Source organism: Lytechinus pictus, chromosome 3, assembly GCF_037042905.1.
Source record: "Lytechinus pictus isolate F3 Inbred chromosome 3, Lp3.0, whole genome shotgun sequence".
NCBI lineage: Eukaryota > Metazoa > Echinodermata > Echinoidea > Temnopleuroida > Toxopneustidae > Lytechinus > Lytechinus pictus.
In genome coordinates, this window is record NC_087247.1 from 27,195,012 (window position 1) to 27,339,190 (window position 144,179).

Genomic DNA, 144,179 nt, shown 5'->3' on the forward strand with positions numbered 1-144,179 from the left:
TCTTTATTTTCAATCCTCGGCAGCCCGGGTGTGTTTTTTTTTCTTGTCCCTTTTCTTTGTTTTCTAATTTAGCTTTTGACTACTTCCATTCTACCTTCGTTTCCCGCTATTGCCATTTTGTCATATTTTAATTCATTTCACATCATGCTATTGCATTACATAAGCCTATTTCGGAATGATTTGTTCTTTATCAAATGTTCTTCTTTCGTACCTTTTCCCGCTTTTTTTCCTTTTCCATTAAAAAAAAATTGCGTTTTCTTTTCACTTTTCCCTTTCCTTTTCCTCCTTTCCTTTTCCCATTTCCTCCCCCTTTCCCTTTCTTTCTTTCTTTCTCCCTCCTTTTTTTTTCTTTTTCCCGTTTTGTATTTTATTTTCCCGGTGAAATCCGCCAGGGGGGCAACTTGCCCCACCTGCCCCCCCCCCCTGCCCCCCGCCTGTTACGCCACTGAAGGAAAGACATACAGGAAGGAAGAAAGAAAGAAATAGTAGAAGGGGGATACAGAGAGAGAGAAAAGTCGTTTGGGTGCGTGTGTAATTGTGTGTGTTAGATAAAGAATGTGGGTGTACAGTGTGTGTGAAAGAGATATGGCTATTTGGATGGGTGCAAGTGTTTGTCTGTGTGTGTGCTGTATAGATACAGAGTGTGGGTGTGAGTGTGGAATATATATCTGGTAGAGGGGTAGAGATACATTTGGAAAATGTACATGTGTGTGTGTGTGTGTGTGTAAAGGCAGAGTGGAGAGAGAGGTGTGTGGTTGTGCGTCGTGTGCTTGACACAGACGTAGTTTGGTACGTGTGTGCATGGTTGTGTGTGGGTGGGTGCGTGCCGGCGTGCACATACGCGCATGTGTGTTTTCAAAGCGGAAATAATTTGTGTTTAATGAGATACTAATGCACTATTTTAGAAAATGACAAAGATATGGGTGTCAGTGTAAATTTAAGTGGGTCTGTGTGGTTGTGGGCCGTATCTTCGTGTTTTAAAGTTTTGTTTAATAATATAAATATTTATAATGTTTTTTTTCAAGTATGGTTATGAAAAGTATTCAAAGAAATATAGAAGTGACTTAACATGTACACTTTGTTCTCATACATTCTAGTTGCCACTACGTGTGTCTACGACCCACCCAAATGCAACCCGTCAATCGCTATCGAATTGGATGACGGAATGTCGGTCCTATTGGTCCAGAAGTGGGTCCAGGCCCCGAAAACCAATGCCTTCTGCGATAGTTCCACACAAAGTGGTTACTATATCTGTAGGCGACCTGGTGAGTACCTGTTGTCGTCTCAGGATTGTCGTCATGGTAACTTTTGTAGTTTTGCGATTACAAATATATTTTGACTCTGCCTTCTGATAGTCCTACCCTGAAGAAAATCGTGTTTACCCATTAATTTTCACAAAAAAATAATAAAGAATGATTACATAGGATTATATCCAATAGCATTGCTGAGACTTATATAAGACAACAAAATATAAATGATTTTTTTTTCGACATTGAACATTTGTTAAGCACACAATAATAGATAAATGAAGATGCCTGTGGAAAGAGGGGGATCTAATGAAAAGCAGAGCTTTTATAATGTGACCCCCCTCCCTCTGAAAAAAAAAACCCAAATAAACAAATCAATAAATGCATTCTAACATTGTACGTCAATTGTATGATTACAATTACAGTCATTTCATATTAACTTTAGTGTGTGTTTTTAACCAACAATATGTCATCCTATCAACTACAGTATCGGCCGCACAGAAACGCTGTTAGCGTAACATTTCACTTACACTGCGCTAACAAAGGGCCCTGTTACAACTGGTAATCTCGCCGCGATGGCTATAATGCATTATTAGCGCGTTTTCGCCCAGCGTCGTACGACGTAGAACGTAAGGGTCGTGTGCAAAAATCGCCAACTTCCATGGAAACAGAGGCCCGAGCGTTCTTGAGCTCAAATCACGGACGGTTCTTCCGCAAATTAGCGGGCGTCCGCATTAGAACGTAGGATTTGTCAACAGCCGTCAACAGCCAATCAGATCGCTTGTAGAGCGAGCAAGCTGAGCCGATGTAAACACATTCGCCCATCGCGTGCATGCACATGTTGTACTCTACTCTGACTACACTGATAGCTGAAAGCTTCAAAACATGGACTCGAATGCGAGTTTTTCGGTGAGTACCATTTCAATTATACTAAAATCAAGCTAAGTATAATTTCAAAATGTTACAGTAGAAGTTTAAACGAGTATGATTATTGAAATATGATTGAAAAGCCGTTGCATGGCTCGGTCGACGACGCGACTGCAAGACACATGGCACTGCCAGTTGTGTGCACATAGTAGGAACATATACAGTCGATCCGGCCGCGTTCAGCGATTTGCGAAACTGCTTACAAGCGAGAGTTGAGCGCGACGGACGCACGAACCAAGAGATCGTTCTACGTCGTAGATAGCGTCGTACGACGCTGGGCGAAAACGCGCTATTTACATCTGGGATCAACGCTTGACATCACAATCTGTATAGTATTATCCATTAACAAATCAGCTCCTATAACAACATGGGTAGAATTACCGCACAGAAGGCACAGAAAGCTGTTGTTAGGGGATTAGAGTTAGACAAAATCTATAATTTGTGCGTAGTGATCTAGATTTAACTTAGATTTAGTTATGATTATTTGCACATCCTACAAGTTTAAAATCTTGTCTAGGAAAGGGTAAAGGAATGTAATTCATTATCATATATATAGGCCTACAAAATTGAATTATTATTACATTTTAAACATGAAATGGCAGCAGGTAGTAAATATATATTTACTAATTTAATTTTTAAAATATCGAATAAGCTTCAAAAAGATTTTAAAAAATTAGCCTATCATGATATTACGATAGAGATTCTGCACAAAAAAAAATGCAATCCCACTTTTCATCAGTTTCTTTGTTTGAAAGTGATCTTCACAGACTTCACTCATCATGCTCATGATAGAGTATTTGCCAATGATGGTTATCATGCGATAAATTTCATCAGCTATTGTTCTTCTTTCTAATGTAGGGTCTATTCATAAAAATGTCTTCAAACACCTAAATAAATGATATATCTTGCAAAAAAAAATCTTTGAAAAGGATCATATATCTTGGCACTAATCAACATCCCCCGCTATATACCTATTCCTAAAGGGGTACTCCAGGCTGAAGAAAATAATACGGTTTGAACAGTAAAGTGAGACAAACAAAACACTGACAAATTGATAAAAATTGGAAATTAATACAAAAATTATGGTATCTTAAAATTTTGCATTAGGCCCTATTTCGGTGAAATTTATATTCAGGTCTTCAGGAATATGCAATGAGGGTCTGTTGTATCATACAAAATTAGGTTTATTTAAATTTTGTCCACACATAATATTGCTTCAAAGATCATCATTTTGTTACTCGGGCAACATACACACATTTGAGACAATTACGAGTTCATTTCAATAAATCAGAAAAAGGGGAAAGAGCTAGAGGATATGGCATTATCGTTCCATTTATTGCATATTCATGGACACATGCTGCTTAGTAATATCAGTTGCAAAATACAGTGTTTAATTTTTAATATTCAAGAATTTTGTTATTTTTTATCAGATTTTGATGCAATTTTCAGCAATTTGCTCATCTAATTTTACTAAATTTATTCATATATTGTTGGGCACAGAATACCCCTTTAATTCGGTCGAGGTATATTTTAAATTACTTGGTATAAGCTAGGGAGACAAGTTTTAAAGAGATAAATTTTCACTAACATCGTCACTATTGGTGCCCTTGGCACTGTTAGTGATTTGTATTAACATTAGCGGGCATTAGCGCCACTGTTAGCTTCTGCTAAGCCTTTTATTGTTAGATTATTAGGAATTCGGCTAAGCTTCTGTGAGTTTATCGATACCGGTAGGCCTACTTTTAGTGCTCTGTTAGTGAAAACAATGCGTCAAGGCGGTGGTCACCCGTGAAAGGTGTGACTGGCCCTAACGTTAACATTCTGTTACGCTAACAACGCTTCTGTGCGGTCTCCACTGTTTGTTATTTCTTTTTATACAATATCACTTTGTATATCTCTGATGTAGGTATACGTCATTACATGGTATTTTAATTACGTTCGTAAAACCTGAATAGGCTTTTCTTTCATATATTTTTTTTCTTCGGGCATGACGTTAGTATGTATTTTCTAATTAATTTGATGAATGGAGAGCAATAACATTAACCGCTTAAGATCGGAAATGTTGTGTGAGCGGGGGTACTGTTTGTGTGTGTCAGTGAGCAAGCGACTGAGCATACATCGTTCCTGTTGTACAGATGGAGAAAACATAACACAAACAAAGAGAAAATAGTGAAGGAAGGAGTTGGGATGACAATATAGTAAGTGGAAGATCAAAATAAGGGGAAAGAGAGAGGGAGAGACAAACACTGACATACACACCCACACACACACCCACACATCTAAAGAGGATGACCAACAGAGGACATTTTTCGAAGAGATTCAAGAATGGGGCTACATCAAATTTTCTAAGTTATAGACAATAATTATTAGCGAGAGAGTGAAGCAACCGTACTGATTGCGAGCGCGTTTCGTATCGATTTAAGTGAAATTTAATGATCTCATTCATACCAGGGGTAGAATTTTACGAAAATTTGGTAGTAGGCTTATAATTAGGTTACACAGGGACAGTAGAAAGTGAGAGAGACCAAATGAGGGAGAGTGAAGGTGAATTGTTAGAGACAAACTTGTCGACTGTTAACGACATATGCTGTCGGAAGATTTCATTGAAAGAAAAAAATATCATAATCGTGAAATTTAAAGTATAGATCTTTCGTTATAGTGATGCATCGATTACTGTTCCCCTCACTAAAAAAGGAACCATCGACTGAAAAGTGGATAAATTTGTCCGTTAATCGTGATTTATTAGGTATAGATTATGGTTAGTATAATACAGATGACTTACGAACGTTGAAAAAGAAAATGTTAAAAAGAAAATCAATATTACTGTGATGTGATTCCCTACTCTCCACAGCAGCATTCTCAAATATTTAGCTAACGTGTATAAATTTGTACCTCATAATAATTATGAATAATTATGATAATAGGTGTTATTATATCTCGTGCTAGAGAGGAAGTTTGACCCAACGTAAGGTTTAAATCCCTGATTCTCGTAATATCAAGGATTTTTATCTGCTTACCCCTCTTCTCTCTGAAAGTCGGGAAGATAATAAAATACGTGATGAGAAAATTTTTTCATATGATTTGTTTTTCCCATGAAGGTCATATAATGAAATGTGCATTGTTTGTAGTGTTTTTGCGCAATTATTGGCTGTCAGATACCTCACGACTGTCACTGATGATTGAAATTATGTATAGCAAAGTCAACACGCGTCAATCAAAATTCAAGTTCAATGTGAATGGTGCCGAAGGTTACGTAGCATGTGAAACACAGGAAGAATAACCCCTTTAAAACCTTTAATTCAGGTTATTGCTCGTAAGGGATGATGAGTTTTAATTCATTAAATGAGCGAAAAGATGATCATTATCATGATTATTAATTACTTCAGACATGGAACAAATTCGACCTCGGGTGTCACTCTGCTCTTCCTCCCCCCCCCCCTCTCTCTCTATTTCTCTTTCTCCACTCTCCACTTCCTCTCCCCTTCTCTCTTTCCCTCTCCTACCCCTTTTACTTCCCTATGTCCCTATATATTCCCTTCCCATTTGACATCCATACTTCTCTTATCTACACCTATTTTCTATTTTACATTTTATTGCTATTCTTTTCCACTCGATTCGATATTTCATTCCATTTGATTTGATTTAATTTATTCCAGTTAAATTTCAATATTCCATTGCTATTCATTTCATTCTATTCTATTTCTTTCCACATGGTTCAATTCCATTCGACCCTTATCACTCCATATACAATTATGTTTATTTCTATTTGATTTAAATTCAATCAACCCAATTTGCATTCCATTTTATCATATTCAATCCACCTCTATTCAAACCATACAATCCCAATCCTCTTTGAATCCACTCTGTTTCCTTTTTCTCCAATCCATCCCATTCAAATTACTCCTCATCATATTCTACCCCATTATATTCTATTCTGTTCAATTCTGTTCAGTGCCGTTAATTTCAAAACCATTCCATTTATTTGATTGAATTTCATTTCACTCCACCCCATTCATTCTATTCCATTCCATTCCACTTGTGGTGTAGATTGCACATCTTCACCCTGTCTTCATGGAGGAACTTGTATGGAGACAAGATCGAGTTACAGATGTCAATGCATGCACGGAACTAATGGGTCCAACTGCCAACACGGTATGTTATATCTGTTAGGCCATGATGTTCGCATTGACGATGTTTTTTATTTACTGTATTTATGTATGTATGTATGTATGTATGTATGTATGTATGTATGTATGTATGTATGTATGTATTTATTTATTCATTTATTTATTTATTTATGTATTTATTCATTTCTTGAATGATTTGTTACATCTATTTGTTATTATTGTTTTGTGTTTAATCCCATGAGAACTCTACTCATCAAATAGGGTAGATCCAGCATGACAGGGCAGATCCATCCTGAGAGCAAGGGGGGGGGGTAATGCGCTCACTACCTTTATCACATCAAAGGGGAGGCAATTCTTCTAAAAGGGCAGGTATACCGTTGGTTTGGGGCAAAAGAGGGACATGTGCCTCTGAGGCCTCCTTGATCATTTTGCTTAAGACATTGGAATCCATCATAAAACACATCCCAGAAACTGAAAACTAACTCTGTCCGCCCCAATTCGCTGAAAACACTCATCCGGTTTTGTCACAGCGATAGTGATGACAGCGTTGGAGAAAGAGAGAAGAAGTGGAGAGTGGGGGTAGTGACGGAGCATTGATGAGGATTAATTTGAGACTCGGACGCGGGCTTTTACTATGAATACTAACAAGGCAGATGTTCCCTAAAATTTAATACATTAATGTTAATGTATATCTCCTTTCTTTTAATCCTGCATCATCTGTTTCAGTTACAACGCAGACATCTCCCTCCGTTACCACCACCACTCCATCGGCGGAGCTTTCGGCATCTACACATTTGATGACAACCTCGCCTCCTGACGTCCCAACTGGTATCAACACTGCCGACATGTCAACTTGTAGTCCTACTGATTCAACTTGCAATCCTACAGATTCATCAACCGGTTCTCCTACCGATCCGTCAACCGGTTCTCCTACCGAACCGTCAACCGGCTCTCCTACCGACCCGTCAACCGGTTCTCCTACCGACCCATCAACCGGACCTCCTACCGACCCGTCAACCGGTCCTCCTACCGACCCGTCAACCGGTTCTCCTACCGACCCGTCAACCAGTAAGTATTCCTTTTCCAGATCCTGGAGGAGTGTTTCATCACTGGCAATTCAAAATCTGATTTTGTTACGAAAATAATGTCTTTATTCAACACCAATGCCATATTAAAGAGATTTTCTGATTAATTACATATTGAGAGTTCGCTATATCACTTGTAGACCGAGAAGTGACAGAAAATGGGGTTGAATTCTAAAGAAGCTAAAAATTCTTCATCCTTACATTATTTTCATAACGTTGCATTTCTTTTACAACATTCAGCACCGCCAAGCTACCAAGGTAAAGAGTACGGCTTGTCTTCTAGCGCGTTCACCCCGATGGCATTCGAAGATGCCCGAGATGCCTGTACGGGACCGTTCGGCCAGCCATCGGGATACGATCCTGGGCTTATCGAACTGACCGACGACGTGGAGAAAAAATTCATCATCGATTTCATTTCGGAGACGGCAATTCCTTCCGGGTCATCGCTCTGGATCGGTTGTCCTAAGTATCTGTCCGGTGACCCTGAACATGGGTTTTACTGCTATAACAGTAATTACCGATACTCAAGCAACAACAATATTGATATCGGCTACTGGGGTAAGGCACATTCAGCTCTCTGTAGCTCTATATACGTGATCAATAATATATTATTTTATTATCATTGTTATTACTATCATTAGTATTATTATTACCATAATGATAATTATGATTATTATTATTATTATTGTCAGCGGCATTGGGGGGCACCAGCAAAATTTTTGAGTCACTCGGTGAGCGCGCTTTGCGCGCTCAATTGCCAGGTATAGGCCTATTGACCTTATAGAGACATTTTAAGGACTGCCATTAGACGGATATGTAATGTATCTCACTTATCAAATGATGCGAGCTGAACATTTTTTTATATTCAGACCTAAAAAGGGACATAATAAGCAATTTTCAAAAACTAAAAATACGTATCTGTCTCGCTAAAGAAACAATGCGAGAGCGAAGCGCGAGCTGAAATTTTTGCATTTATTGCCCCCAAACAGAGACAGTTGAAGGACTATTTTTAGGAATCAAATAAGAGAATACATATCTCACCATACTCATCTAATTTGAGTGCCAAGCGCTTGCTGATTTTGTTAGAAAACATGAAACACTTTTTGTAGTCATTGTAATCATGATTAACATACGCATCTCACTAATCATATATTGCGAGCGCGAAGCGCGAGCTGAAAATTTAGGAAATTCAGACCTGAAGAGAAGCATTTTAAGGCCTGTTTGTAAGAATTTACGAAGACCATACGTATTTCACTAACAAAATCATGCGAGCGCGAAGCGCGAGCTGAAAATTTTGTATATATTGACCCCAAACAGGGACATTTTAAGGACTATTTCTTTTTTTGGAATCCATTAAGAGTATACATATCTCACCATAGTCATCAAATGGGAGTGCCAAGCGATTGCTGATTTTGTTAGAATCACATTCAAACACATGAAGGGTTTTTTGAAGTCATAGTAATCATGATTATCATACGCATCTCACTGGCGCAAAGTGCGAGCTGAAAATATAGGAAATTCAGATCTGAAGAGGGGCATTCTAAGGCTTGTTTGTAGGAATCTACTAAGACCATACGTATTTCACTAACCAAACGATGCGAGCGCGAAGCGCGAGCTGAAATTTTTTATATTTACATTAGAAAAAGAGACATTTTAAGGACTGATTTTAGGACTTCATGAAGAGCAGACATTATCTCATCAATCCACTAATTCGAACGTAAGCACGGACAGGAAATTTGTTATATGCAGACCTTAAAATGGGGCAATCACTTTAAGTAGTCATGAAAAAGAAGCATAATAATAACTCGAAGTGCGATGAAATCTATTTGGTGCATATTGACTTGAAAACAGGACGTTTTAGTACAACATGATTATATATCTCGTTAAACAGACAATGCGAGTACCAGGAATAATGAACAAATAGGCCCTGAGCAAATAGTGTTGCATATAGTTATGAAAAAAAATATTTCTTATGTAATATAATATAACATATATAATATAACATTATAATGTAAAATAATTTCTTCTTTCCCACTACGTTTCTTTCCTCTCCTTCTTTTTCTCCCGTTTTTTGTTTTTGGCCGGCCGATTGGGGGGGGGGGGGGGGAACGTGCCCCCCATGCCCCCCGTAGTTACGCCACTGATTATTGTTATTGTTGTTGGTGTTGTTTTTATTATTAGTATTTGTATCATTGTTGTCAATATAGACGGGGTAGTCGAGGCTGGCAATAATAACATCCAAATAAAGAATTCAATTCAACGAGCAAAACGCTGTAATTCTATCAAATTCTAATAAAAACTAAAGAAGTTACTGAGTTTTAAATTTCTGCAATATTTTTTTTTGTGTGAAAACAGTTATATCATGAATATGTAATTGGTTGGTTGATAATGACATCTCCCCCTCTTGTCATGCTTCTTTTTTCTGATTTTATTATATCTTCATACTTAATTGGCTATATATAATTACATGAGTCGATAATGTAAATATGCTGACCTTTTCCTTTTTATTTGATTGTGGAAATTAAAATAACGTCTTTCTGCATGTTCAAAATAGCCCTATATACTTTCAGAAATGACCATCCTTCCACAAATAAGTTCCGGCAAGGATTATCTAAGCGAAATCATATTCCAAGGGAATCAAACCATATGATTCTTATTTCTTGAATGTAAATAGTATGTTCGTATTCTGGAGTCTGGAAAATAATAATAATAATAATAATGATGATAATAATGATAATGATAGCCAGTTTTTATATCGCGCTTTTCCCCCAGAACGGCTAATAGAGCTTTACAGCATATTATAATAAATAAAAAAAACCGTAAGCCCCGGTCTAAGTTTGTACTAATATTATGAGCATCTGATAATGTTTACCAATCGTTCAAATTTGTATATTTCTTTTAATTATAATCTTATAAATTCGTGGGGATAGATATTCGGAGGTCGAGGGACGACGAGTCCCATATACCCAGCCTCCCCCACCTTATTGTGTGAGTTTTCGAAAGTGCTCGACGATGCCACAACCGATAACTTATGGCCGTTATATAAATATTTTTTTATTTCCCACCCAAATATTTATTTTATTTCATTCAGATTGGGACACCGATGAACCTAAGAAAAGTGGTCGTCGGTGCATGGTCCTCAACCTCACCACACAGAAGTACAGGGCCGAGTATTGTGACTCAGCAGCAGCTATAGCACTTTGCGAATGGACACCGCAAGCAAATTAATTTCATTAATCAATATATTTATCTGGCCGTTATGAGGGATACATTATATGAACCTGCAGTTTAATGCATATAGAACGGTATATCAATGACGACAAAAGCAATTTTAATTTCGATTATATACATGTACATGGAGGCGTGTACAGTTACATTATTTCAATACCACTCAGAAACATCTACTTACATGTAGGTGAGAAAGTCATAAAAAATAGATTCAGATGTTTCAGCTGAAATATTGAGGCGACTCGAACTTTTAGTAAGAATGAGTCAATAGAATATATCTCAATCGCAGCACAGGTGTTGACAAAAAATGAGGAACGCCATCCAGACTTCGTCAACGATGATGATGATGATGATGTTGATGATGATGTTGATGATGGTGATGATGATGATGTTGATGATGATGATGATGTTGATGATGATGTTGATGGTGATGTTGATGATGATGATGATGATGTTGATGATGGTGATGATGGTGATGATGATGGTGATGATGGTGATGATGATCGTGATGATGATGGTGATGATGATGATGATGAGACAGTGGTGAAACTCTAACCAGATTTTTTTTGTCAACCGCGGTGATGAGAATGGCAACGCTATAAGAATAATGACGCCTAACAGATTTTCCTACCGTTGCAGGGGAAATATAGTTTTACGTCATCCATTTCTATCACAAAGAGTGACAACACTGTTAGGGGATTAGGTCCCATGGAAATATTACATTACATTAATATACATCTCTGGCAGGCACAATCGATTGTAGTAACAAAAATACTTTAAAACATATCCTCATCAAATGTGGCGATGAGAGGAATATTAAGCATCATCCGGACTCGCCAATCTTCATAAAGCATATTAAGACACAACCCAGACTGATTATGCTTTATGTAGACTCGTCATCTATGATGCCGAGATGATATAAGAAGCCACCCATACTCGTTAAGCGTGATGGCGAATAAATGAAAGACGCCGCCAAGACTGAATAAACCATCTTGAGAAATGTTAAGACACCCCCATTCTCGAAGAAAACATCTTGTCACATGTGATGGCGAGAGGATACAAGACACCACACCGTTGAGATTGCCTCAACAATCGAAATGAGACATAACCATACTCGTCACCTGCATGAGACAGTGAGAGGACACGTTGTCCGAACTCTATACGCACTCTTTCATAAATTGAAATAGGCCCGGTTTTAGTAACTTGTGAAGACCCACCCTATTTGTTGATAAATTATGGCAAAAAATAAATGAATAAAAGAAACCACAAGGACTAGTCAGATGGGGTGACGAGAAGATTATTAAACCTTTAACGGCTTACTGCAAACTTTGGAGATCTGGTAATTGCGCAAACTGACTTTCGTAAAAACTTCAAACGGTTAGATCCTTCGTTAGAGAAACATCTATAATAGCCCACGAATTGTCGTGAATGATGCAATAATTTGCCCAATGATATTTTAGAAAAGTCCTAATCGAAGATAATCGATGCTAATCGACCCAGTCATTTTTAGATTTACAAGCTTCTGTTTCTGTTGAGGTAACTCGCGTAGAACTCGGCAAGTCAACCTTCCGCCGCATCAACGCCAAGCTAGCATGAAATCAACATATAAAACATTAACGTGGACGTTAATCAGTCATAGTGGCTGACAGGTATGGACGACAGAAATTACTCTCGGGCATTTTTTTTTGTGTGTTAAAGAGGAGTTAATGGCAGAGCTGGGATTTGAATTCACAACATGAGTCCAAGGGTCTAACCACTAGACCACACGGCCCCCAGGTATATTTCTAAAATGAAAGCCTGATTTTTTGCAAATGATTTATATTCAAGTATGATTCAATTGTTCTCTGTGGTTTTTCCAAAACGCCATTGGGCCTTCCTCCTTTTTTCCCCAAACTTAAGATACAGCGTCACATACTTATTGCACGTGTTTACGAAAGTCAGGTTACGCAATCATTCAACAGATGATTATTTTAAGATAAGTCGTTCCTTAGGAAGTACCTTTACGTATATTGTATGATAGAACATAATAATTATGATAATAAAAAGATACTAATGATATTAATATGTGACATTGTATATAATATATATATATATATATATATATGTGTGTGAAGTTATACATGTACTACAGCTTTGGCAACTCTTTTATATTTAAATATTGTGTGAAAGAAATGGAAAGAAATATATATATATATATATATATATATATATATATACTGTATGTAAATATTCTTCAAGAGTTTTGTGTCCAAACTTTCGTAGTGTTTTTACATACATATATTTTCCTATTATATGCTTTCATAATTATGTTCATGATGATAAAATAGGGATCATTAAACATTTGTGGTTTCGGTTAAACTATTTCGGAAACGAATATTCATTGCACTGTGTTTATACATAACTAAATCGAAAGCTAAAGAAAATAACACATTTAGAAAGTTCGAATGTAAGTCATTTTCCAAGATCTTATAGAAAAATGCGCTAATAAAGAGAAAATTGCGATTACTCATATTATTAACCCTTTTAAAATATAGGAAATATTCTCGCTATTTCCATCTTCATAGATTCAGAACTTGCCCAATGAATAAAAACAAATTGGAAATATAAACAAGGGGATTACAAATGAGCGGAGTTACAAAAGTTAAAACGGTTTTATTATACCCAAATAGATCTACATTCAATTGACCCAATTGACTTAGAGGAGGGGGGGGGGGGTTGTGATGTATTGAGCTGAAATTTCAAAAAATAGGGGACCCTTTGAATAAATTTTGGAGCTGATGCAAACCTTGAAATTTCTTAACCCAAATTCATATTAGTTTTGTCCGATAAAGAACATGTGGGGGTAAACATTTAACTATTCAGATGAAAATTCGATCTGTCGTATATGCCAAAATGTAGTTTGAGAAGAATAGTTTCATACAAAAAATGTAGGGTACTCTTTAATACACCGTTTTACCTTTATGCAAACCATAGTTCCATGAACAGAATAGTATATGTATATTCTAGAATGAATACAAATATGTGAAAAGGATAGCTAATTTTGTTTTGTAGTAATCTTTATTATTCATTTAAATAATGAAAAATTACAACCTGTTATCGATCATATCGACAGAGCTAAGTTTGTTATTGGGAAAATACAGATTTTGTGGTATTTAGAGAAAGTGGGTCGAATTGAAAATAGAATCAATATCGAGCTGGATGAAGTATTTTGTATTATCTGAATGACAACAACAACAACAGGAAGTGTCCATTAGTGCAATTATGCCATCAATGAAGAATAACTCGCATAATTATGATGAGAATCTGTAATGATTATAAACACAGCATTTATTATCTATGTAGTAAACTTTTCTGAGTGGCAGTCCATTAGGTAGGTTGTTTAAATCATTGAATTGGAAACGGTTGATCGGATGTGAAAACACGGCCTGAAATTTGAATAAAAAGTCACACAAAGTCAGGGGCAGATGTGGGCTTCATGAACATAAAGTGAGGGGGCAAAAAGAGTAGGTCAAACATTTTGATTATAATTTGTTGGTTAAATTAAGGATATAAAAGGAAATAAAAGAATGCTAAATACTTCGGCACCCCAAAGAGGAATGTCTACTGATAGAATATTCAACTCAATCTACATGTTTTTCGTTTTAAAACATTCATTTACTTTAATTTTCAAAACCAAATTATCTTAAAGGAATGGTCCAGGCTGGAAATATTTATATCTCAATAAATAGAGTAAAATTCACAAAGCAAATGGCTGAAAATTTGATCAAAATCGGATAACAAATAACAAAGTTATTGAATTTTAAAGATTTGCATTATTCCGGACAAACAGTTCTAGGCATGCCTTTATGAATATTCATTAGGTGGGCTGATGATGCCATATCCGCACTTCTTTTTTTGCATTTTATTATATGAAATTTTAGGTTTATTCAACATTTTTCTGTCAAGAACTAAAACAATTGGATTGACAACTGATTAAATGCATTATTTATTGCCGCAACTTATTTCATCATAATGGAGACACGCCATTTATACATTTATGAAAAAAATAGAACATTTATGAATTCATAATAAAAAAGGAGAGAGGGGATGCGACATCACCAACTCACCTTATGAATATTCATGACGATGTGCATATAACTGTTTTAACAAAATATTGATAAACTTTAAAATTCGATAATTTTGCTATTTGTTATCCGATTTTGATGAAATGTTTAGCATGTTGCTCTGTGAATTTTACTCTATTTATTTAGAAATCAATATTTTGAGTCCGGACCATCCCATAATAAGCAAGTTAAAACAAGGAGATAATCAATCCCTCACTTCTCCAAAACTACCGCTACCACTTTCCCTTTCAGCAACACAAAAAACACCCCACACTCAAAACAAATAAGCACCCACACAAAACTCAAACAAGTAAACATCCATACAATACACCCCACAAATAAGAAATAAACACACAAACAAATTCCAGTCAGCACCCTTCATATTTTTCTCACCCTTGCCCTACACATATACACAGTTCCCCACCAACACCCAAACACCTGCAAAGAAAGGGGAAAATGCAGATTTTCAGTTACATAATATATTTGCCATTTATTCATTTGGAATGAAACATCGTCAACTACAACTGGAAGCAAAAGAATCAGTGATTACAAAAATTATTTGCCAATTTGCTAATTGGTTTATTACAGATTATGACAATTCAATAAACAAAATTTAAAATTATTTATTAGTAATCTATACATCTTATTCGAGCACATGATTTATATGTATATATACAGTAAAGTCATAAAATTGTTTCTCGTACAAGATGATGTATAAAATTAATAATACATTTTATTAGGCAAAAATATATAATCACTGTATTGTTTTGAAAGATCAATTAAATGATTTCAATGCAGCACATTGTGTTAAGTATACTTTCTACAAAAAAGGAATAATATTTTCATCACATTTACCAATACAAAAAAGGCACATTAGCTGAAATTTTCTTGAGAAATCAGGAAAATTAAAATAGAAACTTGTTTTCAGCATATTTACCATCAATCATTGATACGCACTACTCGAGCAGAGGAGTTTGATCTTTATTACTTTTTTTCAGGATGCATTAACTGCCTTGAATTGGTGGCATCATCTTTCATTTTTAATAATCAATTGATTAATTAATCAATCAATGACTTTGCATTATTATGTCTTCATTAGTCTTTGTCCTTTTATTTCTTGTCTAAACACAAATGTACAGATAATTTAGCAAAATATTATTTGACAAGAAAGTTTCTAAACAGGTCCTATTGTTAGAAAAATTACAGAACAAAGTACAAAAGTAACATTTCATAAACAATATTTAATAGAATGATACAGTAACACAATTGTTATACATGTAAAGCCCCTGTTGTAGAAAGCATTTCTCAGACACACCTAAGTACACTTAAAATGCATAGTGATAAATAATGATTTCCTTCAATACTATCAAAGTGATAACACTGCCTGAAGGCACTATAACAGAAAGATCTCATCATCTCACCTTATCTATGTTTCACTAAGAATCAGGGATTACCGAGACCCCAGTTACAGCCAATCTTTCATAATCCGTTTGACCCCCCCAAGAGTGAAGTGTCCCGAGTGAGAGGTTTTGCTGTTTACATCTAGGTAATATCTATTATGCACTTAATAAATCAATCTTTATAATTATTATTATTATTACAGTCAACCAATAAAGCCAACTCAAAACCGACCACTGATAGGTCATTGATAATGACACAATAGTTTTGTCCGTCTCTAGTCGGTTTTGTGACACTGTTGCATTAGGTCAGCCTGGGGTGGTTTGCATTTACATCCATTCGCAGTCTCAAGCCAGCCTTCTCTAATCTACCCAATCCTTCTCAAGCCTCTCACCCTTGCTACTACTCAGCTTTCCACTCCTGGTTTACACTACGCTCATTCTGAAAAGAATACTTTACTTCCCCACCTCCACTCTCTTGCCTTTTCATTTCACTTCTATTTCTATCCACTTCTATCTTGGTCCTACCATGATTTTAAACATTTATATCATTTGCAAATAACAATTTTGTGCATTTTTTAGATCCCATTTAACCATTAAAAAATGAAAGATGAATATCACAGGAATGATGAATAGAAGATTTTCAGAAGAACACTTTTTATATTTTTTGTTGTTGTAATTCTAGTCATTCAATAAAAGAGAGTCAAAAAATCTATGTAAGTCAAAGCTCTTTCAATCTGACTGAGGTACAGGGTCTATGACAGAATTTCATATCAAATAGTATGATTATCTATGTCATATCCTTGCCCTGGCAGGGAGGAAGATAAGTAAACACAAATTTTAATCACAAACTTACCATTTTAAAATTTTCAAATTAACTTTTTTTATAGCTTGTGGACACCTACCCTTCACCACTTCTCTGCAACTTTATTGCTGTATTTGTTTCTCATGCAAAAAAAAATGATCATAAAAAACAAAATATAGAAAGGTTTGAGATGTTCCCAACAAAATTTCAAGAGATAAAAAGCACCATATTCATTTTTTTTAAAGAAAATAAATGTCTGCGCATTGTTACTCTTATATTTATACAAGAATCACAATAAAGCAAAATATTAGATATTTAAAATAGAATTTGATCATTGCATTTAAATGAAAATTTGCTTTTTGGTTGCAAATGTATTTGGTATATAAAGTTTTTAAATTACAAGAAATTGTAAAGCAAAACCTTTGTGAATGATATAATGGAAGACAAAGGAATGGTTTATATTTCAATAAATGCAAAGTTACTATGTTTCATAACCACAAATATACAAAATAATTTGATATTCAGTATGAACCAAATATGTACAAATATGTCAATCATGACACCTATTCCACACGGTATCAGAAAAAATAAAAAGTTGCAAAATAATTCTGAGTAATGGCAAACAAAAACAAAAACATATTTGATTTGTTGTAATCAAATATTACTACACATGTGATATACACATAATCCTGTGTATATCTACAGGAATTATATTGAAATATGTGTTCTTGATTACATTTGGACGAAATGTATTGTGAAAGAGAATTATTGACAAAATTCAAACATGATATTGATAAATTTTCCTAAAATATTACATCCAAATTTGACAAAATGGCGTTTCTGTGTTACTATGGTCACCTATACTGAATGGGCAAATGTTGGGACCATGATGGCGTTAATATTTCAAAAAAAAAAGGGAAGATTTTTTTTTTTAAATTCTTCCTTCCAATCTCTATCTTTCTCTCACTTAAGTTATTTTTGTTACAGCCTCCAAACTTCTATGTTATTCCTCACAATACCTTTGTGCTATCCCCGGAGGGGGGGGGGGCACTCAGTATATAATGCATAGTGGGTATGTGCCGCGGAGGGGACTCCCATTTTTACACTCAAATTTTCGTTCCAAGGCATAGCATTTTTGTCTTATTGAAAAAAAACAAAGAAAGCTGCTCCAAAGCATAGCATTTTCTTCTTATGGAGAAAAAATTAACTACAATGAGCCGCAATTTTGGTGAAAAGCGGCCGCAGAGCGCTGTCCGACCATCGCCTCTGCGCTAGCACACCCGGCGCCCGTGCCGCCGGGCTAGCTGCATGCACGTTCCATAGGGATGCATACGCACTCACACGCAGGCGACCCGTTCCAAGGACCCCCGTTTTCACAAACATTTGTAGTTCCGAGGACCCTCCTTTTTACAATAAGCCCACTCCATGGCCCCCGTTTTTTGTCTTACCCGCGGCACATACCTACTACTTTTTTGGTCGAGTACCCCCCCGGGGTGCTTTCATTGGACTTTGATCATTTTATGCTAGAAACATTTATTAAGCGCTATATAAATCTGCATATATATTTTATGTATCTTTTCTTATCACATGTGTAGACATTATGCAATGTTGAGAAGGAAAATAAATCAAGGAAAAGGGCTGATCTAAAAGAGAAGACAATGCTACTAACTTTTAGAAAAACAAATCTTTACAGGCTCTATATGTCTTATATACAGCTGAAAATATATAAATTTCTACATTCCAATACATACATTAAAGTTTATGACATGTACACGATACACAGCCAAAATGTACAAACTTATGTCTACCGACCATTAAAAAAATGGTAAGAAATGGTAGGAATCGTTATAAATAGCAAATTTAGTACATACATACAATTTTCTGTATTTTCAAAATTATATACAATGATAATGACGCTATCATAATCATACACATTCACAACCCATGGTGTGAGTGAAAGGCATGATTGTAACCACAAATTGTTTCTAGAAAAGGTTAATACAAAAAAAAAAAAGGCATATATTTTAAATGAGTTGAAAATATAAGTACGTGGAAAGACAATATCTAATGCACTGTTGAAATGATATACAACACAAATATCTATTCTACAATGTTAACACAAAGGCACTTCAGATGTTTGAACAGAAACCTAACCAAAATGCCAAGGATATAGCTTGTCATAAACCCCTATTGCTAACTTAATACTTGATATCATAGGATGTTTAAAAATTATTTTACTATCATACTAGAATGTTTAACATATAGCTTGTCATAAATCCACATTGTGAAATGATATTATATCACTTACTATTAGATATCATTTGGATATCAGTTGGATTATCATACATTGAAAGACTTTCTCAGGGAGATAAGAAAAGGGTTCTATATGGCTAGGTTTCTCTAATACATATGTCTATTTTGATATTTGTTCAAGGGAAATTATATATCATCACTTAACATCTGATATTATACGAGGATGTTTAAAATAATTATTTTATTATACTAGAATGTTTAAAAGAATATAGGCTGTCATAAATCCACATTGTGAAATGATATTATATCACCTACCATTAGATATCATACTAGAATGTATCACGTCATAAGCCATAATGTTCTTAAGTTTACAATCTGTCCAAATTAGTGTCATGGATACAGGTGCTGTATAAGCTGGATTATTATACAGTGAAAGACTTTCTCAGGGAGATAAGGGTTCTATATGGCTAGGTTTCTCTAATACATATTTCCCTGGATAATTTATTCAAAGGAAACCATATTAAAGGTTTTTAGGTAGGTCCATCAGGTAAAAAAAAAACAACCAAGATATCTATGTAATGTAGGTATCAATTATTCTATTTCATTATGAAGATCAATTCAGCTGTGGCTCAGATTTGATGTGTCAATGTGAGGAAGGTCTCCTACCATTTTAATTCATGTTGATAGTTTAATCTTTTCTGGGCTTGCTGTAGTTCAAATCAACTGTTTAAACCAATGTTGCATGGACATCACATTCATACATCATGATTGGCAATAGATTGACAGGTCTGACGTTGCATCATATCATGATGTATAACAGGGTTCCCACAGAAATTTGAAAACAGAATTCCATGACTAAATTGCTGCTTTCCATGACTTCCCGTGACGTCCCGGGAGTTATGTAGAATTTGGGATGTCACAAAACTGGGAAAATGGAAATCATGAACACCAAGTATAATAGCAGAGTATGAAAGTTGCGAAACATGACAAACTGAAAAGCTGATATAGCAATTCCATGACTTTTCACAAATTTTCCAATTCCCTAACTTTTCCCTGACTTTCCATGACCACAATTTTTTCCAGGATTTACCATGACTGTGGGAACCCTGTTTAATTAGTGAACATTTGTAGGGCACAATTTTTTGCTGAAGGAATCATTTGGAGATATACAGCTAGTTCAAATGAGACACCTTTTTTTTTTAGTTCTGGTATGTCACAAAAATCGACCCAACCCGATGGACTTCCCCTTTCATAAAACGGCCGCCCTTCTATACAGGTGGGTGCTATCAGTTTAGACTGTAATATAGTTTAAATTTTTTCTTCTACATTTATCGTCAGTTCCTTAGCCCCCATTTCAGGGTTTTGTGAGGAGATGAAATAAACGTAAAGGAATTCATCTAGTCTAATAAGCCGATAGATCAGTCATAAATGTAAAATAAGAAGGAGGATTAGAATGTCTGAATGTCAGATTCTTCTAGCATTTCAGCTCATCAGGAATACACAGGAAATAAATTTTCATGAGTTGAATTTTTTTTTCAGATCTCATTGCTCCCAATATTAAACTTGAAATAACATCAATTCTAATTACACAGTACTAAAAACATATGTATATAATGTATATCACTGTAATATACATCATTCATCTTCTTAATAGCAACATGGATGATACTTCTACTGGATATTTTCAAACAAAGAGTTATCGTTTTGTCTTCAGGTGAGCTGTACATTGTGATTCATTTACAGTTGTCAACAATAAAGTATTTATTCACATAAAAATTTACAGATTAATATGTCAAAATAAACTATTTATATTGCATAATTTTGTTTTGAATATATATATACGTTTGGAATCATATCTAAAGCAATCATACATCTCTGACATTGGAAGGAGATCAGATTACATATAGTCTGTAGGCACAGACCCTGACTGAAACTTTGAAGTGGGTCTTGACACAAGACTAGCACAAATACAACTTGCTGTTTCAATTTCTGTGAACAATTCGATGCCAGGGACTTTCGGCTGCATGTTCAGACCATTTTCCTCAAGTAAGCATTTAAATAGCAAACTAGATAAACTGCCCAAAATATAAACGTAACTATGTAGTGTTTTTACAAAACAATCACCTTCCCCTATTCCTACCCCTCTCCCAAAAAGAAAATGGCAGAACAACACAAAAAGTCTACAGAATTAAGATGTCTTTGCATTTATTTCCATAAAACAATCTGTTTTGTTTTATTTTTCGATTGAGTTTTAAGCAACAATGCCTTTTCCCTAGATCATAATATTTCAACATCAAGGATATAACTAGTGAAGATGTTTTATTATTCAAATGAAAAATAAGCATTCTCATTCAAATGGAGAAACACAGAGTGAAACTTATCAAACTACATTTAATACCTCAAGTTGATCAGTTGTGGAGATGTTTTTATTGTACAGTGGATTCTTATTCAAATAGAAAAATATAGAGTGAAAAAACCCATCAATGTGAGTTGTTTTATGATTGTAATGACAGGAAGAGTAAACAAAATGCTGACAAATTTTTGCACATTTAAAAGCAGATATACACAAAAGTCACAGTCATTATGAATTCATTTTCATTAAAAGGTTGATTACTCAAATGAGAGCCTAATCCAAATTAATATCCAGCCATGTATACTTGAAATCTGAAGCCTTTCTGTAAAATTGATAGAGTAATGCAAGAATGATGTTTTGGGATACCATTTCTATAAAAATTTATAGGGTAGATCTCTTTATTTGTTGTAAAATATTTGTTGTAAAATACAGTGCGTCCTACAAAAAACAAAACCGAGATTTATCAATGATTTATCATATTTTAATCACAAATACAATTGATAAGTGACCTACCATTGTAAAGCTTAGAATCTCCTCTTTCATCTGAAATTAGTTAGATTATTCCTCATTCACGCATGAGTGAGCAAAACAATTTGAAGAAAGGATACCAAAAACTCATTTGGTGGGGGGGTATCTGAATTTCAAAAAGAAAATCACATGCCTAAAAAGTTCAATATCTGCTCTTTTATTTGATACCTTAATCACAGAAAATGGTCAAGAAGTAAAAAAGTTCTGTTCCCTTGAAACAATGCTTGTATTTTCATAATTTCATTAAATAAATGAGTTTTCACCGGTCTCCCACAGAAGCTATCGCACGGTTAACAAAAGACTTAATGCATGGCTGATCGTCAACAAAACGGAGTGTCGAGTGACTCGGAAAGCTAGCCTGTAAAACCTCTTCATTTTATGAAATTATTGAAATTCACGCTTTATTTCAAATAACCAGAACTTTATTATTTCTTAATCATTTTCTGTAATTTAGGTATCAAATGAAAGAGCAGATATTGAACTTCTTAAAAATGTGGTTTTCTCTTTGAAACCCAGATACAGCCTGCCAAGTGACTTTTTGGTATCCCCTCTTCAAATTGTTTTTGCTCACTCATGCGTGAATGAAAAATAATTTAAGTAATTTCAGATAAAAGAGGGGATCCTAAGCTTTACAATGGTAGGTCACTTGTCTATTTCATTTGTGATTAAGTTATGAAAAATCATCGATAAATCTCGGTTTCGTTTTTTCTGGGACGCACTGTATAATATGTTCATGAAGATGTGGATGATTACTAAATCAAAGCATTCGGTTTCTATGAGATAAAATACAAATGACCTTAAACAGAAGTGTTAGGTGGATCGGATGAATAGTAAGAAAGGGTGTATCATTGGATGAAATCCCCATTGCATAGTCACCACACAGACTTATGACTTGCTAAGAATGTTTGAAATACAAGCCCCCCCCCCCCCCCACCCACTGGGTATTAAAAAAATGTGATATAAATTATTGTAACATACCCTAATGAAATTGACACTATTTGGCGCTCCTATTAACTATCGATACTGCACCGACTTGTAAGCCCTCTCAAGCATTGCCCGATCAGCTTGGAAATAACTCAACCCCCCTTATGATTTGCTGGAAATTGTGCTTCACTTTCTTATGAAATTTTTGGCATAACCTTGGAGAAGTTGATATGTTTGGCGAGCCCATTGCATATCATTTCAGTATTTACTTAAAAGCTCTCTTTGAAAATTCTCCATGTTATTTTAAAAATACCCCCACCCCCTCTCTAAGGTGTATAAATTTCAAGAATTGCTCCCTGATGAGGAAAATTTGACAGATTCTATGAAACACATACAAAAAAAGAGGACATCTTACTAAAATAGCTCTCTTAAGAATTTCCCATGCTACCCCCTCCCTCTTCTCCTGCATCACACCCCTCAGGTGAAAAACTTGATCTCTCTTAATGAAAATATGACAAACTCGATGAAATTCTGGCCTGACTTAAAACTCTCTTGAGAATCGCCAATGCATTTTAAAAATATCCCCCACCCCTAAGGTGCACGGGAAAATATGACAAAATCAACAAAAGACATCCTAAATCGAGGACATGTTCTTGGCGCCCTCAGATGTTGCGTACCATTACCGCACCGACTTATGAGCCCTCTTGAGGCTCGACTGAGCGTCTTTGAACTTTGGCCGGTCCTCATCCACCATCTTCCAGCAATTCTCCATCAGTATCCTAACCTCCTCAGGGGTGTTATCTGGTGGTGGCATCCGGTAACCTAGCAACACCAGAAATCATAATTATAAATAGTAATACACAGTTCTTGTATAGCGCACATCACATTATGAAATATAACATCTCTATGCACTTCCAAAGTTCTTGGATATTATTACCCGGCTGTAGCTTGGCAGCTGTAATTACTAAGATTACACCGCACACGCATTTCAAGGAATAAATTCCTGCCAGGTACCCATTCACCTCACCTGAGTTGAGTGCAGCACAATGTGGTTCAATATCTTGCTGAAGGGAACTATGTCATGACTGGGATTTCAACCCACAACCCTCTGTTTCAAAGTCCGGAGACTAATCCACTGGGCCACAATGCTCCACAGAAAGACACAGGATTAACAACTGAATCTTTTGCCCACACTGCCCCTTCATCCCTGAAATATCACCCAATCATAGGTAAGGACTTCTCCTACATCCAAGTGTAAATCCACTTTAAAAAGCAAACTTGTATTAGATGTATTTTTAATAAGTTAATGTTGTGAGTGCCAGCAACTTTCTTTTTTTTCTTTTTTTATGAACTTTTCAAATGGCACATTTGGATGCATTTGGCAGTGATATGCACTCTATAAAAATGTGGTATTATTATCATTATCAAGGTCTATAACATAAAAGTTGTTGCACATTATCCTATGCCTAATGCAGTGAAAAATAACAAGTACAGTAAAAAGAAAAAGAATGCATGCTTTTGTCACGGGGCTCTAAATTCCATGAAATTCAATCTTGTTTTTGTGGTGTGAGCTCACTGTTTATCTCAGTAAATTGTGGATACAACAATTGGTCAATATTCATTATACAATTTCCACATATTTTTCTTTTGTAGATGTGTGGTGTGTTCCATCTACACTGTATGAAAAACATTATAAACTGTAAATTTCCTGCTTCATATATGAATGAACCCTATAGAGATACATGTATATGTTTGAAAACATTAGAAAATAAGTTTTCTGCCCCAAATTTAAAATGAGTCTTGTTTCAAAACATCCAAAACTTAAAAATTCCTGCTTCATATATGAATGAACCTTACAAAGGCATGTGCTAGAAAATATTTCAAACTGTAAGTTTCCTGCTTCATGTGTGAATGAACCCTACAAACACAAATGATTTTATCATACACACCTTGCTGCACTTTCTCCCTAGCTTCATTATTCGTCATGCCAGGGTATGGTGTACTCCCGTTTGAGAATATCTCCCATAGGAGAATACCAAAGCTCCAAACATCAGACATAGATGTGTATTTACCTGCAAGAGAAAACAGGAGGAGGGGGAGAGGATCATTAAAATATTGACACTTGAAAAGCACCCTGCCTATGGAATTCAATAGCCAAGTCATTAATTTGATACCACTTACTAAATCAGATGAAAATGAGGACAATGAGGACACATGTTGGATACCGTGTGCGCAGAAGTGTTTAAGCATGACTCTAAATCACACTTACTTCTTTGTGATAAACCACCAGTTGTATTAACTCACCAAAGTTCATAGCCTCCGGAGCGGTCCATTTGATAGGAATTTGCCTCATAGCGCCCTCACGTATCGTGTAGACGTCATCTTCTCTTGACATACCAAAGTCACTTATCTTAATGACATTCTTGTTTCCTACCAGACAGTTTCTGGCAGCCAAATCTCTGTAAAACGACAGGTATAAGATGTAAGCACTACATGATCAAAATATGACACAATATTGTAACAAATCACATCTTGCATCAAATATATGAAAGTTCCAAGAGGTAAATTAAATAAAGTACCATAAAATAGAAATTTTCAAGTCTTTACTCATAAGTTGACCCATATTTTTTTTAATACATATTTTCTTGTTCTCCAAGGTATAATTTTTAAATATTTCTAGCCAAATTATTATTGTTTAATGTAAATTACATGTATGTGTTTTTATTCTAGGATGTCACCTTACAAGTCCAGGTCAGGGTGGAAAGCCTGCAGGCTACAGTAATTTGTTTTACTTTTTTTCCTATCCCAGGCAACCTGGACTTATACTGTCGACATCCGTGTTTCTTCCCTCTTTGTACTCGTGTATTTACTTTGTAATTGGATCTTAATTGAAATGATGAATAAAAATAATAATAAATAATTATAACTTATTTTGCTCTAAACCTCAAGGAAGCTATACCAGTATGACTCTGACCTGTGTATACACTGTTTAGACTCCAGATAGGCCATCCCAGAGGCAGCATCTTCACCCATCTTGACACGTTGCTTGGTGGAAAGTTCATTCTGATCATTCCTCAAGAAAGATAGCAGGTCACCACCTGAGTGGCAGAAGATGGGAGGGGTGCAACAGAAGAAAAAAATAATAGAATGTGAATGAATATTCAGAGTGAATTTTAAAATGTGTCTACACCTCAGAAACTGTCGATTTATTGAAAGTCCTTGTCGTCAACATACAACTCTTATGTCCTCGGATAGTATTTTTCCCAAATAGTTTGATACCTTATTTATGGGGTATATGATTTTGCTTGGATAATAAGGTATTCTTTACGTTGAAGAACTGTCTTAGCAATGGTCTAAGTGTGATTTGCAAATAAATATCTAATTAAAAAAATAAAAGATTTGTGCCAACCTCACGTGTGACTGCTATGAATGAATCTCGATGTCCATGAAGTCATAATCTGAAGTGAGTTGCTGTTAACTTGATTGCAAAGTACCATTTCGATTAAGTACTAGACTTAATACTAAAAAAAGTTTGTATCAAACAATTCTCATGTTAATCTAACTGAAATAGGTATTTTGCTATGAATATCACTGAAACTCTTGTAGGATAATATTTTCATGGACATCTTACAGAAAAAGAAATTTGCGAGCAGAATACTGAAGCTAGCTTGGTATTTCAACATTATCATTGTAAATGTACACTGTATCACATAAGAGAGGGAGGGGAAGAGACATAAGTAAAGTGGGGGAAGATGAAGAGGAAGAGGAGTTGCCTTGTAGAGGTACGTGAGGGAAAATGGAAGAAAAAATGAAGAGGAAGAAAAATGAAGAGGAAGTGAAAGAAGAAGGTGAAGAAGAAAAAAAAGAAGAGGAAACAGATGAGAAATGGGAGGACGAAAAAGAAGAGGAAAATAAAGAAAGAAAAGAAGAAGGATATGATGATGAGAGGAGAGAAGAGGAGAAGATGAGGAAGAAGAGATGAGGTAAAGTTGAAGAGAAGCATGATGGAGACTGAGAAGAAGAAGATGAGCATAAAAAATGAAAATATGGAAGTAGAGATAGGAACAACCTTACCAGGCACGAGTTCCATGACAATATAGATAGGATGCTTGTCAGTGCAGACTCCGATGAGCTTGACAATGTTGGCGTGGTCGTACTGTTTAAGAATATTAGCCTCTTGGAGGAACTTCCTCCTGGTTGCCGCGTCAACCGTCTCTTTGCACGTCTTGACCGCTACAGCAAGCTGGGACCTCTTTATCCTTCCTCGATGGACGTCACCAAAATGACCCTTGAGGGAGATGATCAGGAAGGGAAAGAATATCATTTGCTTGGCCAATAAAAGAAAAAGCAGCAATCTTCTAGAATCTCAAATAAATTTAAAAAGAATGCTCAACATCTCTACCATTGTAATCTGTTTTTACCCCATGCACTACCCAATTCCATCACCTTTTGGGAGACCCTAAAGAGTCTTCTAGCACACAGCTTCTAGTAGATAACCTCATGTCTATTTATTTGTGACCCAACAGACCCGCTACCTTTCTCACAACACAACTATTTCTTTTAGTTTCTTATTTCACTTACCGCTCCCAGCTTCTCCTCTAGATCAATTTCCTCGTGTCTCAGATCGTGTTCGTTCCTGACCCGACACACCCGGTTGAGGAGTATGGCCTGTGATGCCTTGGTAACTGGCTGTCTACTGTTCAGCTGGAAGCGGATGAGTTCTCCCACCGTTGGGAAAGCATCACCCTCAAGGCGATACATATTCTAGAGGAAAGTAGGGAGAACCATATAGAGAGGGTATTATCAGAAGACCATGGTTTAGAACTGAAATCATCTCAGATGGCAGCAGCACTTACTTTTCCCATTGAATTCTTAAATATAAACAATTGGAAACCAATTTTTGAAATGAATTCTAGGACTCATAATCTGCTTTTATTAATTTTCATGTTTAGATCATTGTTTTTTTCTACCCTATAATTTGAAAATTAAAAAAAAGTACAAACCACAGTATCTGAAAACAAGTAACATTACATAGAGAAGCAAATAAAATTTTTGCTACATATTTTTTAATACAAGGGAGCACAACTATCCGCAGCAAATCAAAATTTCACATGATGAATATAAAACCAACTTTCATTTAATTAAAAAATCTGTCTTACCTCATCGTTTATCTGGATGGGGAAGTGTCTAACCTTCCCAGCATGCTTTGCAGACAGGACATAGCGTCCCCAGGCATCGCTCTTCTCTCTAACCAAGAAATCCCCGTCGTTGACCAGTAACATTTCTGTTTCTTTCCTCGGTAACGCCCCGTGGTAGAATTCTTCCTCCTCGAGGGGGAGCTCTGTAGGTTGGTTATTGCTTGGCTGGAATTTGAAGGAAAAAAAATTAGTATAAAATGTTCATGCAATAATGGTAGAGGGTAATCTTATTAAATGCAGATATATTACTGAAAATATAAACACAGTCAAGCCTGCCGAAAGTGGCCACAAAAACTGTCTCACATTTGAAATGAATAAATGTATGTGTGCTATAGAACCTATCTATATAGGTCATCTGTCTACAATGGTCATATTATCTGTTTCCATTGGGTGGCCATAGTAGGCAGGTTAGAATACATTGTACTACTTTGCATTAAAACTTCATCCAAATATTTCACATTTTAAGTGGGGGTTGGGTGGAATGGAAAACATAAGAGTTATTGACATGATTACAAGTAAAGTAAACAAGGTTTTTTTTCCTTCTTTCAGTAACAAAGCAGGAATATGGATTCGAATTGTGGGTCAATACTTTATTGGTAAGTGTTTACAGTACATGTACTAAAATATGTTTTCTATGTTTTGTATCTGCTTTTGTAAGTTTTATTAGTAAAAATTTGGGGGTGTGGGGGCTTTACAGAGTAAGATTAAGAAATTAAGAAAATGAGTTTCTGGTACATGACTAAGTGAAACAAATGTTTCATTTTTGAAAATGCCATTACAATACATATGTACAAGTGATAAAATGTGATACTTACTGATGAAGATTCATATATGAACAATTAAACATCCAAATTTTTTAGCTCAAAATTCATCAAAGAATGTTTTGGTAACATTATCACTGAAGTGTACCATTGATTATCATTCATATTTGGAATATAAATGTATATTGTACATTACTTATCTACAATGAGATACAAAATGACAAAGATTACAAATATTGCTATGGTAACCACATACCCAAAACACCATGATTCATTCCTCTATGTATAACAATAACATGGACCCCTAAGCCCCATATGTAATGTCAACATGCAGATTCACAAATTACTAATACATGCAATTCAAAACATGCAACACTGCCTTTGGTTTGTTATGTTTATAACTGAATATTAGAACATTAAGTATGGATGTTGATGTTGATTGATGCTATTGTCTAATGATGTTGTTGGCTAATACAATGGTGATGTTGCACAATGGAGAGGAAGGAGAAAGGGGAGGACAAAGAAGAGGAAAAGGAAGAAAATGAGAAGGAAGAGAAGGATAGAAGGGAAAGAGAAAGAGGTAGAGAATGAGTATGAGAAAAAGATGGATAGAGAGAGCAAGAGAGCAAGAAGCTGTGAAAGTGAAGGAGGATAATGAGGAGAAGGAATAAATGGAAAAGGGGGATACAATGTGCAGATATAGAAGATGATAATGCCCCCCAAAAGAGGAAGAGGGGGATAACTGTAATGCTAAGATGATGACTATCTGATACTGGCACTAGTGATATTGCTCTTGACGATGTAGCTGTTGTTATGACAGTTTGGTGATTAAGAAGAACATCAGAATGGCAACAAATGTGTTGACTGAAAAAGACAATGTTGACATATCATTTGTAATTAAAATGATGATGATGATGACGATGATGACAACAAAGATGATAATGACAATAATGATAATAACGATGATAATGATGAGGATGATTATGACGATTATGATGATGATGATAATGACAAAGATGATAATAACAATGATGATGATGACAACGACAACGATGATGATGATAATGACAATAATGATGATGATAATGATGGTGGTGGGGGTGGTGATGATTCAAACGATGCTGATGATATTGATAATGAAAATCTAATATCTACAACATGCCCATCTATGTCATTAAATATCTCTGAGTGAGATGATGATGATTACATTATATGATCAAGATTGCCAAATATATTTACAGCATGCAAAGGTGCACACACAGAATTCCATTACATTAACATACCATTATCATGCTCATCGTTTTACTTTTCTGTACGGAAATGATATGTACATGCAATTACCCTATTCATTAAAGCAAGGGATCATAAGTAATCTGCTTGACATTTCAAAATACATGTATTGCCAAGAATGTTTTTATAATTATCTAACAATCAATAATTAACAACATCATGACATCAATCTAATAACCCATTTTGGAGTACATGCTTTTCTATGTGTGGCAATGTATTTTACAAATCGGATAAAATAATAGTTTAGATTTTAATCCATATTGGAGATTGAGCTTTCATATGTGCAGGGGAGGAGCTATGGAAATGTGTGTTACAGCTTACTATGCTAATCCACAATGGATAACCAATAAAGACTCTCACTATCTAGCAGAGAATTGAACATGCATACTGCCTTTAGTTGATGTACATATGACAAACAATTCTGAACAAAAAAATGAGAGAAAAGTCAATTATTCAATCAAGAAGCTTAACTCTAAAAAAAATGACCTTATTACCAGATTTTTATTTCATTCTATAATTCAAAGCAATAATCATGCAACACATTCTCTCAAAAAGGTAGAATTATTTGACATTCTAAATTTGCAATTCCTTCCCATGATGCTCCAGGATGAGCATGCCGAGGTTACCTTCACACTCACTGCCATCATCGACTGATTAGTCTGTCTTCTGTACCATAACCATGGTTCCCTCTGAACAGTATGATTAGTGTGAACAATGCATACAGAAAACTAATGGGGTCGTTCATACCATGTGTAAATCATGCGACAGTGTGCTTCATTATGATAATTTATAACAGTGTAACTATACAAATAAAAACTTTTACAGAGGTATTTACATCATGGACTAAGTTTTCTCTACCATAACGCTGACACCTATTGAACAGCACATGCATGGTTACTGTAAACTCTAATAGTACGAAAGGGTTGTTCGCACCTGAATGATCAAATACATAATGTACAGGTAAAAGTGTATAAGTGGCAACAGAGCATACTTCAAGGTATTGAGAATATAGCCACAGGCACCAGGTGCAAATAGCAATGCTTTTGGACATCACAATCAATATCGATACCAGAAATGCCTGCATTTCCACTAACATTATGAACTTAACCTATGCATCATTTGTTTTATACAATACATCGGCTGGAAATGTATGCTAACGAAAGCATCAACATGAACTAATGGCTACATCCTTTAACCATATAAATCATTATATACTTTCACCAGTTAGTAGCATTTCACAATCAGTAATAATGACTTGGCATTTTTGGTTTTTTTTGTGTTTTTTGTTGTGTAAAATGTAAACAATATTAGGTGGCAAAGTTATTGTCATGCAAGAGGACCTGTGCTATAAAGGTTATAATATGATCCTTGTCATTTGACTGCTTGTTTGATATCGATCATTCAGCCCATACAATGACGTCATCATTCTTTTGCAGCATGTATAACATACACCAAAATGTAAGTCAATTCTCTAATTTTCAAATTCATAAAAATGTCAAATGACAAGGATATATTTTTAAGTGTCATATAAAACAAATAATGAATAATGTGTGCAATGGACAGAATGTTTCATTTGGTGAGAGATGAAATATTCTGTCTGTCACACATGAACATTCATTATGAATACACCAGCCCACATTCAGATGTTTCAAGGAGATGCACAATTTGTATAATTCAAGACACTTTTGTTTTCGGAGTGCCTTTAAGCAACGACACAATAATATCAAAATAGATTAGGTTAATAAAAGATGTAAATACCATTTATGTGACAGGTGGGTGGTTAAAGTTAACAAGTATTAGCAACTCCTTAAGTGTGATCCCAGAATGAATGAAAATATAAAACATAAAAATTACTACAAATAATCCAACCATAAAGCACTTAGAAAGGCCAGGTACCCCGACTACACATGTATCAAGTGCTGCACTGTGTGGATGAATTTCTTGCTATAAGAAATGAATTTCATTGATGGGATTTGAACCCACGACCCACTGACTGATTGACCACTTGACCACAACACTTTCGGAATGGCTTAAGATCTTACCTCATGTGAGCTGTCATGGCCTCTGCCTTTGAAGATCTTGGTCATCTTTGCCATGTGAGACCTCATACTTTTCTGCTCTGTTGTTGAATCTGTGCTCTGGCAAATGAAATATCAATATAAGAAGAAAAAAGTCAATTATTAATGATCATGTCATACTTAAATGATGATAATGAATGAAGATGACAATGATTATGATATTGATGGTAATGATGGTGATGGTTGCAATGATGAGGATGAGGACAATGATAATGATGATGATGACAACGATGATGATGAGAAGGATGATGATGATCATCAGGAGGATGATGACAATGATGGTAATGATGATGATTATTGATGATGAAGATGAAGAGAAAGGAGGAGGATTATGACGATGGTGATGATGATGGTGATAATGATGATGATGTTGGTGATCATGATGATGGTAATCATGATTTTGATGATGATCATCATGATGTTAATGAGCTGATAATAATGATAGTGATGATGATAATGAATCATCACCACCCATGTCATCATCATGATAATGAGTATAAAGGATGGCAAGAAAAATTTCTTTTATACAGAATCCCCAAACCAAGAAACCCAAATTTTTAAGTTATAACTCCTCAGCTAATATCAGTTGTGTACAAGAAATAACAAAATTGAGGAATATATCAATAAAGAAGGAATCATTGAATTCAGGTAAGGGTTCTGAGTGGAGAGTGGTAAACATAGATTGGTTTCTTTCCAATGTAGAGTGTGAATATGAGATATCTCACCTATTTAGATTGGGGTTCTGTTTGCGATATTAGAGCGCCTAGTCTTAACCCAGAAAGCTATTCTTGAAACTAATAATTCCCTGGATCATATATGAATTTGGAAAAAGAAAAACAATGAAAATTATGAGAAGGGCCCAATGAGTTGAGGTTGGGGCTTTGCATGGTACTAAGGAGGGTTCCATGACATTTGCTCCAACGAAAATTGCTCAGTTCTAAATTCCACACACTAATCGAATGACCAACTTAACCCTAGATTTAAAACTATACTGCAACCCTAACCCTACACCTAACATAAAACCCTACTGCAACCCTAACCCTCTATCTTAGACGAAATTAAGCCTGGAGCAATCGTCGTGGGAGAAACTGTCATGTCACCCTAAGGAGTGCCTCTTCGTGAAGCTAATATGAATATGAAGTAAGTAAAAAAAATTGATAATAAGGAGTATGATTTACATGTGGACTCACTGAGTTGAGGTTAGGACTCTGTATGGTGCTCCGTGTGGAGAGCGTCCCTGTGCCACCTCCTTCAGGGAAGATGATGCCGGGCGGGAGGTTGTCCTCGTCCCCCATCTCCCCCAGCTTGGCATCAAGCATAGAGTACTGAGTAGCAAGTTTGGCTTCTTGACACCGTAGCTCCTGGATCTCCCGACTCGCGTCCCGGTACTGCTTCTGTTTGGACAACAGGCTATTGGGAAGTGGATGAAGGATAACAGAGAGGGGAAGTGTTTAATAGAAGTGGCAAGGAAGAGCGTTTGGTGATAGCAATATAAACAACAGTTTGGTGGTTCTGCAGGCCTACCAACTTTGACGCTTTATCATTGAAAGCGGAAATTCCCTTGGCTCACCACAGCTTCAGGACAATAAACTATCATCGTCTTAAAACCACTGATTCAAAACCACCTTTGTTTAATTCTGGAATTTTGTCAGTTTAAATGCTCTATAATAGCATTATACACTGTATTATTTCTATTAACGTATATATATAAACCACATACTTAAGAAAATGACAGATAAATATGCATACATAATAGACAACTATCATTAATCACTCAATATAATCAATGAACACAGATGACCACTATCACCCACAATGTGCATTAGTCAAAATGCGATAGAAATGGTCTGCAATAGGGCTACACATTATGATAAAAATTTTATATTGTTACATTCTAAATGAAATGAATAGGCGATATTGGGTCCATAATATATCGCCCCTCACACGTTGTAAACAATTGAGGTTCTATTTAGACAAGAAATCTGCCGTGAAATTATTTAATAACCAGACACTATCATCAATATCCTATCTACAGGCCACCTTACGATTGTTCTGCAAACAGGTTTGGGAATAAAATGTAGTAGAATTTGATGCTTAATATTGAAACATGGAATATCTTACTGTGTAATGTTCTAAATCATCATACAAGTACCTTTATTCAAATCAAATCTGTGACTATGCTATCATCCTCATCTTATTAGAATAAAAGTGAACTTAATATCTAGATGTCATGATGTAATAGCAATTGTACTATTGGCTACGATTTGAAACCATTTTGGCCTTTACTCCAAAATAAAGGCTTGCAATCATCCAAAATTGTTATATTAGTATTCTTACAGTTAATTTGAACCTTAAATAAAAAAGATACTTTCCATTCACATTTCAGGAGATGAGCAAAATGCAATTTGTTCCAAAAATTGGATTGTGGAACAGTCGTAAGGTGTACAGTGTTCTTAACTTATATGGGTCCCAGGGATAAGGTCATGAAACTGTCATCCCTAATCATTATCTCATCCCCCATCTCCACATATCCTTGTTCTAGCTAAAAACAGTGGTTTCTGAACATTCCTTGGCATTGTTTGACAATTATTTATTAGGGACAATTATGTTGCCGTAACATGGAATTAAAGCTGGACTTAATCAAATACCAAAATATGCAATACTGTGCAGTCCTAGTCTGTATTCTGTCATGCAGCATACATGTATCTCTTGGAAATGATTTAACAAGATTCTTATTTCAAGCTAACTTAACACATTCGGCAAGACTGGTTTCAACCATTCCTTCAAAAGTCAACCAATGCAAGGCTTTTATAAAAGAAGGGAGAGCAAATCCTGATCAGCCATTGTGATTTATTTTAAGTTAAGACCAAATTCTTTCTATTAAGAAGTGAAAAATGAGATAAGCTGGTTCTTTAGTTCCATTTTTGCCATTGATTAGACATGAGGAAGTATATCTGTCACATCAAGCAGTTCAGGTTTGAAATTACCAATATACAGGTTAGGAATTAGCTACAGCCACTATGATCATGAAATTATTCACAGATTGTTACACAAAGAGACATCCAACTCTGTACTGTTTAGAATAAGTTCTACCTGAAAATAACATGCAACAAATATGTACAGCGATTGATATTAAGGCCTGGTCCCACTGGCCGATGGACACAAAAACGTATTTACAACGGATACAGCAGACAAGCAAAATTTTGGGGTGGCTCCATCCATTTTCATCCGCTCCAGAAAATGGACAAATGGGCAAACAATGAAATCACAGTGGACAGATGCTCGATGGATATAGAGCGTATGAAACACGTATGCAAAGAGTACACAATGGATACATAACTTTTTCCAATGGATGGCAAGATTCTTTTCCGTTTCAGTTTTTTTTCACATCCTCTCTGCAGTGCAGTGGGACCAAGCCTTAAATGTTTCAAAACGCTTTATATAACTACACCAACTTCAGCAAAGATAGCATAATCAGAAGTGTAATCATTTCAGGAATTTCTTCCTGCCAAGTACTCATTCACCAAACCTGGGTGGAAAGTGGAAACTGTTCATTATCAGGCCAAAGATCAAGGTGCTGTGGTGGGATTTGAACCCTGTACCTTGCAGTTAAAAGTCCAGAGATTTATCCACTGATCCACAATACCTCTACCTAACTGGCTACGGTGCTTCATGAAAATGTCTCATTATTTATTTTTTCATAATTACTTTAAGCATTTCATTTATTCACTGTATGATAAAAAGGCAGAACAGATGGGTTCTAGTACCTTCCTCAAGATAACATGGTCAGGAATGAAACCCTAGGCTTTCATGTCTAGTTAGGTGCCTTGATGATGCAATTCTCAAGCTTCATGTGCAATACAGCAAACATGAATGTTGTCATACACAGTCCCATGCTATATATAGGAGCAAGATATCTGAACAAAGACTTAAGATCATTCCCAAAGTCATACTTTCTATGGTGCTGTTCCACTTGAATCCTCATTAACGCTGAATAACCGGCACGTCTGCAGCATGATAATTTAAAAAGTGTGAATACATCCTCAATTCTGTGTACAATTTTTGATGCAACGTATGGGCCATGTTCATGTTTATTTTTTGATACCTCATGCAGCAGCAACAGCAGTGGCTAGCTTGGATTATTATTGAATTTTTAAGCTTGGGAAATATATAAGCAGAATTTGGGACTTATATTTTTTATTCTTTTCAGGCATTTACATATTATAAAATGTAATATGGGTTTACAGGTGTGTATATTACATGGTTCAATGATATCTTGCTCCTACATAATTAAGCAGCCTAATATATGAGGAGAGCAAACAAGCCTTGCACTTACACAGCCATGCAATGAAGAATGACAACATTATTCGTATTACAAAAGGCACAATATTGACATAAACATTCATTTCATGCAAACTTTGTTTCATAAAAGCCAAAGTTGCTAACTATCATTACTAAATCTCTTGTTGACTAAAAAAAAGAAACCCTAAAGAAACATCCCCTGAACTTTACTTAATGAAGAGATTTGATATGATGAACACCACTTAAATACACTCTAGAAGTGTGTATAATTCAGATAAATTCCAGACACAGGCAGACAAAAAGGAGATTTAACTTTCTCTTGAAAGTAGGGTGACAGAAAATTCTCTTTTCCTCTACCTTTGCTCGCAAATGTCTTCAGCAAAATATAATACAAATAATGCGCAGGATTGAATGTGCTAGTGAAACAAACAAGCCAAGTGCTTTTGCACTACATTGTAAATACAGGAGATGTTTGCATAGCAAACATCACAAACTTTTCTGATATATAAAATGGGAAGATAATTAAATATATTGCAGAAAAATTGGCAACAAGTTCTACTGATTTTGAAGAAAGTGAATATCAGACCCAACTATGTTCAACAGCTGTTCCCAAGTTTATGCATGACTTTCAAATCAACTGGTGAGCCCTCCTTGTGATTTTTCATTCAGATGATATTTAAAATTGAGAATTTTAATCAACAAAGACTGGATTTCAACTATTACTGATGAGAATAAATATAATGAAAACCTCAAAAAGGGTCACCAATCAAACATAATGTCATGCATAACTTAAAAAGCGGCTTTAGGCAACTTGTCAAAAGTATGTCACGTGTCTTTTATAAAAAAAATAATGCTGTAAACGGGCAACGCATATTTTCATAGTAGATTTTCTGCATTCCAATCGGTTTGTCTATGATGAAATGTGAACAGGGGTGTCTCCAAGATTGTGAAATATAGGGGGTGCACATAGCAAGTTTACATTTACTCCACAGAATATTTTGTTTGGATATAAAGAAAAGCGAAATGATGCCCTGAATTGTATTATCATTTTAGTAAAACAACAATTATATTTCTTGAGGTTGAACAAGACTGTACCTGATTTTAAGAAGATTAAGAAGGTAATACAAAATTATTATTTAGATGAATGTTACATTTATGATCTGAATGGAAAAAGGAAAGATTTTAATTTGAAATGGAGTATGTTGAACCATTTGTTTGAATAATGTTTATAATTTGACTTCTGTAAACGTGTTCTTTTTTTGTAAATAAACTTGCCCATTGGGGCAAAAGTTAAAAAAAAAAAAGTTTGAAAATAGAGGGGCGCAATTACCAAATTTGAAAATAGAGGGGGCCCAAATAGCAAATTTGAAAATAGAGAGGGTACAAATAGCAAATTTGAAAACAGAGAGGGTACAAATAGCAAATTTGAAAATAGAGAGGGTACAAATAGCAAATTTGAAAATAGAGGAGACGCAAATAGCAAAGTTGAAAACCGAGGGAGGGGGGCACAGATGACAATTTTTCTTAAATTTTGCTAAGACATTAAAATTCATGTTGCATGGATTATTTAAAAAATATAAAGGGGGGGGGTACGTCCCTTGTGCCCCTGACTAGATCCGCCCCTGGTGAGGATTTTCAATCACAAGCCGCTTGGGAGTTTCCTGCGGGATAGAAGTGGCTCTGACTTTTGACAATGTGCCCCATGAAACACCGCCAAGGGGCATTTGTTCCAACTCACTCTAGTACAGCGCCCTCTTCTTTGGGCGAGGGTGGGATAGCTCGTATTTCCTCATCAAGGTTCTTGAGTTCCTGTTTCTTGGATGATAGTTTTTCTCTCGTGTTCTTTAGCTGCTCATCTAATGATGAATGCCTGAAAAAGAGACAGAAAAATGTAGCTGAAATTCTGTCAAGCTAAAACAAAAATTTAGGTAGATACGCATTGAGCCTATGTAGTGTTCCTAGCGAATGAATCTTGGAACTCTTGTTGGAATGCTCCCAAGGGAGTGGAGAAAGTGCATACATTGTATGCGGGCATGAAGGGATCCGATGACCAGGGTAATAAATAATTGCAATGTAATATCATCATCATCATCATCATCATCATCATCATCATCATCATCTTCATCATCATCATTATTATTGAAAATAATTGTGGTTAAATTTAATATTGATTGAAAGGAAATGGTATGTAGAAGCAAAGTAAATAGATGAAATGCTTTAGAACCAAATCGGTTTCTTGAAATCAGCTGGAGAAGAGACCCCAAATTCCATCTTAATTTCAGGCAGAATTGGTTGCAAAGCTACGGTGACATCGCAATAGAGGAAGCCAATTCTGAATAGTCATTAATATTAAGAAATCTTTAAAGGTCCAACATCAGGCCCTTAAGGTGTGAGGTCATAATGAGCTAATATAAAGATGAATTATTTTCTAAAGATTACATTCTTTTCTACTAAAATGCACATACTGTGTGTGAGTGACTGTGTCCTTGCCAAATTTTTGTTAAATTCTAGAAAATCAAAGCGAAGCAGAATGTTGACTTACGAGTGTTGAATGGCTTCAATTGTGAGGGTGTCAAGTACTATAGTGTTTTCTTTGAGGCCATCGGGAAAGTCTTCTGAGGGTGAGGGGTCAAAGGAGAACGTCTCCATGGCAGGGGGCTCCATTCTAAATAAAAAAATTGAAAAAAAAAAGAATTTTTGTTAAGTTGCAGAAACATGAAGTTGGAATGAGGTCTACATAGCAGGGGGTTCCATGATAAATGATAAAAAGACAAGATATTCTGAAAAGTTGAAGAAACCTACAAATATGTAGTTGAAATGAAATCTACATGACAGGGGGTTCCATTCTCAATAAAACATAGAAAATATATTCTGTACAGTTGCAGAAATATACAAATATAGAGTTGCAATGGGTTCTACATAAAAGGGGACTCCATTCTGATGATAAATAGAAAATAAAATGTTAGGCTGCAGACACATCAATATCTGGTAGAGTTGCTGAGAGATCTAAACAGAAATGGGTTCCCTTCTAATTATAAATGGACAATATATTCTGTGAAGTTGCTGCATCAAAATATATTGTAGAGTTGCAATGAGATTGACATTTATTCTAATGATAAATGGAAAAGAAACTCTGTAAATTTGCAGCAACATAAAATAGTACGTAGTGGAGAAGCAATGAAGGCTGTAACGTAGGTGGATCTATTCTAAATGATAAATGGGAGAAAAAAATCAAAGTTGCAAAAACATCAATTAGAAATGTATTAGGATCTACACATACTGGTTAATAGTGACAAAATTTTAAAAGTGGGCACGTCATATCTAGTGGCTTTGACTCTCGCCTTTCAAACACAAGGTCGTAGGTTCAAATCCTAGCCATGGCGTGTTTTCCTTCAGCGAGATGTTTATCCACACTGCACTCGACCCAGGTGAGGTGAATGGTTACCCGGCAGGATTAATTCCTTGAATGCACGAGCGCTGAAAGGCAGCTCGAGCTAAAGCCGGGGTACTGATAATAATAACAATGCTCCTCGGAATAGATTGTTTCTAGATAGATGGGGCTATACAATCTGCCCAACTTTGGCAAAAGGAAGCAAGTGACACATCAGTCAAATTAGGGTTATTGTTATTTCTGAAACACCCATTGTATGATGCACATTCAGGCAAAATTTGGGAAAGAAATGATCGTTCTATGGAAAGATATTGAAGAAAATATTCTGTTAAATTGCATTGACGCCTAAATGACAAACACACAGTGCTCATTTACAACAAATGATAATTTTGTAACTTGCTTCCTTTTGCCAAAGTACGGCAGAAAAGCCTATTATTATTATTATTATTTTTAAAGTCTTACTACTTCATAATCAAATATTCCAACTTTCACACAGATATTCTTCAAAGTGATATTTGAGTGGTAGGAACTAATAAAAAACCACACATTACAAGGGTTCATATTCTTGGTACATGTATATTTTGGGATGATTTCAAAGAAATATGGTCGAATAGGACCTACAATACAAAGAAATGGTCATCAAATCTCCAATTCCTCTAGCTATTTCCAGATGATTCGCAACTCTATGGGAATTTATGTATTATTTCATGCAAATTATTGAGAGAGGAATATTAAGAGACGTGATAAATGGTTTGAAATGTTTGCATGTCAACTTGTGTGCAGTCCCATGAGTTAATTTCTGTGTGTGCAATGCATGCGACTCTGCTAAGAATTACATCAAGTTAATATCATTTTGCTGATTTCAGTCACTGACAACAAACACCGAAGTGCATTACTAGAAAATACATTCCCGATCACTCTGAGAAAGTTTTTTTTTCTCAATTCAAACTCAGAACCAGGGGAGTGTTCCAAGAGGCAGCTTGTCAGTGACTTACACAGACAGATTTGATTTGAGCCAATCAGATGCAAGGATTACAGTAGCTTATAACAGTTGTTCCCAGGGGCCTAACCTACAAAGAGTTGCGATTGATCTGATCAATCGCAACTATGGAAAGCCAGCAAAGTCAACATGTAAAATGCATGTTTTTTCCAAAAAAATTCTAGATATGATGTATATTCATAAATTAATTGATTTCTTGACAATTTTTGGTGTGTTTTCCTTTGTTTACAAAACACATTTTGCAAATTTACTGTAGAAAAAATTATGACACAGATGGATTTCCATAGTTACGATTGATTGGATCAGTCGTAACTCTTTGTAAGATGGGGCCCATAAAACCACCGACTATTTGTTCCCAAGACCTACACTTTGAAATAGGATGTCGATGACACTACGGAGTGGAAACTATCTTATCTCATTTCCCGATCACACCGAGAGTCTGCCAAAAACTCAGTTATGATTCATTCGGTACTAGTGAGGTAGGCAGAGATTTGAGTTGATAGGCTACTAGAATGTCAGACATATCACAGAAGGCCAGTTTTCATCACCATGGGCTTCTGAAATAATATGCCCTTTTTTATTGTGATCCAGGGCTACTAACTTGCAGGGCCCATGTCATAAAGACTTTATAAGTGCACGTCTGAAGCCTGCTTTTCAGAAATGAAGGTGGTAGGTTTTAGTCAATCTATATGAAATGACCACCTGGTGAATGTTTCATAAAGCTGTTCCTAAGTTATGAATTACTTCACGCACGACTGGTGAACCTTTCTTACACGCTAAATAATCACCAATGAGCATTTAATGGTGAATATCCATTTACAAGAAAGGATCACTAGTCATTCTTAAAGTCAATCTTAACTTACAAACAGCTTTATGAGATGGACCCCAGATCTCTATTCTCTCAATAAGAGCTTATCAAGCTGAAATCTAAAAATCAGGCTGATGAAGACACATCCATTATAACCATCCTTGGATGTGACCCAAGTCTTGTTTGTCAATCTAATATCTTGACATCACTGAGTCTATGATAGTGTTGCTGTGGTTAGACAAAGACGCACTGGTTCCTTTGCCACTAGATTGGAAACACAATTTCTGAGTCAGAGAATCTTGCTGTATGACTACATGACTTCAATGACCTTTCACCTTTTCACAATCCACAAAGGATTTTTCTTCAACCTCAAGCATCCGTGTCCAGTCCAGTAGCATAGACTCAATGACCTTTGACCTTTTCTTTTCTTCAACCTAAAGAAAAGATCTGGGGCCCGTCTTACAAAGAGTTACAATTGATTCAATCAATTGTAACTCTATGGAAATCCATCAGTGTCATAATTTTTTCTACAGGAAATTTGCAAAATGTCCTTTGTAAACAAAGGCGAACACACCAAATTGTCAAGTCATATCTAGAAAACATTTTGAACAATCATGCATTTTAGAGGTGGGCATTGCTGGCTTTCCATAGTTGAGGTTGATCGGATCAGTCGCAACTCCTTGTAAGACGGGGACCGGTATTCATTACTCTAACGCAGATTCAATGAAATTTGACCTCATCAATGACATTTGACCTAAGCTATTTACGTTTCTTACCTGTAATTTTCCACGAAGCTGTTGTATTCCTTCTCTGGTCTTATCTCCACCATATTCTGCATGATGCTGTTGTAGTAGGAGAGAAACTTCCCAGATGCGGAGTTGATCAGGTTACAGTGCTCTACCATCACTTGCTTGCTGTGAGTTGGGGAAAATATTGATTAATCAAATCCACATTTTATTGCTCGAAATAGACATCAGCAAAGATATAATCCAAATTTTTTTTTTTCCCAAATGATTGTGGGCCCGGCAGCCGCTGTGCAGCACCAGATCGACGAGGCCCTATCCCTTTAATTGTTGAACACCAAACAGGGTAGCAGCAACTCCCATCTTTTAATGTCTCTTGGCCTGACGCGGCCTGGGTTTGAACTCCCGACATCCCGGTTGTGAGACGGACGCTCTACCAACTGAGCCAACACATGGGTCATGACACATAATTAAACACCTTCTATTAGCAATCATGACCTGTAAACCCCCACACCTAAAATTAGTCGCCAAACATGAATTTTTAGATAGCGAAAGCTATAAAATGATATAACTTGCAAAAATTGAACAATAATAATCCACATAAATACTTGGTTGAATATAGAAGATATTCAGCAAGAGGTTCAAATAATGAGGAGAAAATAAGGTTTTCAGTTTGGGGTTCACTTAAGCATGAGACGTGTACCAAATTACTGTATTGTGACCAACTACAGAGAATCTTCCCTGGTGACTTGTTTGTTTTGAGGGGACAGGTCACAATTGCCATGGTCATATCTTGCATTTTCTCATCTAAAACACTCCCTTCAAGTTTGAGAAGACCATTGCGGATCAACTCAACTCTTATATTTATGAATACAATGCACATCAAACCAATCATCCAAAATAACTCAGTCCTTTGATGCAAAGAAGCATGGAAATGTACCATGATAGTCTGTGTAGGTACTATATAAAACACATTTGACTTCATGAGACATTGAACACTAAAAAGACTGGGACTAAATTATATGCAAATGGCTCAATCTTCTTGGAATCCCGATACCCAATTGGTGACAACCTTCCATAAACTCAACACTACACATATTTGATCAAACAAACTTAAAAGCATAACTTACATCTGAGCGACCTGGCTCTCTTGCGTCTGCTGCAAACATTCGAGTAGCCTTGGAAGGATGTTGTTGCGGTAGTGCTCTTGGTGTAACCCTGCCGCCCGAAGCGACAGGACATAGTCGTTGTGTGCCTTGTGCAGTTTGATCACACACTTCTTGTACTTTTCCTTGGCTCTGTCAATGTCTTTGACTTTGTTACCTGAGATTAGAAGACAAAATTGTAGTAAATAATACCAGGGCCCCTGTACCATAAATCGTACAATTGATCATAGGACTATTGCTTGCACTGATGATTATATGAAATCAATCACACAAATCTACGGGAGATCCATCGCTAAGCTTTGAGCAATAGGGCCCAGATGCCTTTTAATGAAACTTGATCAAAATCGAAAAGAAAGTTATAACTGCATTACGGCATAGCTGCTCTCTGATTATTATTGATATATGTATTTTGTTTATTGATACCAATTACATGTATGTATTGACAAATGACGGTGAATGTTTAATGTTATAAAATCATCATCATCATCATTCTCATCCTCCTCCTTCTCATCAACATCACCACATCCATCTGTTGGACAGTAGGAGGAAACCCACAACCTCACTTCCTTTCTCAAGTACCTCCCTGTCCCCCCCCCCCCCCCCCCCCCCGTGTCTAACCCATCATCTGACACCTCTTCCATAAAGTCACCATCAAATACTCTAGATTGGATGCAGATCAGAATAATGTGGCTACGCATGAAGCATTAATGAATTCAGAATTTAACTATCATTTTAGGCGTGCACTTTGCAGCAAGGAAATAGTGCAGCATACAGTTGTGGTAAGTCTGCGCAGTGCTTGCGAGTCGGAAACAAGACCTCCAACCGAACAATAAGCCGCATTATTTGAGAATTCCATCCTTGGATGAAAAATAGGATTGGATGCCAATCCACTGCAACTCAACTACTCATAAAAGGAGGTCTAAAATAATGTGGCTTATTCTGATCCTCGACCATTCATGAAATCAAACAAGCCACATCCAATCCGCATCTATGAATTCAGGAAAGAGGTATCACTGTCTCACCTTTCTGGAGCTGTTCTTCATATTTGCTTTTACTCTCCCTCGCTTCCCGAGCTGATTTCTTGTAAGTACTTAAGTTTTCATCCACCTCTCTCCTTGCCTACAGATAATAGAAATTACAATGAGTTTAAAAAAAATAATTGTAATAAAATCTAACATTTGTATAGATAGCGCAATCCAATGTTTCTAACCACCACATATTATTATTTTCTGGGGCTACTTTTCAAGTATTATGGCCTAAATCTGCAAAATCGGAAAAGCTTTAACATTGCAATGAATGGGGATTTTCCATAGATTCTTATTTCCAGTGCTATTTAGAGCATTTTGGGGGCAAAATCGCCCCTAGCCCCTGTATTCTTTTCCCTGCTCCATCTTCAGCATGCTACCCTGATCAGCTGCTTGGGCATTCTAGGAACTCCTTCCTATTGGGTATCCATTTTACACCTGAGTGGAGAGTGGCAAATGGAAAATGAACATTAACACCTTGCCAAGGGATGTCAGTGTTGAGTTGGGATTTGAACCCCAGACCTTCTGGTTCAAATTTTGGAGACATAAAAAGTTTTATATTACAGTTAAAGAAACCTATCATTCTTAAAGTCCAAAGAAACTCAAAGAATAAGATCAACAGAAGTTGAAATCTATTGGACAAACAACAATAATGCTATATGAGCATTGAATATCAAGAACTCTGATGGTGTGGAGATTCTCAAATTGACAATGCGAAAGATTTGTGTTTCATACATGAACCTTTAGACCAGGAGTTTAGACATTTAGACACTGACAATATACCCCCAAACACCTCCTTTGGCTAATTCTAATAAAAGCACAAACTTTTTGTCCATTACATTTTTGGTGAAACCTCAATTTCATGTTCCCCCATAAAAAGAGCATCTTTGCATTTGAACAGACTTGAGAAAAGTTACATTTTAAGTAAAATAAGTTCAAAAGAAATCAGGAAGATGTTCATGTATGACATCACACATCGTGGTCGCATTGTGAATGGGAGAATGTCCACAGCATTAGTTATCTCAACTTTCACATGCTCATATAACTTAGTTACTAATTATCAAATTCTTCTCAAATTTTCATTGACCTGTCTCATTTATTATCTGTTTTATACTCGTAACTCAACTGGTTTCAAGCGTCTCATTCTCCTTTTATAAGAGTAATACCTTCATAAACTCTGAGTCTATCCTGGTTCGCTCCTGCATGTACTGACGTTTGGATTCTTGCTTGTCTTTGATGAGCATTGTAAGCTTCTCTATTATGTTCTGAATCTCCTCTGCATTACTCCGTATCAACTTACATATTCTGTCCGTTTCCTCGATCAGGTGATTCCATGCCTGCATCACGATAGGAAATAATTATGAGATAACATAGAACTGTTTCCACAAGAAAAAAATGCAGAATTGTTTCATTGGTGAAAAAAATACAGGACTGTTTCAATAAAAACAAAATGCAGAACTAAGCCATGATGTATTGTAACTTCAACATTTTTCATCAGATTTTGAATAAATTTTCACTGCTTTGGTTTCAGACATGATTAAAATACAAAATACATGTATAAATGGAACAATTTATGTATTTTAAACAAAGGAAACATATATAACAATAATTTAATCGAAGAATATTGTACAAAAAAGGAATATTGTACAAAAAAGGAATATTAAATCATAGGAATGACCAACTTCTGATAAACTTAACAGAGTATGATCTTCTTTGTGGTCCCTGAAATAATAATTAGATGGACACAATAATTTCTTTAAAAAAAAAAGCAATAGAAGAAATAGAATAAAAATGCAGGAGCCTGTACTGCAATATCAGTTTAATTTATATACTTAATGTAACTATCAATTAATTCATATTATTTCCAGCTTGGAGTACCCCTTTAACCAATTTGTGCTATATCCAAGTTCCAATGGAGACCACCTTGTCTGGACCACAATCCTTTGCAACCTTCATCTATATTTGGCTCCTACCAAACAAGGATCTACCTATTACTGGCATCAACAGTGTGTTCACATGAGGAACAGTGTCTCATTGAGGAGACACTTAATAGCAGATTCTGGATGGATACTATTAGCGAACTCATGGAGTATGAATACAAAAGGGAACGTATAAAAGGAATTCTACCATATATCCAGAACAGAATAGTATGTGGTGCAGATCCTAATTACAAGAACGCTACTCACTATTTTGCTGTAAATGAATGAAAAATGAATAAATGAATAAATCAAAAATAAAATACAGAAAAAATCCCCCCCAAAAATGATATTGAAAATAACATGTACATGAATGTTACATAATCTTTATTCACGTATTCATTAATATTGCACACCATGTTGTATGGATGGAACTAGTTTTTCATATTGGATGCCGAACAATAATGCAGAGCATCAAATGACTTTGGCGGTGGCAAATATGAGACGATATATCTCAAATTCTGGTTATCTGTGAATATAGGCCTAACATACATGAAGACGTCAAATGAGAGAAACTTACACTAGAACTGGTCATTTACTTATAATCTGAGAAGAACAAAAATTCTATGAAGTTCTGTGACAGAAATACCTTCTGGTATTTGAATTGCACTTATATTAAAAGGTCAAGACATTCAAGCATAATTAGAATAATTATATACTTGTGTGAAGTCTTTAGATTTGGCTTGAGGTTGGGTCATCTTAATTATAATCCCCTAATTAGCACTTTGCCCTTGAGGCGACCACTTGCATTTAATGCTATCACGGTTTTGTCTGTAACAGCTAGAACGACAACTGAGGAACTAGTTTTACAGTCTTGTGGAAATGCCAGTGGATGGATTTATTATAAGAAGGTGGGTCAATATAATCAAATTCTTCACAGAATGGTTAGAAGTAACGTGAACTATTTTCATTACATTCTTTGACGAGGCTTGAAAGCAAGATGCTGCGGATTATGTGTTGAAAAATCACACACAAAAGAAAGGTATAATAAACCAAGGTTACGTGGCATTTTATTTCTTTTTTGTCAAAGAAGAGAGGTAAAGCAGATAGTTCATGAATTTCACGACATTCAATAATTTGAAAGGAGTGAGATTTGATTAATTCAATCTTGTTGAATTCATGTCATAGATATAACCATGGACCTAGGTCCATGATATAACTAAATGTATGAAGGAGTGAACTACTTATACTTAATTCATTAAAAGGTAGAATCTAGGACACCATTCTCATTATACTTTCTAAAACTGGTTAACTGGAAACCGGTTAAGGAAACCAGTTTGGAAGATCGCTTTGCTAGCGTTCCCATTTGATCACCCGAATGTCACGGTTTTCAAAACCACTCCATGTAAAGCAATCTTGTTGCCATGGGAACACTCTCAGTGGGGCGACATGTTTCGTGCGAAATTTGAAACCGCATCGTAGGCATTCCACACACAGTGTGTGGAGTAGCGCGTTCGAAAAGTGCAAAGATCGCTTCCCGAAGAATGATTGTGTCCTCACTTACGCTAAAACCAGTTTAACGAGGCAAAGCAAATTTCAAAAATACATCCCAAGGTGGTTTTCTGAACCGGTTTAGAAGATCGCTTCCAAGACCGCTTTAACCGTTCTCCTTACACGTTAAACTAGTTTCCAGTAAACTAGTTTTAAGACGGTAGTGAGAATGGTGTCTAGATGTAGACTTGGTTCAGCAAACAAATATCTGAAATCATAAATAAATCAACTCAATATTATCCGTTAGGATTTTTCTTTTTTAATGAATTGAAACTTAATCATAGCAGTATGATTTCATCATATTTACAAATTTGAGTGTTTTCTGCTTGAAAAACTATCCATAAATTAGACCTACAGCATATGTATTGCATGAACAGAGAACCTACAATCTCTGTGCATATTATATCTATTAATTGCATTGTATTGCTGTAATTATTACAAATGACTAGATTTATGCATGCTTCATTGCCTTATAATGCAATATATCTCTGACCACAAATCAATTACACATATATCACACACACTATATACTAATTAAACTTGTTGAAACTGCTACTGAGACAGCAAATCAAATTCATTAATACCTTAAAGGTATTCTGATCTGTAGTGTTGTTCTTAATACAAATGTGATTTCGGAAAAACGGTGTTAATTTTGGTATTTAAGATAGCCATTTGTTTAAGTTTGAAAACAGTGTGTTTGAAAGTACATTTTAATCTTTCATATTTTCATCTCTTAAGGAGTGGCAGACAAGTTTATATCAAACTGTACTAGTGGCCATGCAAAAACATTGATCAAAATGTTGCAATCTGGTACATACATGTAAAGGGTTCAGGACAATTTAAGTACTATATTTAAGTACTATAATCAAGGTGATCATGGCTTTCAAAGGGCAAAGTCCACTCCAGCAATAAGTTGATATGAATAAAAGGAGAAAAATAAAATTACCATAACTCAGATAAATTCATTGAAATCTGATGAAACATAACCAAGTTATGACATATCATATTTTTCACAAAACAAGCAAATCTTTCTTATCTTACATACATTTTCAATGAAATTTTCAGCATTAACCTTGACTTATTCAAATCCCATTTTTTTGTTGGGGCAGACTTGCCCTTTAAATACACTGAGGGTGTTCCCTATAAAGACGGACCGAGGCCATCATGAACTGACGTATCAAATCATTGTGGCTAAGGTATCCATTTCAATAAGTTATAATGCCATTAGACGCATCGACTAATACTGACTGAATGATATCAAGCAACCAGGCAGGAGACAGTCGTCTACCGCTACGAACACGATACTGATCATCAAGAAATGGGATACCCTTCCCTGATGAGAGTTAACCAACTGGCTACCAAACTCTTTAATTCCTGCAGGCTTTTTACGGGGACCATCCAGTTGCAGGAGGCAATAGGTTATATGCACCTATGATGCAGTACGTGGCCACAGATATAACCATGATTCCTGGGTGCAAACGATGACCTTCTCTTATACAGTGCATCCCAGAATAAAGGAAGCTGGGATTGCCATTTAATTTGTCCAAAGTTATCAAATGATTTATGGTATATACTGCTTTATTACAATGATGAAAAAAAAAAGTTTCACAGGAAGGATATGAAATGACAGAAAACTAAAGCCTCGCAGCATATACTGCAGATATTACATTGTGGTTTCCGATGTTTAATGTTCCAATGTTTTGGTTTTTAATTTTTTTTTTGCATTTTGTTATTTTTTATAGAAAATGTTTGGCATGATTACAAAAGTACAAGTGACCCAACAAATAATTAAGAACTATATGTGATGGCAAAACCATCTTTTTCTGTTCCAGACTCGTTCATTTGGCCTGTTCTAATGCCTGTTCGAAGGTCTGCTGTCAACTTGCAATAGGCACTTTTTGATTTGCACACTGACATTGGTTTCACCCTGCCATGATGTAATTTTCACACACAGTGCATGTGTCAACTCCTCGTTCTCCCCCCAACTTGAGAATATTCATCCCAATTTGCATCGTCCACCCAAATTCAGTCAGGCCATGTTGTCTACGAAGTCGCAATCCTCTGGAGATGGATCAAGTTTGAGGACCAAGAGAGTTGAGCTTATTCTCCAGCAGGTCAACATGGGGAGGTCACGCATTAACATACACCTGCCATCAACATCACCAAGTTCTCATTCACCAAATCGATAAGTGCCCAATGACCCTTAGTCTGTCCAAGCATCTATCTAAGAACTGCTCAATGAAACTTTCCAAAAGTACATGTAGGTCCATACTGTAGTTTTATGGACCAACTGGGTCTCTGGGTGTTTGGATTGTCTTTGTGGTTCATCCTAAAAGATAGTTCTAAAGTATTTCTATCATGACATTTGTTGTAAACAATGTCATGAGACTTATTCCTCCTTCTTCTTCTTCTATTTTGGTACAGTCCATCCCTGGCACGTATGCTTTGGTCTGACGCAAGGTATTCAAATGGTGTGATCTGAATTATATAAGTGTAGGTCATTCAGGATCCTCCCTCAGTTCCAAGGTTTGCCTTCATATACATATTCAAATGAGTCTGTTGTAAAGTCTGTTTGAAGGTCTATCCCATTCTTTCCTGAAGACTTCTGTCTGGTCTATTCCATGTTCTGTAATTAGGTCTGTTCTGAGATGTCTCCTAAGGTGCTGCATGTCTTACAGTCTATTCCAAGATCAGGATCCGGTAACACGAAATACGGTGATTAATCACTAATTTGAAAGAACAATTCTGATTGGCTCCTAATCAGTCTCCTGAGCAAACTGCGCATGGAACGATGATCTTAATAGGCCATCTCATTCAGTGATTAATCACTAACCTTTGTCTTACGGGTCCTGTACTCAGTCAACCTTATAAGGTTTGGCCCATGGCACGTAATGAAATCAATCCTAAAATCTGTCTTGACCCTGTAGCATATAGCTTATCAATCGATCGTGGGACTTATATTTACAATCGATCATACATAATAATCAATGCAATCAATCGTACAAATTAGCCCTATGTTACAGGGCCCTACCAAGGTCAGTCCTCTTTTGACTTTATCAAGATGATGCCAATTGATTCTTTTGGTATAACTTCACAATTAAATGATGTATTTTGTTCAATTCACTTTCACTGTTGTACAAGCTTATGTTTGCTTCATTTTCGCGGTTTTTCTTATTTTGTATATTTTTTTACCTTCTTTCAAAAAAAGACACCATAGAAATTATTGGTACGTCTATCCTACAGTTTTCTATGAATGTCTTCCTGAAGAATCGCAAGGAAAGGTTATATGACTGATCTTCCAGTAATAATTGCCAATAACTTTTAAAACACAGAATCAAGAGGGAAGTTATTTTGGGGAATGGTTTGGTTTTGTTTCATTGTTACTTCGGCTGTTAATATGTTCTTCATCCAATAGTCAGGACCCATCCAGCTCCACACACGAATAATGAAGAGGAAGTCAATATCAAACTTTCTGTTGATAATTAAGATTTTAATTGACTGCCTGCATTGTTCAAGGTTGTTGGTTTTTAGTTTCAATCAGTAATTCTCATAAATGATGATGATACTAATTTGCGACATTTTTATAGCACTGAATACATTCTTTTATGTGCTGTACATTATACTAGCTTTGTCAATACTACCCTGATCGGGCGCTCAAGCATTCAAAGAAACAAATTTACTACACCTGGGTGGAGAGTGGCAAATTTAGATGGACTCATGCATTCAAAATAATGGGCTTATTAATGCTTGAACCATCATAGCAACAAACCTTACTTTAGCACTCTGACAATAGCACGCATTTATTATTAGACCTTGCTTTGTGTTTTACATTTTGATCTTATATTCATAATCATGATTCCAGCAGGAGGACAGCAATGGAAACATCTGATTTTGAACATTTTTCAATCAATGCTCCCATTTATTTTTCGAGGTGTGATTTTGAACTTAGTTCATAGAGCTGTGGCCTTATTCATATTCCCCCACCAAAAAATTTGCGTTCCACTTTGCCCTTTAAAGTACAACCAGTATACACCCTTTCTTCATTTCTGAAAAATCTGAAGAAATGGACCCACTTTCAGTGCCCAGTACTTCAATGTGCCCTGCTGGATCCCTGGGGATATTTGCCTCGAAGAACTGGACCCTCTCTCACAAACCTTGTGATTGATGGCACAAGATACTCTCATAGGTGCACTACAAATCGTAATTCGATTAGTTAGGGACAAACTTACCGTAGAATCAAGCATTTGTAATTGATAAAGTTATAGGCTGCTGCAATCCTGCAATTCAATTAGACAGTGGCAAATTTGCAATTGAATCGAGCATTTGTTATCGACAACAAGTTTAATGTTCCTTGGCCCTTGTTTATTTGCAAAGCAAGACAGCATATATTTACCTTGAGTAAAGGACTGTTGTTGTGTGATAACTGGGCGTCGGTATCAAATTTGGTTGCCAGGTTACCGATGGTCTGCAGGGCCGTTGCGTAGTCTTTGTCCGCTCTCATCCGATGAGCCACAACGCGCTGAAACAATGAACAAAATATCACTGACCAATTTAGAGTTCAGTTTCTAAAAGGTGGAATATCTTTGTATGGAATAATTCAAGGCAGTTCATTGCAATCAACATTTTGTTAATGTGACTGTGACCCAACATTCATGCTTCATAATTTGCAAATTTTTATACTCTTTTGTTAAACTTTCAATACTCCGTGAAAAATTCAGAGCACAAATTGCTAAGGAACAAAAGGATCCCAGATTGCTTCCAAAAATTATAATTTTTCTGTTATAAGACCAAAATAGTTATCATAATTCAAACAAATTCACAATATCAATTCATATACAGGTAGGTCTACAGTTAGCTTAGCCCAAGTCAAATCTTATAGGACCACAAAAGCCTAGTTGACTTCAGAGGAATTCGATTTCACAGAGGTATATTACATTTTTCTCGTCCTAAAATTTTCTCTGACTAGGGTAAATAGTCAACTTATGGCACGTTGACTTAAGTTTATTACCAAGATTATTTCACAGCACACGAGCCTATTATAGAATACCACTGTGTGAGTGACCTCATTGGAGGGAAGTTTCCCTTTTAAACTAACCAAACTCCAGAGTAAAGGAATCTAATGATGGAAAAGGTTGAACGACATGTTTTTGACAAAAGATCACACAGAATTGAACCACTGCCAGGGAAACGCATGATAGCTTAAAATACAGCTCGATTGCTACGTCCTGTTGTTAGTATTTCTGGTTATCAGCGTTGCAGGCATGCCAATTTGGGTAGGGTGTGCCAAGTAAATAATGTATACACTGAAAATGTTTACTTTTTTAAGAAATAAAGACCGACCATAACCCTTTAAGGTTTAAGGATCATTGCAAAGACTAGCAATCAATTGCAAGTTGATTTTAAGACTCAAGCCCAATCATAAGTCTTGAAATCGATTACACATAATTGATGGTCTGTCTCAAAATTGTGAAAATTTACATCTTTCCTATTCTTTAATACTTTAATACTTTAATCGTGTGCTGTGTCAATTTGTTCAATTTCTGTGTTTTGACAGATATGTGCGCTATACAAATCTTAAATCATTATTATTATTACTTTGGAAGGCCTTCATCACCATTTTATACAGTTTTCTGCTTTTATTGAAACAATCTTAACATCAGGATTTCAAAAACTTAACCTTGGTTAAGATTTCGATATTGATTATCCCAACATGGTATAAGTTCATTGACCCTAAATGACCTTTGACCTTGGTCATGTGACCTGAAACTGAGGCAAGATGTTCAGTAATACTTGATTACCCTTATGTTCAAGTTTCATGAACTAGGTCCATATGCTTTATAAGTTATGATGACATTTCAAAAACTTAACCTTGGTTAAGATTTCAATGTTGACAATGCTGCTGCCGTCGGAAAAGCGGCGCCTATAGTCTTGCTCTGCTATGCAAGCGAGACAAAAAGGGTATATATTTTGCTAGGAAAACTATGTGTTTACTGTCCAATTTGCGAGGGTTTAAGAGACTACAATACTTTATAAAGGATGTACTTTTGCCCCAACACTACATGTTTAGGGTCCGATTTGAGCGAGGTGTGTGGGGTAGTACTAATACAAATATATACACAACAAAAAAAGTAAGTCCCTCCTAAATCAAATTGCTGTAACTTTTGAACAGAGTTATTTTGAGATATGATATTTCGTAGGTGGTTTTCTACACTCATTAAGCAACTCCTGGAGAAAATGAGATTGATCGGTTGAGTCATGCATGAGTAATTAAAGATTGAATTAAAAATGACCATTTTTGAAAGTCACAAGAGTCGTTTTTCAGATTGTGCAAATAGAAAGTTGGGCAAAAGTTGTTTTTAGGTGCATTTTATGGTGTTATGCTGTTTTACTATCCATCATTTAGCCACTCCACACACAATTTTGATATCGTATGTTCATGGTTGAGTGAGCACAATATCGCAGGGGCCGCGGAAGCAGGGTGGGGGGCCCACTTTTTTTCCAAAAGCATGTACAAAAATGTAAAAATGACCATACGATTGTGATTTTTTGCATGGTCAGCGCCCCCACCCCCCACTTTTGGCTCAGCCCCTCCCCCACACTTTGAAAACCGTTCCGCGGCCCCTGTATTGTGACGTATCATCATAGGGGTTTTTGGTAGTATCCTCTACAACTTGTTAGGTCATATTAAAATTTGAAAATGTTGGTGGCTCCCCTGATTATAGGCCCCTCCCCCATTTTTAAATTCTGGATCCACCACTGATTTGTCCATAAATTAAACTGATCATGAGATATTGTTAGGAATAGAATACATTTATGCAGTATAAAGAGTATTCATTCCTAAGTTTTCGAATGTGCTCGCTCAACCATGAAACTGTTAAAAGTTTGGAAAGTGTGTGGTGATAGAAATGATGGATGATAAAAACAACAGCAATTAAAGTCACATTTGAAACCGAATTTGCCCCCAATATTCACCTTATTACCCTTTAAAATGAGTCTGTGACATTGAAAATACCCATTTTCCCACTTTGATGCGGGCTCACTCATCCGTAAATAAACAAATCGATTTCATTTTTGCACAGAATTCTGCCCATAGGTTGATAAACATTACTGCCAAATGACATTGCTAAAGATAGCCTTGAAAAAAGTTCAACCATATTAGATACGGGGTCACTTATTCTTAAACATATGCACCCATAATGTACAAGTCTATGAGAGAGGAAGTCAAAATTTTAACAAATATGAAATAAGGGGTTTGTTTCATGGACGGTTTTCGTTACTTCTGCCAACAGTTATTTCATGAAACTTCGCACATCGCTTCAGAGTAACACTATCCAAAAGGCGCGCACACTAAAATAACAATTCGATACGGCACAGAGTGGGGCCAAGGCCTTGAACTTTCTTCTCATTTGCATAATTTTCTAATATTGTGTGCTCACTGATGCATTAAACATCGGGATTTTCATAAAAATCAAATCAAATGAGCCATACAAGGAGGTTTGTGACAGATATCCATAGTTACAAATTGCATTTTTTCCAATAACGTAAAAAAGAGCTAATCACATTCCACATGTTCATTCAAGCGTGAATGTTTAATTAAACGCCTTTGAATCATTGAAGCATGTAAATTGGACATGAACATAACGAAAAAGTTGATAAAAGATCAGTTTCAGTTACCAAAATGAAACAATACTTGCCTATGATATTTGAAAATCATATTTTTTGTTTTCAATAAATGTTCATTGAACCGTGAAACGATGAATATTGTTGAAGATACTCTTCCCAAAAAAAACTGTCATCATATTCTATCATTTTTATTGATGAAAATGTGTAAAAAATCCAATTATAGCAAATTTGGACTTGTGTTTATTCAACCGTGAAATTTAGCCAAAAAATTGTATCGTCTTTTAGAAAGTACCTTTTACAAGCCTTCTGACTATATTTGAAGATGAGAATGTGGAATCAGTTCCAATAAAATGGAATCAAAGTCATGATTTTTGGCTTGTGACTTTTGAAAAGTGACATTTTTGCCTTCTGACGGTGCTCACTGAAGTATGACGTAAAATACGTCAATAACATTTACTCAGATGGTAGCTTATAAAATTACCTACACGCTCATGTAAAAATATATCAAAAACTCGCATTGGTTCGGAAATTATTGATGTTTGTTCAAGGGGGGACTTACTTTTTTTGTTGTGTATAGATAAACATCTTGTCAAAGGATGCGGGTACTACGGTAGATTGAACCCCAAACCTTGTGGTTCAAAGTCTAGAGACTTATCCAAGGAGCCACAGCACCTCTACAATTCATAGAGTACTAGGTATAGTGTATTTTCCTTATGGGTACATAGTGTTTCACAATTCACTCCACTAGATATGCATAGGTACATATCTGATCGTTTTGGTCTTTCCAAATTATCACGGCATGTACACACTAATTTCTCAAATTCATTATCAAAATTTGAAATATTAATACTTATAATTACAGTAACTTTTTCTCCAAATTCAATTATGACCAAAATTGATCCTTTTCTTTGAGGAAGACATTCATTCACTGACTATTTACCTTTAGTGTTTCCATGAGACGTAGTTCTTGATCATTGAGTCTGAGGATTGCATCATGAGCAGTTTTACTCTGGAGTTCTGCACCAAACCCAATACGACTCGAGTTCCTCGCCTAATGACAGAAAACATAAATAGTCCAAAACAAAAACAAAATTGGTGCAATGAGCCAAATATAGCTATCTTGAAAAGATGTTAGAACTTTTAAGCAATAAACAAAATTAATAAATGTATGAAAAGGTGGACACAATATAAAGGGTGCATTTGAACCAATGAGTACCTGACAAAAGTCCATCAAATTCGCTGATTTGAGGGAACTTAAAGACCCAGAGCAGAGTTAAAAGTGAAATTGACAAATGTGACATATATACGCTACACAATACAATAATGTAAATTTTAGGCACATTCACAAAATGAAAGCTGAGTATTGTACTTTAAAAAAAATACAAAATTAACAGGTTTTGACAATAGGCTTTCTAGTATTTGATTTGTATGATTTATCAATTTCACTTTTGGGTCCGTCTGGGTCAGTAATCATGGGTGTTACATCTAAATGTGAACATTTATAATGTCAGCAACAAGGAGACACTGTGAGATACTCTAAGGATAAATTGCTTCCATCTGAGCGCATCAGCTCAAGCTATGACCAAATCACTGGCGATTTAGGGACAGTGATTTTTCCTTTCTTTTTAACCCTTCCACAGGGCTCCTTTATTGAAATCATTATAATACATATTTTTTGACAATACATTATAATTGAATAATATGACACAAAATTTAAATATGTACAATACAATATTCCATGAAATTGTCGTAACATATGTATGAAAATGAAAATTCAAAGTGCAAAGGAAAGAAAAAATCCATACAAGAATTATTTATATCTTACAGAGATTGATATCTGAGGGACTTAATATAATAAAATAAAAGATGACCACCTTTTTATAAATTTCTTCTCTTTCAGATCTGTTTTATATATATATACCTTTCCATACCATAATAAGATTTTATTTCAGACAAAATATGGTCGAAAACTGGAAGACAGTATTTGCATTTTATCTGCAAAACTTTCTTTCTAACGATTAGAATACAATTTAAGAGCACCATTACTGTTTCTGGAAAATCCGAATAGTTTATACTGGTTTGAAATTTTGATATGCAAATTGTTAAGAGAAAACCAAAGTTTGAGTTGAGACCATATTTCGTTTGTGTGGGCACAAGAACAAAAATATGCATAACAGTTTCTTTATTATTACAACAAAAAGTACATAAGTTATCTGTAACTAAATTAAATCGTAACAAAGCATCTTTCATATAAATAATACTATTCACTATTTTGAACTGAAACCACCTCATGTTTACATTACATCTGCAGTTGAATAAAAAGTATTTGGAAGTAGAACCTCCATATAGTGTTGTCAAAGTCAAACGTTTGTTTCCATTTGATGAGACTTTTGCAGTCTTTCAACTTATACTTTAAAAAAAATTGTAAATATGAGCACAACCTTTTTTTTACTTTAATTATCAAAAGCAGTGCTTCTGGAATATTTTTGGCTTTACTGGTAAATAAAATGGAAATTCCGTTTGGTTCTTATACTTTTCATGTAAAAATTCATAGAATTCACCTTTGCAAAACGGAATTCAGGTTTTTGCTGTGTACATTTTCAGTGACAAAACAGAATTTCCATTTTTAGATCAAATTGAAATGGGAATTACAGATTATCAGAAATGGAAAAGACCATTCTTGGATTCTTGGAAACGGAAAATCACTGTCTCTAGCGATTCAATTAAAGGGTACTAACCAGGCCGAGTACAGCAAGCTTCGAGCTTTCTCTTGTTGTCGATAATACCCACTATTATGTAGGGACACAGTGATTTTCCGCGATTTCACAGAATTCACGGAAACGGCTTTTGAAAGTGGCTTAATGCTAATAACGTGAAAGGTGAAGATGTATTTATGCCAAATATGTTTGTTAAAAGATGTTATGTAATCATTTACATCCGATGAACACAGAATTTAAAGCATTCTTGGTACAGAGGCAGATACAAATTTTGACCATTGAGAGTACATGTATGTGACGTCGCTATAATGCATAAAAAATGCGTATGGATTAAATGTTCTTTTGTCGATAGTTATCGATATCGGTAAGAAATTCTTAGCAATATATCAACAGAGAATTTTCTTAACGATAACAGCCCTAATAATAATAATAATAGAAATGATAACATTACTACTACTACTACTACTACTACTACTACTAATAATAATAATAATAAGAAGAAGAATAAGAAAAATAATAATATAAAATAATAATAAAATAATGATAATAATAGTGGTTAATTAAAAAGCACACAGGTCCACCTGCTGGTGCTCATGGCGCTTCAAAGCCAAAGCTATAATACATGTGTGAGGCTGGCAATACTAAAACCCCCATGGCGCACAGACCAGTCTTGAATAAAAATCCCCCCCCCCACAACAACAAAAATACTTTTTTTTTAAATGGATATCTGATAGTTTGAATGCAAACAAGAGAGGAATTAAGAGCAATGGCCTCTTTTTAATTAGTTTTTTCACTGACAAAGCATAAATCTATATTGTATTCAGAATAACCACAAGCAGTCGTGATCTGAAAAGTGATTAAAATTATTATCTAAATCATCCACTTGAGTCTGGGTTTTGATTGGAACAATGCATCTTTAGTCAACTTTATGACATTACGGAAATTACAGGATGACCATTATGTTCACATTAATGCGAGTCACAAGATTACAAACCTTAAACGCACAGGCAGAACTTTAATAGTTGTGAATACTTTGAAAAACTGGATAAAAAAAGTTTTAAGAACTCTAAACTCCACTATGAAACATAAGGGTGCCAGTTTGGATATAGACCTGGGTTTTTTTTTTAAGATTGACAGATTTTCAAAATAGTTTACTTGAGACCGATCCTGATGCTAATGAATGAACAATGATATAACGAAAATCCAGTTTACATAATATAACTTGCTGCTATGTCAGGCATATAGGGCAATAATAAAAATTGTGTCTTTTCGATAAATGACCAGATATGTCAGTCCATTTTCAGAGTGATGGCTCATATAAACAAAGCTCGTTTATTAGTTATCAAGAATACATATTAAGTAAACTCATTTATCACAATTAAATTGTGTTCAAAGAGTACATAAACAAGCTGAGTTGCTGAAAAAGGGTGCTAAAAACATTCTCGTAATACCTTATTACTAGGTTCACAGAAGACCCTCCCCCCTCCCCCATGTTGAATAAAATATGTATAATATTTGGCTCTATCGAAAGGTTGACCAGAGACTCCAACAATCATTGACAATAGCTGTGTGCTTTTATGGGGGGGGGGGGATGAAGAAAAAGTGTCTATTAAACAAACATGTGCAAGTATATACATGTAACAAAGTCCTCACAATACTCAATGAATGATCATATATTCATTTTCGCAATTGATTAAATAGATGATTATATGCAATCAATTATTGAAATCAATCTATGATCAATTACTACAATTTGTGTCATAGCGCCCATGGCATAACACCAGTATATATACTTGTTGCCTGGATATGTAATGCGTACACACAGTACGCAGAAGGTGTTTTCAGACCGCCTAAGATTTGTCAGTTCCCGGTATTTTCTGAACGGGAAATTTGCCCTGATCTACCCCGATCAGAATATACCAGGTAATTTTGGCAGTGTGAAAGCAAATTATGCGTATTATCCTTGACAGGAAATGTCCGCTAAATAGTAGGTACTTCACTTGAGTTTAATAAGGGTCTGAATGTGCAGCCTCTTTATGCCTTGTCTCCTGAAGGCCCTCTCGCTCAGGAATAGACCAGTTCGAAGTTACCTCATGGGCAATTTTGGTCAAATGACCTTTCATTTACTTTTTTATAATAGGCAGATTTCAAAGCAACATATTATGGTAGCATGCCTTACATAGCAGGATGCAGAAATTGCATAGTTCAGGTGACTAGAATAGCACACCAATTAACACCCCATGATGGTATTTGTTGCATTTCTACTTTGAATGCATTGGCATGTTGTCATGACAATGTATTTGGCAGACTGTGAAATACCAGTCGCTAGTGAATACATAGTTGTTGTTTTTTTGTGGATCTAATGAAAAACACAATTCAAAAGGATTTATGAATAATCAAGATATAAAAGTTAGTGCTTATCTCATTAAATATTAAATCACCATGTCACTTTAGTACGAATTACCTTCTTCTGATCATGCGCAGAATGGAACTCCAAACTGACTTTATATATGTGCTAGTCTTTGCGTGGAGACCCACTTGATAATCAAAGTGTCAATCAGGGTCTGTGCCTGCAGACTAGTCTGAATACACCCTGGTGTATTCTTAAGGCATACAATTGGTCCATTGATAATCAATTTATAATACACTATAGGAAGTCAGGAACTTCAGGAAGTAATATAGAAAAACTATTTCCAATTTTCTCAGATGTCAAAAAATGCAGAGATAAACTCACATGAATTCAAAATTAGTAACAGTGGTTACTTTTGTAAACAATACAGCAATAGCAACTCCACGCATCATTTACTGTTTCGTGGAAAGTGATGGGTAATGAATTAAAAGTTTGCATTAGTCAGTAATAATTGGGTTTGTAAAGTGCAACGGTTCATTAATCACTGTAGAAACAGGTACAAACAGCATACAAATAATATACAAATAATATGATTGTTCTAGAATATGAATTTATTCTTAAACCTGACTTAACTTTGACTTGTATTTCAAATTCTTGTGTATTGTAAATTTGACTTGAACCATGTATACCTGAGTTGGAATTATTTCCTCATGTTGACATGTTTTTCATCTTGTGTTTGTTCTGTGTATATACATCGTATCTACATGTGTGTAAACCAGTGAAAAAAAATTTTCCTTTATGGACTATAAAGTTATTCAATTCAATTCGATATGTGTGACACAAATGAGATGTAGAACAAAGTGTCGTTTCTGCGCAAATTTCCTCCTGATAATTTTTCAATAATACCTAATTATCAAGAAGTTTCTCAGCCATCGAATGCAAATATGCTATCAAGTTGCAAAATGTAAATTCAAATTATCGATAGCATAAAACTCCAGAAAAATTTAAGTTGAGGGATATTGCCAAATCTGCTGATTAAAAGAAAATATGCACCATGAGGGTATAATGTAATATTGAGGATCAGTCTTTTGAGAGAATGAAGATTAAATTTCCCTGTAGACTATTGAAAAAAGTCCTTTACAAGCTGGAAGTTCTACTTTAAAGAAGTTTAGAAACATAGGAAACTGCAAGATAGCCATCTCCAGGATGTGTATTTCATCTGGGCTGAATCCAACATGGCGGAAGGCAGCATCAACCAAATAATGCTGTAGTCGATAAGCTAAAGACAGGCATTATTAGCTCCACGTACATAGTACGCTGGAAAAGAGTCGACCACTCACCAATTTGTGCCATCGCACTGCGTTGCTGAATGTGCGCACCTCTCTCGTCAGCTGGTCATGAACCGGCAAGTGCGTCGACTGAAGAAGAGTTTTCCCGCTCATCTCTGCCCCAAGTAAAAGCAACAAGATTTCCTCTCAGAGTTAAATCCAAAGTATTAGATTCCAAGTTTGATGTGAGCGAGGGATGTTTCGTCGCATTGCCGTCATGAGACGGCAAAAATAAACATGGCCTCCCCCAAATCTTCAACTTTTCTTCCCTGGCTTTAGTCACACATTTCTTGCCTTGTGTGTGTCTGTTTCAGGGCGCAGGGGGAGTTTACGAGTAACAAACCGGGTTTATTTCACTGTTGCAAGAAGGGGCAGCTGTCGGCAGTACACCGCTGACTCATTTCGTCTCGTATGCACTACGTATAGGAAGCATCCATAAACCATGTCTCAAGACTCCACCAATGGTAACGACTGCTGCGGCACTCAACAAACAAAATCCAAGTTCTGACGATGTAAGACACCAGAATGACATCATCTGGTATCTGACGATATCTCCAAAGGTGCTACTTCCCAGGTATACAGTTATGTTATAATACCCCCGAAAGATAACTCCCCTTTTGACAGTTACCCCATTGATTTGATTAAGGCTGTTTTTCCCCTTGCTAAGTGAGCGTCGAGCCCCCTTCTTTTTTGCAAGGCTGCTACGCACATCACAGTCTGCCCTTGTTGAAACGCGTAGGAAATGAGAGGCTTCCTGTGGCTCGGTTTCTGCCTCACCGTGATTCATACCCCCCTTGACACCCGATCCTTCGATTGCAGTACACAGCAGCAGAGCACGCTTGCCAACTTTAACAAGTTAGGATGGATATATACCTCTGGTACTCTCCCCAATTTATAGATTACCCTCCTCTCGTCGTACATCGATCCATACTGGATAGCTTAGATGCATTACGACAAGCCTAAGTTCACTAATGCCGCATCCATAAGATCCTGTATCAGACACAACAAATCACTCTTTAAAAACGAAGATTTATCCTGTTCATGCGCCTTGTGGATGAAATAGAAACTAATACTGTATTAACAAATAAAATACTTTAAATGTTTATAAACCATTTTGTGGGAGGTTGAATTTTATAATAATAAATCATCCATTAAAAAAAACCTCAGTTAGAAGAGGCTGACTTTAACGTTTAAAATCAGGGAATTAGCATAATTCGATACCTGTCTATGCATTCTTATGGATAAGATGTAAACTAATGTTTAGTATATTTCCATACATCAATATAACACAACAAAACATTCATCTCCATAAACCCAATGTTGGATGATGAATTCATAATCATAAATCATCCGTAGAATACAATAACTCATTTGGTAGAAGGTGACTTCAATGTTTATAATCAGAGATTTAGCATAGTTCGATACCAGTCTATTATTGTGGATGAAAGGGAAACTAATATTTGGTATATTAACATATTAAACATTCATGTTTTATGACCCATCTGAGTGATGTTGAATTTATTACCCTGATAGGAAATAATTTGGAAAGAGTTGACTTCAATGTTAATTATCACTTATTATATCCATTAGAGACTTTCACTATCCATACTTTACAAAAATTCATTATAGCCCACCTACAGAACTCACTAATATCTCTCTCACGAAGATGATAAATGAAGGTGTTTCAAGAAAAACATCTCTTGTACAATGACGAGTTATCTGGCACGATATCAAATCGTTTCAAGTTTGTTTGTGCAGACGGCAAGTATGTACAAATAAGCCATGTTTTCAATCAAAGCTTGATCCTGTCATGATAATTTACTACTTTAAGAATGGAAAGCCAAGTATTCATTTTCTGGGATATTAGTCTTAAGCCCAGCGCACACTATGCGATCCGATGCAACACAATTTCTTAATTAATCGCATTTTGCATTCAACGTGAAGGTTCCAAGAAGTTTACTAATTTCATTTGAAGTTCAGCATAACGTTAGGAATAATAAAATCATAATTCTGCTGTGGTCGGAGTAGAGTCCAATACGGCTTCAAGTTGCAGCCGATGATGACGTCATTGCGATCTGAATTGATTTTGTTTTTATTCCTACTGGGAGGCTCGAACAAGACTGAATTTCGATTTCAGTAGTCCTTACCACTATTCTGAACTCTGATCGCTATCAGCCGGAATATTCATCTCAAATGTAATTACAATTTCTTTGAAATTTGGATCGCAACGAATCGAATAGCGTGCACCAGGCTTCATATGAGGACTTTCTTGTCAACTTTGATATCCTTTATCTTTTGCTTAAAAAATGATCAATGATGGTAAAATAATTCAACTAAAAAATAACTCCAGCAAGAAGAATTGAATGTGTTATTAAAAAACACTTGACTTTAGTACCTCTATGAATCAATTTTTCCATTGTCTACCAAATAAAATATATTGTACCATCATGAAGTACAATTTTGCAAAAGAAAACAAGTGGATGGCCTAAATATTTTCGAAAAGAATAATGCTAAAACCTTGAATAGATAACAAAAATATATTGATATTGTATATACAACACCCCATTGTAGCTAATAATGTTATACACATCTCTTAGCCAACAAAGAAGATCTCACAGCAACATCCCTGATTTTCCATAAATACTTATGCATTCAGAAACGAGAGGTTTAGAGGAGATTAAGACACTGAGTGGGATTCTTTCTGAAAGACCACAGGTTTCTTAGACTTTCATTGGGTAATCTAGCAACCTTCTTGAGTATGAGGTTTTAGGGTCAATCTTTGATGAGTGAAAAACATAGAAGATTGAGACGGGGAAAAGACGCTGAGTAGGGTTCCTTCTAAAAGGAGGACCAAAGTTCAGACTTTCCTTGAGGTGTCTAGCTAACCTCTTGACTATGAGGTTACAAGTAGTGCCAATATTTTGGTCACTGATGAGTGAAAGACATAGGCTTAGAAGAGAAAAGACGTTGAGTAGGGTTCCTTCTACAAGGAGCGACCAAAGATTGCTTGGACTTTTGTTGAGGTGTCTAGCTGAGTGGGATTCTTTCTGAAAGACCACAGGTTTCTTAGACTTTCATTGGGTAATCTAGCAACCTTCTTGAGTATGAGGTTTTAGGGCCAATCTCTGATGAGTGAAAAACATAGAAGATTGAGACGGGGAAAAGACGTTGAGTAGGGTTCCTTCTACAAGGAGCGACCAAAGATTACTTGGACTTTTGTTGAGGTGTCTAGCTGAGTGGGATTCTTTCTGAAAGACCACAGGTTTCTTAGACTTTCATTGGGTAATCTAGCAACCTTCTTGAGTATGAGGTTTTAGGGTCAATCTTTGATGAGTGAAAAACATAGAAGATTGAGACGGGGAAAAGACGTTGAGTAGGGTTCCTTCTACAAGGAGCGACCAAAGATTACTTGGACTTTTGTTGAGGTGTCTAGCTGTGTGGGATTCTTTCTGAAAGACCACAGGTTTCTTAGACTTTCATTGGGTAATCTAGCAACCTTCTTGAGTATGAGGTTTTAGGGCCAATCCCAGATGAGTGAAAGAAATGCAAGGTTTAGAAAGAAAAAGACACTGAGATGGGTTCATTGTGAAAGGAGCAACCATAGGTTGCTTACGCTTTCAATGATGTGTGTAGCCACTCTCTAAGTATGAGGTTTGTGAGCCAATGGTTTATTTACTGATGAGTGAAAGACAAAGGAGATTTAGAAAAGAAAATATGCGATTCCTTCTGACAGGAGTGACCAAAGATGGCATTCCTAACCACCCTCTTGAGTATGAAGTTTTAGGGTGAATCTCTGATGAGTGAAAAACAAGGTTTAGAAGGAAAAGCACACTGAGTAGGGTTCCTTCTGAAAGGAGCAACTAAAGATTGATTGAAGTTTTGTCCAGGTGTCTAGCTAACATCTCGAGTATGAGATTTTCGGGGCAATCCCTGATGAGTGAAAGAAATGTGAGGTTTAGAAAGGAAAAGACGCTGAGAAGGGTACATTATGAAGGAGCGACCAAAGGTTGCTTAGACCTTCATTGAGGTGTGTAGCCACCCTCTTGAGTACAAGGATTTTAATGCTGATGAGTTAAAACAAGTGGAATGCCTCTGGCTGTCTCACCTGCATCACGCGATTCAATATAGCAGCAGTGCTGACTTAAAAAACTACTATAAAATAATTATTCACAAAAAACACAATTAAAATAATCATACAATACTACGTTCATTGACATTTGACCTTGATCATGTGACCTAAAACTTGTCAGTGATACTTGATAACCCCTATATCCACATTTTATAAAATATATCTATAAACTTTGAAAGTTATGACAGCAATCTAATAATTACCTCTAAAATGGCCAAAGTTCAATGAACTTTGACTTTGGTCATGTGACCTCAAACTCGCATGAGATGTTCAGTGATACTTGATGACTCTTATGTCCAAGTTTTATGAACTAGACCAATATACTTACAGAGTTATGATGGTAATTCAACAAATACCCCCAACATGGCCAAAGTCCATTGACCTTTGACCTTGGTCATGTGACCAGAAACTAGCACAAGATGTTCAGTGATACTTGGTTACTCTTATGTCCACGTTTTATGAACTATACCAATACACTTTCAAAGTTATGATGGTAATTCAACAGATACCCCATTATGGCCAAAGTTCATTGACCCTAAATGACCTTTGACCTTAATCATGTGACCTGGAACTTGCACAGGATGTTCAGTGATACTTGATTACTATTATGTCCACGTTTCATGAACAAGATCCATAAACATTCAAGGTTATGATGGTAATTCAACAGATACCCCCAATTTGGCCAAAGTTCATTGACCCTAAATGACATTTGACCTTGGTAATATGACATGAAACTCAAGCAGGATGTTCAGTAATACTTGATTAACCTTAGGTCTAAGTTTCATAAACTAGGTCCATATAACACTAAATGGGTTCATTATTGCGGACTGAAATAATCTCTAGAGGGTATTCATTTGTCTCGCAATCTACTATGGTCAACAAGGAAATTCGTGATCACTCTCGCAAAAAGTGTTCACTAGCTTACAAGTTCACGAGCTTTCAAGGGCCGCTGCAACTCTTTATCAAGTGACGAAAATTATCTGATAACATTGTCTATTTATACCAATCCCCAGGACCGTACGCACGAACGCGGGAACAATAGGTGGGCACTGATCCATTATGTGATTGGTCGGGCGTATATACAAATAAGCTGGAGGTATATGCAAATACGCCGTGAGTCGGTCCATATATTAGGTCCATATATTATGATGACATTTCAAAAACTTAACCTTAGGTTAAGATTTTGACCTTAGGTTAAGATTTTGATGTTGATTCCCAACATGGTCTAAGTTCATTGACCCTAAATGACCTTTGACCTTGGTCATGTGACCTGAAACTCAGGCAGAATGTTCAGTAATACTTGATTAACCTTATGGCCAAGTTTCATGAACTAGGTCCATATACATTCTAAGTTATGCTGTCATTTCAAAAACTTAACCTTAGGTTAAGATTTTGATGTTGATTCCCAACATGGTCTAAGTTCATTGACCCTAAATGACCTTTGACCTTGGTCATGTGACCTGAAACTCAGGCAGGATGTTCAGTAATACTTGATTAACCTTATGGCCAAGTTTCATGAACTAGGTCCATATACATTATTCTAATTTATGCTGTCATTTCAAAAACTTAACCTTAGGTTAAGATTTGGTGTTGACGCCCGCGCCGTCGGAAAAGCGGCGCCTATAGTCTCACTCTGCTATGCAGGTGAGACAAAAATGGGAGGTCTAGAAAGGAAAATACGCTGAGTAACGTTCCTTCTAAAAGGAGGACCAAGTGTTGGACTTTCGTTGTGGTGTCTAGCTAACCTCTTGAGTATGAGGTTACTAGTAGTACCAATATTTTGGTCACTGATGAGAGAAAATACGCTGAGTAGGGTTCCTTTTAAAAGGAGTGACCAAAGATGGTGTTCTGATCCACCCTACTTGAGTACAAAATTGAAGTTGCAAGCTTATTCCCTCCCTGATGAGTGAAAGGCATAAGAAGGGAAAAGATGCTGAGCAGGGTTCCTTCTAAGGAGTGACCAAAGGTTAATTTTTGTTTGTTAATGTACCTAATGATGGTTTAATGATGGAACCTTCACGTTGAATGCAAAAAAAAAAATATATATATATATATATATATATATATATATACATAAAAAATAATAATGAATAAATAAATAAATAAATAAATAAAATATAAAAAAATCAGCGGGTATAGGCAACCTCCCCCCACCTTTAATTTCTCAATGTCATCCATTTTCAGTCATTAATTTGAATTTAACTTTGAATTGTTTTTATATCATTTTTCTTGAATGTTTCTACGGCACACTCGCTAGAAACTGTGTTTCTGAGTTGAATCATAAACATAATTACATGAATCTTTATGTGAATAATGCTTAGCCTTTGGAAATAAATGTAACTGAATTGAATTGAATTTGAAATCGGATTTGAATTCAAATTTTTTTAAAATTGAATTTGTATGAATGAATGTGAATATGAATTTGATTTTGAAAATGGGAATAGGGAACTGTTTGCACTCCTTGTCCACTCTGCATCAGGGTTGGATGTGGAGAGGACAACGCTGAAAACCCCTTTAAAGGAAAAGTCCTCCCTAACAAAAAGTTGATTTGAATAAAAAGAGAAAAATCCAACAAGCATAACACTGAAAATTTCATCAAAATCGGATGTAAAATAAGAAAGTTATGACATTTCAAAGTTTTGCTTAATTTCACAAAACAGTTATATGCACATCCTGGTCGGTATGCAAATGAGGAAACTGAAGACGTTATCCACTCACTATTTCTTTGGTATTTTATTATATGAAATATTCTAATTTTCTCTTCATTGTCGAGTGAAAAAAAAAATTAATTCCTCCCTGAACATGTGGAACCAGCATTGTTTAATACTATATGGTTCAGTCAAGTTGGTCCTTATTGTCAAATCTGTAAAAAAATGAAATATTGTATGATTTAAACAATAAAAAACAAAAAGAAATAGTGAGTGAGGGACATCATCGACTGTCTCATTTGCATGTCACTCAGTTGTGCATATCACTGTTTTGTGAAAAATATGCGAAATGCCATAACTTTCTTATTTTACATCCGATTTTGATGAAATTTTCAGCGTTATGCTAGTTTGATTTTTCTCTATTCATTCAAATCAACATTTTTCTGGGGTGGACTTGGCGTTTGACTATCTCACTCCTTCCATATTCAGTAAGTCTTAATACTCTTCATAAAATCAGGAGCTGTCTGCTCTCTACACCCACACTGCTTCAAGTTGATATAAATAAACTACCTTCATTATGGAAGGTGGATATAAGCAAATAGAACACATGAAATATCCTTGAACATGCATTGGTTATTTCTGAAGCATCATGTCACATGTTTCCGAGTCTTCCCCGCAAGACAGCCAACGTCACATGGCATGATGGTCTCCTTCAAAGACCCATTTCTTTGGATAATGTTCAGTTCCATCAACAATCAATCCTTTGCATTCATATCAGGGAGGTGGCATGTTTAAATGGGTTACTACAGAAATAAATAGAATAAAACCCAGTGCTGTAACATGGGATTTGACGGATTTAGATCATATTCTCATAAAAGGACCTAGTTACAAGTACAGTTGTCCTTAACATGTAAAATTTAATTCTGCCTTAGTTGAATCTCTTGGGACCAGAGAGATCTGTTTGACTTAGGCAAAGAGGTATATAACACATGTTTTGAATAATCTGGGGGGCGTTTCACAAAGATTTAAGTATGACTTACAGTCGCACTTAAATACCGAGTTGCATACGGTATGAAAGGCTTGAACGCATTGGTCACACCGTGTCATGAGGACGCGCACTAATGCATATCTATCAATATGATCGCGCGTTGCATATCATGTACGCGTCGGCATTCAAGTGCGACTTAAGTCATACTTAAATCTTTGTGAAACACCCCCCTGGGCTATAAAATTGCTTCGACTTTTGCAATAATTTGACTTATGGGAGGTTGAATTAGGCAGCGTTACCTGTACATGTATTCAATTTATTTTAAAAAGGGAAGACAGTAATTCCTGCCAGGGGAGAGGAAGGGCAGAAGGAGCTGTTCATTATTCACAAAAAATAAGACAGACTACAGTGCTAAGGTTACAACCTGAATTTGTCAAGAGGTAAGATGAAATCTAAATTTAAATCATGCAGAGATAGGAAATCTGATTCCTACTAATGCTATCCTCATACAGGGTACCTATCACATTAAAAAAAAATACCCACAGGAGCTAGGTCTGAGATGGGAAAGTTTAAATGTCGCACAGGTCCTCTATTCCTCTGTAAATTCTCAAGGATATCGGAAAACTTGAATTGAGAAAATTTTTGATCTGTTTATCCTTAAAGATACCTCTCACCCCCCCCCCCCTTCCCCCATTTTTCACTAGGTCTTTTGACTTCACGACACTTGTTTCACTGATTCTGGGTATGTAAAATTTACCCATATTAGTCCCATTTATGAATGCATCCAGCAATACAGCTGATGCCCCCCCCCCCCCCGATTAAATTTTTAAAAATAAATTTCCAGCATGAATGAGCAAAATGTCTAGAAAGAAGACTACTTGAATACATCCTTTCTTTCTTTCTCTCCTCCTCTCTCTCTCTTTCCTCTCACAATACAGGAAGCAACAAGACTATGATGTCATAAGGTTGACCGATGCTTGGTTACCATTCAACCTTATTTTCTCTACAGTTGTTATATTCTTTAAGACTAAAATTCAAACTTTAGGAGCGAGTTATTTAATAAATTGACTAAAATGGTAACTGCAGTCCATTCAAATGCCAGGGGCCCGTTTCATAAAGGACTTGTAACTTTGCCATTATCAGGGGTGTGAGTGGTCACAAATAAAAAGATCTGAAAAAAAGCTGAAGTGTTGAAAAAATCTTAAATAGAAAGAGCTCCCATACCTTTTGTACAGAGGAAAGCCAAAAATAAGCTGAAATTAAGCTGAAAAAAAAAAAAAAAAAATCTGAAATCAGATAAAAATCTGATCTCTCACACCCCTGCATTATGGCAACTACAATGGTAACCTTGATTCTGATTGGCTGCTGAGCCCTGTTACCATGGTAGTTGCCATTATGGCAAAGTTACAACAGTTGCAAGTCCTTTATGAAACAGGCCCCAGGTCCATCTGAATAAAAAGTTGATATGAATATATAATAGAAAAATCGAGCATGCAAAAGGCTCAACATTTTATACAAATTGGATGTAAAATTAAAAATTTACAATATTTCATAGCTTTTTTTCTCTTAAAATGCATTTTTAGAAGGGCACAAATTAATTCACTGAGATAGTTCATTGTACAAATTATTTTTACTCTAGAATTAGGCTATTGCAATACTGAACAGGCAAGGCACATGTGAACCAATCGATTAACTTACTGTGTACAATGTATTTGCTTGACTTACTGTGTACAATGTATTTGCTTACAGAAAACCTAAAAATCTCATGCAATGTTATATACAATAAGCCTGTGTTCCAACTCGGGCAATGCCCTTTCCTATTACATTAACACCCAGTGATTGTTCATTCGGCGGTACGTACTCGCTACAGACTATCAATATATTTCTACACAACTAAACACTATGGCACGTGAACACATTGCATGGTGTCACTACATCTAATAGCTTTTTTTAAATGACATTTTGCAAAAAATAACTGCTCATTCATGCATGACTTGGTAATTTCAAACGGAAAATTTTCATACAGTAACAAGTAAATACAGAAGCACTCATGTCAAATAATTTTGCTCAAATGCATTTTGTCCCCCCCCCCCCAAAAAAAAAATAGTTATGATGATTTAAAAAAGGCATTGCAAACATACACATCAAGAGCCTGCAGTTCCCTTGTACATGTATTACAGTGGCTAAATTAAGAAAGTTTTGCAGGTGACCTTTAACATATAACCTCAAAGAATAAAATAATTCTGCTCAAACGCATTCCCCCCCCCCCCCAAGAAAAAGTTATGGTTCCAAAAAGGCATTGCAAACATACACATCAAGGGCCTGTGGTCCCCTTGTTTCACAGTGGCTAAATTAAGAAAGTTTTGCAGGTAACCTTTAAAATATAACCTCAATGACCTTACCATATGACCCCAATGGTAAATGGTAAGAACTTGTCTCAAGTGCATTTGTCACTGAAGCATTCTTGCCATGGCAGTAAGATGTGCCAAGTTATAAGTCATAAGAGATTCATGGAGGTAAACTTTGACTATGAACTCAAATGACCTTTGACATTATCATACAATTGTATGACCTCTGAGGGGGTCAAATCATATGACCCTAGTCTGGTTGTTATATAAAAAAAAAGTGATGCTAAATGGCAATCCTGTAATTAACTTTGATGAACATGTATGACCTCAAATGACCTGACCTTATGACCTCTCAAGTGAAGAAATTATATATACCCCACAGCATGTATGACTTAAGTTTGGTTGTCATTCAAACAAGTGATGAAAATGTTTCTGTCATAATGAAAATGATAGCGATAGCTGGTATTACATAAATCTTTTTTCACAGGATAGAAAGCCGAACTTTGGACAATGGACAGACGACTGACGGATGCCGGTTTGGTCCTTTAGTCTCGCTTTCACCTCTGGCCAGCAAGACAAAAGAGATGGGGGCAGGCTGGATGGGGGTTACTTCATGTTGTGTTTATATTTCTTTAGTCACTTGATACAGAATTCACAGTACACGAGGCATGAAAGAAGTATAAATTTAAACTTCCATAGTGCAACTAATTTTAGTCAATGAGGAAGTTTGGCAACATTAATATCAAGGCCAAGTCAATATACTAGGCAAATATTTTTTTAAGAGGGAAACTATTATGTTTAGCTGGGAAACAGATATTAAAGCTGCAACTATATATGTCTACTCACAGTCGTTTCATTGTAAAGTTGGAAAACTCAAAATTGTATTTTGTGTCTTTGCAAGGATATTAATTCATTCTATTAATTTCAAATTATATTTAAGTAAGCATCAATTTTACAGGGTGCTCTTTTGCAACACAAGAAAGTAGTTTATAACATTTTTTAGGGGTGTGATGTAACCTATTACCCCAGTGAAATTATCAGATATATCTCAATTTTGAATACTGGATCGAATCCTGTGGAAAGTTATTAATTTCATTTTTTTAAGGTTTGCATTCATTGTGCAGCACATATGATGGGAACTTGCTTGACATTCTGATTATTCTTTTTACAGTATAGTCAATTTGAAAATTTACCAATCATTCATTCATGATTGTTCAAAATACACTATTAGTGTGCAATGCTGCATTAAAAAAAAAGATGATTGATGAGTACAGTGTAAGTATAGTAACATAAATATAAATCAAGGCTCGACATTAGCGGTGGCCCGGTGGCCCGGGGCCACCAAAAATTCACCTCGGGCAACCATTATTGATAAAATGTTAAGTTTTGGTGGCCCGCATCGGGCAACCAATAATTTTCAAAGTAGCGCAATTTTTCTCCCAATTTTGCACGCATTTATCAACTTTCTACAGCTCAAATTGCAAGCCCGTCATGCGCCCTTTTTGTTGATCTACACACAAATACACACACACAAAGTTTGCATATTAGACCTACAGCTATAGCATACAGTAGCTATTATCCAGCCAGCCGCGCCGGCCGGCTGGCGTGAGCTTTGCATGAAGCCACTGCATACAGCTGTGCTCTAGATCTAGCTCAGCCCATTCAGACTCAGGGAGCTGCGATAAAAAATGTTGCTGCTGAGAAATCTTCCACAGAACTTTGAAAATCTAAGTCAAAGTCACCTTTTACACCAATGAAATGCAATTCTACAGTCTATATTACGAAAATCTGGTGTACCCTGATTATTTGCAAGTATTAAGAAGAGGAATTATGACCTCTCTTTTGACTCAAAAAGACCGATTTCCACATGAATTAATACACATAAAAACACATAGGCAAGTACATCACAGTCCCACGTGTGCATTTGTATGTATGTTGATACTTGGTTTCTTTCGAAGCTGTGTATTTTCTAGCCTTAAACAGACAGACAGTTTATTTCTTTCTTGTTTATAAATGACTTCTTAAACCACTCTTGAGAAAGTAAATACTTTGGGAAGGCATTTCATTGATATGAAATGTGATTTTTTTTCCAACATTTTGGCAAATATAGGGAAGGACTTTTCTCACACTTTTTCCAGATATAGTTTTTGCCGTTTTCTTTTTTTTTTCTTTCATTTTTTTTTTACAGTGGTTAAACCATTTATACCCCTTCCCATTGAATATGCCTGATTAAAAAATATGTTTCTACTGAAAATAAAATAATACAAACTAAAGGATATAAAAGTAGAAATGTGCCATTCCCAAAAGGTAAGTGAAAATTATTTGCTTGGCTTTAATTTTATTCCAGTAGGGTTAGACTGTTGCCACAGCTGTTAAAAATATATGTAATGGCTTCTTAATTTTCCCCTTTTCCCCATTTTTATATTAACTTTGTTTTATTAATTTTTCTTTCATTTTCTTTTCTTTTTTCTCTCTAATTTTTTTCTTTTTTTCCCTGTTCTTTGTTTTTTTCTTTCTTCATTTTCTTTCTTTTGTTTTATTTCACTAATTTCTTTTATTTTATTATTATTTTTTTTTGTTATATACTTTTTGAAAATTATTTACGTTTGTTTCCCCCTTTTATGCATTGTTCTAATTTTGCAGCATATTTTCTGTGATGTTCTCCTTCTATAATATGCTGCAAAAGAGAAAACAGAAATAAACTGGATTTGGGGCATGCATAATCTAGGTTTTAGGATTCCAAGAGGAAGGAAGGAAAAAACATTGTTTGGTACATCTATCTGAGTTTGCTATGCACTATTTATTTACTTTACCATTATCTCTATACAGAGATTTAAAAAAAAGTCCACACAACCTGCGAACAATACAATTCATTTATTTACTTTCAATCATTTCATTTTTACAACGATAGAAACAATTATCAATTAGCAAAGTAAATAACAGCAAACAAGGTTTACATACAAGAAGTATAAAGTGAAAGTAACTTAGTGGTAGTGGCTGCAGAATTAATATTTCAGAAGTTTGTTTTATTCATTTTTAATGTTTTTCTTTATATTTTTCGGGCCACCAAACTTTAATATCGGGCCACCAAAAAAAATTATTTGATGGTTTTGGTGGCCCGAACGGGCCACCACCAAAAAAAGTTAATGTAGAGCCTTGTATAAATACTTAATAAATTTTTAAAAAGTCATGACAAATATGACAAATATGTGAAAAGGAACATTTCCTTTTCCATGTGAATTGTCTAAATATCACCTGATATATGACAAAGGAAAAAAATGTTACGTTTTTGGAAAAAGAATGGCTTAAAATAATAGGATTTATATTTTTAAAACTCAAGAAATAGGAGTATCTTATTTCATCACACAAATTAAGAGTCACATGATTTCATCTAACTTATCACAAAATCAAATGGGAATTGTAAGAACAATCTGTCAATCAAAACATATATGCATTTTTATGACAAAAAGAATTTAATTTGTTTATTCTATTGAGTTCTCTGAGAAAACTTGTGCTATGTGGATTATATTGCTATTGTACAAAAAAAAATTGAAATGCGATGACATCATATTAATACTCTTCCTCCGGTGCTGAGAAGGGAAGGGGCAAAGTGATGAACAAGTTCCTGCGTTTTAAGAGAGGGGGCGCCATATATTCTTTCCTCAGCTTCAACATCATGCGACACAACAAGTGTACCAAGTAATGTTTCATATCTCTGGCCCACAAGGGGCAGTGTGAAGGTTGATATCCTTTTTTTTTAGCTATTAGTATACTAGAGCTAATTCACACACACTGCCTAGCATAGCAACACCCATATTTATCAAATTATTTCAAACTATTTTATGAGTAAAACAAGACTCAATTCAATTAGTTGTAAAATGTAAAAACAATCAAAAGATAAGGGATTCATAAGTTGTTTTAAGAGGTTTGGGAAAGAGTATTTAATAGCTTTTATGTTTCAAAGTTATAATTCTAAAAAGAATGAACAGGTTGGCTGGCATTTTGCCATACTGCGTTAACAGTTGAATGAAGTTGAAGAAAGGCATACCTTTGTAAGGCCCAAGTGAAAACCTTCACCTTGTCAGATAGGGTATTGCTTCATCAACATTATAAAGACATTATGAGGCATAATGGGATTATTTTGCTATTTTCATTTTCACCCCAACAACAATACAAACAGAAGTTACAGAACACATACACAGAATAAACAGTTATGTGAAAAAATAGGTAGATTTTTCAACTTTTTTTTTTACTACAGATAGTAATGTCAAGCAATATTGTATTGAAAATATGTGTATATCTTCATCCTAGGAAAATAAATCAGTATTAAAGCTTCATTTATGACAAATGAATGCAGAAAAATTACACACCTGATGCACAGTATATTAGAAATGTTTCATCGATTATTAGAAACATTAACATAATCATAGTGAAATCTGTCTATTAAACCAACCAAGGTAGACAAAAAAACAGGGGGGGGGTATTTAGTACATACATGAAGGTTGTCTTTATGTGCAAGTTGTTTTAATACTTCTTTCAATGAGAAATAAAAACCAAACTTGTGATTTTCATAGACAGATGTACTTCTACAGAGATGGTTAGAATAGCAGGTTTGACCATGGATGCTTCGATATCAACTATAGAAATATGAAATGGAGATATCACATACCAACCAACATTACACACACACTTGAGAAGTCTCTGTAAAGCTTGACCTTAGGTTAAAAAGCTTTCCATTCTATGACTGCATGTACAGGTTTCTCATACGTATTTCATTGAAAACATACTCATTTGTGTATTCAAACCAGTCACAAGAAAAGAAAAAATAGTGAACCTAGAGTTTCAATCAAATAAAGTATTAATTAGAATTTATATCCAACCCATTCTAGAAATTCATTGTTGGGGGGGGGGGGGCTAGAATATATATATTTTAGAGCACACAAGGATAGGAGCAAAGTAATTGAACAGTAAATTTCATATAAAATTAAAAGTATGGGTAATGATCTGTGTTCAGACTGTGCATGGAAAATTTGCCAACATAAAATATTTTCAAAAAGGGGGAGGGTTGAAGAATTCTTTGTAAAAGAATAATTGTCCCTGCCCTCCTCCCCTCTGGTTATTCCGCCATAAAATATTGAATAAATCAGACTCTGTAACCTGTCAACCGCTCTTTCAATAAAATAAACAGAATTCTAGCCTAGTTTGCAATGGATTGTAATTAAATTTTGTAGTGAAAATTATAATATACTTACGTTAAGGTGACTCTTCAAGGAAGTTATGTTAGAAAATAACAGGAGACTCATGATCAAATCTCAAATTTCAGAGATTGAATCTATTCCGTGTTCTTTGGGAAATCAGCTGAAAATATTTTGCAAATTTACAACTGCGAACCAGATATTTGCAGATACTGTACGATGTGTAGATGTACAAAGGCAGATGTTGTTTCACAATTTTTTATAATTAAACCTGCCATCCCATGCTGGCTATTCTAGCACCTTTTTCCCAAACGTGCTCAAAGCGCTTTGGCCTGACGAGTTCCAGTTAACAATGCAAATACGTGTCTGGCTATTATACTTGACCTATTAAAAATGCAACAGGTGTGTTTTAAAAACTCTATTCAATGAGTGAAAGTTACTAATTAATGTATATCAAGGATGAATTAACATGGTTATAAGTAAAAATTTTGGTTCTGACAGAAGAGGTTCTAGTATACTGTATATTTCTTATTCTTAGTGTATTTACTATTATGACCAAGTATAATCAACTATACTATAGTACAGTAACAATATACAATTTAGAAAAGTCTAATATATAGCAAACTGTTAATCAGCAGAAAAACACAATTTATCCATGACATTTATATATGCATGTAACACAAGATTTTCATAGCGTTTTCAAAGTAAACAGAAGTTTGCTCATATTTCAATATGCTGTATTTCCTGATAGTGGGTTAGCATAGAGTTCACAAGATTCAAGTACACTCATTCATGCGTAGCCTACCACCTCTGTAGGCATGCCTATATCAAGTGTCGACCTTTGGAATTAGGGAATTCCCCATTTATTCCAGCACCACCCCAGGCCTCGACATATTTGTTCAACACCCCTGAAGACTTTTTTTCTTGTTATGAGTGAAATCAACTGAGAAGGATTGAGCATGGCATTTCTCAACCCAGAATTTCTAAACCAGGAACTACCATTAGCCTCATAGGATTATTTGTTTTCCCAACTTTTTTTATTTTTTATTTTGCTTTCACACTCACTGAAAAAAGGCACATAAGGGAGGGTCTTGACAAACCCTAGATTTGAACATTTTAATTGGTTTTGGGCCATTTATCACTTTCAAAAATCTGAAGCTTGATTGAGAAATGTGCTATGCAAGTTTGCTACATGAATGTACATGTAGTCCTACAAGCCCTGATATTGATAACCAGGGGCGGTATTTTGAGGCCATTTTATCTTTAAAATATTTTAATTTATCTCTTAAAATGAGATTGGTATTCTGAGATGACATTTTATCTCTCAGACAAAATGTTCAATTTTATCTTGCGTATCTATAGATGTTACGCAACAGAACAATGCCTGCGTAGACATATCCATCGCATATCTGGTCATTGCAACGCGGATGTGCTTGCGCCCATGTTACTTTGAAGAAAAAATAAAATAAACTTAAAAGAGGTTAGGGGCTATTTTATCTTCGTGACGTTGATTTCGCCAATATTTCTAGGTGAATTAACCCCAAATATTGACATGAAAATGATAAAAAAATATATATTTATTGAGGATAACACCTTAAGTTTATTCCTGTACAATCAGGAAGTATTTCATAAGACTTTTCTTCACTAATAGTGTCTTTGAAATGATGCTTGAAAAGATGCGATATAGACTTCGAAAAAAAGATGAGAGTATTGTCATTTTTGTTTAAAAGAAATCTCTGTAAAGACGCGCAAGCGTATAGTGCAAGCGTATTTGAATACAATAAATTGACGCAATCTCACTCCTTTGCCACACCTCCTGGCGGAATGGATTTCCATTGGTTGAGTGACATGAGAGAAGCTCTATAAAAGCGCATTTCTAATTGGATATTGATTAAAAAATAGGTGTGTCTTACAGGGATAAAATGAAGATAAAATTGTTCTCAGAATACCAATTCGGAGAGATTTTAAGGGTATTTTATCTCACTGATTTTAACGGAGATAAAATATTTTATTTTATCTGAGATAAAACGGATCTCAGAATACCACCCCGGGGCATCATTTTACAAAGAGTTACGATTGATCCAATTAACCACAACTATGGAAAGCCAGCAACATCAATTGTTCAAAATATTTTCTACATATGATGTATATTCATACATTCACTATTTTTTAACAATTTAGTATGCTTCTCTTTGTTTTCAAAGGACATTGTGCAAATTTCCTAAAGAAAAAATTATGACATTGGTGGATTTCCATATACTTAAGGTTGATCGGATCGTGACTCTTTGTAAGACGGGACCCAGGTCAATGGACTTGGCCATTTGTTTTTTTGTTGTTTTTTTTCAACACAACTTACTTGATACTTTGATCGCAATGCAAGCATAGCATTTGTAAAAGATTCACGACTGCATGCAGTCAAAATTTATACCTCTATCTCATTGCTAGATCAGAAATGAATAATGCACGTAACTTCTGAAATCAAAGAATATAGATCTGTGACTTTTGACAGATGACACCATTGTGCAAATATCATCCTCACTCCCGTATGCAAGTATAAGCAGAGTACATGTAGGTGACAGAATGTATGGCAGCTAAATCCGGTGTCACACAGAGTTAAATATTATTGATGTAACTACTAACAACATTACATGATAAAAATGTGCTTACCGCTGATGGGGATTGTAGAAAACTTGGGGGTGACTCATGACCCGGGACAGGAGGGCGAGTAGATGAATTTTCAGAGAAAGAAGCTCGAATACCTGTAGAATCCGAGACAGCTGAGAGGGAAAAGTCTGGAACAAGTGGGCGGGAAGAGTCAGGAACGGGTGAGCGGGAAGAGGATGGGACGCGTGGGTGGGAATGGTCAGGGACAGGCAGACGGGAAGATTCTGGGACTGAGGGGCGGGCGGAGTCTGGGACAGGTGGCCGGGAAGAAAGTGGGACAGGTGGGCGAGAATGGTCCGGGAAAGGCGGACGGGGAGATTCTTGGACCGAGGGGCGGGCGGAGTCTGGGACAGGTGGCCGGGAATGGTCTGGGACAGGCGGGCGAGGAAATTCTGGAACCGAGGGGCGGGCGGAGTCTGGGACAGGTGGCCAGGAATGGTCCGGGAAAGGCTGACAGGGAAATTCTTGGACCGAGGGGCGGGCCGAATCTGGGATAGGAGGGAGGGAAAAGTTTGTGATGGATGAGCGGACACCAAATTTAGGAACAGATGGCCGTCTAGGTGAGGGGTCTGGAGCAGGCAGCTGCACAGGTGAATGGTCTTGGACCGGTGGCCAAACAGATGAACGGCTTGTCACAGACGGGCGACGCAGAGAATCCTCTTCTTCTGTATCGGGTACCAGGTAGATATCTTGACAGTCATCTTCATCAACAGCCACATACTCCTCTTCATCAAGCCCATTGTCATCAAAGCCAGGCTCAAACATGGTTTTAGTCATTCATAAACTTCATCCAAAGAAAGCACTCACAAGTTTACAAGGAGTCACAGAGTATTCAGCGTGGATACATGGGATTTGACAAATCACTCAAACAGTGTAAAGATTTTCTCAACATGGGTGATGATCTGCTTGACACAATACCAAAGTAACAAATGGCCTAACACTCCGAAGCAACATGATTCTGAATATAGGAAAGATCTGCTAGTTCTTCCTGATGCTGGAAAGTACATTGGAGGCGTGTCATGAACAGGTAACATAAACACGGAAGATACATGCATTTGAAGTCCTTAAAGACCATCACCACGGACTGATGAAAGATGTTCAGAACTTTGAAAAGTAAGGATTTCCTGCTCAGCCAACTAAAGTTTTCCTACTCAGCAAACTTATCCACAGTCATCGATTTATTTTGAAGGTTCACCTCTTAAAATATCGAACCACTTGGATCAAACAATTTAACGAAATCTAAACTAATATTCCTATTTAAAAAAAAAAGTATCCTTTGTGTTTTAATCACCCTTTCACCTTTTATATCCATGTCTTGTCCAAATATGAACAGGAAATCATTCAAGTATTAGAAAAATAAAGTGCTTATTTCCATCCTGTTTTCAAAGCTCTTTCAAAAGGAACAAGGAAGAATGAAGTTTATGTCGACAATAACTGTTATCACACCTACATGTAAAATGTCAAAGAGTATTCAAACTGTGCCTTGTCAAATATCAATAACTTGACTCACTTGGTACTCCTTTTTTTTCAATGAGAGCAATAGAAACTGATCCTAACTGTTTTTCCAGAGTCAGCCTATATGCTTCATGAAAGACAACAGCCGAGGATCATATTCAATTTCAATAGGCAGCCTTTTAATCAGAGGGTAAGCTATGACTTTTTTTTCTTTCTGTTCATGCATTGGGAATACTTGAAGTCACAAACCTTGATCAATTTAGGCTAAAAATAACCAGAGTAGGCACAAATTTTTTTTTTCATAGTTACGACCGTATCTAGTGGGGTCTATCATGTTTCAGTCAACCCATGCTAAAATTACACCCATCTGTTTATTTAACCTTCCCCTTTTCCTCCTTTAATTTATCTTATTTACACTGAAACTGTCTTTTACGAGATTTCTAAAAAAACTCTTATTTGTTCTTGATCTTGCAAAGTGTCCAATGAGATTTGTGAGCCTTTTAATTTGATTCACAAGAACAGAACCGTATGGTACATCTTATCCAGAAAAGTTCTACCAAAATATAAAAGTTCACTTGAAGAATACATGTTATACCGAGGTTGTTTTACCTGACTGCTAAGAAAGCACGAATGCCTGTGAGCAAGCAACCAGGGGACCAACGGCTTAAGGTCCTCTCCGAGGGACCTGGTAATGAGGATAAATGCCTTACCAAAGGGCACTAGCGCACCACTTGGGAATCGAACCCGGGTCACCGGAATCCGAAACCCCCGCTCTACCGACTGAGCTATCGCGCCTCCCTCATGTAGGATCAGTTTTTGATATTTTGCACCTTTTTGTGTTATAACCCCCCCCCAAAAAAAAAATATATATATATATATATATATATATATATATAATAATAATGATGAATAAATCAGAAGTAAGAAAAACAAATTTTAACAGATAAGTCTACTGCTAAATGATGAATTATCCACAGCCAATGCCAACTGATGATCACAGTATGACCCACGATAACGGTTCTCTATTCAAGAAAAAAATATAGAACCATAAGCTGCAAAAATTGTTTGCTTCAATCACTAACGTTCCACGGTGCAAATTGTTTTATCTTCCAGTCGAAAGGTCCATTCAATTAAACATTGTAGATATTATACTGGTTGCTGTTGATATCAACTGCTGACTTTGATTCGATGTCTTCTCCATGAAGGCTACAGCACTGAATGGATTTTGAGATGCAGTTCCTTCTCAATAGTTGTTAAAAAGCCATTAACTTTAGGCCAATTAATGCACTTGTATCGCTATCAATGGCTGGTTTCAATTCAAAATTTAATCAAGAGACAAAGACCGTAGCAAACCTTTGTCCTGGATTCAAAACCAATTTTTTTTAATCAAATATTAATCTGGAGGCCCAAGAGATTAAAACCTTGCTGGCATGATATATTCTGAGGAATAACTCATAAGCACAAACGTTCTCATTTCAATAAGATACACGAGGAAGTAAAATATTGTACACAAACGAAGGCTAAATCAAATTTACAAATCCTTAACATCCACTGCCACTGTTAAAGAAGCTTCAGAAAAAAAGGGAATTCAATTGTAATACCCTGTGGTGCATTCATAGTACATTTTCTAAAGAATGTCACTGGTAAACCAGTAGGACTACTTTATCGCAACATGAAGGCTAACAATAGAAATCAAGCATGAGTGTGATTATTCTCTCTGTGATGATCAACGTTACATTCATAAATCATAAACTTTTTTTTTTACTTAGGTATACATGAAGTTCTACACACCTGTCCATTTAGTCTCTGTGTTGTGTGTGTGTGTTTGTATGTGTGTTATGCTTGTTTGTGATTTTTTTTTGTGCAGATCGTACCATAACGAAGGATATCAGCAAGTGTGTAGTCTCTAAGAGGGCCCCATCCCACACTGGCAGGGGTGGTGTACATTTATGTAAAAGCAAGCGTGGACATCAACAGCTTCTGAACAATGGGGGCAGTAAGCAAGAAAGGGTGTGGGGGAGGGGCTGGTCCTTCTCCTCCAGTGTAGGGACTTTCTATTTCTAAATTTTAAAATAAAATGGGCCTTTTTACTATAGAAATGAGAATGAATCCCAACAAGAGCAGTTGAAAATTGAGTATTTCTCAAACTCAATCCAGGTACCACAACAAAATGGAAATGCTTTTCAGGTCTTCAGTATGGGTTCGATCCCAAAGTGTGGGGTAGGGGAGATGACATGACCCCCTCCCTACATTTGAATGTTGGGGGACATGTCCCCCTATCTGATAGCCCCCAGTAATATGCAGGGAGAATTTTAGTTTTTTTTTTAACATGAAAAATCCATAAGTAAGTAAGACAACATCAGAATCCAGAAAGAAAAATTTCTGACATGACTCAGCCGTAATTCCCAAAATAATAATAATCAGCCCATCTTTAGCCCGGCTACCCTGCTAAGGTGCTTCAGGATTCAAGGAATTCCTTCCTACAGGTACCCATTTACCACACCTGGGTGGAGAGTGGCAAATGTTGAAAAATGCCTTGCCAAATAAAGGATGCAAGTGCTGTGGTGGTATTTGAACCCTGGACCTTGTGGTTCAAAGTAAGGAGACCAAAATGACTATTAAAAGGATCTCTTACCATATAGAACGTCGGTGGATAACTAACGGCAGGATCATTGTCATCCAGGTCCACCATGTAGAGTTCATCCTCTACCCCATCCCCATTCATGTCGGCATCCTCGTCGTCAGCAGCAGTGTACATGTCCTCTTCTATGTGGGCTTCCGACTGACGGAACATAGAGGGCGGTTGTGAAATTACCCTCGCTGGCAGAGCTACAAGATTCAGAAGAATAAAAGATGTTAGAAACGTGTTGATGAGGCGGAAATACGTACATTGCATGGGGGTGGAGGGGATTAGGTTAACAGTCGCATAGAGTGGGTATGTAAATCATATTTTTATGTTGATCAATCCAACTCCCTGTTCTGACATAAAACATATACCAAAACTGAATATCATAGAAAAATGAAAATTTTATTGCATGGCCTTCAGATTTCTTCGGCAATAATAATGATAAACTTTGACCCTTTAATGCAAGCGTTTTTGTTCTCCCTTAATTGTATTTTGGATGTTGTTCATAGTGATCCTGTACAACGAATGTATGAGGTCAAATGGGTTAAATAAATGGATTGCAAACATAATAAGCAAGAAGCATAAAGCATACATACATACATAACACATGCAAGGTGAATCAAAATTGATCAATCATGAATTCATAAAATGGCATATGTACCAGTATACATGAAGCCAAAGTGCATGAAAAGTTTGAGCTCATGACAAAAGACAGCGCTGACTTTTTATCAGTTTCATTAACCCTTGGAAGTAAAAGAATGGTTTGTACAGTCTGATAACTTTTAATGAACAAGTAGAGCTTCCTTGAACCATCAGAAAAGAGAGGAAAAATATGTACTGTGCCCAGTTGTAATGTATCAGTTTCTTTTGAAAATTAATCACTAAAATCCCAGAATCGGCAATGCTATAGAAACACCAAAAATCACTGTTTTCATGCTCATATTTTCATTTGTAAAGACATTCTCTATTAACTTATATCTAGTTTTGATACATAAACTTTACAAACTAGAATGAGCAATTAAAGAAAAAAAAATGTAGACAATTTGAAGCTGTCAAGTAAGATTCAAATAATTTATCACCTCAAATTAGTTGATGTGCCGTTCATATTAAAGTCAAATTCATTTGAATAAACTTCAAGATCATTTGAATTCAGGAACAACCTTCATGAATTTCAACAATTTCATTGTAAAACATAAAAGATTCCCAATACAACAAATATCATTTTCCAGCAAAATATCAAAAAGCTATTAAAACAGAAATATGCTGAAAAGAGAAATCAAACCTCTGTATTACGTATTTAAACTAGTATATTTCACTATTTAAATTGCTTTATCATAAACTTTGATTATGTAGGCCTAACTAAAGAAAGCAAAATTTAAATCATTGAACACCCACACCTATTTTTTTCCAGAAACTGGACTTGTGGGTACTTGCAATATGTTATACACCTATAAACTCGCTTATGTTTCCATAAAGAATATACAATTTCTTAAAGTAATTCTTGTAGTATTTCTTATAAAGTAATTCTGATCAATCAGCTAACATGGAGTTCAATCTTGTTTTCATTGGAATCGAAAAAAAAATACCCTAATTAATTATGATGAATACCTTTAATTAAATATTCCATAAAGCCTGAATTCCCATCTGGAATTGGTTTATGAACAATGCCAGAACACTTCAATATTGTTGCAATTGTACCCTCTCAAAAAAATTCTATAAATCTAGCTATCATTATCATTATTATCAAAATGTATATCACTTTTGTTATTTACTGATGTTTGTTTGAAATGAATTTCCTCTGTTTTCTTGTTTGATTTCCCTCTTTTCATTCAGCTCAATTCATACATTTTGGGTGTATGCATGCAACAATAGCAAAGCACAACTTGGACTTCATGCAAATCATACAAATCAGGGTTAACATGCAAATATGTATTGAGTTGGAGCAGTGATAATAAACAATGAAGCAGCATTGATTTGAAGCTAGAAACCAATTTAGTGTTGTCCTGGGTTGCATTATCAAAGAAACATGGTTTTCATAGATATTCAAGGGGAATGTGCACTTGACAATGCATGTTTCATAGGTGTTTCATAAAGCTGTTAGTTGCGCATGAAATTCACACAAAACTGAAACATGCTCTCAAGTAGTCGGCTACATGGTAGCAATATAAACTTTGGCACAAGAAAGGGGTCGCCATTCGCTGCATGTAAATTCACTTGTCACATTTTATGAAACCTACATGAAGGCATTGTTAGCCTACAAACATAGTTCTCAAAGTTATTATAAAGTTCAACCACTGATGCATTACAAATTCTTTGTAAGTCATCAAAATTAGTGTCTTTCAAATGGCAAACAATAAAGGGGGTGTTAAATGTCGATTTTCAAATCAGCAACATGAATCATAATTGCAATTACAAGACACAGAACACAAACGCGATGAGAGGTGTCAAAAATAAAAAGCTGATCTTTAAATTACCCGCTCTCGTTAGCACAGTAAGGTTTGACCAATCACCAAGAAAGATCAATTCTGGCACTTGCTTGTGTGGTATGCTTCCATTTTAGAAATGTTTAAAAACTCAATCATATCCAGTGTCACATTCGCGATACTGAAAGGTCTTAAAATCTGATCTGATCGCCCTTACAAATGTACATTTCGGGGCGTATAAGTTTTCCTCTGATTGCCGATCTGAAAGACGTTTACCTTTATGACCGAGAATGGGGGACAATTGAACACACCCGTTGTTTCTCATTATATCCCCGTTTTGTGATTGCGTTTTCAATCATGATTCATGTTGCTGTTTAATTTTGAAAATCAACATTGAACACACCCTTAATTCTGGTTCCGCATAATCAAAGCTCATGAATATTGATTGAATGCAAAAGAGGTCTCAAGCATGATTTTGGTTTCTGGTTTGATGGGCAATGCATGCAGGTACGCTCCAAGTTCAACTACCACACTTGTATAATACAAATCCTGTGTCAAACTGAACAGTATGATGCACAATGGGTGGACTTAAAATGAAGGAGGAAGCAACTTTAGTGAAAATTTGTTTGAACACACCTTATCCAGTAACCTTGATTTGTATTCATATTTTGATTTGTGAAGGTGAATCAGGTTAAGGATACTAAATAAAGAAACCTGATGGAACACAGCCCAGGTCCACTGGAAAAAATAGTTGAAATAGAAACCTGTAGCCTACAATGATAAATCAAGAACCAAAGCCTGTCACAAGGCCCTCCCCACCCTCCTTTATCTCTATCAGGGAGATATATTTCAAAATATTAACACTTTTAATTTAAAGACCATCATCTTCTAAATATGAATAAATGTAGATCTAGTGGGTGAACTTTTGCAAAGCATGCACATGTAAAGAAGTGTTTGGTACTACAAATTCAAAACATAGCATTAAAAACAAACATCTTTTAATGTTATTTTCCGGTTTACATAAATAAAAGTATGTACTTTCAAACTTTAATAACTTTTTAAAGTGTAAAACGACTGATGATGTGCAGTACAGTGTATCGAGGTAGACTAAAGCTTGACACAGGTGGATTCAACAATTTCAAGTTACTTATAAAATACCTTGCAATGTTGTGGACTTTGGTAGATACTTATCAATAAATGAACGTACGGCTTTTTTAATTCCTGTTACAAGCAATATCATAAAAATAAATATATTCACAAAATTGTGAAAACAAACATAATGGATTGGCCTATCAATGAATATTACAAAGAAAGATATTTCAAGGCGTCGACCATTTAATCAAAACTTGTTGTCTAACAAGTTGAGCGCCTCTGGCAGTCTCGCTTGCATTAAGCGATTCAATATGTAGCAGCAATGCTGACTTTGAAAACGACTAGATTGAATAATCATTAAAAAAAAACACCATTCATATTATAAAATACTATATTCATTTACCCTAAATGGCCTTTGACCTCGATCATGTGACCTAAGACTTGTGCAAAACAAGAAGTGATACTTAATTACCCTTTCATCCTTTTTCATGAACAGATCCATAAACTTTCAGTTATGATGGCAATTCAAGAATATCCCCAACATGACCAAAGTTCATTGACCTTAAATGACCTTTGACCATGGTCGTGTGTCCTGAAACTCACGGAGGATATTCACTGATACTTGATTCCTCTTATGTCTAACTAGATCCATAAATTTTCAAGGTTATGATGGCAATGCTACAAATACTCTCAACATGGCCAAAGTCCATTGACCCTAAATGACCATTGACCTTGGTCATGTGACCTGAAACTCAGGCAGGATGTTCAGTAATACTTGATTATCCTTATGTCCATGTTTCATGAACTAGGTCCATATAGTTCATAATTTATGATGACATTTAAAAACTTAACCTTGGTTAAGATTTCAAGTTGACGACGTCGCCGTTGGAAAAGCGGCACCTACAGTCTCGCTCTGCTATGCAGGCGAAACAAATACTTGTAAGATTGGCTGAGAAGCAAGGTTCCTATGGTAACTGTTAGAAAAACATCCGACTGGTCGTTTCATGAAATGGTCCAATGATCTAGGCCTACATGTATACAGAAAGGTTTATTTTCAATTGGTCTAATGCCAATTCATCCAATTACCAACTCGTCTATTATCGTTTGGTCTATCATCAGTTCATCTACTATCCACATGGTCTGATTGTAATCATCCATTCACCATTTTGTCTAATAACCAGTTGGTCAAATAGCCATTTAGTCCATACCGTTCGGTCTAATTGGACTAAGTGTTAATTGGGTACAATGAATGAAAATACAATAGATATTAGACCAACTGGTTATGAGACCAAATGTTCATAGAAGAACTGGAGATTAGACGAAGTGATGATTGGACCAAATGGTTATTAGACCAAATGCTTGATAGACGAAATGTTGATGGACAGAATGGCATTAGACTAAATGAAGTTAGACCATGTGATGAGTGGACAATTTGGTAGTAGAAGTGACAATTTACCAAGAAATGGTATACATGAACATAATCCATCTTAATGGTCATTTACATGTACAGTGTAATGATTTTTTCAACATAATGCCATTGTCTGTGTAAATCACATTCACATTTCTGCAGTCTTTAATACCACATTAATTATTAAAAGTAGCACAAGCTATTTTATGACTTGTAAATGCAGCCATTAATAATTTGATGGTCATACAGCTTTTGCGATCTGTTTTATTTGTGCTATTCGGTGTAGTTTTACAATGTTGATAATAATGGTGACTTCAAATAATGTGCACACACAAAAATGGCACACAAAAATATTTTATGTTTCTGAATGATGTGTACAGGAAGAATAAAGGATCTCAAAGATGCATAAAATGTTAAACAGGAAATAATACAAAAACCATGATAAAAGATAGGGAAACATAAACAGAACCGGCAAACATTCTTTGATCCAACACTCAAAAAGTTCTAGCTTTAGTTTTTCTGAACCTGTTCTGTGAATTTGAATAGGGTCAAAGAATGCCCGCTGTTACTCTGTAATACACAAGTGCACAGGCGATGACATACTGTTCATGACATTTAATACAAATACCTTTCTTTGAATAACCAGCTATTGGTGAGGTCACTGAAAGGCAATCAATAATAATTTTTAAAAATTAATCAAATCTCAAACTCTTTAAATCTGAAAGCATAAAAATATTTAAATGACATCAAAGTACATTATCCATCTCATGAACTTCACTTGGCATCACACTTCGCATACATGTTTCTTCCATCAAATGCATGGCGCATATTGAAAATGAGAGTTAACTAATTACACTGGCGGAAATCAAAAGTCAAAAAGGAAATCTGTCATGATGTCCTGATAACTCGAGAGCCGATATGTTTACAGAAGCCAAAAAAAGAAAAAGGGGGCTGATGTTTGTACAAGGAAGTTACATGGCAAAATCCAAAGTACTTGGTACAAACTTGATACATACTTGGCTGAACGTCCCTCCACAATACTCCAGCATGTCTCACTGTACAAAGTGTAATGGATTCATATCAATCTAAATCTCAATTTGAGTTAGATTTAAATCTATTGTAACTCTTTGAATGAATGACACAGGCTCTCCATGGAGGAGTTTTAAGAGGAGATGTGTTCAAGAAAGTGGTGTGGTTTGGGGGTAATAAAGTGGACAAATTATAGACACAATAGTAGTTTGTATTTATAGTTTCTAAAGATAAATTCATGATACAATGGCACACTTCCCAATTAGTTCAAGTCATTATAATTCTGATTTTAATAATTGTATTACAATTTATGATAGCATTTTCAATCATTAATGCAGATTACTGACTGGACTGTGATAAAGTAAGTTGACCCAATACAAAATAGAAAACTTGGAAAATCTTTTATAGTAATATTGTCATACAAGCTGTGTTATAAAAAAGACTGTTTATGTTCCTCTTAAAAAGTTAATAAGTTAACAACTAACAAGTGGTAAAAAAAGTTTCAATTTTAATTTCAATAATTCTTTTACCATACATGTGACTGCCAGAAGAATGTATATTTTCATAAAAGTTTTAATAAAAAGAATGGAATGAATCAAATTGATTATCAGAATAATTAGAACAGTTTCAAACCTGTCAAAGTAAGCAGACTGAATTCTAAAAATAAAATATGAAGATTCATGTATTTCTATTTAACAGAATTAGAAACACAATGGTAATTGATAATGTTAATAATCATGATAATATTCCTAACAATGGTAATTGTTAGAAAAATCTTAATAATGATGATTATGATGCTGATATTGCTGACGACGATGATGATGATGATGATGATGATGACGGTGATGATGGTAATGATGATGATGGTGATAATGATGACGATTATGTTGATAATGAAGATGATGGTGGTGGTGATGATGACGATGATGATAATGATGTTGATGATGATACTAATTCTAATTATAATAATAATAATAGTATAGGTCAAAATGAACTGTTTAATGGAAATTCATATATTTCAATAACTCTTAATTATTTGTCTGTAAGTAATATGCGCCTTCACAGGAAGTGCACAGGAAGTAGTAGAAAGTAGAAATGTTTGACAATCTTCATGCTTTTTAAGAAGTATGATTCACACTCTTTCTGGGTAAGAGTGATGCTAAATGGTCTTTGGGTCAAAACATCACATTCCAGAGCTAATAGCTTATAGGTCATTATGGTCAAGGCTTATTAGCATCTGTGAATAGAGAGTGATAACTGCATAAAAGGGAGAGAGGATTTTGCTCCCATTCACTCCTGCACTGCACCCCATTCATGGGGCAGGCAGAGAGGCTTCTTCATTTTCGGGTCAGAATTATAGGTATTTGACATGACATTCGTGTAAGATGCGGGTGAGGCTATCACCAGAGGAAATATGGTCCTCTAGGCCATATCGCCAGGGTTCAATCTTTTTTTTTTGTATTAGGAAATTTTGGAATTATCTATCATTGGTTGTATATAACAAGTCATCAATTAATAAACGAACCAAAACACAAGGAATGGTGTTGTGTGTTATCTTTCTGCATCAGTTTCCGTGTGTTACAGTAACAATTATCATATTATTAACTATTACAGAATAATTATGACAATCATGATATTAACTGATAGTCATTACAATAACAATCATAATGAATATGATGATGACGAGGGTGATCAAGTTATTTTACATCTGGAAATAGTTGAATGGTCTGGATGTTGTTTTAGCATGGAAAAGGGCAAGAACGAATGAGATTTGTTAATAACATTTCTTGGAAATGAGAGCACTAAAGTTAGTGGTACACCAGTTGCACCAAAAAAAAATCTTGTTCAGCAGATTTTATGCACTTAGAATAAATTTTTCAACTGAGTAGCAAATATGTGGGTGGGTAGTATTTTAGGAATGGCCCACCCCCCTGCTTTACCAAAGAAGAAGAAAAAGTAGGTTTTTTTATTGTCATTATCATCATTATCATTAACATCATCACCATCATCATATTTACCTGGAGGAATGTCTGATATATCCGAGGAGCTTGAGCTCTGAGACTGAGTCCTCGATGGCAATGATGGCAGAGTAGGCTGACTTTGACTACTAGAAAGCTTTGGTCCTGTTGAATTGGAGCTATTACCTCTATAACCAAAGGCTCCTCCTCCTCTAGTGACCATCCCTCCTCCTCCTCCTCCACTTCCTCCTCCGCCTACTCCTCCACCTCGTGCTGGATGTCCCAAGTTCACATTTTTCGAGGCGGGAGGAGGAGGCGGTGACTTTAATCCCAATCCAGGATTGCCGACCCCTTCGGCACTGAATTTCTTTCTAAGTTCATCAAACTTGTTTCCACTTGCCATCTCCCAGGTCGGGTCACAGGTCACAGGCCGACATCACACAAAGCACCGATAATCAAAATAAGTTTTTCATCAACTGCAATAAAATAGAAGAATCATAACATTATGCTCACTCTTATTTCATACATCAAAGGCAGAATGCTACAGAAGCACTTGCCCGATTGCCCGGGGCAAGTAAAAGTTAGAGTCGGGCAAGTGTTTTGAAGTAAAGACCAAAACTACTTGCCCGAATTGGGCAAGCAAAATTCTCACAGTAGAATGACCAAAATTAGGGTCGATGATATGATATTGACCCTAATTTTGGTCATGGCAGGCAAGATAAATTCACTTTGGAAAAAGAAATGCAATAACAAGGTAGATCAGTTCATGTCAAAAGAGAGTAAAAGGTCAGTGGTTTATAAAACTGCAAAACTTTCTTTTGAAGAGGTAAAACTTTTTTTTTCATGGATTTTCTCGGGCAAGTGAAATAGATTTCTGGGCAAGTATATTCCAACTATTTAAAAATTTACTTGCCCGACCGGGCAAGTGCTTCTAAAAAGTTATGTAGCACCCTGAATGGGCATTACACGCTTCATACACCTGCACTTCACACAATTAGTATCTAAAAAATGCAGTAAAATTATCATGATCTTAGCAGAGCTGGAGTTAAATATGCGCTTTGCTGTTTGAACTTTATAAATTCCATCTTAAATGCAGCTGAAGGAATTTCATGGTGTAGCATGCATTGGAATTAGTGTGCAAGGCCCATACTACAGTAACATGTATTTACACGAATAGTAACCCAGGGAGCTCCAGCCCGCGAAGCGAGTCGGAGCCCACTAGCTCACTGCAACCATCCTGCCTGTGGGGAATCTACAGGTAGGACCAGTGGCGGACCGTGACCCGGAGTAGACAAAGCATTGTAGGGGCACAGCATTGTTCACAAACAATACAGTGCACCTCCAATGCTTTGTCTCCTCTGGTCACGGTCCGCCACTGGGTAGGACTATGGTATGCCAATGATGTACAGAGCACACACTTTAAAAAATCATTAAAATATCACTTTTGTGACCAAAATTACTGATTTCCATACAGTTGCAATTTATTTTTCATTAGTAACTTGGGAATAATTTTTGTATTCACCAGAGCGCTCAAAAAATTGAATTTTGGGCATATTTTTGTGTACCCCCTCTAATGGTGGAAAGTAATATGGCAAGAAAATTTTCATTTTTCATTCTCTATTTTCAATTAAGAAAAAAATAATTTAAAGAATCAAATTTACTTCAGAGCCAAATTGTATGATGAATAGGTGTAATGGAAACTGTCAAGTGTAAAAAAATCAAGCATTTGTCCCAAAGAAAAAGAGAAAATAAGCCAAACATTGCCACCCTTATTTTGCCACACATGGCGATATAACAGAGAACAAGGTTATATCATAACCTTGTTCATTGAATGAGTGTCGGAGCCCAGGACTCGTCCGTGTAATATTAGGCAGATCAATACTCTCCAAAATGGGGTAGAAAGGGGTCGCAATAGCACTCCAAATAAAAGGGGAAAACATAAATTATGCACTTACCTCAATTATATGGATGAAGGTCTATCGTGACACAGAATCCTGACATCGAGGCACCAACTCGATCCTCTAAAGAAGGAAAAGTTAAAACTCTATGTCGCGTACGTTCGTTCTCAGTAGCGATCGGCCATTTTGTTTTCAATTTTGAAAGGAGAACGAACTAGAGTACGAGATAGAATTTTTCCATTTTTTGAGGGTCCAGTTTATGCTTCGATGTCAGGATTCTGTGTCACGATAGACCTTCATCCAATCCATATAATCGAGGTAAGTGCATAATTTATTTTTTCCCTTTGATTTGGAGTGCTATTGCGACCCTATTCTACCCCATTTTGGAGAGTATTGATCTGCCTAATATTACACGGACAAGTCCTGGGCTAGGGAGCTCCCTCGGTAGTGGGTTACACACAAAGAGAAGAGCACAGGCCACAGACAGAAAATACAGCACCTCTTGGCAATATTTGCCTGGGTCTGCAACTGCATATTTTGCACTGACTTTTATCCGGACCATGAATGGATTAGGCCCTACAGCAGTCAGAAAAAGTCAAGTACGACTACCGTATACTCTGTAAAGAGGACTGTACTCAACGGAAGAAAAAAAAATTGTATCAATTCTGTACAATCATTTTTTTAACTAACTTACTTGCTTCATGTGTGTCATTTTCATTGAGGTCCTAGACCTCAAAATTAGAAAGGCTAATGGGCAATTCCATAGGTTGGTGGACATGAGCTCAATGTGTCTTTGTACATATAGCCCATCTGAACCGAAACGTGAGTAACCACTTTATCTGCACCCCTAGTAAAAACCATGTGTTCTTTATTTTTTGAATTATATATACAAATTTGTCTCCCTAATATACTTCTTTGAAATGGATATAATCAACTTTCATAAAAGCCTTGTATGAGGACACTTTTCACTTATGTCCACTTTTCATTTTATGCATGTCCAAATCATGTAACATGAGCCCGGGGGGGGGGGGGGCACTCAGTATATAATGCATAGTGGGTATGTGCCGCGGAGGGGACCCCCATTTTTACACTCAAATTTCCGTTCCAAGGCATAGCATTTTTGTCTTTTTGAGAGAAAGAACAAAGAAAGCCGCTCAAACTTTGTCAAAGGCATAGCATTTCCTTCTTTTCGAGAAAAAAGGAGAAAGAAATCCGTTCCAAAGCTTCGCGTATTTTTCGTTACGCCGTTCCGGTCGCATTGATCTGCTACAAAGAGCTGCAATTTTGGTGAAAAGCGGCCGTAGAGCGCTTTTTGACCATCGCCTAAGCGCGAGCGCACCCGGCGGAGGCCGCGCTAGCTGCATCATGCACGATTGCCCGTTCCATAAGGATGCATACGCACTCACAGAGATACGGAGATCCGTTCCGAGGACCCCCGTTTTCACAAACATTTGTAGTTCCGAAGCCCGTTCCGAGGACCCTCCTTTTTACAATAAGCCCGCTCCAAGGCCCCCGTTTTTTGCCTCGCCCGCGGCACACCCCTACCACTTTTTTGGTCGAGTGCCCCCCCCGGGAACATGAGTAACCGACACATTTCAAAGATTTGCCAGGAGCATAATGAAATTTCCCAAGTTTTGTTTTTATACAAAGGATAGTCAGACTGCGTACTATGTTGTGATAAAGAGATGTTTAGTTCCTATCAATAATAATGGAGTTACAGCTCCAAGTATGAGTCAAGGTGTCTCCAAATGTAACGTGGGTAACCGTGGAATAGCTCTAATGCAATTTCATACGTGGATACAGTATCGAAAAACTCACACAAATATTTACAGACGGGACTACATAATCAATTGAATGGACTACCTGTTAACTTATAAACCGGTACTAGGTAGTTATAGTTTTACTCTTTCTGGACTTGCAAAAACCATTTCTTTACCTTCAGAAGTTCAGGGTATGCCTGTATTAAGATGTGGTGTGAAATATTTTGATCATGAAATTTGAATAAGCAATACAATTGTATTTACAAGATACTGACAAATTAAACTTACCGAAGAGGAGTTTAAAGGAAAGAAACAAAACACCAACAAACACGGAAGTTGAAATCCTATACCGTCAAAATACAACAATAGGCGAATGAATGGATATAAATGAATGAACGGATGGATTGGGATTGATGGATGGCAGAAAGAAAGAAAGACAGAAAGAAAGGAAGAAAGAAAGAAAGAAAGAAAGAAAGTAATAAATGATGATAATAAAAAAGAATGATTGATTGAATTTATCGTGCAAGCTAAAAAATAAAATTTTGAATATTGTTATTACAAGTAAGTAAAAAAAAAGGGGGGGGGGGGAGTAATTTTCACTATGTAAAAATTATTAAGGTGCAATAAACATCACTAAACTTCACTAAACTACAGCATAAAAACCAAAATTAAATTAAGAACTAAATTAATCTTAAATTGAACAAACTGTAACTGAAATTAAACTTGCATATCAAAGAGTTCTAACAATAATTGTGAAGGATATATAATATCATAAAAGAATAAACAATAAATAGGTGTAAAGAAACTAATATCAACATAATAAACTACGCTGAAAGTTACGGTGATCTAAACTGATGAAATTAATTAAACTAATCTAAACTACATTAGCTAAACTAAATATATATATATATATATATATATATATATATTGTTTGGTTAACGGGTTTATGATATTATATATCCTTCACAATTATTGTTAGAACTCTTTGATATGCAAGTTTAATTTCAGTTACAGTGTGTTCAATTTAAGATTAATTTAGTTCTTAATTTAATTTTGGTTTTTATGCTGTAGTTTAGGCAGTAACGTAAATCTGATGTTGAAAATATTTGCCAGCACCAATTCCCGTTTTGGCATATATAAGTGTATTTTTTTACTTATCCCCGGCGAAAAAAATGAAATAACAAAATATATATAATCATGTTAAAGGGATGGTCCGGGCTGAAAATATTTATATTTTAATACATAGAGTAGAATTCACTGAGCAAAATGCCGAAAATTTCATCAAAATCGGATAACAAATAATAAAGTTATTGAACTTTAAAGTTTAGTAATATTTTATGAAAAGAGTCGTCATGAATATTCATTAGGTGGGCTGATGATGTCACATCCCCACTTTCCGTTTTCTTATGTTATTACATAAAATCATAATTATTTCATTATTTCATACTTGTGTGACTAATATGTCTCCCTTATAATGAAATAAGTTGCAGCAATAGATATATAATGCACTATTCAGTTGTCAATCCAATTTTTCTAGTTCTTGGAGGAAAAAAATTGAATAAACCTAATTTCATATAATAAAATACAAAAGAACAAGTGGAGATGTGACATCATCAGCCCACCTAATGAATATTCATGACGACTGTTTTCACAAAATATTGCTAAACTTTAAAATTCAATAACTTTGTTATTTGTTATCCGATTTTGATGACATTTTCGGCATTTTGCTCAGTGAATTCTGCTCTATTTATTAAGCTATAAATGCTTTCAGCCCGGACCATCCCTTTAAGCCGCACCTGATTCCACAGTGGATTAGTTCAAAGAAAATTTTAACACATGCGTCCTGTCATTGAAATTTGAGATACATTAGCTACTTTTTTATTTAAATAGTGCCCTGAAAGAAAGTATCTTTTCCACCTACATGCCCCCTCCCCCCCCCCCCCCACTTTCAACTTCGCTCCGCCCCCAATAGGGCTATTTTATGGCGGACACACAGAAAAGGGATGTAATGCCTTTTTAGCACAACATGAACAGAAGATGAAACAAACTCACAAAAATATTTTTTTTTAATACTAATCTACAGTGGTTACAATTCATGCAATGGAATAATATATATTCATGTTTTGCCATTTTACATTGTGTTTATTGAGTTTGTTCTTCTTTTTTGCAATTATTTCCTCAGTAACTTTATAAGATAAAAGATAATAATTAAATTGTTTCAAACTATATAGTGAGAGCCTCTTAATTGGTATTTACATCGCAAAATGAATTGTTTACCAAGTAAAATTTGAAAAATAAATGCTAAGGTGGATTGACTCAATGGTTCTCATAATCCAATTAAAATAGTTTCACATGAATGGAAATAATTAGGATTAAAACTATTTTTACCTACCTCCCCCCCCCCAAAAAAAAAAAAAAAAATCAAATGCGATATGGTACATTTTGATTCCCACGTCTAAGATACATATGTTTATATAAAAACAAATTAATTTTGGTCAAAAGTGGATAAAGCTCCTTTTGGAATCAAGCATTTCATATAAAATGCATCCGTATGGTTTCAACATAGTTACCAAGGAGATGTGCCCCCACGCCACTGATCTGTCCAGAGAGAGAATATGAGTCCATTCTGCTCCGACCTCCCACTGTTTATACATTCTACGATGGCTGATGGCGCTCTTTACGAATGACATTCAGACAGATTAGTGGCTAAACACATTCTAATAATATTGAAATATAATTAACTGCAACTTTGTCCAAGACTTCGCTTTATTTCGAATTTTCACCTCTGATTTATACGTCTCTTTCGGGAAAGCCCATTACAAACTAGTTCACATCAAGTTGAATTCGAAGAAATTTAAGAAAAAAAAGGCATCTAACGAACATACACAATTTTATCAAAGTTGTTATAGGCCCCTTTCTGGGCAGACACCCGGAGGTGACGCGACATTTGTTCTTGCGACTTTTGCTCCAGTCTTAATATCTACTTTGAGGCGCTAGTCATAATTAACATAATTAACAAAGATGGTCCGCTAGTCATATCAGGCAAGGGTCACTATAATAGTCATTAAAAGGGACCAGAGTTGATTAAAGACCATGGTAGCTGAGTCGGGATGTCGGCGCTAAAGCGTCAAGGAATAAATCCTATTGGGTACCCATTCACCTCACCCGGGTCGAGTGCAGTAGTGGATAAATTTCTTGCTGAAGGAAAGAAAGCACGCCATAGTTGGGATTCGAACCCACGTGCCTCTGATTGAAGGACGAGAGTCGTAACCAATATACCACGGCGCTCCCACATTGTGATGATAAGAGAGGATCTCCAGTCATGATAAGTCATGAGGATTATGGCGGCCAGGGACGTATATATCCTCCAAGTTCGAATTTATACAGCAGCCTTCAATTGGGAGAGGGTCATCTTATCCCCCCCCCCCTCCAAGGTCGCTAGTCAATAGGAAAACAATGGATGCTATTTATAATCAATAAGAGGGTCGCTATTCATAATTAGAGAACTGAGGGTCGTTAGTCATATTATGTAAAGAGGATCTCCATTTACGATTAGAGTAGGGGTATCACAGGCCTAATTCAATCCCCATAGACTCGTGTGTTAAAGTGGTACCTAAAAATAATTCCTTAAAAATAAGGAGGAAATTCGAGGGTTGAATGTTTACTATCAGTGGATAGGATAAATGTCTGACATTCCATATCTGACCAGAAAAGGGTACCTCGACCGGCTCATTTTAAAAATAAATCAGCATTTATGAAGACTACACCTGACGGGATCAAATTCATCACTTGAGAGAGTCAAATGGCCCTAATTCTTCCGCCCGTAAAAATTTAGTTCCATAGTGGTGATATATCTTTCCAATTTGGAAAAAAGAAGTTCAGTAGGTGCCCTCCCTAGAATCAGTGTTAGATTGTCAATCATATTCATTCATTTTTGTCAATCAGCAATATCAAATTAAAAAATTTAGAATGGGTTAGGTCGAATGAATATTTTTTGACTGCCAGTTGTAATTAGGCCCGTGTGACCTAGGGGTTGCTAGGAAAAGGGAGTCACAATAAGCAAGTAAGAGGTTTGCTATTCGTAGTATCGGGAGGATAGGAGTGCTTTTTTAATGGGGGATAATGATCGCTAGTTACGGGGAGGGGGAATTTATGAGCAATATGACTAGAAAACTCGTCTGTCTGTCGAACAAAGATATAACTTATAAGTTCGAACCTATATCGGACAAACAACTAAAATCTAAAGACGATTATTATTATTCCCCAACGGACACCTCAGACTCTGCATCGTTCATGGCATCGACACATTCACATGTTACCCCGATCCCTTCTCTTTTTGCTCCTTCCTTATATGTATGTTTTCCTCTTCCTCTTTGCCCCTTTCAACCCCCCCCCCCCCCTTATAGCAACCGGACTGTTTGCAACTATACACACCGTCACACACATTTGTTAAAGGGGTGCTCCGAGCTGAAAATATTTATATCTAAAATGCTGAAAATTTCATCAAATTGGATAACAAATAACGAAGTTATTAAATTTTAAAGTTTATCAAACTTTTGTGAAAATAGTATATGCACATCGTCATGAATATTTATTAGGTGGGCTGATGATGTCACATCCCCACCTTCCCTTTTCTTATGTAGTAAATAAAATCATAATTGTTTCGTTATTTCATACACATGTGAATGATATGTCTTTCTTATAATAAAATAACTTGCAGCAATGAATATCTAATGCACTTAATCAGTTTTCAATCCAATGTTTAAAGTTTTTGAAGGAAAATTTTTAATAAACTTAATTTCATATAATAAAATACAAAAGAACAAGTGGGGATATGACATCATCAATATGCTCACTGAATATTCATGAAGACAAGCCTAGAACTATTTCACCGGAATAGTGCAAAACTTTAAAATGTCATAACTTTTTTATTCCTTGTCCGATTTTGATCAAATTTTCAGTGTTTTGTTTGTCTGATTTTTTCTTTATCTGTTCAAATCATATTATCCTCAGCCTGGAGTATCCCCTTAAAGGTAGAGCTTTATTACATGGCATTTCAAGGATTTGAATGTGGGTAACTATTTTCTGAATTAAGATAATTCTCTTTTTTTGCAATAAAGAAGTTTATTGATCACATGAGTTACTAGTCTGAAGATATGTTGAAGTAATTTTCAGAGTTTTGTTTATCTCATATTACTCTATCTCTTCACATCATTTTTTAAATCTGTGTGTATTACCCCTGATTGAAATCAACTCCCAAAAGGCAATGAATGGTCACTTAATTATGATAAATGAATTACAAAAGAACAAAAAGAAACCTGTAATAGTTATATTTTAAAACAACTGGAATTGTATTTAATATAGTATCTCTAAAGCGCATAGACTGTGATTTCGATTAATTATAATGCTCACTCTGGTCTAGACAGAAAGATAATTTCATTGCAGAAAAATAATAATCAAACGATAAACAAGAAAAAAAAAAAGTTCATTATAATAGTCAGAATATGTGATAATTGAATATACAAGCAAACTTGCATAAGTCGACATGCCATAAGTGAAAAAAAAATCATCTAACTCGAAGCAATTTTTAACCACATTAATCACAACACCTCTTTGAAGTCAAATTTCTCCTAAGTCAAAGTACTGTGGATTATGCAGTTCCAATAGATTTGACTTTAATAGTCAATGTTGCCTGTAAGATTTAAATCATCATCAAATTCTGGCCCAAACTCATTCACGGTTCACATCATGACTTAAACTAAGTAAACAAAAACAGTTTTCAACAACAGCTGTTGATAATGCAGAATTTTCACAAAAAAATAACACAAACATTAAAATTGATTGCATGGATTGGTGGAAATGATTATAAGCACACATTGAAAATAGCTACCAAAAAATCAAAGGCCATTATTCTGTACATGTTTTTATCAATACTGACTATTTAAAATTATTGTATTTACTAGTACTCCATTATACATTTACACAGTATTTCTAGCCAAGAAAGAGCATGTTCCGCAGAAAATCATATTTAACGGTGGATGTTCTTGATTTTTTAAAATAATTTGTGGGGGCACAGTTAATTTAGCCCTATTTTAACTGGGTATTTTCATACCTTGTTCTTATTAGGGGAGGCTGAGAGTCAATCTGACCCCCCCCCCCATTCATCTTTATTTCTGATTAATGTGTTCCAGAATTTAATTCTGATCAATTTCAAAAGAGGGTTGTCTCTGTCAGGCAATAGCTTCTGCTGCTGCATTTCATGGAAAACAAGTCTGTGTAATCATTTTAATGCCGGTGCAAAAAAAATGATCTGTATCATGTGTTGAGAAGATTGTGATGGGGATCCCAGTTATTTATTTTTCTTGTCTTGAGCAGGCACTGTTCAAATAAGCGTTGGCATAATTGACTAAACTCAAAACTGAATGGAGAGTTCAACTCCAGAGATGCCAACCTTCTTCAACAGAAAAAAAAAACATTCCAAGAAGAAGAGTATTATTTACCCACAAATAGAGGATCTTTTTTTTATTTTTATTTCCCTCACTGTGATGGTCTCAAGTCTACACGGTCACTATAAAAGAGCAAGCAAGGCCCCAAACTGCAGATAGGAGTTGCAGCTGTCAATGGAAAGCAGATCGTGCATATCATACTATGGCAAATACTCCACGATCAGAATTTCTTTTAAATGTATTAAAACATACCAAAAAATGTATGGCCTTCTTCATAGCAAAAAAAGCAAGACATGCAGAAACAAAAAGGAATGGTTTTAATATTCGTAATGTAAAGGTGAAACTATGCAAAAAAAGGTATGGCTGGCATCTCTGACTACATATGTCCCTTGGCTGTAATTCTAAATAGGTGATAGGTCTTCCTTGTGAATCACAATTTAACACGGTTTTTCTTTCTCATGAATTGTAATGTAGGACGGGTTTTCCTGGTTTTATTGTTTCCTGTTTCTGCTTTGATATTCCACCGACTACCCCTACCTCCGACAAAAAATTGGTTATTTAGATTTTCTTTTCTTTGGAGGATTTTTCATTGCATTATATGAAACATCTCAATTTGCCTTTTACAACTCAAATTTCTCGAAGTGCAACAATAACAAATTTGAAATTAATAAAAAAAAATCTTAATTACAATATAGCAAAGTCAAGTCCAATATTAGGGCAATTTAAATGTCTCTTGAATACATATATGAATACTGTTAATTACATGTTTACTGCAATCATATACAAAATATGTCCAACAAATGTTCAGATTATCAATTATTTGTTTGATTTCATAAGAATTTCGAAGCGCCATGAACTATTTCATATGAGTATCAAAGTATAGCATCACAAATTTCTTCATTTTTATTTCTTGCGCTAGAGCATGATGAAATACCTCCTCAACCCAAATTAGATGGGAATCAGTCTATAGGGGCATAAGATACAAGTCAACGGATATCATGAATAATTAGCCCAGTAGAAATTAATGTATTATTGGCATGATTCTGAATGTTGTAAACCAGGCTAATAATCCATTGACATGACTTTCATGAGGTCGTATCTTGGGCCCCCGTGGATTCCTTCCCACCAAATGTGGGTTAAGGTTATATTTGCATTATTCTCCACTGAGCTATGGTGAAGATAATGCTGAAATGCAAAAAAAAAAAAAATTTGTCACATCATCACTTCAGTATGCTAGACATGTTTGCTGCTATCATTCTTAATAGTTAGTACATGTAGGTGTGTTTAAATATCAAAAGCTATTTACAAGAATAAAAAATATAAAGCTGATCAATCAATGTAAAAACATATCTGCCAAGATTATCACTACAAAATGTAATGTCCATTAGATTATAGAGGGTACTTACTTTCTTTTTTTTGGTCATTTCCATAGTATAAATAATCAAATTTGCATTGTAAGAACAAAAATAGTACCAGCGTAAAAAATAGTACCAACACATTTTCATTTTTACATAAGTTATTCAACAATTGCAGAATAATAATTAATAACTTGTTATCACAAGTAAAATGTTACAATCATATGATACCGATTTGTCATTTTGTTTCATTAGCTTATCACTCAACACAACCTCATGAACACTTGGAATTTGGCAAGACAAATGTTTGTCTTCAACAGCAATTAATTCTCTATCATTATTTTCATACTTTGATAATAAGCCAGTTCACGGTTAGCTCATGATCAACTTTCCTCAAATGACCTTTGTGATTTTTCATTAGGATAAGCACTATCATTTTCAAATGTAGATGTTGCGTAAGCTTTACCGGTAGAGTATTCAAATTCTAAGAACAAAAGGCATTGTATATTGTATATAACTGTCAAATACCAGTGATTATGAAGGCTCTATTTATTACTCTTCAGCTTGGATGTGATAAATATTTTGAAAGGAATACATGAATAATCATCAAATCAGAAATGCCTATGTCAGTGAATTTGAAAGCCACCTTCATGGTTGTCTCCAATGACCTTTTTCTGCTCGTGCGCAGTTTACAACCGTGAACAGGCTTATTGAAAATGGATAAAGCATTAGTTCATATTAATGGTAAAAGAATTGAATTACTGAAAAAGTTGCCAATTTGCATTAAAAAAAAGTGATTTTGCAGTTTTTGTTGTGTTGCCAATTTAGAGTGTGTAATGATTAGCTTAAAGGTCAAGTCCACCCCAGAGAAATGTTGATTTGAATAAAAAGAGAAAAATCAAACTAGCAAAATGCTGAAAATTTGATCAAAATCGGATGTAAAATAAGAAAGTTATGACATTTTTAAGTTTTGCTTACTTTTAACAAAACAGTGATATGCACAACTCAGTGACATGCAAATGAGACAGTAGATGATGTCCCTCACTCACTATTTCTTTTGTTTTTTGTTTGAATTATATATTTCCATTTTTTACAGATTTGACATTGAGGACAAACTTGACTGAATCATATAGTATTAAACAATGCTAATTCCACATGCTCAGGGAAGAATCAATCGTTGTTTCACTTGACAATGAGGAGAAAATTCGAATATTCCATATTTCATATAATAAAATACAAAAGAAAAAGTGAGTGAGTGACGTCATCAGTCTTCTCATTTGCATACCCACCAGGATGTGCATATAACTGTCTTGTGAAATTAAGTGAAACTTTAAAATGTCATAACTTTCTTATTTTGCATCCAATTTTGATGAAATTTTCAGTGTAATGCTTGTTGGATTTTTCTCTTTTTATTCAAATCAACTTTTTGTTGGGGTGGACTTGTCCTTTAAGTTAAATGGCTGTTATTCAGTAATGACATCACAAAGAATACTGTACATGGTAGGTACATGTATCAGTTTTTCAATGTGTTTTTTTGCTTTCAGCCATATTCCATTTGTAAGTGGCAGCATCGCATTCAGGAAAAACTCTTACCTTGTCTTCATAAACTTTGGTACAGTACCAGTAATTTTAATCATATTGGAGTATCATGTAACATTCAAATACTGTGCTAATCTTTGGTGCATGCGAGTACGTACGATTGTACGAGATACTGTGATTGTGCATTTCATAAATTAATAATCTTTTTAAATAACATTTAAAAACTTCAGCATTTGCAGCTGTCCAAAGTGATCCCTTAATGTGATTGTGCATTTCACAAATTAAGAATCTCTTTATATAACATTTAAAAAACATCAACATTTGCAGCTGTCCAAAGTGATCCCTTACTTTATTATAGTCGAGATAAAGTTTTAGAGGGTGAGGGAAAGAGAGAGAGAGAGAGAGAGAGGGAGGGGGGAGCAAATGAGGCTGAAGAGACAGATGAGAGGGAAAAGAAAAAATATGAAAGAATGGAAATATGTGCAAGGGCATGATATACAAGCAGAGAGAGAGAGAAAAAAGAAAAGTAGGAGAGAGAAGGGGGAGGAAAAGAGAGACAAGATAAGGGGTAGAAGAAATAAATGGACAAATAACAAGATTATCAAACATAGCTTCCCTTCCCTATTGCAGAAAAATAGTCCAATATGCCACTTTAAACATTGAATACAAATCATAAGCAGCAACGTCAAATATACATTCGATGATTCGAGAATGAACTGCATTATTTAAATCGAAAGAGGTGATGTCCAATAATAGAAATAATACATACTTATATCATATTATATGAATGCTTGTTTTAAATGTGGAATATACATCCACCATATTACAGTTCTACTGGGGAGAATTTCATAAAACAAAGTCAGTGACTTTCACTGAGTATTGTTATAAGCTACTGAAATCCTTGCATCTGATTGGCTCAGAATAAATTAGTCAATGAAGAACACAGACAAGATATTTCATAAAACACTCCCAGGTTCTAAAGCAAAGCTTTTTTGTGATCAACGGAATACTTTTTTTTTTCTAAAATAAACAGTATCCCCTTCCTGGTCTCCCCTATTGTCAATTAGTCATAGTACTGTACTAACAATATCAACATGACACACAGAAAATACAAGTTCCTCCTACACGTAAATCAAAAAAGGATAATAAAATTTAAAAAATACCGCAATTTTTTTGTCAGCATTCCAATGTACAGTGTGCACTTATTATTTTCTGTGTAAAATTGAAATTGACTTGCTGAGTCATTTATGAGTAAGAACACATCAAGACGTGCAAACTTTTAATTTTTCATCAAAATTAGAAGTATACTCCTCCAAAGTAATTTAGCTCAAACTGTTTTCATTAAAGCCAAGTTTACTCCCAACAAGCTGATATGAATAAACAGAGAACAAACAAAATAACAAGCATAGCACTGAAAATTTAACCAAATATAGATTGAAAATAAGAAACTTGGGGCATTACAAAATTTGGCTTAACAAAGTGAAAACAGAATAATAATATATAATAATATTGTGTTTTTCATATTTTATATCTGATTTTTCTGAAATAGTCAATATTATGCTTGTTGATTTTTTTAAATTCAAATCACCTTGTTGGGTTGACTTGTAGATTTTGAATAGTAGCAATTATGCCATTTTGATTTTAATAGGGGGAACTTACTTTTCATGAGGCTTATTTCTGATGCTTTGTTTACGAATATATAAAGTTACAAACTCTATTCAACGAGAAAATGTACTTTTATAATGGCAAAGTCCACTCTGACATTAGGTTGGTTCTAACAAAAGCAACTAAAAAGGGAAAAGACATGTTTTGGGAGTTTCTTTCAAATTTTTTTTTTTTCAGAATTATAAAAGTTTCTGATATGTGAAGATGTCACATACAAAAAGCTAAATTTATCAAAAAATCCATGAAATGCCATTTTCTCATAAAATTTTTCACCTGTTTAATGTACATTCAATGTATCAACAGAGAACATCATTTCATAGATAACTTTTTTGAGAAAACCGTTAAGAAGATCAGAATGAATGAATTTTAGATTTCATGACGTATGGAAGAGCGGCTCGCATAATCTAAAAAATCATGTATTAATCTGTTGTTCTTTGATTTATTTTGTCAAACTTTCAGTAATATGTTCTCTCATTTCTTTGCATTTATCAAGACCAACTTGATGTCCGAGTGAACTCTCCCTTTAACCAGTTGGAGACTAAATGATTTTGCTATAACACATGTTTTCCAAAGACTCCAGCCTGCATATATGCAGACTCAGCATCCAAAGGGCTACTGGGGCGTTGCAAGAAACTTGCGATCAATTGCAAGTCTATTTTCGGTCCCAAAATCAATCATAAGTTTTGAAAGTAATTGCGATTGATTTTCTAATCTGCTTCTTGAAACAAGCAGGGCAATCTGATTTTCTACAGTTAAAACTGATCTATCAACTGTAAAATTGCAACAGAATATTTGTAATCGATTGCAAATATTTTCTTGCAACACGCCGTATGTTGTTGATTACTGAATTCTGTCATTCACACAGGCTTCTTACAGGGACTATCTGGCTGAAGTGGATGAGTAGGTTAGGCACTGCTCATAAAGTTTCTCCTCTTGTACCACAATTCCATAAGATGCAGCACGAATAAAAACTGATTGTCAAAGTCTTGCAGAGTGACGTAATAAAATGAAAGTTACCTGAAACTTTCCATTTCCTACAAACTAGTACTCTACATTGCTCTTGGTTTGTTGTCTTATCATATATAACATTTGTACCCTTTTTCAGTCTTCTGGTCGTCCCATATTCTTCGCATTTCTGTCGGAGGGACCATGTGAGTTGTAAAAATGCGCTTGTACTTGCAATAAGAATAGGGTGTCCGCCAATTGTTGAAACCCTTGTGATTGATGGGCACTATTTGGAGGGAATGTATACAAATGGCAAAGAATACGTCCTCCAGGTATAGGAAAGGCGTGTGAAGCGATGTCTCGTAGACCTTCCCCGCGACATCCCCTGAAAACATATACCCTGTCCCAGAACAAAACGGTGGATATTTAGTACCGGGATAGGTCTCTTTCGGCATGTACCACTTGCTTTTGGGGTCACGGATAGGACTGCCATTGATGACAAATCCACTCACATAATTTGAAGTTGGTGTAATAGGCTTTGAAAGGTGTGGGACGATGTTGGCATACTGGATGTACATATCGTCATCAGTTTTCATGATGTAGTTGGCATGGGGGCAGTAGATACTGGCCCACTTCATCCCCATCATCGTTTTGATTGTCAGGTTCTTATAGGTGTCCATGAAATCTTCCATGAGGATATCTTTGTATCGCTTGCTTTCTTGTTCTACTAGAGACTGGTGTTTGGAATTCGTGCTTTTAGCGAGAAGGAACAACGTCACAATCTGCTTGCCGTTTATCTCTGTGGGACTTCCCCACGTTCTGCGTATAGCATTCCTCTGGTCAAAATTCTTGTGGATGCTCATGACAAGCACCAGGAAGAAAGTTGGCTTGTCACTGCCATCGCTGTTCTTGCACTTGTTGGGTTCATTCAGAACCAGGTTGTAGTCGTGGGGGAAAACAATAGGTTTCTCTTTTTTACCGCCTCCTCCAAACATCTGCCCGATGACATCCAACACACCACCTTTATCATTACGCTCTGCAGGAAATTGTACTTCCTCAACCTTTCCAACATCCAAAGGTTCTAATTCCTTCTCTACAGAGTGAATAGGTGCAAGATCCTCAATAGTCATCTCGTATTTTGGTTTTTCTTCCCTTGACTTATTGTTATGAAGCATTGCCGTATCAGAGGTCCTCTTCGTGGACACCGATTTCCCTTTGTGGATGAAGAAGTCATCCATACTGTTGCGTTCGGACGTCGCATGTCCCCTGTACGCATGTTCGAGTGCCATGGTCAGGTCTTGATCGTTGTTCTTGCGCTTCCGATCTTCTTCTGCTTCATGTTCCCTGTAGGCATTCTCAAGCATCATGCTCAGGTTTTGCCTACTCATGCCGTGATCCCTGACTGCTGACTTGACCAGCTTGGATATCTCATCTTCAAACATCTCCGCCCTCAGATGGTGGGTTCTGCCAGATTGCTCAACAGGCTCTTTCTTCTTGAAGGCCACAAGACTTCCGGACATGACCAGGTAGAAGAGGATGTTTCCCACGGCAACACAGATGGCAAAACAAAGATTCCTTGACATCCGTGACATCTTGATATCCCTGCTTCGCAAGCTGCCACTTGTTGGGTTTAGGTCTGTCACTTCATTGCCAATCACCTGGGAAAAAAAAAACGAGAAAGAAAAAGAGAGAGAGAGATTAGAAATTCATCATCATAGAAGTCCAAGTCCACTCAAACAAGAACTTGATTTGAATATATAGAGAAAAATCAATACGAGCCTAACGCTGAAAATTTCATCAAAATCGGGAGAAAAATATAAAGCAAGTTATGACATTCCATTTTTTGGAACCCTTCTTGGGTTGCAAATACAGGAAAAGATGACATGTATCACCCACTGACTATTAATTTTGTATTTTATCATATGAAATTAAAAATATTTTTATATTTCAAACATTTTGCTTATCAATAATGTGAAGCAAATTTGATTCCTCCTGGATATGTGGAATTAAACCTATCATAATTCAATGAAGTGCTTCCTCATTATAAAAACTGCAAAAATAGACAAATTCTCTATTTCATAGGATAAAATACAAATGGAATAATGAAAGTGTGACACAATTGACTCTCATATTTGCACAACACGAGTGGTTTACATCAACCATTTCATTAAACAGAAGCATACATGTGTAACTGTAAAATGTCCTGAATTTCCTAATTAACTTTAAACGTTTAAATTTTATGTGAAGCATTCATTGAAGGTACATGCACATTGTGACCAAAAGTTCTGACCCTACATCCATTCATATGATTGCTTCATTTGGTCATCCTAGAAAATCAGGAATGGAAACAACTCCGGACCATCATTAGCCCAAGCTGCTTATGAATCAAACTTTTATTGATGAACCACAAAAATCTTTATCATAAAAATTAAGTGCTTGTTTAACAATTCTAAATTGTACACATCTTTTATAGGCTTTGATCTTTAAACTTAAATTGATATTTAACAGCAAATTGTTGTATCTTTATACTTCAATTATTAAATGAAAATAAATAAGAATTTGTGCCAATCTCTTATCAAAGGACAATGGGATTCCCATATACAAGCCTCTAGATATTCCTGTTTTTTTATAAAGATCAAATGATCATGTAATGTAATTATGTAATTTACATATTCATATGACATCTATTATTTTATACAAAAATTATGTATGTATCGAGAATACACAATGTGAAAATCACTGTAGCTTGTCCTGCATTATGGGCAACTGATATGCAATCCGACTTGAATACTCCCAAGTGAGTGGAGGATGTGCATACATTCTATCAGGGCCCTGGGAACATTTTTTTTACTGGGGGTGCTGATGTAAATTGGAACCCCCCCCAAAAAAAAAAAAAAAAAAATATCACCACAAAATCGAGATCAAATTGGTCCAGAGAAATTTGAAAAGCAAAAAAAAAAAAATCATCACCATCATCAAAATCATCATCACCACCACCAGCACTACCAGCACGACTACCACCAACCACACTGCTACCATCATCATCATAATTACCATCATCATCATCATCATCATCATCACCACCACCACCAACACCATTACCAACAAATGTAATCACCATCATCATCATTGCCATCACCACCACCACTAACAACACAACCACCATCGTCACCATAACCACCACCACCATCATTTTCATCATCATCACCATCATCAGCACTATCACCACCACCACCCATACCACTACATGTATTTTCATCCTCTTCCTTATCATCATTATCACAATCCTCCGTCTCCTCATTGTCATTCTTCTTATTGTTATCAATAAAGCATAGGCTTTAATAGGCAGGGACACATCTTTGTGACCGACCTCCTTGGAGGAGTTTTACAGGACTATCAATAAAAAAAAAATTAACCAGCAATTTTCTTTCTTCACAAGTTCAAACAGCTGACCAGCAATAGTCAGAGAGGAAAGACTTGTAGATCCCTATCCCTCAACGCTTTAAAGGTAGTATCAATACCTTTCTTCCTCTTCAATAATCAAGATGTCCTTCTCAATTGTACACATGGTCAATGATGGGAAAATCAATTTCAAAGGGATTGTGATGAAGGAAGTACTTTTGTACTGTACCTAAAATGGTGGCAAGAAAATTAGGGTGACAGCAAGGGAGTCAAAATGCTCCAAAGAAAGAAAACAGAGGAATATCCAATATAGAATACCATTCAAATTTTTTTTTTTTACTAAAATTGATGTGTTACAAAAGCTGTGATCCATATCAGGCCCCGTTTACATTCACTTTCCCGACTAGGTTCCCACTAAAACAATTTCCTGAATAAAATTTGGAAGATCAGTTTTATAGTGTTCAGTTGTACAGTTAAAAATTAAATCCAGATCAATCTTGTTGCTATATTTTTACTAATACGCTAAAAAATGTCTGTACCCCTACCATAAAGTGTAATTTTGTATCATTCTGTCTATGTGTATAAATGCATTTGTAATTTGTAAACAGGATGTGAAACAAATTTGCTTGACTGATAATAAATATATTCAATTCAATTCAATAAAGGAAATATTCTCAGCATTGGCAGTGGGGTCAGGGCTTCCCATGTAATAGATTCTCATCAATACGCTACTATTACAGTGAAACCTGTCTATAGTGACCACCCAGGAGAAGCACAAAATGTGGTCTTTAGACAGGAGGCTGCTAATACACACAATCTGCCTCCATGGGAAGCAGTTTTATTGGTCACTATATGCAGGTGGCTACCATACACAGGTTCTTATACACACAATCTGCCTCCATGGGAAGCAGTTTTATTGGTCACTATAGGCAGGTGGCTACCATACACAGGTTCTTACACACTAAATCTGCCTCCATGGGAATCAGTATAAGTGGACACTATAGGCAGGTGGCTGCTATAGACAGGTTCTTATACACAAAATCTGCCTCCAATGGAAGCAGTCTTAGTAGTCACTATAGGCAGGCGGTCACTAACATAGGTTTGACTGTAAATGCAGTGTGTGACAGAAATTTTGAAAAATCTTGACTGTAATTGGTTATCAATCTAAAAATTCTAGAGATTTATAACTAATTATGATGATTTTGAAAGTTTAATTTTATTTTGAAATTCACAGGAATTTCAAAATAAAATTTAAGTTTCAAAATCATGCTTCTCTGTGAAGTCACACATGTGACCCACTTCTTTTGACCTCTGACCTTGAACCTATATTAGAGACATAAAACATATCTCCAAATGATAGCTGACTAAACATGTTAATGTTATATAAACTTTGAATTACAAAATCTCTAACAATTTTAGATTTGTAACTAATTTAAGTCAAAATTTGTCATAATTTTGGTCACACAAACACGTGACCAAGAATGACACAGTACAGGTTTATAATCATTCAGAGCGAAGATTTGTTTGTATTGTATCTGTATTGTTCAGTCACCCATAATGAACTGGGCTATGAAATGAGGCGAACTTGAACATCAAAAGACAAGGTGGTCTAGTGAACAGGGCTGGTATCCAAATAAAAAGTTTTTTTTTTTATCATACCTGGCTAAAAGCAAAATGCTTAAAATTGTATTCAGTTTACATCTAAGTATTTAATTTTACCAAGCCAAATTGAAGCAAAAAATACTTACTTATAACCACTGTGACATCATAAAATTTAAGCCAAATTATGCAGAATTCATTTGTGCGCAGTATGTGTGACTGCGGGTATGTACGTTAATAAAGCGCACTGAGTAAAGTGTAAACACTAAAAATTTTGGTATCAAAGTATCAAATTGAATACCGGCTCTGGCTCCCAAGGTCTCTTTAGGGCCGTCTGCACTGCACAAGCCCGAGTTGTCAAATTTTCCCGATCAGAACAATCTCAGGATTATTTTGTAATGGAGATGCAATCATCGGGATAGTTCGCTGGATTAATCTCATGATTGCAATCCCAAGTCAACTTAGGATTATTTGCAAAATAGTGCACTATTTACAAATTATCCCGCAAATTCGCAGGTGCAGACACACTCGGGATTGTTTATCTACGGCGTCGCACCATGATGCATTGATGCCTTGTCGACCATGAATTGCTCTTCTTCTTGCACTGGTGGAGATGGGGTTTCTTGAATCTCAAGACTAATTGCGAAGAGGGCCGATCGGGCTGAAATCTGGAGATTAAGCAAACTCGGGCTGGTACAGCACCGCTTTTTCTGGATCACTTGAGTTTTTGGTCATGCTGAAATGATTCCTTCAGTTCCCGCTGATCTGAAACAGTTTAGTGCAAACCGGTTTAGGGAAGTAAATGTGCCATGGGGTCTTTTTAAATTTCAATATTTTTCTAGGGCAAGGCCACTGAATATAAGGACCCATTGCTATATACAGCACAAATGGCAAAGGATAAAAAAGGGACCAATTATCCCTATTAAAGACCAAAGAGGAGAAAGGCAATGAATGGATGTGAAGGTCATTGGAAAGAAAGACATTACGCAAAATATTTTTTCTTTCCAAATTTTATTAGCATGCAATCTCCTCCTCCGCCGACGGCCTTGAGCTTGGACTTCTGCATAAGAAAGGGAGAAAGAAAAAGAAAGGGAACCAGAAAGATGGGGATACCCCCCATATCACTATGCTAACCTAAATCCAGAGATGTCTATGATCTCTAGTCTCAACTCCAAAGAAGCTTTCAAGATTCAAAAGAGTGAAAATACATCCACTTATTTTATACCAAATAATGATTACCAATTTTTAAAATACCTCCCGCCAATATTATGCATTACATGGATATTCCATCTGTTTGTATTTCCAAATCTGATCGCTTATAGGGGGTAACTAGGGCAAATCATTGGCCAGTATTTACTTATGATCAATATTGAAGAAGCTAGATTGTGAATAAGATTTCATCATTAAAACCATCTACAGAGAATTAGATCACTTTTTATTAATCATAAGAGAAAAGCTCTGAACTAAGTTGTGTATGTACTACAGTCCTGTGTAAAACTCTGCTTAACTAAAAACAATTGTACATCAGGCTTTAAAAAATATGAAGCGAATTGTGATGTGATACGACCAGGAAAATTATTTTGTGTTATTTTTTAAACAGAGGAAATAAGAGGGAGTATCCAAATTAGCTCAAGTGTCACAGTGACTACAGATGATTGTACTTGACCAACCATTCTACTGCCAGCAGAAAAGTATGTGTCAAGACTATAGTAATTCCATCCCCTTTATGATAACAATAAGACACAAGATATCAAAGCAACAATTGTGTTATTCTGTCAGCAATACATCCAAACATGGTTTGAGTATATTTTTACTATCAAATACAAGGATATAGCTGCTTTCAGGAAGATTGAAAGTGCTTTTAAAATATGTAAATTTACAAAACTTTGTCGAGACCTTCAAATAAATGACAAGTTATTTTATGTATTTATACCTACCCGAACCAGACCCTTTTGAGGTTCTGTGTAAGCTCTTGAAAGTTAATGTGAAATATGTGACCGTCGGCAACCTCTCCAAAACCAACAATAAGTCGCACATAATGATTTTGAAATTATTTTGAGTTTCAAAAAGCATATTCTAAGCTTTAAAAAGATACTGTATATCACTTGTAAAAATTGATCACCAATAATCTACACAAGTACTTGATTGAATGCAGAATAAACTAAGCAAGAACATCACAAAATATTGAGAAAACAATATTCAAAGTTTGGGGTTAGGCATGAGATGTGCACACCATGCAATCTGCAGGCGGTGCTGCACCAGCCCGAGTTTGCTCAATCTCGAGATTAAGAAATCCCGTCTCCACCATTGCAAGAAAAGCGATTCCTGCTCGCATGAGGCATCGATGCATTATGATCTGACGCCATGAATAAATAATCCTGAGTGCATCTGCACCTGCAAATTAGCGTGATAATTCGTAAAATAGCACGCTATTTTGCAAATAAACCCGAGTTGACTTGGGATTGCAATCTTGAGATTAATCCTACGAACTAGCGCGATAATTGCGTCTCCCCCGCCAACTATCTCGAGATTTTTCAGATCGGGATAATTTGCCGGATCAGAAATAGCGCGCTAATTTGAAAACTCGGGATGGTGCAGACGGCCCTATAGACAACTGCTATGAGATGACGTCATTTTGAGGGCTGCCATCTGCATCAGGTCCTCACCCTCGTTGACTGTCAGAATTGAAAACCTCGCTACCTCCATTCTGACGTTCTCCCAAATCATAGTCAACGTGCACGTGAGTGACGTCATTTCAACCGCTCAAGCTCAGCCTAAAGATCCTTTGCAATGGATCCTTCCCCTTATAAAACACAGTTTTCAGTGAATTTACACAAAATTTATGTAAGTCGTATGATACATTATATTTACCATAAGTAAAAGGAATCAAAGCAAGTGAAAGACCAAATGTGCACAAGTTGCACTTTCGCATCACCCGACCGGGTCGTGATGCGATGGTATGCCAGATCTTCCGGGTTGGGCAGCATGTCATGACCCGCTCGCTATCACGCTCTTTCATGTGGACGTGCGTACACGTACACGTTGAGTAAAATCTAACATATACATATCTGTAGTGAACATAGACAGATGACTACATTGACACACCAGATCAATAGACTGATATGCCGTTCTCGTTCACTCCTTCTTATCTCGAGTGAAACTTCCAAGCATTCCACATAAGCTTGTATCAGAGTAACTCTTGTGGTATCTTGTTTTCTATTCAACTTTACAACTTGAAATATTCACAGTATGAAGAAGAATTACTCTTGTCAAATAAGTAATGAAATATATATATTTATATGATGGTTATTAGAAAAAAAAAATGTTTGGACCACTTGTTTTCTCCTTTTTTTGTGAAGATCATATTGTATTGTTGGTATTGGGATGGCTGGTAACATATAGTGCAAGAACAGCAGACGAGGCATGGTAGGGGGGCATTTGCCCCCTCCAGTCAGAATCGTTGCCCATCTCCCCCCCCCCCCAGAAATTTTGAGAACTGAGAAAAAAAATACTGTCATAAGTGTCCTACATGTACTAAAGTGCTTCAAAGCATCATTTTCACAATTTAAAATTTTTTCTCATCCATTCAATGTTAGATCCCAACAATATTGGTCAGTAACATACATGTAAATGGAAGTTATTAAGTATCTACAATGGCAACAGATAATTAAAGGTTCACTATACACTGTGCCTAGGGCACATGAGTACAAAGTCTGCAGGCACACAGACCCTGATTGAAACTTTGATCAACAAGTGTGTCTCCACGCAAAGACTAGCACATACAAAACCTGCTGTTTCAACCTTCAATACACAAGGCATGAGTAGGCTGCACATTCAGACCCTGAACTCCAGTGTAGGGTTTGCCAAGCAGACTAATGAGTAAATAAATGCATCTGCACGCTGTGCGTTTTGGACGGGCGTAAAGTAAAGATCACATGACTTTAATGTTTATAATAATGAATCAAAATTAGATAAAATAATTTTCTATCAAATTATAAATTTGATAAAATTTATTCCATGTTCATATGCTTCATGCATGTACTTGGGCCTTTGGAAAACCTAAACACCATTTTTTGTATATGATTTCAATTCTTAATATCTTGCTGTGAATTGACAAAAATTATGGTTGATCAATTTTTATATAATCCACAGCTGCATAATTTCTCAAATGAATGTATTTTACCAGCTGCTCAAATTTGCAATAGTGTAAAACTTCTGGTTACTCGTTAACCAGTTCCATTCCTCTATTGAATGCTAACATTCCCAAGTAACCTGGAGGATCAAAATACATGCATCTGTGTGATTAAGAAAATAAATCGACATCTTAGACAAAAAATCAATTCAGTACCAATAATAGCTGAAATAAGAGTTACTCTCTTGCCTAATGACCTACTTGTACACAGGGACATGTATTTTTTTTTAATGATAGGTGATTTTTTTTTTTGAAAAAAAAAAGAAATCTGGAAACATGGTTCAAAGACATTTGCTCAGCCTCGGGTGACAATTGCTCCGATGTAAATCCCACACACTAATGGAATGGCCAACTTCAACCCTAGATTTAACAATACCCTATCCTAAACCTAACATAAAACCCTATTGCAACCCTTACCCTATATCTTAGAAGAAATAAAGCCTGAAGCAATTGTCGCAGGAGCAAATGTTGTGTCACCAAAAGCATTGGGTGTGGTATTTGCATGGTAAATACTGTACAACATGATTTTGACATTTAATCAGTAAAAGCACAGAGGTTTATCTTGATTAATGTATTTGACTAAAAACTCCTATTATTTTTCACTAATTTCATGAAAATTAATTTTAGAATATAAAAAGATTAATGTTTATTCCTTTTAAGCCAAAACGAAACTTAAAAAGTTGGGTACTGCTTTGGCAACTCCATTTGGCACAGCCCCATCTGAAAAAAACCCAAACAAACAAACAGAAAGCACCCTACTATACCCAATTATTCAGAAGGCAATTCTAAATGAAGAAAAATATCAAATTTGGCAAAATATGGGCGATAATATTGTTATGTTACTACTGCCACAAACTGTGTATATAAAAAACAGATAAAGTCGAGAGAAAAGGAAAAGTACATCCTGGTAAAAAATTATGCAGAAATTAAGAAAAACACATCACTGAAAATGTGATCACAATCTAGGCCCCCATTCCACAGAGGGGAGACCTTTGAAGGACCTTTCAAAGACCAAAAATTGGTAAGGTCTTACAGCAGTCTTCAAGATCACTGAAATTTGTCATCACTGTGGAATGGCTCAGACAGACCCCTCAAAGAACTCTGAAAGACTGATGGATATTGCTTGTCTTACTGGTCTTAGACTAGTCTTATAGAGATCTTTCAATGGTCTTTCAGAGATCTTTTATGCAACAAGTGATCTTTCAGAATTCTTTCCATGGACTTTGCCTGGTCTTTCAATGATCTCTCATGAGTCTTACAGTAATCTCCGCAAAAATCTTGAGAGACTGCCAAAAGATCATGGAAAGACTAATAAGAACTTTGAAAGTTCATTGAAAGACCACTGAAAGACTGCTGAAAGACCATCAAAAGACAATTTTCCTGTAAGCAAGGCTCAACATTAGCGGTGGCCCGGTGGCCCAGGGCCACCAAAAATTCACCTCGGGCAACCATTATTGATAAAATGTTAAGTTTTGGTGGCCCGAATCGGGCAACCAATAATTTTCAAAGTAGCGCAATTTTTCTCCCAATTTTGCACGCATTTATCAACTTTCTACAGCTCAAATTGCAAGCCAGTTCGTCATGCGCCCTTTTTGTTGATCTACACACAAATACACACACACAAAGTTTGCATATTAGGCCTACAGCTATAGCATACAGTAGCTATTATCCAGCCAGCCGCGCCGGCCGGCTGGCGTGAGCTTTGCATGAAGCCACTGCATACAGCTGTGCTCTAGATCTAGCTCAGCCTATTCAGACTAAGGGAGCTGCGATAAAAAATTCTGCTGCTGAGAAATCTTCCACAGAACTTTGAAAATCTATGTCAAAGTCACATTTTACACCAATGAAATGCAATTATACAGTCTATATTACGAAAATCTGGTGTACCCTGATTATTTGCAAGTATTAAGAAGAGGAATTATGACCTCTCTTTTGACTCAAAAAGACCGATTTCCACATGAATTAATACACATAAAAACACATAGGCAAGTACATCACAGTCCCACGTGTGCATTTGTATGTATGTTGATACTTGGTTTTTTTCGAAGCTGTGTATTTTCTAGCCAAAAACAAACAGACAGTTTCTTTCTTTCTTGTTTATAAATGACTCTTAAACCACTCTTGAAAAAGTAAATACTTTGGGAAGGCATTTTTTTTCCCCAACATTTTGGCAAATATAGGGAAGGACTTTTCTCACACTTTTTTTCCAGATATAATTTTTGCCGTTTTCTTATTTTGTTTTCTTTCATTTTTTTTACAGTGGTTAAAACCATTTATACCCCTTCCCATTGAATATGCCTGATAAAAAAATATGTTTCTACTGAAAATAAAATAACACAAACTAAAGGATATAAAAATAGAAATGTGCCATTCCCAAAAGGTAAGTGAAAATTATTTGCTTGGTTTTTAATTATATTCCAGTCAGAATAGACTGTTGCCACAGCTGTTGAAAAATATATGTAATGGCTTCTTAATTTTCCCCTTTTTTATATTAACTTTGTTTTATTAATTTTTCTTTCATTTTCTTTCCTTTTTTCTCTAATTTTTTTCTTTTCTTTTTTCCCCTGTTCTTTGTTTTTTTCTTTCTTCATTTTCTTTCTTTTGTTTTATTTCACTAATTTCTTTTATTATTTTTGTTTTCTTTTTGTAATATACTTTTTGAAAATTATTTTCGTTTGTTTCCCCCTTTTATGCATTGTTCTAATTTCGCAGCATATTTTTCTGTGATTTTCTCCTTCTATAATATGCTGCAAAAGAGAAAACAGAAATAAACTGGATTTGGGGCATGCATAATCTAGGTTTTAGGATTCAAAGAGGAAGGAAGGAAAAACCATTGTTTTGTACATCTATCTGAGTTTGCTATGCACTATTTATTTACTTTACCATTATCTCTATACAGAGATTTTTAAAAAAGTCCACACAACCAGCGAACAATACAATTCATTTATTCACTTTCAATCATTTCATTTTTACAACGATAGAAACAATTATCAATTAGCAAAGTAAAATAACAGGAAACAAGGTTTACATACAAGATGTATAAAGTGAAAGTAACTTAGTGCCGTGGGAGTGGCTGCAGAATTAATATTTTAGAAGTTTGTTTTATTCATTTTTAATGTTTTTCTTTATATTTTTCGGGCCACCAAACTTCAATATCGGGCCACCAAAAAAAATTATTTGATGGTTTTGGTGGCCCGAACGGGCCACCGCCAAAAAAAGTTAATGTGGAGCCTTGCTGTAAGACCGCTGAAAGACCGTTTTGAACAGTTTCAAAAAGTTTTGGGACTCACGAGGACCACGAAGACAATTGAAAGATCCATCAAGAATTGTGAAAGACCTCGGAAATCTTTGAAAGACCCTTGAAAGATCAAGTAAGTTTCATGGTCCTTACAGCAGTCTTTCAGAGGTCTTGCTCTCTAGGGGAAGTATGCAGGGCTTGGAACGTATCGAATGCATTACTGCACTCTTACGTACATGTAGCTACATTTAGTAGAACCTATGTTATTTTTGCAGGAACATAACATGTATGCAGACGGCAAAAAAAGAAAGTTGAGGGATGACATCATATATTTTGATATTTTGAGAAGAAAAATGGTATTTCCAGCTTTTCTGTCAGAAACATGTGTATGATTTGGGAGTATTAAAAGTATTTTCCATGAAACCTGAACTACATGTATATTCATTAAAAAACCAAGTATAAAATCAGCCCCCAAAAAGGTACAGTAGGCACAACTATTATCGTATATTGATACCAAGGTTTATTTTCAATTGGTCTATTACCAATTCGTCCAATTCCCAAATCCTCTAATATCATTTGGTCTACCATCAGTTCGTCCACTATCCACATGGTCTAATTGCCATTTCGTCTGCTCAACATTTCATCTAAGTTGGTGACTTGGTCCAATAGCTATTAAGTCGATATTCCACTTGTTAATTAGGCGAAATGAATGAAAATAAAATGGATATTAGACCAACTGGTTACAAGACAAAATGGTCATAGACAAACTGGTGATTGGACGAAGTGATGATTGGACCAGACGGTTGTTACATGAAGACAAAATGTTGAAGAACATAATGACATTAGACTAAATAAAGGTAGACTACATGGATGTGATGAGTGGACGAGTTGGCAATAGACAAACTGGCAATTTACCGATACCATGTAGGCAGTTCCTTAAATTCTGACAACGAATATCAAAGTCAAACGAAATATACATCCTGTAAATTTGAATAAATCCATTGTGTTTGCATTTCCCTCTTTTCGTCTTCAATTGGACATGCTTCTGATTCTGTGCTCAAAATTTTGTATAAACTCAACCAAGAACACTGTACATGTAGTCTGCAGGCATGTACCCACCATTTCCATTTACTTTAAATATTTATAAACCTTGTGCTGCCAAAAAATTAACCTAAAATTTATCAAGTACATAAAGAAAAGTGTCAACAGGGCTTCAGAGTGTTTGGCCCCAGTCCCTTTTTGGCAAGTATGAACACAATAGCTTGATTAAACAGATTACTTCATAACTATGAACTTTGTACAAGTAGAAATTTCAAAGTTGAACTCCACTCTCAGCATACAGTGTACCTGAATGATTCCATAAAGTACATTGTAGGGCAGGTCAAAGAAGGATCAAGTTTGGGGTCTCTGCACACGTACATGTAGAGGACTTTCTGTCTCGTTTCCCTAACAAACCATGAAAATTAAGCCTAGTTCAAATAACTTTGAAAGATTGGCCCGGTAAACATGTCAAATTTAAAGGAGAAGTCTACCCCAACGAAAAGTTGATTTGAATAAAAAGAGAAAAATCGAACAAGCATAACACTGAAAATTTCATCAAAATCGGATGTAAAATAAGAAAGTTATGACATTTTAAAGTTTTGATTAATTTCACAAAACAGTTGCATGCACATCCTGGCTGGTATGCAAATGAGGAGACTATGACGTCATCCACTCACTATTTCTTTTGTATTTTATTATATGAAATATTCTAATTTTCTCCTCATTGTCAAGTGATACAACAATTAATTCCTCCCTGAACATGTGGAATCAGCATTGTTTAATACTATATGGTTCAGTCAAGTTGGTCCTTATCGTCAAATCTGTAATAAATGAAATATTGTATATTAATTCAAACAATAAAAAACAAAAGAAATAGTGAGTGATGGACATCATCAACTGACTCACCTAGTTGTGCATATCACTGTTTTGTAAAAAATAAGCGAAACTTTAAAATGTCATAACTTTCTTATTTTACATCCGATTTTGATGAAATTTTCAGCACTATGCTAGTTTGATTTTTCTCTATTTATTCAAATCAGCATTTTCCTGGGGTGGACTTGACCTTTAATTTCATGTCTGTTTGTACAGTTTGGAGTACTTCCACGATGATGCAGAGGAAAATACAAAAAAAAAAAAAAACTGTGGACAGTTGAAGTTAAGCAGTGAACAATTAAACAAATCAATGCCCCGCCCCCTCCTTCCACCGCCCATGATTTTTATTACTCATTATAGTTTAAATATGGGAAAGTAACTTAAATCTAGCGCCCTCTCTCTGTAGTTTTTATTTTTATTCAAAATAGCTGTTTGAACACTTATTTTGTATATTTATTGATTGGATATTTAGAAAGCTACGGATTAAGATTGTATCCTGAAATTTCCAGCCCATTCCACGCTTGAGGTCTTTCATATCTATAAGACAAAAAAAAAATTTCATTCTGATCGGGAGCCTGATCAAATTTAACATTAATGTAAAATCGATTAATCAACACAATAAAACACAATTTTAGTTTATACATGTATGAGTCCGTCACATAAGGCATAAAATTAATTTCATATTTTTGGAAGCTTCTTTTCACAGCTTACAGGTTACTGCCTACATTTGCAATATTAAAGCTTTAATAAGCAATGCCATGAAGGGAGATTTTCTACGGCTCCTTTTTTATTTTCCGGGGCAAAATAAAAATGAGCCTCTGTGTAATATTTTCTCCAGGGCTGCTTCGCATCTCAACCGTTTTGTTATACAATACATGCATTAATCAAGTATTAAATGAAATGCAATCGGGACAAACACCAAAACTAAAGGAAGCCTTTAAATACAAATATAAAAAATTGAAAGCCCCCCCCCCCCCCCCTGTGATTAACTGCTACCAAGAAGAGAAAACAGGGTTTCAAATTAATTTTTGTCACATATATGTGTAATTTCCAATCAACTCAAGCAAAGATATGGAGTAAAAAAAAAACAATAATGGTAGAACCACTGTACACACCAAGTCAGGAGTTGACCAGGGAAGTGTACGCAAGAGTGAGCATTTCTTGTCATTATCCATTGAGAGCTGCTTTTACCAATGGAAGCTCCTTGCTTTTACAGGAAGCGATTGTGTAATAGTAATTTGTGGTAGTATTTTGTTAGTTGAGTGCCTCTTTACATAGGTGTATACATAATAGGTGGAGAATAATAGCCAGAAAGCTAACAAATGCTCATAATAGCTCATGAATATTATTAGCCCTTTTTCCATGAAGTCAGAGTAGTTAGGGGGGAAAATTTATCAGTTTAGAGTTTTGGAGCATTTTTTGACCTAATTCCCTACCATATTGGTTAAGTCCACCCCATAAAAGTGTTGATTTGAATTAATAGAGCAAAATCAAACAAGCATTGTATAACGCTGAAAATTTAATCAAAATCTGTTGTAAAAAAAGAAAGTTTAATGACATTTTAAGTTTCGCTTATTTTTCAAAAAAAAAGTTATAAGCACAATTCAGTGACAAGCAAATGAGAGAGTCAATGATGTCTCTCACTCACTATTTCTTTTGTTTTATATCGTTTGAATAATACAATATTTCCATTTTTATGTATATAATAAGGATCAACTTGACAGAACCATAAAATGTTAGAACTGTAATTCCACATGTTCAGGGAGGAAAAAACTTTGTATCACATAAAATGAGAAGAAAATTTGAATTTTCATATTTCATCTAATAAAATACAAAAGAGATAGTGAATGGGTGACATCCTCTCATTTGCATACTCACAAGGATGTGCATATAATATTTGTTTTGTTAAATTAAGCAAAACTTAAAATGTCATAACTTTCTTATTTCACATCCTATGTTGACAAAAGTTTCAATGTTATGCTTGCTTGATTTCTCTCTCTTTTTTTTCTATTCAGATCAACGCTTTGTCAGGGTGGACTTTAAATCTCACAAAGGATGTGTTTATTGAGGAAACTTTACTAGAAGTACAGGTACTTCAGTGAAGTTCAGTCACGAACATAAATTGTGAGTGCAACGGATGGCTTCTGTAGATGTATTGTTTATCGTTGCAATTTGAGTTCCAAAAACCAACGCGCTGCTCATCTACATGTACATGTAAGCGTACAGGAAATGGGATCTGCATCATGCGTTCAATCATGATGCCCATTCCACAAAGTGTCTGGGGTCCTTTGACAGTAATGAAACATATTGGGACTGAAGTTGTGTTATAATTGCCTCAAGAGCACGATCTCCTTGGGTAATAAAATCCCCCTTATTGTGGAATTAAAATCCAATTTGCGATTATTGCTCTCATTACCTCACATTTGAGAAGGCATTTCATTTAAAGTTTGACTCAAAATTAATAAGATGTGACCCTGAGTGATGTAGATTTAAATCGGGGTATTTTCTTGACTTCCTTTAAAAGTTCTTGAAACTGCTTACATGTACAGGTATATGTAGTCCTACATGCTGCAAATGTCTCAGCGCCAAAGAGAAATCCCATGAACTTTTTCAACGTTTTGAAAAGAACCTTTATAATTTAAAGATATTGTAACACTTATTTATTCAAATGGTAGCGTTGATGTATCGAGTGTAGGCGGTACAACAAATGATGAAGCAACACATAATAGCTGATATTCTGGAACATTTATTATAACAGATTTATCATAACAAAATCGGTTGAACCCAATATTGACCTCTAACCACACAATATTCATGGTCTGGGTTTTAGAGGCATGTCTACACCTGATGAAGGTGGGAAATAAGATTGATCTCTCCTTGCTTTCCCTGAATGATCTTTACATAACTTATTATAAGTATCTGTTTATCCAGTTACTATGTCTACAGACATGCCAATTAGCCAGCCATACCAGTATAATTAGTGTGAATAATATAAGAACAGCTTTACTTTATGAGTTGAGCTAAAGCTTAGTAGGCTGCACCAAGTATTGTGTTTGAAATCCTAATATTATAGCTTTTATCCCCCCCCCCCCCAGTATTCACTATGGTGATACTCATAAGTAGTTCGTAATATACCACTGAACTCATATTGTATAGTAGTTCAGAGGTTTATACTGTACAAAATATTTACAGGTTTTTCTTAACTTAAACTGAAATGAAATGGATATTTTACTCTTACAATACTTTAAAATTTTATTTCAGAAATATTGCTTTCACACTGGCAAAATACAAGTTGTGACTGAATGAGTGTGAAACAACTTTATGTACAGTATTAAGTAAAATCCATCAACAAATTCTGATTAATCTAGGAATAGACATGATTTATATTGCAGGAGCAAGGAGATCAGTAAGATACATGTACATGTATTTCAAAAAGTTGACAAAATCTCTCTCAAAAAGTGTTATTTAAATCCTGGAATAAAAGATGATCTTTTCTTTGGATCATTCATTTAAATTGGACAATTGTAAGAAAATTTCAACAGTTTCCTGTTGCTATCTTTGCTCAACTTCATTGATTAATCTCACAGGCTCCCCGTTAATTAACAAGAACTTTTTTTCAGGCTGAATAATACCTGTTCATTATTTCGCATTCACGACGCCCTGAAACATACCCTTCGGGAAAAGTCCCTGAAGTTACAAGCATGCGCAGTATGGTCTGATAAGCAAGCAAGGCGTGAGATTAAAAACTGCTACATGTAGCTCAGCAGCCACCCAATGCGCCGGTGCCCAACTACACATGACCTGAAACTCGCACATGATATTCAGGGATAGTATGGTTTATCTTATGTCCAAGTTTCATGAACTAGATCCATAAACTTTCAAAGTTATGGTGACAATTCCTGAAATAACCCCAACATGGCCAAAGTTTGTTGACCGTAAGTGACATTTGACTTTAATCATGTGACCTGAAACTCTGGCAGGATCTTCAGTGATACACTATTACCCTTATTTCTAAGCTTTATGGCCTAGGTCCATATACATGTACTTTTTAAGTTATGATGACATTTCAAAAACTTAACCTTGGTTAAGATTTCGATATCGAGTCCCCCAACATGGTCTAAGTTCATTGACCCTAAATGACCTTTGACCTTGGTCATGTGACCTAAAACTCAGGCAGGATATTCAGTAATACTTGATTAGTAATACCCTTATGTCCAAGTTTCATGAACTAGGTCCGAATACTTTCTAAGTTATGATGACATTTCAAAAACTTAACCTTGGTTAAGATTTCAATGTTGACGATGCCGCCGCCGTTGGAAAAGGGGCACCTATAGTCTCGCTCTGTTATGCAGGTGAGACAAAAATTATCAATTCTATTCGAGTCTACCCAAAATAGTATGCAGGACTAGGCATCACAGGCGTTTAAAGCTAAATCAGGGATGATTTTACATCAGATTGTGCAATACAAATATTAAAGACAAAGGGAAAATCATGTAAGAATATTACCTTGAAATGGTCACACTACAGGATCTTTCCTCCAGAAAATGCAGGGAGGAGTGAGATTACCTGTTTCAATGAAGATGTTATGCATCGAGGGAGAATTTGGAAGGTTTTCATTATGCAACACCCGTTGCTATTGGCACCTATTAACAGTCAGTCCGCAGCCCGTCCGAAAGTGCTCTATTTTATTCAGCGGTATGCATAGCCGACCGTGGTTATGCATACGTAATGAGCTGTGAAGACGAACTTTCCGATCGGTGTTTTTTGCTCTTAGAATCGTTTATTCCTCACAAAATTGGTCTTATATTATAGATAAAACTTTGAAATTTCTCATCAGCTAAATAAAATGCACATTTAATGTATTTTAAAGACCGATATTTAGCTTAGAAAAAATGATTTTTTTCAAGAAATATATGTGAATAAACAGAGCGCATTTTTGCATCGAATCACACTTGCGTCAAATTGATATTATAATCAATATAAAGCGTAGACATTCTTCTTTACGATTGAAAAAGAATTATGTAATTTCATGATGTAGCAAAGTCAGGAACCACAAAAAACCACGGCAATGTCCATCGCAAAATGATTGGAATTGCAGTAGAATTGCCGACGCGTTCTGATTGGTCAACAGCGGCGCACAGACTTACAACATTTGATATAGCTTAAAAAACCCGGAAGTGGTATGGAAGAGATCGATGGCGAATTGCGTAAGCCCAATGTTTTGACGTGTGCAAGGACCCTGGTTCGAACTCGCCGGACTGTTTTTTTTTTTTTTTTTTTTTTTTTTTTGGGGGGGGGGGGGTGATGGGGATATGTTTATGCTTTTTCTTTAAATCATATTCCTTCATCGTTCCTACCCAGCTTTATTCTCTTTTTACTTTCATGAGAAGTTCTATTTAGGCCTGTATTTATTAAATCATGGAGCTATTAATAGCTCTATGATCAATTCTTACTTCTTCTTAATCACTCCTTTTGATTTTCAAGTTCTTGATTACACTTATTTGGGCAGGGGTGGGAAGGGAAGTGAGTTAAAGGTCAAGTGCACATCAACAAAAAATTATTTGAATAAATACAGAAATTTCCCTTTTTTTAAAACAAAACAGTTATATACACAAAACAATGGTATGCAAATAGAGTTGATTATGTCACTCACATCACATTACTTTTTAAATTTTTATTATATAAATTTTAGCAAATTTGATCTTAAAAATCTTCCTCGAATCACAATAGGTTACATTTATGGAAACTACGAATGTTAACGGAGGAATTAAAATCCCTCTCAAAATTTGTTAATGAAAATTAAAATAAAATATACATGTCATGTACATGTATCAAACAAAGAAATACACAAAAATTAGAGTGCGTGTGACATAATCGGTTCTGTAATTTGCACATTGACCAAGATGAGCATATAATTGTTTTATAAAATTAGGCAAATTTCTCAATGTCAAAATAGTAATCTTTTGAATTTTGAATCATAGTTTTAATGAAATTTTGTGCAATACTTTTTTTTTCTTTAAATTCAAATTAATTTTTTGGTGGGGTGGACTTCTCCTTTACTCTTTGCTTGGAATAGGGAATGCACATTAATATTTATCCACGAACAAAATTGTCTAAACATATGCAAATCAGTAATTGGACACATGCTCACTTTCCTTTCATCCAGGCCACTCCCTCACATCCACCAGGTTTACAGTCTTATAACAAAAATGATGAATTAATTATAATGCCATCACACCATAGCTCCATGATCACACAACATTCATACAGTGCTTCACAACAAATATTTCACTTCTGTTCATATATGCAATAATTACTGTGGAAAACAAAAACAAGGCGTAACCACATTCAAATACCGTTTAAAAGGACAAATATATTATACCTTTCGAAAAAAAAAATTGTGAACATACATGGCACTTAACCTTCAGCACATTAGATAACATATAATAGAGTTGCTTGAGAACAAAATATAATTATGGGGAATTGCAAGAAACTTCTGTTCAATTGCAAATCAACTACATGTTTGTGTTTAATCAAAGGACTTACCCTTAATTTTGGAATGTGTGATTGAGTAGAAAGTTTCTTGCAATGCACTATTAGTAACATTAAAAATGTTTTTTGGTGAATTTTTATTTTTGTCAAGCTGTATTCCTGTCCAAGTCAGTATTCTTAGTCCTCCCCAAAACTGTGCTCTAATTTTTTTGTTTCCAATATCGATCAATTTTCTGTTGTATCATTATCAGTCCAAAATTTGCAAACGAAAAAAGGGCTTTGTCCAAATCATGGTCTGACCATTATAGTACATGATGGAATCTCCCAGAATGAAGTAGCAAGCAGAGACCAGAGTCAGCAAGTATGCAGATCTGTGTGTAGAAGAGACAAAAAAAGAGAGAAATAGTCTAAATTACTAAATAATCATTCAAAGTATGAATTATGTTACATGTAAGTCAATTAAGAGACTAAGTCTAAGTACTGTCTGTGATAGACAGCTGGCAGCCGTCTGTTTCGAGGAGTTTAAAGTTTAACATTTTTTTTTTTTTATTCTCCTCGTACACAGACGGCTCGCTAGCGTGCAGCCACCATTAGGGGACTTGCAATGCGAAATCCCCCCGTCGGGGCTCTTCAATTTTTGTCTTTAATGAATAAAAATTTTGAAAATTAACGCGACCAAAATGCAAATTAATATTCCCTCTTGGCATTAATTGCCCCAAAACGGAGAAAAATCAAGTTAAAAGGAACAAAAACAGTGACTTACCTCGGCTGTCGCGCAAATTCACTTCCCCGTTTTATCCGATCTTAAGTACATAAACATATGGCCATTGAGTCCCCTGTACAGATCGCGCTAGAACTTCGGTCTCTGTATTTGGTGAGTGAAGCCAACGGAGTTCAGCTGAACAACCAACATAACAGAGACCGAAGCTTTTGGTCTATGTCTGTGACAGCCACAATTTTTTTTATTTGAACAAAATGGTTTATAAATACTACTGAGTACGGTAGTACCAGACTTTTTAGTTTGACTTTAAACTGTTTATAGTCTCTAGAGTAGACTGTCTGAGCTAATCATCATTTAATTCTTAACCGCAGCCTGGGGCAAAAATCATCATGGGGCTCAACTTCGACTAATATTAAAGAAAAAAGGTTAATAATTTTCAACATAAATCAAGAAATATCTCAATCTATAAAAACTTGATGGAATTCGGAAACCTGATAATCATTGAATAAAACTTTAGAAGGGATCTACTTATTAAGCTTCGTTTATATTAAGTCTTAATAAAAAAAAAAACAAGTCCACCGTCCACAGTCACATATATAATGCGAGCCATCTGCCATCATTACAGAAGTTTCAACGTATGGGACCAAAGGCGAAATTCTACCAACCCGCGACGAACGTAATTTTGGCATTATTTCGCGCCATCGTGGCGTGAACGAGAAGGTTACTTCCGGGTAAAACGTAAATTTCTTGATTTTTAGGGTATCATTTTCTCTAAAATTAAAATATAAGGTGAGTTTGCGTCAAGTTGGTTCTGACATATTTTGAACAGTGACTTTTCTTCTTTCTAAAAAACTCCGATCGAAACAATTTTGTTATGTAGCAAAGTCAGGAACCAAAAGTGAAATTCCGACTACAAAATCGCAGTTAAAATATTACTAAAATAAGCATCAATTAAAGAGGTAAATATGGTAGGTTGAAAATGTCGAAATATGGAAAATTATATACCAAAATGTAGATGAAGGTCTTGAGAATAACTTACCACAATTCGTTTCGACGTAAACTGAAGTTAGCGACCAGTACAGAGCTATAACTTCAGCCCCTCCAATTCAGTGGGAAAATCAAGCCAAATTGATCGCACGTATTCCTTCGGAGATCGCTAGAGGGCCGCTGAATAAATTTCCGTGAATATGCTCATTATCGCGCGAGCTGCGGTCTGACTGTTAAACATCGTAAACACATTTCCTTTAACAGGGGATCCAATCTCCAAGGAGATAATGTCTTTTACTACTAGCACAAAACTGAATCACCTGCCAAAGCAATTAAAGTGCACTATGATAATAATAAATAAATATTGTGTACTTTCCTTCTTAATTAGATGCTCAAGGCGCTATTGAAGATGTCATTTTTTTAACAGTAAGGAACAATGAGTTGGAACACAAGAATGATGGTTGCCCCCCCTCACTCCCCCCCCCCCCCTCCTTGGGAATTTGTAGTTGGCAAGATGTATAGGCCTACATTTGTAATCAATAAATCTAAAAATGATCTTACTTTTTTTGACAATTGCTGCATGTTAAGTACAAAATGAAAGAAATTTCATAATGATTCAGCACGTATATGTACATGTATGCAGTAGAGGCTAAAAGTGTGAGAAGTTTTTAGTTTGAAATGGCCATGTGTCTTGAACTCTCCCTATTTGTGATATGTCACTGAAATCCAATTATCGCACACTTATCAGTATAAAAATAGTCATGACTTTAAAAATATTTACTCCATCCAAAATGATCCATACAAAAGTATACTTTTTCTGAAAAAATTTTCATGGAAAAAAAAGGCATTACTGCTCACATCTTGTTAGTGAAAATGTTTGAAATAATTTATATCGAACTTCCACATTTCTTTCTATTTGGATTTCCCATGAAATTTCCTTTCAGATGATATTTAAAAGGATTCATTAATTTCATAAAGATCATATTGATTTGCAAATTAAAGTAAATTTCAAATATAAAAATTTCCTTTTTTATAAGTTTTCACTTACTTACTTTTATTTGAAATTTCAAACAAATCATAATTAATTATAATTGATTTTAAGTTCTGTGATGTGTATACAAGTAGATGTACATGTATCTTGTTATACCTGTACCTGTAAAACAATCCTGTCCAGTCTTAGGTACATGTAATGGGTACCGCTTCCACCACCCCTCAACTATTCTTGTTTTACAAGCAGAGCCCGTGGAAATTCCACGGGTTTTTGCCTTTTTGGGGTGTGATTAAGTTATATAGAATTTGTTGTAGATTGACAGGTTTATTCAAGATAGGGAAAGAAATAAACATTTGAATTTTTTAAGAGAACATTTTAGAAGCTTGTGGTTGTGGTTTGAAAGGAATGTGAAAGTTAGGTTTTTTATTTGAAGTCGTAATTTGTTTTGAAGAATATATGATTGATTAAAGGTAATAGTGAGAAAGTAAAAAGTGATAAAGAGTTTAGGATTTTGGTTAATAAAAGAAATACAGATAAGAGAATTAAAATGCTATTGAAGTTGAACGAATATGATATTTAGTTAAAGTAGGGTTTAAAAATATTGCCCCTCATTTTAACTATAAAAAGGGAAGTTTAAGAAGTATTTGGTTTTGGAGGATTTACATTAACCCTTTTATTTACTTGTTCAACGTATTTCATTGAATTAGCTGATATTCATTTTATCGCCCCCTCCTTTTATTTTTTTTACTGTTTTTTATTTCTATTGGTCCCAAAAAGTAAAGAAGGAAGAAAACATTTTAAAAAGACGCAAGTTAATTTTTTTTTATTTATTATCATTTTTTTGTCCCCTTTATCACAAAAAAAAAGGATTAAAGAAAGAAAATAATAAGGAAGTATAAAGGAAAGAAAAGAAAGAAGAAGAAGTGAAAGGTAAAGAAAGGATAAATAAAAGGGAAAAAAGAAAGAACAAAGTGAAAGGAGTCAAAAATGTAAAATAAAAAGAAAAAAGTATGAAAGCAATGGGGAAAAAACAAAGAACAAAAGAATCAAAGAAGGAATGAAAGAAATGAAGCAAGCAAATTAAGATAGAAAGAACGAAAGACAGAAAATTCATAAAAGAAGAGGAAGGCCTTATTTGGCGCAGTTGGGAACATTCATTGTTGATGTTAATGTATATTATTATTATAAGCATATAAATGAAGAATAGGAAAAAGTAAAAAAAAAATAAAAGTATGGAAGGTAACTTATACGAAACGAAGAAAGAAGGATTGACAGAAGGAAGGAATAAAGTGAAAAATGATTTCATCAAAATTGAATGTAAAGTAAGAAAGTTATGACATTTGAAAGTTTCTCTTGATTTCACAAAACAGTCTTATGCACATCCTGTTTGATATGCAAATAAGGAGACTGATGACATCATCCACTCACTATTTCTTTTGAATTTTATAATATGAATTATGAAATATTCTAATTTTCTCCTCATTGTCAAGTGAAACAACTATTAATTCCTCCCTGAACATGTGGAATCGGTATTGTATGATACTATATGGTTCAGTTAAGTTGATCCTTATTGCCAAATCTGTAAAAAATGAAATATTTTATAATTCAAACAATAAAAAACAAAAGAAATAGTGCAGTGAGGGACATCATCGACTGTCTCATTTGCATGTCACCAAGTTGTGCATATCACTGTTTTGTGAAAAATAACCGAAATCTTAAAATGTCATAACTTTCTTGTTTTACATCCGATTTTGATGAAATTTTCAGCATTATGCTAGTTTGATTTTTCTCTATTTATTCAAATCAACATTTTTCTGGGGTGGACTTGACCTTTAAGAAGAAGTAAGATTTAATCATAGAGTTATTACTAGCTCCATGCATGATTTAATAATACAGGCCTAAATAGAAATTCACATGAAAGTAAAAAGAGAATAAAGTTGGGTAGGAACGGGGAAGGAATATGATTTAAAGAAAAAGCAAAAATATATCCCCACCACCCCCCCCCCCCCGGAAAAAAAAAACAGATTACGTCGGGTTCGATCCAGGGTCCCTGCACTCTTCAAAACATCGTGCTTACGTAAGTCGCCACAGATCGCTTTCATACTATATTGGGGTTTTTAATGCTATATGTAATGTTGTAAGTCTGTGCGCCGCTGTTGACCAATCAGAACGCGGCGTTTGGAGCGAGACGACCCACGTGACGCGTCTGTCGTCTGTAATGGTCGAATGTCGGGCTACAACACGCAAGTCTACGGGGATTTTCGGTGGAAGAATCAGACGACGACTTCGTCGTGCCAGGTCGTGATGGGCTGGGAGTGCGTCGAGTCCGTGAAGAGTGGCAGGCCCGACACGCATTGCGATTTTGGAGCCCGGGCGTGGCGGATCCTGGGAGGAGATACGGTTCAACAGATCACCCCCCTCTGGGCTTAGAGTATTCATGTAATAGATTCATTAAAATCAAGTGCAGTGTCACAAATTGATGTGCACTGTCAACCCTGATACAGCTAAAACTCAGCTTTCAAATGATACCAATTTCATGACAATCCATCTCCATTCATAATTACATGTACATACATCATTTGTTCCTCTGCAATAATTTTTGGTGTTTTTTTAATTTTACGCAAGGAATTTCAATTATTTATCATTAATGACAATTGATTAATAATAATGAATGGTAAGGAATATTATATCAATATTCGAGTCAAAACAAGCTTTAAATTGTGACCAAAATTATAACTCTAGCCCTTTGTATACCAAAGTTATTCATGTTATAATACATGTAGTGTCTCTCCCATAGACTTTGTGTGTACTGCTTCCCTCTCCTCCACCACCTCATCACTTTTCATTCTACATGTATGGTGTTACAAATTCACATGCTATTGCGCTTATTTTTACAGATGTGATGCTTTAAAATGTTACTGATTTCATGACAATATCTTTCAGTTCAATTGAGATATATCGAAAGTTAAACTAAACAAAATTTGAAAAAGCAAAACAGCACCATCTTTTTGTGGGGCGAGTTCATGACACATGGCCAAATAAAACAAACAGTATACATGTACAATACTTGGGACACAGAGCTCAAACTTACACTACATTTACAAATCAAATCTGAAATTATTGCAGACTTCTGCAAACAAGAATTGCATATATCTGGAACTACACCAGTCACAGAAGTGAGCTATAAAACAGATTTATACTGTTATTCATATTGCTCATATTTTGCACATTTCTTCTCAGGAACTCGGGGGGGGGGGGGGTACAAATTTGTGTATTATGGCATCAACTATATAGCTGCATATAAAATTACACACTATGTACTACCCTAGCTTGTAGCTCCAGCAGCTTTTTAAGGGATATTAAAATTATGATGAAATTTTCATTGTTTTGTTTATCTGATTTTACTTTTCCATATACATGTAGCACTCAAACATATTTATTTTCAGCCAGGGGTACTGCTTTATGGGTGCTTGCAGCATTCAATAATTCATCCTGCCAGTACATAGGTTGAGTACAGAACAATGTGGATCAATTTCTTGCTGAAAGAAGTGATGTCATCGCTAGGATTAAAACTCTCCACTCTCTTTTTCAAAACCACTAGACCATATCACACAGATTCCCAGGGGGGGCAGTCAAATATATTGCTGTACACAAGCGTGACCAAAAAAACGCGTTTAAAGGGGTGTTTTTTCAGTTTTGGACGCGGGCCGCACGTTCACTCATAAAGGGTATCAAAAACACAGACTTAAAAAAAAAGGGGTAGTTTTGAAAGACTGGTAAATGGTCAATCGCAAGGTAAAACTTACATGTACTTAGGGTATTGTTTTTTTCCAAAGCTTTATTTTTTAAGACTAGCCAAACGTGTTTAGGCCTTTTAGGGTATGTTCCCCCCCCCCCCGGATCATATTCTGGCGACAACTCGTTTAGGGGGTTATTTTGCGCACAGAGAAAAATTCGTTTAGGGGGTGTTTGGAAATAATTTGGCCACGCCAGTCAGACCACAGGTCCCTATGCTAATGAGCAAAAAGGCCAGATTCATCCAAATCATCTCGTGGCTGAATCCTCCTTCTTGCAAAATCTCGTGATTCGTGAGATTTTCTTTCTCTAAGAATTTACCTGTTTTAACCTCAAGCTAAATTAAATATTGCACTATCAGATAGAGTAAATGTTGCTCTTTCATATTGGTCATTTATTTTGTATACAATATTTTGTTAAATAAGTAAATTTCTGGCCTGAAAATGTGCCTCAAAACTGAATTTTCTTCCTCTGTTTTCTTTTGCAAATCGTGCAAAACTTTTTATTTTGAGCCTCAATGATATCTATATCACCATAAAGCTGAACTTCTGTTCTTTCTCACAATGCCACTCTTGATATGCGGCACCTTTTAATCGGGTCAAGATCACACTTTTCCCACCAAGGTACAAGACGAGATTTCTGAAATTTTGTACTTGCATGAAATCCAGAGTTCTGATTGGCTGGATAAGGTTCACAGAACAACAGGCGCGGGGTATTTGAGGAGATTACCACATGGGAAGTGTGACCTTCCCATGAACCCGGGCACTGGAACCGTTGGAATTTATAAGTGTGTGGTCTCTTTGACCAATCAGAGTGCAATATTCTTGTTTTCAAGCTGCTTTATGTACTTGGCCAATGAAAAGCGTGATCTTGACCCGATTACACCAATTCTTATTTTGAAACCTAAACCATTTTAAAGCATACATATCCAGCTTTATCATGATCTAAAAATCATTTGGGCTCAAACAAAAATAAAGTGTGAAAATAGCAGCTTTTGTCAGGTGAAAATAATTATTTTGTAGCATATTTTAGATCAAAATTTTAACCTATATTACAAAATCTTTGAATAAATTCAAACACATGACCTGAAAGAAAGATTCTTTTTCTTTACAATGATACCAAATTCATGAAATTCTATGCACAATTAGAGCAGCAATGACTGAATGAAGAGGTGTTTTGGTCCGCATCAAGCTCATTAAATATACAAAACATCTCAAGTCATGAATACTTGGATGAAAGAAGCCACTTTCTTGGGACCTGCCATCTGACTGACGCGCGTGTACAGCAATACATTCGACTCCCCCCCCCCCCCGGGACAGATTCTATGTATGTACATGTACATCATTTTCAAGCTGAAGGGATGGAGGTGACTTTGCAATCACTGTAGTATTGCCGCATTAGACGTATTACTTACATTTAGTGTAACAGCCCCGGGGGGGGGGGGGGGCCACTTACATTGACGAGTGGATACCATGCGCGACCAAAAAAACACGTAAAAAGGATGTCTTTTTCAAGATAGGGCACGTTACATACGTAACGTGATAAGGGTGTCAAAAACACAAAAATATTGAAAAAAGGGTATCTATTTCGCTTGGAAAAATATACATGTTTAGGGTAAAAAATGCGGGGATGATAAAACAAAATCAAAATGTTTTATAAAGGATGTCCTTTTTGCCCCAACACTACGTTTTTAGAGTCCGATTTGCGCGAGGTGTGGAAGGTGGGGCCGTACTAAACCAAAATAATGGTGTCTAAAGGTAAAACCGACGACCGACGGACGCGTGACATAACAATAAAATATCTCTGTACTTGTTTAGGGGTTCATTTCAGGGAATACTTGCTAAGAGTATCGTTTTGTTTCCAATACTTAATTGTTAGGGGTGCATTTTCAGAATATGGAAAATACATCGCTGTACTTGTTTAGGGGCTCAGTTCTGGGAATCAGACCTGCCAATAGTACTAGTATTTGTTTCCAATACTTGTTAAGGGTAAGGTTTCACATGCCAATACTTGTTAAGGGGTGCATTTTCAGAATATGGAAAATACGTGTTTAGGGTGCTTTTCAAGACCCCGTGGTCGCACATGGTATCCACTCGTCAATGGAAGTGGCCCCCCCCCCCCCCGGGGTAACAGCAATAGATAGATGTAGCTGAGGTCTCAGCATAGACTATAGGTTACATGTACATGTAAGTGTACACGGATATTTGGTATAGGCCTACACTTTCTTTATGAATAGGGGTATCTTGATGCCTGCTTTTTGTAGGCCTTGGAGAACACTGACCACTAAGCTTATGAATATTTGCTAAACTTCTTTAAATATTTGATCTAACCAACTGCCTGGCTAGTTTCACAGGTCAGCAAATGCATATAGTATGAATGTTTTCTCAGTGGCAAACCAGTTTTAATAGGAGTTTCTATACATGCCCTGTTATGCACAAAAACACCAGGGGCCCGTTTCATAAAGAGTTACAACTGTTGTAACTTTGCCATTATGGCAACTACCATGGTAACCTTGATTTTGATTGCCAGCTGAGCCCTGTTGCCATAGCAGTTGCCATAATGGCAAAGTTACAACAGTTGGAAGTCCTGTATGAAACAGGGCCCTGATATTTTGCTATTTTGAAAGAAAAGAACATAGGGCCAACATAGATGGCCAACAGTGTACATATCCTTGAAGGTACATGTAATTCCTTGAAGTTAGTAAATAATTAGTAAATAAATTAAAATCATACATGCGTAATTATATAATTAGTACTATGAGAGTCATAAGGAACCTTCACGGGGATTTCTCCAGCTGCAGGGGGTTTGGGCTACATATGAAAGCAAATTACACAAACATTAATTTTATGTGAGACAACAAGATTGTGCAATACATCTCTTATAAAGAATTGTGTGTCTCCTTGCAGGTTCATATAAACTACAGATCGTAGTTTGTAATTTACTTGGTTCAGGTGAGTGCCAAAGCCTGAAATAAATTGTCAAATGTACAAAAACATGAATCTGATAGCACTTTTACAAATTTCATCATGGATTTGTGCTAGGTCCTTGGACCATACAATATTTTGGCCTACAGAGAAAAGACTGTAAGATATCACAAACTCACTATTGAATTTTCATTGTTTTGATGACAAAGGAGCTCTCCATCGAATTACAATAAGTTACAATATTAATTTTACATTTTCTATGAGTAGAAGCATGATCAACATTAACTGAATAAATGAAATCACCATCTCTCCTGTGTGTTGTGCACTTAATGCAAAATTGAGTTTTAAAATGCCTGAACTTTCTTCTTTTACATTTGATTGCTGAAGTTTTTTTCATTTGCATGCTTCTTTAATACCTTTATTAATTTGATTAAAAAAAAACTGTTGTAGGTTGAGGTGCACCCTGTCAATGTAGAAATTGTGAACTCCAAAACAAGGGCTTTTTAACCCTAAGAAGAATAATTATTTTTTGTGATAAATCTGCTGTGCAAAATTTTTTGACCGCGTCGCTCACTGACTTTATACTTTCAAGTCTCGCGAACTTTTGAGACCAAAATTGTGACCCCCAGGTACACGGTTCCGATATTACACATTATTTCTTAAGTGCATGCAGGCCCAAAATTGCTAATACCCTAGTCACACTAGAGGCGGAATGAGCCGGAATGCCGTTGGAATGAAAATTCTTGGCACATTCCTGGATATTCGAAGTGCATTTTAAAAATTCTGACTGCATTCTGCATGGTGCTACATAACTTTTTTGAAGCACCTGCCCAGTCGGGCAAGTAAATTTTCAAATAGTTGGAAAATTCTTGCCCGAATATAGATTTCACTTGCCCGAAAAAATCCTTCAAAACAAAGTTTTATTGCTTTAAAACAAGTTATAGGCTTACTGTTTTACATACCATACCATTGACGGCTTTAATATATTTTTCAACATGACTTCTGATGTACATGTACCTTGTATTTTTTTTTTAATGATTTTTATCTTGTACATCATGACAAAATATATGGTCAATATGCTCTTTAATCTATTTCCTTATCTCATATATTTTCCATACCGGTATATTTTGGAGGGGACTAGGACGCACAATAAAAAAAGGGGAAATCACTGAAAATAACCAGAGAAAAAAAAAGAAATTAAGAGAGGGGGAGAGAATGAAAGAAAAAAAATAAGAAGAAAGACAGAAAGGAGGAAGAAATAAAGGAAGGAAGAAAGAAAAAAAAAGAAGAAAGAAAGAAAGAGAGAGAGAGAATGGCTGCGGGGAAGAGAAAGAAAGAAAGAAAGAAAGAAAGAAAGAAAGAAAGAAAGAAAGAAAGAAAGAAAGAAAGAAAGAAAGAAAGAAAGAAAGAAAGAAAGAAAGAAAGAAAGAAAGAAAGAAAGAAAGAAAGAAAGAAAGAAAGAAAGAAAGAAAGAAAGAAAGAAAGAAAAGAAGGAAGGAAGAAAGAAGGGAAAGAAGGAAGGAAAGAAAAAAGAAAGAAAGAAAAAAAAAACTGAGAGAAAAAACTGAGGGGAAGAGAATGAAAGGAAAGAAAGTAATGAATAAAGAACAAAAAAAGGTAAAAGGAAAGAAAGGAAAAGGTAAAAGGATAGATGGAAGGAAGGAAAAAAAGAAAGAAAAGAAAGATAGAATGAAAGACAGAAAGAAATGAAGGAAGGAATGAAGGAAAGAGATGAAGCAAGGCAGAAAGAAAAAATAAGGAAGAAAAGAAAGGATGGATGAAAAAAAAAGATCAAAAGACAGAAATAAAGAAAATCAGATAGAAACTGAAAGAAAGAAAGAAAGGAAGGAGAAAGAAAGAACGAAAGACAAAAAGAAAGGAAGGAATGAAGGAAAGAAATAAAGAAAGGAAAGAAAGAATGAAAGGGATGAAGAAAGTAAGGAAGAAAAAAAAGAAAGGAAGAAAAGGTAAAGAATGGATGGAATCTTTCTAAAATATAATTTCTATATGAGAATTTTGCTTGCCTGATTCGGGCAATTAGTTTTTGTCTTTGCTTCAAAACACTTGCCCGACTCTAACTTTTACTTGCCCCGGGCAATCGGGCAAGTGCTTATGTCGCACCCTGCATTCTGAGTGCATTCCAAATATTTGGGTCCATTGTCGTGTCCTGCCCAAATGTTTTGCTCATGCTCAAAACTTTCGAGGTGCATTCGAACTGGAAAAATATTGAAAGGCATTCAAAGTGCAGTCCAACAGCACTCTGACTGCATTACAAATATTCTGACGACATTTCAACAACATTTGAAACATTCCGATCGCATTCATGGGAAAATCGGATTGCATTAATGGGAAAATCGAATCGCATAAAAGCACGGCTAGCTGTTGCTGCAATGTCAGTCCGCACTGAGGAGTCACTAAGGAGCAAGGTCATCGAACAGCATTTTTACAAATTTAGATCAATTCAAAATTCCCTCCCAATGTGGCTCGAATTTTGAAATATTTTCATTCCGGCTGGTTCTGCTTGATTCCTGCCGATTCCGAATAAGAGTAACAGGGGCTTAAAAATCATGAATTTGTGTACAAATCCAATGCAAATGGTGATTTTAGCCAAAATTCATAAATGTACCATTATTTTTTTCCTTTTACTCATTAAAATCAATTAATTACACTATCTTGTTCATGGTCAAAGTAAAGTCCCCGACAATTTTTATTGAAAAAGCAATAAAAAACAAAAATTTGAAAACAAAGAAATACATAAGAAATTTAGAAAACAATCAAATACATAAGACAATAAATGTGATGTTGTAATCTTTTTATTTAAGTACATTTGATCAGATCCCTATAAAGAGTCTGTGTACCAAAAATTAGCATTTTAGGGGCATCATTTAGTTAAAGGTCAAGTTTACCCCAGCAAACGGTTGATTTGAATAAATAGAGAAAAATCAAACTAGCATAACACTGAAAATTTCATCAAAATCGGATGTAAAATAAGAAAGTTATGGCATTTTAAATTTCGCTTATTTTTCACAAAACAGTGATATGCACAACTCATTGACATGCAAATGAGTCAGTCGATGATGTCCACCACTCACAATTTCTTTTGTTTTTTATTGTTTGAATTATACAATATTTCATTTTTTACATATTTGACCATAGGGACCGACTTAACTGAATCATATAATACTAAACAATGCTAATTCCACATGTTCAGGGAGGAATTAATCACTGTGTCACTTGACAATGAGGAGAAAATTAGAATATTTAATACATGTATTTCATATAATAAAATACAAAAGAATTAGTGAGTGGATGACGTCATCAGTCTTCTCATTTGCATACCAACCAAGATGTGCATATAACTGTTTTGTGAAATTAAGCGAAACTTTAAAATGTCATAACTTTCTTATTTTACATCCGATTTTGATGAAATTTTCAGTGTTCTGCTTGTTGGATTTTTCTCTTTTTATTAATATCAATTTTTTGTTGGGTGGACTTGTCCTTTAATAAGAATAAACTTTTGATTTTACGTATAAATTACCATAATTAATTAATAGCAATGAGATTTTTTGCAGAATTTGACCTTATAGTTTTGTAGATTATGCCATGGCTAACGTGCGTGCCAATTTTCGTCGCGATCGACGGCTGAGATCAATAGGGGGGACTGAATCAGCCCCCCCCCTCAGTCTTCTTAGGTGTCAAAATAGCCCAGTCTATTTAGGGTTAATATGATTCAAGTTATTGGAGCTTCAATTAGAGGGTAGCATAAATGTTTTTTTTTTAAATCACTTCATTAAAATACAAGCCACATTTTTTTCAATAAAATAAAACCTAGCATTAATCATCCTTCCAAAGGTTTGTTTGTAGGAATGCAATATTATTACTTAGCATAATTCCTGTTCTGTGCATTTTACATTACCTGTATCAATAGGTGGTTTCAGACCGCTTCGAAGTTCGTCAGTTCCAGGTATTCTCTGATCTGCAAATTTACCCCCATCAGAAAATACCAGGTATTTTGGTAATGTGAAAGCAAACTACGCGTATTATCCCGAAAGAAAATACCCGCTAAATAGTACGTACTTGGCGAAATTACGAGAACTTTTGCGGGGATTTTTCCAAGGTCGTGGGTATTTTGGCAATCTGAAAGCAAACTATGGGAACTTGTATCCCATCGATCACCGCGATAAGTGAATTTCCGGTTCATAGCCCGCGCTGTTCGATATGCATGGATATGCGAGGCTAACTGATGCGAGGACTACCAGCAAGCCAGCACCAGTGCATATGCAGCGATAAACATACGTACACTTTTCATGCGACGTGACCCGGGGTTCGACTTTGACTAGGCGGTTGATTCTTCTTCTTAAAAAATAGTTTTACGAATTAAGGGTGATATTTACCGGTATTCTACATTTTCATACCAGATGACATCGCACTGGAGTGAGGAGGCCACCAAGGCCTTAATTTCAATGTGGAGAAAAATCTAGTGCAATTGCAGATGATCAAGGGTTCTGATTTGCGCATACGATCGAGTATAGTTATTACGTGCTAGAGCTACCCCGGCCGCAGGCGGATTTCCCGCCCCGGCCGTCCCCCGATCGTACTGCTAAAAGCGTGCGCTTCTTCGTCTGCTACCAGACAGTACTGCGCATGCTCATAACTTCGAGAAATTTCCCAAAAGAGTGTGTTTCGGGGCGGTCTGAATGCGAAATAATTATCTGGTGTTTTTTGGCATGTAATGTTCTCGTAATTTAACAGGGATTCTTGTGATCGAGGCGGTTTGAAACCACCTAATGAAGAACAGGCATGAAACATTGTTACATTATTCAACTCCTCAAGGCCAATTATCCAACCAGGGAAGTGGCAGTTCCCCTGATCCTAATGCATACTTTCCTCACACACATTCGCAATTGAATTTCGTGAGATTTTCATTTTTATATCATACCAGGCAGATCTCTCTTTGGTTTCTATATTTGTTTTGAAGTGAAACCATTGATATCATGTTTTCATGGAAAGAGTTTTTATGTACATGTATAATAATAAAATAGGATATTTTTTGTGATATAATGCATCAGATACGTATTCATTCATCAACATGAATAATGTATCAGATTCTACTACTCTTGCAATATTCATTCTGACGACATTCAACTTATCTGATATACCACTGCATCCGATTACAGTAATATTATGTAAATTATGATTATTTCACTCAATGCTATCAACAAATAAGCCTGCATGTACATGTCTCACATCATGATGTGGGATCATCTCTGAAATATTTGCCTGGTAATAGAATGTCATTATCTGAAGCCCGTAAAATTTGAAAATAAAGAATAGGCCTAAGTGTACATACAGATATACAAAGTAGAAGTGTGACTTGGAAATGAACTGAAGCTAACCTTTAAAATTACTCATACCCATATTCCTTTCAAAATAGTGTACATTTACTGTACATACATGAGTTAAACATTAACAAGTACGTTGTAACTGATATCTTCCTAATATGCACCTGTGCACATGGATATTGATCATGTGAAGTGAAAAGAATGAATCCAGGGTTGGGGGGGGGGTCTTCTTATTTGCTACTTTGTAGTTTAGTAATTGAAAAAAAAAAATTCGATCTCTTGAGAGTTACATGTACACTAGAAAAACAAAACATTTCTTCAATGAAATGTTTGGGAAAGGCAGGATATTTTCTTCAATGTGATAATAAGAAATTCCAAAATATAAATTTGAATGAATTAAAACAAAATAAAATGGCACACAATACATGTATGTAATTTAAAATGAAAGCAATGTAAAGTGATATGAAATGTAGACATTTTCCTCAGGAACATTTTCAAATTTGCACTTGCACTTTCACTTTAATCAACATGATTATAACTTCATTTTAATTTTTCTTTCCCTATCTACTTTTTTGGTAATATTCCTATTTTGTGCAATAAAAGATAAGTCTCCTTTATTGCACTGTTTGTCTGATTTTCCTTCCCCTTTCCTTTGAGGTCTTTATCAATTTCAAGCTCTAAGCTTAAGATGAAGGTCTCCCACATTTCAAAATGTATCATGTCAATATATGTATATATATAATTTTTTCTGCTATTTGTTTTTATAATTAAATAAAAAGAAATTTA

The 144,179-nt window shown here is 35.6% G+C and overlaps 5 protein-coding genes across 5 annotated transcripts; 1 reads left to right on the forward strand and 4 right to left on the reverse strand.

Annotated features, from left to right (window-relative positions):
* Positions 1–1,103: 1,103 nt before the first annotated feature.
* LOC129256418 (mucin-2-like) lies at positions 1,104–11,854 on the forward strand. Its single transcript, XM_054894628.2, has 5 exons — positions 1,104–1,265; positions 6,222–6,326; positions 7,028–7,369; positions 7,627–7,944; positions 10,478–11,854. The coding sequence occupies exons 1-5, from the start codon at positions 1,166–1,168 to the stop codon at positions 10,612–10,614; spliced, it is 1,002 nt and encodes a 333-aa protein (XP_054750603.2). The 5' UTR covers positions 1,104–1,165; the 3' UTR covers positions 10,615–11,854.
* An 11,719-nt stretch (positions 11,855–23,573) lies between these two features.
* LOC129257514 (tyrosine-protein kinase Fer-like) lies at positions 23,574–62,918 on the reverse strand. Its single transcript, XM_054895852.2, has 19 exons — positions 62,237–62,918; positions 56,770–56,880; positions 52,600–52,725; positions 45,906–46,076; positions 44,737–44,833; positions 43,679–43,871; positions 42,582–42,719; positions 39,149–39,271; positions 38,345–38,476; positions 33,495–33,714; positions 32,269–32,364; positions 30,853–30,915; positions 28,137–28,340; positions 27,559–27,741; positions 27,052–27,265; positions 25,952–26,075; positions 25,282–25,436; positions 24,927–25,049; positions 23,574–23,799 (listed from the first exon to the last, which is right to left on the reverse strand). The coding sequence occupies exons 1-19, from the start codon at positions 62,336–62,338 to the stop codon at positions 23,657–23,659; spliced, it is 2,718 nt and encodes a 905-aa protein (XP_054751827.1). The 5' UTR covers positions 62,339–62,918; the 3' UTR covers positions 23,574–23,656.
* Positions 62,919–80,145: 17,227 nt separating this feature from the next.
* LOC129255735 (uncharacterized) lies at positions 80,146–80,961 on the reverse strand. Its single transcript, XM_054894065.2, has one exon. It carries the CDS (start codon positions 80,959–80,961, stop codon positions 80,146–80,148), a length of 816 nt encoding a protein of 271 aa, XP_054750040.2.
* Positions 80,962–82,781: 1,820 nt separating this feature from the next.
* Positions 82,782–96,227, reverse strand: LOC129255734 (dachshund homolog 1-like). Its single transcript, XM_064095940.1, has 5 exons — positions 96,134–96,227; positions 92,248–92,663; positions 89,829–89,861; positions 84,287–84,480; positions 82,782–82,865 (listed from the first exon to the last, which is right to left on the reverse strand). The coding sequence occupies exons 2-5, from the start codon at positions 92,588–92,590 to the stop codon at positions 82,782–82,784; spliced, it is 654 nt and encodes a 217-aa protein (XP_063952010.1). The 5' UTR covers positions 92,591–92,663; positions 96,134–96,227.
* A 4,946-nt stretch (positions 96,228–101,173) lies between these two features.
* On the reverse strand, positions 101,174–109,786 carry LOC129257513 (beta-1,3-galactosyltransferase 1-like). The gene has a single exon (XM_064096739.1). It carries the CDS (start codon positions 109,386–109,388, stop codon positions 107,928–107,930), a length of 1,461 nt encoding a protein of 486 aa, XP_063952809.1. The 5' UTR covers positions 109,389–109,786; the 3' UTR covers positions 101,174–107,927.
* Positions 109,787–144,179: the final 34,393 nt, after the last annotated feature.

Excerpts from the sequence above, each read along its gene's own strand:
- LOC129256418 (XM_054894628.2), top strand. The coding sequence starts at position 1,166 with ATGTCGGTCCTATTGGTCCAGAAGTGGGTCCAGGCCCCGAAAACCAAT. Across the intron at positions 1,266-6,221 it reads CTATATCTGTAGGCGACCTG|ATTGCACATCTTCACCCTGT; the intron begins GTGAGTACCTGT and ends CTTGTGGTGTAG. Across the intron at positions 6,327-7,027 it reads TGGGTCCAACTGCCAACACG|TTACAACGCAGACATCTCCC; the intron begins GTATGTTATATC and ends CATCTGTTTCAG.
- LOC129257514 (XM_054895852.2), bottom strand. The coding sequence starts at position 62,338 with ATGAGCGGGAAAACTCTTCTTCAGTCGACGCACTTGCCGGTTCATGAC. Across the intron at positions 43,872-44,736 it reads TGAAGAACAGCTCCAGAAAG|GTAACAAAGTCAAAGACATT; the intron begins GTGAGACAGTGA and ends TTCTAATCTCAG. Across the intron at positions 30,916-32,268 it reads GCCATGACAGCTCACATGAG|AGGGAACCATGGTTATGGTA; the intron begins GTAAGATCTTAA and ends CATACTGTTCAG.
- LOC129255735 (XM_054894065.2), bottom strand. The coding sequence starts at position 80,961 with ATGTTTGAGCCTGGCTTTGATGACAATGGGCTTGATGAAGAGGAGTAT.
- LOC129255734 (XM_064095940.1), bottom strand. The coding sequence starts at position 92,590 with ATGGCAAGTGGAAACAAGTTTGATGAACTTAGAAAGAAATTCAGTGCC. Across the intron at positions 84,481-89,828 it reads AGCTGGTTATTCAAAGAAAG|CTCTGCCAGCGAGGGTAATT; the intron begins GTATTTGTATTA and ends TGAATCTTGTAG. Across the intron at positions 82,866-84,286 it reads ATCCACCGACGTTCTATATG|TGCTGTAGCCTTCATGGAGA; the intron begins GTAAGAGATCCT and ends AAATCCATTCAG.
- LOC129257513 (XM_064096739.1), bottom strand. The coding sequence starts at position 109,388 with ATGTCACGGATGTCAAGGAATCTTTGTTTTGCCATCTGTGTTGCCGTG.